Source organism: Pomacea canaliculata, linkage group LG4 (assembly GCF_003073045.1).
Source record: "Pomacea canaliculata isolate SZHN2017 linkage group LG4, ASM307304v1, whole genome shotgun sequence".
NCBI classification, from domain to species: domain Eukaryota; kingdom Metazoa; phylum Mollusca; class Gastropoda; order Architaenioglossa; family Ampullariidae; genus Pomacea; species Pomacea canaliculata.
The window spans coordinates 3,859,403-4,003,581 of record NC_037593.1 but is presented as its reverse complement, the minus strand read 5'-3'; the positions used below and the strand labels follow the sequence as shown (position 1 = coordinate 4,003,581).

Below are 144,179 nucleotides of genomic sequence, written 5' to 3'. Positions count from 1 at the left end.
GAGTCTTTAAAAAAATTGTCCCTTGACCAAGAGGAGTAGATAGTAATAATAAGTCGTAACTTGGCCAAACCTATCAGAGATGAAGACATAAATTATGGGCCGCCTGGAAAGGTCACTTTACCCACGTCTGGCCCATCCACATCCACTCTCCATTAACACCAGTGTATACATACAAATACCAGTCACAAACTGCTATCAGATATTCTATATTTTAAAACACTATAAGAGGCTGTTTAGATGTCTGAAATAAAAACAAAAAAATAATTATTGGTGAATTCTGATTCCAATATTTTCCTTGAGATTGGTGGAGATTAAAGCGTACATCTGAGGACTTACAAGAGAAGAATACAACTAGTTTACAGAAAAAGTCTTCAGGCTAAAATTCTATTTTTTAAGCACACCTATACAGCAGTGAACATGGGCAACAGGGGTGCGTTGCTGTCGTGATTTCTCATCTTTGGTAACTGATAACCAGATAGACACACATGGAGGTTGGCAGGTAGATAGGTCACACGAAGCACGAGAACCCTTACACTTGAAAGTGAATCTAGGTAGTTACTTCAAATTTATTTTTAAAGGGGAAAGCAAGTCAGGGTTAAGGTAAGCTGTGTTTAAATGATAGATGCTGAGGTTCCATATCATGTCCGATTAGAATATCCTCTCTAACCGTCTAACGCCAGTACAAGTGGTAGTGTGTGGTGGTGGTGGTGTGTGCGTGGAGGACTTTCTACAGAAGTGACTGCAGCGAAAGACTTTTGTCTTTAAGGGGAATAATGCTTTTTATGTGTTTTAATGTAAGTCTGCAGAATGCGTTAATCATTTTGCATGTTGAATATTTTTCTTTACTACACTTATTTTTTTACATTCAAGTGTTTGTTAGTGTTTTCTGTCTCGGTCGAAAGTAACTAAAGAGTTTCAGGTGACACTAGCACTGCGCGCTCCCTCCCTGGGGTCGAACCACTCTTTCCGCCATAAACTAAAAGTTCGGCCTTTATACACACCTTTCTTTTCCCTTTAAATGAGTCTCGTAGGTCAAAAGCAAGTTTATTCGCTGTCAGAGCGCACTTGATGCCCCCGGGTGCGTCATCTTGCTTAATGCGTGTGTTGTTCGTGTGCTCCATAAATTTCAATTAAATCATGTCGGCTACCTGTTTGCAAAATAAGAAGTCAAGTTGACAGCCTACGTCCCAAGCCAACATCCTGATGTCCTTGTCTTGTTCCTTTTATTGTGACTGAGCTTAACAATGAACAGCGCGAACTTTACGGGAAATACTGTTTAACCACACCTGAATGTTATGTTTCAGGGTTTCTGAAAGTTGGCGAGGTGCTCTCAGTGATGTGGCCGTATACCGAGGTGTGCAAGACATTATTTACCAAATGAAATACAAACAGAAGTTCTGAGAGATTAACAGCAGGAAACCAGCGGACACACACACATACACACCGGAGCATCAGGCTGCGCTCTTCTCGGTTTCATAAAAATTTTCCAGCTGCTGAATGTGGCAGAGAAGTACCCCAGCAATAAATAAGAAGCAAGGCATTTTATCTGTCAGAGCAAACAACTTCAAAATAATGACACAGTGTGACGGACACGTGATACAGGGGCAGAGAACTCTCATGTGGAAAATGGTCTGAAGGGTTACGTCCCCTGCACAACGCAGACGACCGGAGACTGTCATGTCGGTCGCAACAAGTCTCCATCCTTGAGTCTGTGGAAAACATCTTTCGCCATGAATTTCGTGGAAGAACTACGCGATGACTTTCTCATCTGCAATATATGCTTCGAAGAGTACAGGGATCCCAAGCAGCTGCCATGTCTGCACACCTTCTGCCGGGGCTGTCTCTTCAAATACATCACCGGCAAGATCGCGGAGACTGGGACCGACTGGTTCCCATGTCCTTTCTGCAGAAACCCATTCAACCCGAGCTGCGCGGCGAGGTAACACTTTCCTGCTTATGGTTCTTTCTTGGAATCGAATCTCGGCCATGGGGAGATTTTGTGAGAATTGACGAAGCTCTATATTAGAGCGATTTTCAGACCGAGAACTAAATAATAATTCTCTGTTACATTCCTAGAGAAATTCTAAGTCTTATTTTTTTTTTGGACATAATTGAGATCATCTGCTTTTTTTCTTGAGATCGTTACAAACATATGTATCTGAAGACATTTTAATAATATATAGACAAGGAAAATTGTTAGTATTTTCTTCATTCAACCTCTTATATTACCCTAGAAATAGCTAACAACTGTAAAACAGTTTGAAAAACTTATGTTTCAGAACTTTTCAAACCCCACTCCCCACCGGGAAAGGGGGAGGAGGAGAGAGGGGAAAAAGAAAGAGAGAGAGTCGCGTTTTTCTGGTTTCTTCCTCAGATCATGTAATACGTCTGTTATTGGTCACGTGGTAATAATTTGCCTTTTTTGTAATCTGCATCTTTGCAGGCACGTACATGGGCCGACTCCTTCCCGACCAATTTTTTCCTGTCTCAGCTGAGCAGCAAACTGCAGACCATGGCGTCCTCCGGCCACATGAGTAACTCCGTCTTCAACGGGGAGACCACCGCGAAAGCAATTTGTACTAAACACGCGAAGGTAACCATGGTGACGCAGCCATCACCAGTTTATCCACATTCTCACCCAGGTCAAACTGCCAGATCAAACTTTCAGACCCTGGTTCTGGTTCTTATAGTGTTTCCAGTAGCGAGATGGGGAATTTTTAAAAACTCGTCATAGCGAACATTGAAATACCGGGGATTGCGGTCCCAACTGTCACCAGAAGTCTGCCTTTTCATCTCACGATTTCTATAGATGGGTTTCAATTTTACAGAGGTTTCCTACCAAGATCAAGAAATCATGTTTAATTGGAACAAGGAAAGACAATATGAACGGCATATTAAAAACATTAGTTTTATCTATTTAAGGAAAAGCCTCCCTTGTCTGTGCCTTACTTTCCTTACGTTCCATCGACTGTCGAGTTTACGATTGTCATACATAGTGGAATGTTCGAGAACATGGTTCCGGTCGAAGAAGGCCTTTAAAAGCTCTCTCTTCCCCGCAGATGGCACTAGCAGCTTACTGCACACAGAAACGGCGCAGCGTGTGCGAGGAGTGCTGCGTGCAGACGCACTTGGATTGCATCCAGTATCACGTGTCGGAGCGAGATTCTCGCGCCATTGCTGACGAGCGCAAACTGAAGCTGAAGCAAGATTTCGATTTGCTGAAGGTACGAAATCAACCACGATTACAATAATTTTTTTGTAAAATAACAGTTTCTAAATTCTTAATAAATACCTTACCTTCCTATTTTCGATATACAATTTCATCCTATTTTAATAATTCGACTTACCGGAAGCTTTCTGACTAATCGGCTTATTACAAAAGCACTGGAGTGTTAACTCTGGCCTAACTTCGCGTGGCAGATCAGGCTGGAAGGTCTCATGGACAAGGTCAACAGTCACGTGACAGAACTGAACTCCAAGAAGGAGCAGCTGCAGTTACAGACCGAGGCAGCTGTCAGTGAGGTCAAAACCAAGCTGGAGCTGATGGTTCTGGAGCAGAAGCGCGAGCTGGGGCGGCAGCTGGACATGCTGGTAGACAGAGAGCGACGCCGCCTGTCGGGGGTGAAGGAGCGCGCGCTGGAGGTCAGCCAGGTGTTCGACAAAATGGCGGAAACGCTGTCGAACGTGGAAGGAGGCGCCTGCTCGACGCTGGACGGTCTGACGGCGCTGAACGACGTTGAGGAGGAGCTGAAGAAGCAGGAGCAGGTCATGGAGAGCACCCGCAAGGACAGTACACTCAGCGAGATCGTCTTCTACCCGGACAAAACCTTCGAGACACTCTTTCGCAAACTGACCTTTGGCACCTTTTCTCTCGAACGCAAGCCGCAGGATTCCAGCGGCGCCAGACCCAGAACGCACAGGTACTCCTCTGATCCCAATTCCTACTCTTCGCCCCTTGCCCCTCGGGATTCTGTACTTCTATTACAGCAAAGGTCGGTCCCCGGAGATGAGGCATGGGATGATGTGTCCCTCGGCTTAGGCCCCTCTTTTTCTTCACAGAAAGGAAGGATTGCCAGAAGAGGTTTCTCTCCCCCTGGCGCAGCTGCCTCTGCTCCAGCGACTGCAACGCCAAGCGGTGCCACGACGGTGGAGTCGGATTTGACGGACCACATGCGGCAAAAGCTGGAGGTCCCGAAAAACTCGCAGCCCCCTGTCAGACGAAGTCCAACCTCGCCGGACTTTGGGTCGACGGTAATTGAGGAGGCAAAGAGCAGAAGCAGAAGCCTCCCACGCCGACGGAGACCTCGCAGCGAGGGGGCTTTTCCTCCAGGCGCTCGCAGACGACACGCTTTGCGGTCCGTTGACGACGAACGCGATGTCGCCCATGGGAGACGATCCTCCGAGAAGTCCTGCTCTGTTACCCCCTCCCCCACTGTAGTCTACGACAACGACACGCCAGCATCGAAACTCCTTCCAAGAAGCAGCGACAGCGGCGACAACAGCAAGAACGGTGGCTCCGTCTATACATCCGACGAAGAGTTTTCGTCCCTGGGAAGCGAGGCTCTCAGCCGCCTATGGCCGGGCGACAAGCGGCAGCCGCTCGCCCGCCACTTCGCCCGCTCCTCCTTACCACATTGTGGTGTCGGACGGCGACCAAGCGCGTGCGCCTAAGATAGTCTGCGTGCGCAACTTCCTGGCCACGCACGAGAGTGACGTCAAGAACATGCCGGGCGTGGTGGGGCTGACGGCGGTTTGCCGGGACCGCGTGGTGGTGACTGACCGCTGGAACAAATGCCTCAAGCTCGTCGATATTGTCGGCGGCCGCGTGCTCGATGCCATGTGTTTCTCGGAGGACGCCGAACCCTGGGACGTGGCCTTGAGAAAGTCAGGAGTGCTGGCCGTCACCTACCCTAAGGTGAACTACCCGTGATGTTTTCCTCTTGTCTGTCTCTAACTACCCGTGATGTTTTCCTCTTGTCTGTCTCTATCGAAGTCTACCAACATCGTACTTTGTCCCGCCCCCTCCCCAATCCATTACATTTGGTTAGCTTGATTTGATGAACATCTTTTTATTTCTCCTTCCTTGCTTTATTTTAGTTTTAATGTTTTCTTTCATTTGGTTTTTTTCTTGTTATTTCTTGTAACACATCATTTTGTCTCGCAATGTGTAACAGGGCTCACAACCCGAACGCATGGTTCTGCCGAATTCCTAACTCGAGTCACGTGATCCAACAGCGCCCGGCGCTGGTGCGAGAGACAATGCATTCCCTTTGCTTATTTCTGCTGTCAACCTTTTTTATAACATTGATCACATTGTACTTGGAAGACATATCTTGCTTCAACTTGAATTATTTTTCTTTTAAATGTTAAAACGCTGATTTGTATCAGACAAACAGAAAAAATACCTTGTGGCCTTGAGCCAAGCTTTGACCTACTTGGAACTTCTAAGTGGGGTTTAAAAAGTGCGAAGGTAAACCTGTTCGTTCCATAATCCTATTTCTTATTTTTAGGAACAGAAAATTCGCATGGTAGATGTTGCCGCTGGAGGCAACCGTTTGCTGTACCGGTCACACTTCACTACGCGTGACGGCTACGCCTCACTGGCCACGTACAGTCCCACCTCCCTGGTAGCCAGCGTGTGTCCACCTTTCGGCAATCCGAAGGTACACGTCATCGACTACATGGGCGTCATCCTGCGAGCAATCGACTGCGCCAACGTGGCCTACCCTCGCTGTGTGGACATGTGTGGAGGTGGTGAGGTAAGAATGGACTTGTATCGTCTTGTATCGATGTAAAAACGGTCTGGTGTCGAGATGAAAACGGTGCTGTGGCGAGGTTGGAATGTAATTGTGGTCAAAGGGCGAGAAAGGAAAAGTGGGAAAGTGTAGGATGAGATACATCCTCCAACGTTTATTTCATGGAATGATGTGAGAATCTTATTTTATTTTTCTTCTCCGTCCCAACCTTTCTTCAGATATGCATCTCTGACTGGACAAACCACGACGTGAAGATCTTCACAAGGGAGAACACTCTCAAACACACGTACTCGGGGGTCGGTGGGTCAGCGGACACGATGCTGAAGGCGCCCATGGGCTTGTGCTGGGACGGCTACGCCAACGTCTTCGTGGTGGACGGCAAGACGGCCAGGCTGCACGTGGTCTCCACGGAGACCGGCCAATGCTCGGTCATCTTTTCGTTGGCCGAGGTGTCGGACGCCGAGATGAAGCTCGTCACTTTCGTCGACGCCTCGCCGGACTTGTGTCAGAGCGAACGGGCATTAATCGTTACCACGACAACCGGCGCCATCCAAGTGTACGATTTCCAGTTTCGTCGCCGAGGAGCGGTAGACGTTTAACGCGAAATATTATCACACAGAACTGGTGTTCTCATGCACGATCTGAAACCGATTGATAGACCCTGGCTGGCTCAGCGTGAAGCCTACTAGCCGCCATATTGGTGCTCAGAAGGCGGGACTACTTCACAAGGCTGAATGCCTGCCAATGTATTTTTCGTATTTGACATACAATCAGCGTTGCATGCTTTCTGTTTTCTTGCACTCTTAGGTCTGGTTCATCTGTCCATGTTTCATGCTGGTTTACATTACATTGTGAGTTGCATGGCTGTCCTGAAATTCTAGGTCAGAGGTCACATGGTTTCGCTGACGCCGGCTGCTTTGTCATATATTAGTTACTGGCTCGGCGTAAAACAACAATTCCTTATCCCCCAACCCCTTCCTCACAACAGCTAGCTGAAATTTTGTTATATCGACAGACCACATTGTAAAATAGTTACATGACTGGTATGTAGACAAATTGGTATAATCATGCATTGGATAATGTATATCCGGTTGAAAGGCAACGGTTGGTTGCCGATTTCTCGTCTTCGCCAAAGAAAACAATTTAGTTGCCGCTTGAAGTCACTGGTCCTTCTGTGAGTAATCTGTGATAATGCGTGTTGCATTTAATGCTCTGCCGCTGTTGCCACCACTATTTCTGTAGTAGATATTACAGATCCTGCATTTTCCCAGAATTATGTATAAATGGAAAAGGTTCGAGGTTATGGGGCTGCTTTTAATGTGTAAAAGTCAATCATAACTTTCTTCCTGTATCATGAAGAGCATGACAGCAAAGCAGAGACAGTGTTTCGCACACGCAGTAAAAATTTGTGAACGATTACGATGAACCGAGTTGTGCAAAAATATTTTGTATACATTTTTTTGTTATTAATGGTGATACAATTGTCTTGTCACTGTGGGGTGCTGTGCACTGCAGCAAACTTTGTATCCCGTTTCACTGTAACACCACAAGAAATGTGTAGTGCGTTCTGATTAGTTTTCATTTTTTCATGAGCACTACAATTTCTATTTCAACGGTTCGAGAAAAATGTCAGCAGATAATTGTTCCACTCGTTTCCATTAGCTCATTTTCTCTCATGGTATAAACATTGTGCATGCGAAGTATTGGGTGATTAGGGGTGAAATCAGACCCATTTAGCAACCATGAACAAGATGGCCTAATCGAAACTGGTTAAATGGTTGTTGTGGTGTGAGTGCCAATCTGAATATTGAAGTATTGCAACTGTTCACGTATTATGCACCGTTGTACGCGGTATCATTACGATATTATTTCCGTTGATCAATATTTGCTGTATGCCAACTTTGCTGCTAGTTATTACTGTAATTCGCTTGGAAGCTTCCATTGTGGGGAATCAAGCGCGTTTCAAATAAAATTGTTACTCGGAGAAAGGAGAATGTTACAAAACAAAATGAGCTTTCACTAGTACTGTCTTAGACTGAGCATGGTCGGGCAAACCATTGTAGGTGCAAAGAGAAATAAAACTGATAATACTCACCTGTAAAGTGTCAGTCCAAAGCGATCATTGTGTGCAAGGTGGTGAACTGCATGGATGGGTGGGGAAGGAAGATGATCACACGAGGATTGTTTTAACCTAACCCTAACCGCTCAACGATTCACCACCTCAAAGACAAGCTGGCTAGGTCAAGCTGCACGTACTAGTATTTCCGTTGTAAAATCTTTTTTATCTTAACATTCAGCACCAGAAGCCATTGTAACAAATTTAGAAAGTAGTGGAAGGATTTCGAACACAAACACCATTTGTGCTTGCACAACATTCATACACGTCCCATGCAAGCAGCATCCACACATACACAGAAGACAACACGTTACCAGCACGGCCAGTGAGTTTACCTTTTCTGGCAAAGGATTGTTTGTATCCATACATAACAGTAACAGCAACATCCCTCAGGTTACGAAATGTTACGAGTATTACCCGTTAAAATCTAGTATATTAAAACAATCCCTGGGTGTACATACTCCTTCTCTAAGCACATGGGCTTAAAACTTCTCCGTATTTCAGCTTGACAACAACAATATTCGCAACATTGATAATGCTGAAAGACGGGGAAAGTGGACTAAAACACATCCTGTACATAGGAGAGGTTCAATAAACATCTTGAACCGTAATTATCACAGTAATTATCTTGAGCACACAAAACACATACCGTGTGCGAAATGCATGTTCAAATTAATCTCCACCTCTCGGTTGACAGTCGGTGTACCAAACACAAATCCTTCAAACTGTCATCAAAACTACTGTCAGTTACAAGGGACAAACGACTCAGAAAGTAGTGCCCCAGTGCAAGCCGGGTATTTTGATGAGGTCTCCCTTGGAAGACAGCTTTTGTTGTGTCTGACTTCGGCGGACATGAACGGTTGTCAGTCCTGCTTTCAATTATTTCAACCTGCAACAGTTGTCTTCATCTGACCAAGTCTCTGGAATCTTCCAAGTCTGAAATCTGACAGTTAGAATGTTGGACGATCAACAGTCAAGCCTGTTGGACTGTGTAGGAGAACGTCCACTGTTCTCTTGTGTCAACATGGACTATTGTGCAGCTCGACCCCTTTTTAAATAAATAAAAAAAAATAAATTCCACATATTTTCGACTTCTTAGTCATTGACTTTTTTTTACTTGAAGTTGAGCTGACTAGAGAAAAGTGTGGCCACTGTATGAAAACAATACAGCGACCAAGTTAAAAAGTCTCATTTCTATGGCCAAGAAATTTGTGAACTATGAAATCGTAGTCAGGTGAAAATATTGCAGAATAAAAAAAAACACTAGGGGCGATTCTTTACACGAATCTTCAGAAAAACTAAATTGTGTTTAATTATGGACAACAGTCAATGAGATATGAAGCCTTTCTGCACTGACCGTTGCCACTCATTTCCAGGTGAATGTCGCACATGTGAACATTTGTTAAAAACCTGCGTGTTCACACGTGTATACGTGGTTTGCTGGGTATGAAACCATTAAAAATTAATTTTGCAGACTATTCACAGAAAAGAAAAGTGACTACGGCATATCAGTCTGATGGCAACATTCGGTCAGAATGGCAAAGAAAAACTATTTCAATTTATTTACAGTATTTTCCCAGGTGAAAGGGCGTTCACTATGTCATTTCCATCCCGTGGGATCTGAACCATACTTTGTGGGTATGTGTGTGAGGTTTTTAACCGTTAGTGGCTCATCAGTTTGCAACAGGAACTTCTGTTATTTGCCGCTGACAAAAGAGAAATGTCCCGACACAAATATTTGTCTTTAGTTGGGTTGTTTTTTTTTTTTTTTTTTTTTTAAGTTTTCGCCACTTTCCAGGGACAAAATGTTTTAAGAACTCGTAGGTCTGGAGGATTTTGCGAAGCATATACACTGTCGAGAATGAAAATTGTAGAAAAAAATCTGTCTTTACAGACAATTGCAGACTGTACCCCGATGTGTAAGTTGAGTATGGAGGAATTTAAGGAGTCGAAGACAAAACATTTAGAATTCACGAACATTGCGACAAGGCGGCGGCCAGTGTGAAACATCTCTTTCCAGGTCCTCTAGAGTTCGTAGTCTGGTGATTCCAAACTCTGCCGATTTGATGTTGAATATCCCTAAAAAAGCCAGGATAGGGTTCCACTGGGTACATGAGGACCAGGGTCATAATTCTGACCAAGCAGGTGGCCACGAAGTCCTGGGTCAGTCCTCTCACCGTCCTTGTAGCTCTCTACGGCAATGCCAGATGAATAGTCGCAGCTCCGTGTTGCTGGATTAACGGTCGAGTTCAGAATTTGTTTGTCATCAATCGACACCACTTCTCGGTATTCATGAAAATGATTGTCGCTGGGATACAGATGGCAAGTTTTCAAGACCATGATACTGAATCCACTACTGGATTCAAGTATGTAATCATTTATACGACTACCTCGACCTCCTGATCCTACACGTGTACATCACAAGGATTTGGACCGGGGACGACACTATTTCGAGAATCCCTGTTGAGGCCTAGCGACGGACAGGAGGAGCTGGCATGAATGGTACCACGCATGCCATTGGCATGAAACAAACTGTCGTTTGCGGTGCTGCAGCTGAGGAGAAGGAAACGTTTGAAGAAGCGCGCGCAGCGACAAGTTCCTTGCAGCTTCCGCCTTCCGGCATCAAGACCTCCCTGCTGTCTTGGGTGTTCAACAGTCTGTTCTGCCGCACTGGGATGGCAGCTGAGTAGGGAGGTGCTGGTTGTGAGTGAGGAAGGGGAAAGTGCTTCTGAGGTTGTTGGCGTCTGCCTTCCACCCAGCTTCCCTCCGCTGCTGGATGTAGTTCTTGCGGAAGCAATGCGGAGTGGTCAGAGTCACCGTCTCTCGTAGACTCAGCAAACGACTGATATACTCGGCTTCCTGTCTTTTCGAGGTTGATGAAGCCGTCTTGCGAGTGGAAGGCTTCATTCCTAACTTTGTCTTCAGCATGCGAGCACCATTCCTCGCTCTACACTCCGACGACCTATGAACTTGCTCGTCTTTCCCTTGCCTTCCTGTCGTGCTGATGTCACATGACGGTGGCCTGTCCCGTGAGGTGGCGCTGAGTCCTGTGATGCCCCTCCGCCATGGCGTTTTCAGCTTGCTGCTCGACGAACGAACTCGTCTGGTCGAGAAGCTGTCGCTGATGGAATCCGGCGACCAGTCTCCGTTCTGCGCAGCCGCCTGGAAGTGAGGCAGTGCTTCCTCGGACACGCGGTCTGGACAGCGGGAGCTGCCGAACATGGAGGGCATGAAGGCTGTGGCGTAGCCGATGCTGAAGCCTTTCTCGAAGCAGACACTGCCGGAGTGCTGGCTGGTGTCCAGGATGGGCATGCGCAGATGGCGCAGGGAGTGCTTGAGGATTAGGATGGGAGCGCCGCTGCAACCATTCATGGACTGTGTGCTGTAGTAGCGGTCCAAGTTCATCGCCACCCGCTTAAGGAAGGTGAGCCAGGTGGGTTGGCCCTCCAGCCTGCTTGATGCCCACGTACTGTTTTGGTTCACTGCGGGATCGCTGCAATGCTTGCTGGCCCGCGTATGCGCCGTGACCCCTGCACACGGATAAACGATTGCATGACCCACCGAAAAGCACTTCTCGCCGCCGTCTGGATGGGAGATGAGGACAACGTAGTCTTCCGGTTGTAGCGCACATGCGCTGACACTTCTGTCAATACCTGCCCAATAACAAGCATCTTTGAAGTGCGAAGCCCCTGTTTCTGGGTGGTGAGCCCTGTCGACATTCTCCGTTGTTGTTGCGTGTTGTGCTGATGTGCTGAGGGCTGCCCTGTCGACGTGCGGCTTGTCGTTGCTGAAGAAGCTGGTCTCCCATAGGATGGGGATGTCGGTGAAGAGGTTCATGTACTGGAGAAGTTTCGCAGTAGGAGCGCAGGTGATGCTGGCGTAATCCTCCGAGATGCTCCAGTCGAAGTCGTGCATAGAGCCCCGGATTTCGATCCGCTTTGGGCGCTTCCGGTCTGGGAGATCCAGGAAGAAGTCGATAATTGATGCACCAGCTTCTTCTTTGTTGAAGATCACGTGCATGTTGGTGCGCACCTGAAATAGGTATATCCGATCAAAGATAAACTTGTCTTTTTTCTACAAAAAGCATTTCCGATTTGTAGTTAAACACATCATGCTAACTAAGAATAATTTCCGGTCGGAGCAGTTTCACCCAGTTTGTTCCGTACTGGCCGGTCACTCCTCCATTTTTTAAAAAGTATGTTTACTGTTCATCCTTACGTACATTCACACCATAACGATCTTGTTGCACGAACCTCAAATCGCATTTATACTTTGAATCACTGGCATGACCACAAGGTAAACAATGGTGAAGAACAATAAGAACATCAGCATTAATGATAGCGATGCACATATATCCAGGAAGAAACAAAAATCTGCTCTCCATAAACCAAATTATCGATGACAATTCAACTGATGACACAGATGTCGCATTTTGCGTCTAAACGGGGTAGTCATCATCTTTCCTCCACCTCCAACCTCACTGACACTCACCTTGACGACCTGGTGGTCCACGTAGTAGGCGAAGCCGGTTCCCCCGAAGTTCCTCTTATCGCTGTAGATGCTAATCGGGCGGTGGACGCTGAGGAAGGGCACCCGAATCCTCACCACACGTTGCGCCACGCGCCTGATGACATCAAGGGTCTCCTGGTGACGCCACCCCGCGGGTAGGTCGTTGACCTACCGTTAAGACAAGGGGAGATCATTTCATCTAATAACTCTACACTTCGCGGGGCGACATTGCATCGAGGAGAGGGTAGGTGGGTGGATGGTGTTTTACACGAGCTAGCAACTACGGGTATATCAGGGCAAGGCAGCCACCCAGTGCTGTAGCTTTGGTCCATAGGTCGCAAGATGATTTGATACATTCTGTACAGATAATAGTAATAAACATTTATATAGTGCTTTGCTCAAGTTCATGTCCCCCCACATACAATAGTGCCTTGAAAGTATTTAGCTTAGAGAGAGAGAAATGAAGGTGAGAGATCAGGGAAACAGAGACCACCCACCTGTAATTTCTGGAAGGGTGTGAAAGTCCCTCTGTTTATGTAAGGCTCGAAGTTTGCACCACATCCAGAATCAGTGGCTGATGATCCTTTGCAATGAGGACGAGAAATATATTTTAAATATAATAATAATATAGAAAAATAGTAATAATAACAGTAGCAGAAGTAGTAGCAGATCCTGTTTGCAAAAAAAAAGTTAGTGTTTCCGCATCCACATGCCTCCACATTAACCTCCTGCAATCGTCAGAAAATCAAGCTAGAAGCGAGAAACAATGTGGACCTAACTCATTTTAAACTCTTTGAATAGGAGATACCGAAAAACATGTTCTGGACTTTCTGACTATGACAACTAACCCAGTTAATACCCGTTGGACTAAAACCAATTCAAAAATACTAACTTCGAGATACGGTAAGCCCAGTAAAATACCTTCTTACCTTCAGGTTCGTCCATGTGCGGGTTTTGTTGAGTTCTTAATTCTTTCCCTTAAAAGACTTTGTCCTCACTGGTTTTGGCTAAATTCCGCGCCGGTGACTGAAATGAATTGTGCAAACCTCGATGGCGAATGGTAAAATCATCTGTTAAAATATGAGGGAGTGATGCCAGGGTATGGAACACAACATTTCACGGGTGGCCTGGTCTGTCCAGGTCCGTGTCACTGGCCGACTGACTGACGAGCTTCTCTGTGTGTGCAGGCGATGTTCGCTCACGACTGGGTGGGTCGTCACAGTGCAGCACGTGCAAAGTGGGAACGGAAAGCAATTCACTTTCAATGTCTTGAAGGAATACAACATCTTATAAATAAAAAAAAAAAAAAAACTAAGAAAAAAAAACCTACCTTAGTGTCCATAGGACACAAAAAAGGCAAACTGCAGTGCACACGATTTCTTTATCACGAGAGAGACGGAAAGTGAGAATGTTTAATTTATTTCCACCATGTAATATTCAGACCTTGTTTTGTTTTTGGCATGTCTCACTAAAATCTGAAAGAACGGTGGGTTTTTAAGTATATTAAATCATGATGTTGAGGCTGTAAATCCGTCTCTACATTGATGTTGTTCCTGTTACAATGCGTCAGTTCACGGAAATTGAAAAAGTTCAATCATCATAAAGGTGTTATCCTATTTCAGATTTAAAAACTTACATATCTCCGCCATGTTGCCTCTCAATCGGCGAGCCTAAACAATGAATGTGACTAAGCCGGAAGTTTTGTAGTATCATGCCTCGTTTTAGCAGTTGGACTGAAAAAAAAATCGTCTGCCGGCAGTCTAATAATGCAAGTTCGTGGCTATAGGTAGACCAAAGAGATTCGTAATCTTTGACTAGACCAGGTAAAAGCCGATATTCACAGGCTGGTCAAGCCGACAATATGTCCTACATACAACAAGGACTGTAAAAAGTCTAAAAATGAACACCAGTGCTGCTTTTAACCCTCTCCATGCCCTCGTAGTTCTCGGTCCTTTAAACAACTCACTGTTCTTGTTCTTCAGATTCACCGACAGAGGTAACTCTTTCTGGTCCACATGGTAATAATTACCAGTATTTTGCTAATACTCATACCAGTCCATTGCTCTGATCGCATTTGTGGCTTCTTATATATACTGTTCTTCTGACAAGATTTGTGGCTTTGCTGAACTTTTTGTAAAACTGATGCTTTTGTCAAATAGACTTGTTTCCGGACGATGCTATTAACCTTTTTGATCATGGAATTCAATGTTAAGTCCACTCATCCAGTCTACAAAAACATTTATTTTATCTCATTCGTTTCTTCTCTCATGCCAGCAAAGGCACCACTAACCTTTCCCATAAAAGCGTCAATGAACGCACTTTTTAACAAAGGAAAAGGCGTTACATTTAAGAATCTTTATTTTAAAAAATAGCTTCCCAAGAGAAATTCAGTCTAAATATGACACACGTATGTACATAGTTCAGTGTAATCGTACAAGAATGACATACAATATGAAAATGTACACAACAGCAGGTAACATCGTGAAAAACCTGTCGTCGCACGGGGAAATGGGGAGGCGAAACATCGCACAGCAACCACAGCCATGTAAATACAAAACGTTCACCATATTTCGCTGCAGCTCATGCATGACCTCTCTCATTCAAATTTCCAAGCGATACAAGGCCTATGTACAATGGAATTCTGAACCTGAAATGATTTTTACCCCCAATATATTCTTCGGCGGCGGCTGCGATCAAGCATCTAGGTTTCTGCGTTCTGGGAACAGCTAGAAACAAGTGAGGAACAAACATGAAGAGATCTGAATAGGATATGGTGGATGTTTGAACGCGGAGTTGAAAACTTCATTTAAACTGTAACAAAGAACGATGGTACTAAATGACAGTCTCATTCGCAGCAATCACAGCTTTCACTCCGACAATACGAGTGCTGAAGCCCCTGCACTTAACAAATTTAACTGTTTAAATACGTTACAACTTTGCACGCGCAGATAAACTGCTGTCATTAGATGAAATGAAAATAGCAAAAGAGTAGAGGGGAGGATGGCCATGGATTACGGTTTTGTAAAGAGCACAATGATACAATAAGATGGGAAAGCAATGTTAGAGAGACTGAGAGAGCGATGTAGAGGTGTGCTTGTATCAACCTAGCGATGACCTTAAATCTTCTCTATGGACACTATCTTGTACAAATATCTAAGCACTGTAAATAGACTGCAATGCCTGGTGTATTTAATCAACTAAAAACAAAAACAGGATCCATCTGCACTCTCATTTGATAGCATGTAGCACAAGCACTCCTTGTTCTACTACTATGTTTATGTACTGGCACTTTAATACAGCCTATTCATCAATACAGCTATTCAAGTCTCTCATCATGCTCAAAGTGTACAAAATAACTTGCAATCCAAAAATGCCTCAAAATGAACCCAGCAAAGCAAACAGAAGACAGAAGTGGTAAACAATGTATCTGGGAAATAAACAGCAAATAAAAAGACTGCCTTCGTCGAACAAAATCAAATTTACAATGAGGTCTGAGGACGAAATAAAGGTTCTTGAGCATGCCATGTATGAATCCCTTAATTCAACATACTCAATCAAACAATTTGTGTACATTCTTATTGTTTCAATATATTTTGTTTACTATAAATACTTGCAGGTAAATTGTAATTACAATGCCTAGAGTATGTTCACCAAGTGATATGCAGACTTCAATTTAAAAAAAAAAGCATGAGCAGCAGTGCAGCTGAGGTTTGTATTTACAAACTCCAGTGTTCGTAGAGACTTGATAGTAAATGATATTCTAAGTCAACTTTGACTCACTGCAGACAGCTCAGGGCTCTGCTAGTGCATTAGCGCTTGGCATGATTAACGATTGGCAATAAGCAAGAAACAGTTGTGCGTTTTTACATCACCCTGCCCGAACAGACCTCTGCAAATAAACCTGAAGTTTTTTGAGCCACTGGCTCAAAGCAACGCATAGCTAGTCTCATCAATGTGTGTACATTTAGTGAGAGGAGAGCGTTTTCTCCTCCTGACATGCAAGGAAAATGAAATAAAGCCAGATAACTTACAACCAGCAACCTCTTGAGTCTGACACACTACCAGTACATCCACCTGCGGACAAGATTTCATTTTTTTATGCTTTACAGCACATCTTGCCAACACAAAATGTGCAATCCAATCTAAAGACCATAATCTACTGAAAGAGGCAGACAAAAATGTCATGGAACTGCTGTAATGATGGCAAAAATAAGAAACTCACTGATGCAGTATGTGCCTGCCTGCTCTAGAGTTACAAGAGGTGAAATTTTAAGACTACGCAAATGAGAAGTCTTATAGATACAGGAAAGTTCTTCAAAGAAGAATGCTGACCAACAATGTCTTGAAAAGGCTGACATGAGCCGTCTTTTCTAAACTCGTTAAAACAAACTGCTTAACATTCTGCACATGCAAAATTTGAAAGTAAAATTTTCATTGATGCAGGTTTTCAAAACAAAATAAAACTTTTTACGGCACATTAAGTACCCATTAAATCTATGAAGCAAAGGATTCATTGTTACACTATAAACAGGTGGCAACAACCTATCATCAACAAAGAATTAAGCTCTTTAATGGAAAATCAACATTAAATCATAGCATCTAAATTACATTAAAAAAAATTAAACACTACATACTTGCTGGTTATGTTGAGAAAACATTTCACTGAAATATTTGTTTCTTTACCTTCTATAGGTATTTGAAATTACCAATCTGGTTGTGTTAACATAAAAAAACCAAACAGGGAAGGGTTGGGGATTGAAACTCAAAAAAAATGTGTTCATAGTGGAACTGTAGCAACTGACATAACAGGACACAGCGAATGCATCTGTTGCATCAAACGTAACACTATAGATACATGCAAGTACCCATAGTTCACAGAAACCCACATATCCTGGCTTACCATACAAACCATACGTACACAGGTTAACTTACTTTCAATTACAAACAATATATCCCTCCTTTCAAAGTCAGCTATCTCAGCACGGCATAAGGTCTTCCGGGAAATAGTGCACCCTCTTTCTTGGGATTTGTAGTGAAAATATTAAATTTTAGTAGTTGTATGCCCTAATGAAGCTTGCTCAGGTACAAACAAATCTCTCTGACTGCTCACGGATTTGGTGATTGGTTTTTATTTACATTTTGCACATCTTAAACTGTGTTGAGGGAGGTGAGCTATATAAACTGTCATGGTATGGAAGAGGTATAAACTACCATGCCTTGAGAGTTTTCTTTTGGTGTCTGTCACATTTTCACTCTAAATTATACTATTATTTCAGTGCTTTTTTAATTTTTATATACTATAGACTATACTTATAGACTAAATAAAAACCATGATGACAGCAACTCCGAGATATATGCTGTGTGCCTGAATCCACCACATCACTTTCTGAACTCTGAAAGCAAATCAAACTTTTATTCTGTATTCTTCAGATTTGGCTGCTAGCTTTATCCAATCAACTTGCACCCTGCTGGTCACCTGGACTTTACACAATGATCACAGTGCTAATGCTGAGTGCTAACAAATCAGCAACACATACAGGGCTGCTATCATCAGTGCTGAATATGCATTTTCTGAAACATTGGAAAAATGTGCATAACATGCTGCCAAACTATTTCCCCAAGACGACGCAGAAGCACTGTACAAAGAATGCACCATGCATTCACAGCAGTACACACTAGAGAGGTCTGCTGCACCATATCATCTTCACAGCAGACATCTCAAGATTTAAAAAAAAAACCAAACAAACAAAAATAATTTACAGTTTCGATGACTCAGCAATTTCACCTATTGCAAAGGTGAAAACATCTGTGGCAAAGGTATGTAGGTAATAAATCTCTGATAAAAGGAAATCAATCAACCCTCTCACACTAAAGAAGCCCACCCCCCCCCCTCCCGATCACTTCCAATTAGCAAAAACTTTGTCTTGCTCTTAAATGGGCTATGGTGGATAGCTGAACTTCAGAAAGGCAAGAAGATTACTGCATCTTTTGAAATGTCTTGAAAACTTTGAAACTGAGCATTTTGTACTCTCCACCCAGTCCCAGTTCCAATAACCCTGACAGTACGGTCTTGAAAGTAACATCTGAACTCCCAAAACCACAACGTTTCTACTGTCTGTGCAAGTCAGTTTTACTTGTCAACATAATGAGGGAAGTATCCTGTCAATTTACTGCCACACATTCTTTTTTCTCATCTTTCATTTCTCGACCCCCTTATAGTCACAAGTATTTTATGGCTCTCATGCTTTGATCACCAGTTAAGTCATGAAGTCTGACGTCTAACAAATGCAATCAGGTTTTTTTCCACTGGCACTTTTGCTTCTCTCCTAACCCCAAATATCTGACTCCATTTTAGGAATCTTCATCAATGAATGGTTTTGCTATTCAGCATTATGGAGAGGCGGAACCATAAAACTGAAAATCTCTTTAGTCAAAAAAAAAAAAAAAAACTTCAAACTTTCAAAATGTTATGCAAATGCAGTCCTACATGAGTTCAGCAACATGACGGAACAAAGTACAGTAGCACCATAGTGATCTGCTGCTCTTCATGTTCTCTCAGTTCAAAGTTCCACGACAGTTTGGCGCTCCACATAAACATGGAATTTTCTCATCTTCAATTGGGAACTTGTAATCATAAGTGATTTCTTCATTGACATCGATGTCTCGCTTTGAATAGATAACAATTTTCTTTTGTGATTCCATGGTGATGACCTTTGCATAGCAGTTGGGCTGCAAGAGGGATCAAAAAAGGCTTTGTTAACAATTCAGCAGCATCCAGTTCAGTTAAACCACAGAACCATGTTACACATTTCCTTTTTATTTGTGCATGATGCAATATCTTCAACTTATTGTAATTACTAAGACCTAAATAACAGGCTAAGTTTTTTTTGCTCACAACGCAGTGGATGAGGTGTTGTATGTGTTTGAAGCTGTAAATAAAATCTACAGAGAAAATTTCTTTATGAAAAACTTGCTTTTCAGAATTGAAAATGTTCCAGAATTACCTTTTTAAACATGTTTCCTGTCTATTTTTTAAACAAAAGTCACAAATATTATGTTGTGAGATACTTACATTACAGCTATGGTTGATGAAACGTGCAAGATTTCCATTCATGGTTGCATCTATGATGGTCTCATGATCTACTCGGAAAAGGTAGCTGGATCCTATGCCAGATCGTTCATACTGTTTCTCTCTCAGCTCTGCTACGGATTGTCTCACCACAGAACCAACATACTCAATCACCATCTCATCTGCAGCAATTGGCTCCAGTGCAAACAGACCCCAGTCATGAATGCCACTTTTAGCAAAGCGTAGCAGTTTCTTGCGGGTCTAAATATCAGAGCAAAATGCAAACAATTCAGATTTTATGCATTCTAAAGCCTCGCGGCACACTTTCAATCATGATAGGGTGATATTTTGTCTAGTGTGAAAACCAAAAAACCTCCAAAAAGCCATCATTGAGGAAACAAGCATATTTCTATTAAAAAAAAATTTTCTTTGCAAAAAAATGTTATATCTCAGAGCGAAAGATGATGTCAAAACTATGGGAAAATCTTCAAAGTGACAAACTGAAGATGGCTGAATATGGGTTACATGAGTATTGCAGGTACATACATGCTTGCATGTGAAGAAGAACAGGTTCCTTAACAAGTAAGGGATTAACTGTGTCAAGGGGCACGAAACATGAGAAATAGATGAGATCGATGAAATAAATATGGAATGAACATTAAAAGGTGAACAAATATCTTTAGTGAACAGAAGTATTATTACTTTTGTGCAAAGCCAAAACAAAACGAAGAATAAAATCTTCCAAAAGAATTCTCATGTGACATAGCTGCATATATATAGTACATAACCTACCTTGAGCTGGTTAAACTTAAACAGATCTCCCATGTCAAGGTATTCTGAAAACGTGGACTGCAGCCGCCGCGTTTCACTGCGAACTTCTCTAGACGTCTGAGCTTTCTTCTTGCTCTCGTCCAGCTGCATAATCATCAAATACAGTGCATGACTGCCTCGAGAATGACCTCAGCTCCCCAATTACTATTACTATGAATAATAAGAATCTAAATTTGTGTTCATAAAAAGGGGACCATATTCAACTTCAAGAAGAAATTATTTAATAAAAATTAAAAAGACCTTATAAAACAGGATGCTAGATTTATTTCCAATGCCAAGAACATAGCTCAAATGGACTTACATTCTCGTTAAGGGTCTCCGCTGCTTTCTGTTGAAGTGTCACATTGCGGGCATTGCTCAGATAGCGTGCTTTTTCCTCCAATGTTAACTTGTAGTATCCATCGGTTCTAGCTGAGCCTGGATAAAAATTATGCCATCCATTATGAACTGTACTGCAAATCCTGCCCACTTTTACAAATGAGTTTGAGCTCAACTGACTAAAGCATTACATAGGCAAAGATGTCAAGATCTATGACCTTACCAGTTCTGTGTGGTCTGTTTTGGTAGGAATCTTCCACCTTGCGCCGCTTACGTGGTGGATCTGGAATGTTAGTGAATGGGTGGTCCACCCATAAGATGTCATTGAGCCAGTAGAACATGGGATCTTCAGAAAGCATGAATTCATCGTAAGTGCGTTTCAAATATGCAATATCTTCTTCATCAATGCCTCTGTTGTAGATATCAAAGAACACCTGTTTGAACATAAACATAGCAACTGTAGCATGGGAATGGTTCAGACAAGGAAATGTACAAAAAAATGAACCTGAACTTTTTTTTAAAAAAGATTTAACAGTGGAATTATGCTTAGCAAACATCTACAAGTGCAAACAAATTTTAAGTGCAAAATCATTCTGCTGTAATGGCAATAAACAGGAGTTACCTCGCCTTCTTCCCTCATGTTGCGCATCTCAAATGTTACAGGAGCTTTCGGAACAACGGGTTCTGAGAAGAGTTGGGCAAGCTCTCGAACGCCTTTGTTTGTGATGTCGACCAGTTTCTCTTTCTTTGTCTTTCTCTGTTTCTTCTCCTGTACTTCCTTGTCTTCTCTTTCTTTCTCCTTCTTGGCTTTGCCCTTCTTAAATATTGGCTCAGTCATCGGCATCTCTTCTTCTTGAACCAGCTCTGGCTTCTTGGTCTTCTTAACTTTGGGTGATTTGGACACATCAGAGGGCAAGTCCTGCAGGACTGGGCTTTCTTCAGCACCCATGTCTTCCTGCTTTGCAATGGGCAGAGAATAGCTGTGTTCCATCCAAACTTCCCGGCAGTAAGAGTTAACACTCTCCTCTGCAGAATCTGTGTCTTCCGAGTCATGAGAGACTGTCGGTGCAGGTCCTGAAGGTGGTGCTGCAAAGTAGTCGTGTTCAGCTATGGCTGGGATGACATATGGCCTTGATTCTTCCTCTTCTTCATCCATACTGACAGAAACTTCTTCCTCCTTCAGCACAACATCCACTGTTGAAGACTTCTCTTCTAATTTTCCCTCTTTTGGTGGTACAGACTGCTCTGGACCAGAATAAGTTTTGGCACTAATGAACTTATCTTCTGAAACCTGTTTGTTTGGTAGAACTGCCTGCTGGGATTTTACATCCATGCTGACACTTGTCTCTATGGCAGTGGTTGCTGGTATGTGTTCCATAAGGTCAGACAACTTATGCAGTCTCTCACTTGCCTCTTCTTTGTCCAGCTGGTTAACTTTTTCTGCAATGGAAGGGCTTCTAGAAGCTTCCACCAGTTGCTTCTGAATATGTTCAGACACAACAGTCTTAACATCTTCATCATGATGACTCTCAAATTCTTCAACGTCAACGTCTTCTTCTTCCCCATCCCCATCTTTCCTCTGCTTCTCATTATCTTTCTTCAAAACTAGCTCCTCCACTAAGTCTTTGCCTTTTTCTTGTGGGAGAGAAGATGTCTGTCTAGGTCTGGGCTCCTGTTCTTGCTTGCTAACATCCCTAACAGCAGCTTTCTTTTCTTCCACATTGATCATGCTGTTGTAATAAAAAAAACCACAAATTAACACAAAATAAATGCAAATATTTAATCACCTGAGTAAGGACAATAACTCTTTACCTTACCCATCCATTATTAGAATCTTTCCATGCAACTACACATCTCTGCAATTATTTACTTTAAGCATGTAAAATTATTATAATTCATTATGCAATGTTGTCGTTTTTTGTTGGTACCTGCAAATATCACCATGTTTATCTCTGTGACTGTTTGAATCAGGCTCGATATCTGCCTCCTCTGATTCTTCTTCCTTCTCTTCATCTCTACACACAGTACCAAATTTATGAGCTATTTCGTGAACAGTTCATAGATCAGTGTGGAAAAACGAAGGGATGCAAAGAGGGATTAAAAAAACCAGCACAAAACCAAAAACTGATGATGGCTATAATGTACTGTTAAACATAGTTCAGCTACACAAGTGAAAAACATTAGAAAGAAAACAGATTTAAATGCACTAGAACGCCAGTTTTGTTCATACCAGAGTTGCTGCACCATTCAAAAAATATTTTCAACAAAGAAAATCTAGTTCATCATTAATCTATTAAGCTTGTTGATATCTATCAACTAAACGATAAACATTTTAAAAAAAAATAAAAAGAAAAAAGATGCAGCCCAAGAAAAAAACAACACTTACTGGTCACTTCCATCTGCATCCTGGGACTCTTCTTCTGCATCTTCAATCTCACTTGTGATCTTTGTCCCAGCCTTGATCTCTTCCTCCTCAGACTCTGCTGCTGACATGTCACTCTCCTCTTCCTCTTCATCCTCATCATCCTCCTCTTCACTGTCTTCCTCAGAAACCCCGCTTTCCTCTTCTTCTTCCTCCTCTTCATCTTCATCTTCAACTGAGGATAAAGAAAAAGGCAAAGTCACATTAATCAGTGCTTTCTTTGCCAGCGTCAGTGACTTGCTTATTTTAGTGCAATCCTTGTCTTCATGAAGAACAATCTTCCTCGTCATAAATCCTTGTTGGCAAAGAAAGGTATCAAGAGATTTCAGGAAAGTAAAAGTGGAATCATAAGAAACAAATGACAATGCAGACCAGCTGATGCATCCTTTTCATCTTCAGATTCATCATCACTGTCACTACTATAGATGACTCTTCGACTGGCAGATGGTTTTGGTGACTGGCTAGTTTCCTGATCAACATCTGCAGGAAGAACATGTGTGAGGCTTAACATTAAGTTTTTGACAGTAATTACCAAAGAAATACAGCTTACAAGGAAAAGAAGTTTATTACTGCAAAGAAACAAAGCAAAATGCCAACAAAAAGAAACAAAACCTAAGACATGAATGAATGAATACACAGTAGATCTACTTAGCCACTTGCAACCAAAAAAAGGGATGTATATACAGCTCGTGCTCCTCACAAATACTCATAACCACACAGCAAACTTCAAGAAAGCAGAGCTTAATATATCTGTGATCTGTTAATGCATTATTTTAAATGGAATATTTTTATAAATTACCAGATTCTGCTTCTTCAGCATCCTCTGTCTTATCTGGCTTATCCTGAACAGTACTCTCATCTACTGATGGTGAGGGTGGACGGAATTTTTTCTGCAAAAGCAAAATAGTTTTTCTGTTTATTTAAAATGATTATCTACATTAGCATTGTTGACAATAATTGCACTTCATAGTTATCATATAAACTTCCAGTAGTCTATAAAGTAGTTGCAACACACCACAACCACACCCCCAAAGACCCCCATCCCCTACAGCGCGAAATCACTGGGAGGTGGAAGCACTTCCCTTCCAAAATCAACCTACAAACCTCCAGTTAACAAGTTCTGAAAAAAAAAAAAAAAAGCCAGACACATTTTCTTAGTTGCTGAACTACTTTTGTCTCCTCTATTCTCTGCAGGAAAGGGGAGGTGCGGGTAGGGGTGGGGGAAGGTATCTCCTGTACCTTAAATGATGGCAGACGTGGCATGCTACCACGAATGCCCAGCAGGCCTCCACTTCCAAAGCCACTAAAGCCAAATCCACTCTCCAGCCCTCCTTCCTTGGTCCACGGATGCCGTGATTCAAACAATGATGCTATCGTGGAGCTGATACCCTCTGTTGCATTGGGCTGTGATGGTTTGCTAGGCTTTTCCACAGGTTTGTCCATCACCAATGTGACTGCCTTAGGAGGAAGCTAGGAAAGATGACATAAAGCTAATGCTGCTTCTTTTTTTTAATTATCTCACAAGATTAAAAATAACTGAATATATGTGTGAAAAAGTATTGACTTATTTCAAGGAACGGTTTTTTCCACCTGTAAAAAGTTTTTCTTATTTTCTTATTTACTTTTTAAACTATTTAAAAGTTTGACCCAGATATGTAAATTCAAAGTTTAGTTAGCAAAATATTTTTTAGATCTTGATTAAAAAGATAAAGAGGAAAAACATGAAAAGTCAAATTTTCAAGCATCCAAACTATGTACAGAACAATCAAAAAACAAAACAAAACAAAAAACAAAAAAAAACTTGATTTAACTGTATACCTGAAAACAGACCACAGTTAGCAAAATATCTGTCATATATTCTGAAAGGTGTATGAGAGTAACACATTTTTCACTCCAAACTTGTGTTTCTCCAAACGTGTAAAATGTTAACATAGTAAGATCAACCATGGTAATGCACATGGTAAAGATGACCTGTCATTTCACCCCAAGACCATTTCAAAACAGCCTAAGTCAATTCAAGTTTTTATCATCATTTTACTGTGACCTTGTAATCTGACTTTTTTTGCCGATTATTATTATATGCAGTGACGTCGCTGATCAGGCCTGGGATGATTTGACTTTTTGGTCTTGGGACAAACTGACTTTGGCTGTGGGGAGATATGACTCGGGCGAAATTACTAGCCTCCACATAAAAGAAACAAAGACTGGTGTTTGATCACTAATTCCTTATGAATGCACATGTTCATTCAAGCATGTGCTTGTGTAGCATACAGATATATTATAGACGCATATGTAGAATGGCTAAGTAAATTTTGATAACACTAGACTTTTCATGAAACAGGAAAAAAAAAATACAATAACCTTCTTCAGAAATTTTAAAATAAGCAAAAATGTAACTTTTATGTCTAGACTAGTAAAGGTAGGCAAGTGCATACATGTACACACAAATTCTCTCTTCATAATCAGGCAAGCTACACAAATTCGTATGTAATACCTTTGACTTCTGCTCTTCAGCATCCCACCAGGACTCAAAGGCCTTGAAGCAGAGTTTTCCACCATCTTCTTACATAAATCCTTTTGCATCACAGCCTTGAGATCACTTACAAACTGATTCAAAACATACACAAACTGCTTGTCTATCTTCTTGTGTTCCTCCTCTTTGGCTGCAAAGTCAGCCTGTAACTGTGCTGTCTGATCCACTACACCGTTTGGAAACGCGGCACCATTGAATCCCTGATTGAAAGGCCCACCATTTCCTAAGAAGTTTTTCCCACCAAAACTGTTGAACCCATAGGGGGCTCCACTGGCCTGCCAAGCACTGATGGGTGGAGGCTGGGTGTACAGGCCAAGGGAAATCCCTGATGAGTTGAGGTTGCTGGTGATTGGCTGGTTGACCTGCAACCTCTCTTCTCCACTGCTGATGGAGGACAAGCTCATATGGTCATCATCATCATCAACGTCCATATCACTGCCTTCATCTTTGTCAACCTCTTGTGACACAGGAGTCTGCTGCACTGTGTCTCCAACAGCCAAAGATCCTCCTTGGTTTGCCCAGCCCCCATTATTGAAACTTGAATTGGAATTATCGTTAAAATGGCGCATTTCTGAAGGGGTGCTTGGGGTGTGAGGTGTGCCAGGAGTGGCCTGGGGATGTTCCTGAGATCGGCCTGGTGGCAGCTCATCATCCACAGACACCGAGCCTCGAAGAAGACTCTGGATTCTTGATTCAAGACTCATGAACCTCGGTTCCTCTTCTGGTTCATCATCAGGAGTTTTTGGCCTGGTATGTTTCTCCACTGGAGGTTTGGGGATGGTATGAGCTCGTTCACCACCATCCAGTCGGCTGCTGCTGCTGCTACTGCCCCCCGACCCATTCCCGTCTCTGGTCTTATGACCCCGTTCTCTATCTCGATCAAGGCTGTCCCTATCTCTGCTTTGCTCTCGTTCTTTGTCTTTCTCTCTCTCCCATTCATGATCTCTGTCTGCATCATAGTCTCTCTCTTGATGTTTACTCCTGTGCCTATCAGGTTCTGCTTCCCTTGAACGGCTCCTCTCGTGATGGCCATGGTCAGATGGGGTTTTGATGGCTTGCTGTTGAGACTGATAGTGGCCACCTGGGGTGAGGGGTGGTGGCTCTGAAGGCAAGGGGGGTGGAGGAACCTTGGGATCAAAGTTCATAAAGCTGTTGTTAAAATGTGCTGGAGGTTGGTGTGGAGGTGGTGGCATACTGTACGGTGTAGGAGGCGGTTGCTGCTGCTGGTGATGATGATGGTGATGGGTGTGGTGATGATGGTGATGTGGCTGGTGATGATGCATGCTGTAGTTCATCTCACTGGCAGGTGTGTAGCCAGAGCCCTGTATATCTCCACTGTACATGCTCCCAGGTGTGAATGTAGCCTGACTGTATGGTGTACCCGAAGAAAAACCCATGTCACTAGAATGACTGCCAAAACCACTCTCTGATGGAGGATAGCTGAACTGGGACTGCAGATTTCCACCACCATACTCAAAGTCATCTGGATCATAGGCTTCAGTGCTGTTGCCTGCACTGTAACCATTGTTGCGGTCTCTTTTGTTGTTGGGTAGTTCAATTCTTGGCCTTTCGAGCAATTTTTCTTCAATAATCCGTTGTCGCTCTTTGCCTGTGAAATTGCCACAAATGTAATCCCTTAATTTCAATAACTGATGCTGACAAGTGAAATATATATGTGGTACATATTTCAAATAAAAAAATATTATTCTGACATCAATCCATCAAAACATAAAAAAGAGTGCAAGTTCCTTTTGCCAAAGTTAGTATTTTACAATTACACAATCAGAAAGAAGACTGTGTGAGAGGAATGGTTTACCTAACGTATCGACAAACACGTTCATGATATTGCCCATCTTTGAGGTTCGATTGAGCTTTTCAGCACACAATTTTGCTGCTTTTGAAGATGAGTAGACCACCTGCAACATTTAACAAAAAAATGTGTTTAAAGTCTTATACTTGTTTTGTAGATTTTGATCAAACACTAATCAACAGAAAAAGAGACAACACTATCCATTTGTGGTAACAGAGTAATATAAGTGCACTATTGCCAGATCAGGTAGTAATCTTACGATATGTCTCCAAAAGTGTACACCAGAGGTTAGAGTTAAAATAATGCAATATTATAAAGGGACCAAAACACAGTCCCTGCACATCACAAGAAATTTTTAAGAGGCAAATAATTCCTTAAAAGCACTTCAAAAATATAAACTACTACTCCTAAAGTTATTCTAGGATAGATTAATCATTATTGGTTCCCTCTGCTTTACTTATTTCCTGGATTTTATAAATAACTATGTTGTGCATACATCCAGAAAAGCTGATACTCATTACCAGTTAAAGTCCTTTATTAATCTCATGTTTAGCTGCAAAATCAACCTGCATACCTTCGTTCAAAGAAATAGCATTAAGTCAAACAAAATGTAAATGATATAAAGTTATACTTGTAGCACATGATTCGTGCATCATTATGAATAAAATTATAAGATAATTTCACAATACCTTTCCAATACCCAAGTGTTTCCGGTTTTTAGGGTTGTAATAAATACGAACTTCTTCAATTTTGCCATAGCCTTTGCACATGTTTTCCAGAAAATCCTTGTTGATATTGTCATTAAGGTTTGTGAAGGTCACCTCCTTGGGAGGAGGTGTTCCAACATAGTACTGGTCGTACTGGAATTTAAAGGAAAAAAGACTGCTACAGCATATCAAACATTCATCACATTTAGCATAAAAAAATTTGAAACCACTGCACTTAGTAGTCCACAAAAGTACGAGTGCACATTTCCATTAATATAATTAAAATGAAAAACAAATTTAATAGCATACAATTAAATCACATTTAAAAAAAAACAACAGCAATGACATAATATTTATTAAAAAGAAATGTTATTTTTCCTTTATCACAGAAAATAAACCCTGCAGTCAAAAAATATTTCCTCAAACCTTAAATTGGGGAACTGGCAAATCTGCTGGCTGTCGTCTGTACCAAATACGTTGAAGACGTGGGTCTTTAGCGTCAACAACAGTTCCATCCTAAAAAATGTTTGGTAGATTTTTTAAATATAAATAATCCTACCACATGTAGAAAAACTTCAAACACAAACAGAAAGCTACTTTTCTCTCTCCACATACATGCTTCCCATAGCCCAAATAGTGGTAATTAAAACTGGCATTTATACGAAGTATATTTCTTTTTTTTGTTTGCCAGCAAAGAAAACAGCAACCTTTAATGCTAAAGCATGTTTATCATTTTTGGATTCCATATAACAACTACTTACTACAAAATGTGGTAAATATCTCCATCACCATGCTCCAAATATTTGCATTTAAAAACTTTCAAAATCAGCTTAAAAAATCAATGTGCATTACCCTAGTCATTTGGAGACATTTTAGCAGGAATATTATTTAAACTTTAAGCTATTTCCTACAAAACAGTTATGACCATTTCCATAATACTATGCGCACACAGACAAGATTCTGAAATTAATATGTGCCATCATTCAAAGAAACTAATTTACATATTGTGTTACCTATTATCATACTAACCATAAAATTTTTAGAAATCATTTAAAAAGATGTGAAAATCTTTAAGGCAGCGTTTTGTTACACACTATGATATGTATACTTGATGTATTGAGGTGATGACCCTCAGAGGTCACATCCCAAAGGGAGTGAAGCACACAATCCTTACCTCCCTTCATAAACATGCTTAAAAATATGTCCAAAACAATGTGAATGTGACTTTTTAAAATCTCTTTTTATCGTTCAAGCTCTCAATTTATCTTTTAATGATAACAAAACTGTCTTAACAAATGTTTTAAGGCTTTTCTTAATAATAGTATCTCTAAGCAAATGCCACTCGGCCTTACTATTACAAATACACTTTCACTTTATTTTTTTTTAAAGTTTATGGTCTTTTCCTATCATAGTCAAGTAAACGAGATTTAAGATGTTGAATGAGGCTTCCACATTTCTACGTCAACGAAAGCTTAAACGTTTGCTGAAACAATAACTGACATGGAGAAAACATGTCGCAGAGTTTCAAGACATTCGTTCATAATCTGTAAGTAATACACATATTTTGCTGTTCTGGCTTCCGGCGTACATGCTGGATGTTGAGAAGAATACTTTTCTGCGCAAGCCTTACCGAGCTGATTCCATCAAATCTGTAAATTTTCTGGTTTCCCTTGTAGATGTGTATCTGGGGGTCTACTATTAGTTTGTAGTTTCGGCGTTTCTTGTCTGCCCCATACGGAACTTCAAGTGGTGGTCTGTGAAGTCCATTCATATCTGAAACAAACGGCAACGTCGATTATTACTGTATGTCAGTCTGCGTTAAAGAATAAACAAAAACATAAAAATAAATTGCCGCGATTTCCAGGCAAAACAATGCGATAAACTCTCACTAGAGTGGTTCGGTCGCCGATCGTATTCCATGGCTATGCTGTTCTGTATAGCCGACTAGCCGGCCAGAACGCATAGCCAAAGCCCTCCAATAACAGTCTGATATGATGTTTACAGAACAAAATGTATGAAGATCAAATGACGAGCAAATAAAGATACTGTCATAGCACTCTTCTCCGTTCCACCAACAAATTCACGATATCCCACAATTCCAGGCTGTAAAGACGCATCTTTATTTTCGCATTACTCTACGACGGTTAGTTTTGAATTGAAGGGACATTATCTAAAAGCTTTTTAAGTGAGATAAATAATTACTTCTTTATTGTAAAATTGTTATAATATTACGAAACTGACATAGGTATGAAATGTGCGATCCGATTTTTCATTGGATCATCCAAAGCGACACTAACCAATCGTTATTTGTGTAGTTCGGGCACGTGGAACTTTCAGCCGTTTTAATGGACGGACGAAGTGGACACTGACTAAACATGGACGGTAACACCCAAGTAAAACCTTTGGACAGCACAAACAAAACGTTCCTAAAACAGCTCGCTAAACGTCTCGTTAAAGGTGAAATGTTTCGTTATTTTATGGGTCTGACTACTTTATCCATAGCTCACATGTTACCTCGTGGTACGTGCCGACATTTTATCAGGCCGGTATATTTCTGCTTGTAAGTTTCCGCTTGTAAGGTTCGGGTGTTTGGTGAAGCCGTCTTCCACGGAACAACTTGAAAAAAGTAATATTTTTTGCGACCATTTAAAACAAAATCTTTCAGAATTCAACTTCTGATTTTCGCTACTTTTAATGGGCTTATACTTATGATAGGTGCAGATGACTGGCACATCATTTTAGGATGTCCGCATTCATGTTGATAGTTGGTTCTTAATGCTGTGTATTTGCATACATAAATTGCAGGTGTTAATAAAGATTTTTCTGACAAGAATCTGAAGAAATATTTTGAGCGCATCATACAAGAGCTCCCAGATGGTGATGATTTAAAAACAGCTGTTCTTCAAAACTCTACCAGCTGTCTTAAGTTCTTTATTAGGTAAGTACTTTGAAATATAATATTTAGTAGAAAAAGATGGGTTCCAAATTAAATCTTAAAATATATTTGTTGAATGGGCAGACAGCTGGGTTTTCTTACCCCAGTCTTGCATCAGAGAAATAAAGGCTGTTTAAGAACAAGCATACTTCATGTTGCATAAATTAAAAATAATGAAAGTAATCATTTTCTTGTGATTTTTACTGATAGGTATGTGCACAAGACTTCATTGAAGAAAAAGGACACTAATCAGTTGCCGGCGTCTAATGGTGTAGATCCAAAAAACAGTGCTGTTGCAGAACATACCAAAACTAAGACCACTATCAAGGACACAAACCACGTGGGTGAAAAGGAAAAATGTACACAGTTTCCAAGTCAACATTCTCTTGGTGAGTTTGCATATCTCTATACAAATGTGGTGAGTGTAACATAAATTCCACATTACATAAAAAAAAGCAGAGATGATGATGTAGTTTTTTAGCGCGCTAGTATCCGCATCACAATGCGCGGTGATCCCAGCAGCCACCAAACTGCAGGTCAAATAAAAACTTCAAAAAAGTTTAAACAAGTGAGTCTTAAGATTTTTCTTGAAAGATCCAATACTATCAGACTCCTTGGTCGAGAGGGGAAGCGAGTTCCACAAAAGCGGGGCTACATTGGAGAAGGATCTGAAACCCGCAGTCTTCTTGTTAGCATTCCCTGACTGAACACTCGGTCGTTCAAGTCTGAAGTGTGCTGCTGAACGAAGGTTCCGCTGGGGTTGGTAACAGCGAATGAGTTCTTGTAGATAGACAGGCGCAAGGTCGTGAAGACAGCCATAGGTTAAGGTTAACAATTTATGCTCAATTCGCCTCTCCACAGGAAGCCAATGTAGGTCACGAAGTACAGGAGTAATATGGTCAGTTGTTTTCTTTCCTGCAACTATCCTCGCAGCCGTATTTTGCACTCGCTGTAGCCTCGACAACTCGCTCTTTGAAATCCCCCAGAGGCAGCTGTTAGCATAGTCTAATGTAGAACCAATGAGGGACACAGCAACTGCATTTGCAGTCTTCTTATTAAGAGACCCTAGTAAGTAAAATTTATTTCCGTTTCTAATCACCTTTACAGTTAAACATGCATATAAAGTCTGTGTTGCTCCGAGTCCTAAACCATATAACCCTATCAGACCACTGCACTGATTTTTCGATAATTTCCATTTCTTCCGCTACACCGCTGTAACTAATTTTCAGTACTTTGTCTAGTACATGAAAATGCTCAGGAGCCCAGGTATAGGGGAACAGGTTCAGGGCCTCAGGTCTGGTAGGGTTAAATCTGCCTGTCATGAAAACTTTTTTAACCAAAATAAGCATTGCTTTGAGTCCTGAATAACTTACTCTCTATGACAGGGATCACATCTCATTAGTATGATTACTAAATCATTTGGTTTTATGTGCTACACACTTGACCATGACATCCCTCTCCAGTGCTTTCGCTCAGTCTTACTGACACAGTAGTTTGGAACTGGTATAATCTACATCCAGTCTGTGGTAGTTGCTGGTGTTGATGGTAGTATAAGGCACTATGTCTTCACCTGCTACTTTCAAGAACAGTGTTCTTGTGCCTCTTAATTCTGTGGACCCACTGTATGAAATTCTTTGCTAATTTTTCTGAATTGTTTCTACATTTGAAACTTTAAAATATGGCCTCATTATCCATGTTTGTAAGAAATATCTTTAAATTGAGCAAACTTCTTTTTTTTTTTTTTTTTTTTTTTTTTAAGTTTGCCTCTATATCATCAATTTCCTGATGCCTGTGTTTCTTTGTTGCATGATTGTGAGTTTGCTTGTATTATGTACATAGTGCATTGAGATCACTTCCATGTTGGAAGTGCACTTATTGAATGACTGTTATTACACATCTTTTGTGTATATCTGTTAAAATAGTTCTGCCAAAGCAGAGTAGTTGAAGATATTATTTGTATGCCAACAAGTTTAATGCTAGCTTTATATGCTTTTCTTCATATGATACAGGTGCTCAAGCACTTTTTGTGGCACAGCAGCTGGAAAAATCAACAAACATAGAAAAGCTGTCGGAGTTTGCCGATGCCTTGATGGTAAATTGAGTAACATTTAAATGAAATATTTAAAGAAGCAGGAACACTATGGTCTGGTGTTCACTTGACTTTGAAGCAGAAAGTTGCTGATTTAGGTCCAGTTTCGAGCATGTGACTAGACAAATTCTTGCCTGTCCAGCAGATATTAGGGGAAGAGCAGTTGATTCAGTCATGGAAATAGTTGACCATAGCGAAGACAACAGAAGGACATATGTTTCATCTTCTACAAGCTCATGCCTAGAATACCTTAAAGTACCTGCATTGACATCCTCTATGACCAGAAATCTGGAAAACCCTTGATTGTAATCCATTTAAAATGCTTGGAAAGATTATAAATACATGCTTTGAATTAATAATAAGCAGGTTGATGAAGCCATCAGTAGTTGCCAGAAGAAATATGCAGTATCATGAATCATCACATGTAATCTTAATTTTACTTTTGTCTTTCGTTGGCATCTTGTTGCAGAATTCTTGTGCCTCTGAGCAAGGTGTGGACAAGTACTGCAGGTTGCTGCAGCTGATGCCCGGTAATGTCAGCATCACTGTGCTGAAGAAAATTGTGCAGATGTATTTCAAGTGAGATTCAGTTTCTTCAATTTTGTTCTCATGAATAGCAGTAGAGGAGTTTCAGCAGGACAAATTTTGAATAAGTCATGGCTTATGCCATATGTAATAATGAGATATATATATTTGTGGTTATTTAAATGTCTAATTCTTACAAGTGAGATCGTGATAAGGGAGTTTGTGAGTTGGTGATTTATAGACTTGCTCTTGATTTGACATTAAATCTGGGCCCAAAACCTATCCTTTTAAGAGATGTCTTGCAGAATCAAGAGTACTAGTCCGCACACTCCTAAGTTCTTCATATATTTAGCTGTTTTTTGTTTTGTTTTGTTTTTTTTGTCACGGTGCTATCTGGCATTATTGTTTCTTGTGTGGTTGTCTGTTATTTATCCGCAGTGTATGAAACTTGCATCCAGTTAGGAATGCTTACAAATTCAGTTATTATTAGCTGCCTTGATGGTGTCGTGCTGTTTTGACTGCCATGTACTATTGGGTGCAGTAGGCCGACACTTTACAAAATGCAATCTCTCTATGCTACTATCTGAAAAAATATAGCTCTTCTTACTCTTGGGGGACTGTTATGGCTTTTTCCGTTTTTTTATTTCAGTGTTAACAAGGTAAAAGTAGTGGCCATGACCTGGTAGAGAATTGTGCACAATGCTGGACTGTATTTTAACTATTTACTAGCACAGTTGATCTGCGAATGACAAAGTAGTTTTTTTAATGTCATTGTTTGTTTCAGTGAGCTTCAGAGCACTACAGAAAGAATTGTGGCAAATCGATCCAAAGACCAGTGAGTAGATTAGATATGTGTCTGAGATAAATCCTTTCTTATGTCTACAATTGCATCAGCAACCAGTGGCTAGAGGGGGTTATTTGACCATGGCTCAAGAAACAAATTTATCTCCATTGACACAAACAGCTGTTAACATCATCATTGTTGTCATTTATTCTTCTGGTTAGAGGGGTTATATTAAATGTACATTCAGTAAAAATCAAATGGGTTGCTGCTTGGACATTCATTTAAACTGAGCTTTGGTTGATTTGTCTTTTGGTGTTGGAATAGGTGTTTGAGGTCAGTTTCATTAACATGCAGAGCACTCAGTTTCTTCCTTACTTAAATGGATTTTGACAAGTCTTAATGAAAAGGTTTTACAGGACTATTTTTGCTAGCCTAACTGGAATGATAGCCAGGTATAGTATGAGCTGAGATATTAATCCGCACAAGTGTGCATATTTCTTTTGTGTGTTCATAACATTTGTGTTTTTCTTTCTCAAACTCAGGGCTGCAGAATGTGTTCACCATCTTAAGAAATTTCTTCAGTTGTGTCATATGAAGCAGCCAGCAAGTAATTTGGTATGTGCTCATTCTTGATGCATGCAAATTTTTGTTTTTCACTCCCTGTCCCATTCAACAGTTAATTGAAAAAAAAGCTCAACTAAATAACTACTGCTTGTCTTGGCTGATCTCATCTTGTTTATCCATTGTGTACTTTCGGGTATTGTGTAGATACTACATCTTATATTTCCAGAGTATTTTTGCCAAAGCTTTTTCCTGACCGAATTAATGAGAACAAAATGTGTAAGACAAGTGACCAATGATGATTTACTGCCCCATTCTGGTGTGTTTGTGTCTGGTCCTAAAAGAAACTTGTTTTAACCATGCATTATCTTAATTCACCAGAGTTCCTGCCCTTAAGTCAATCCCTACTTACATAAGAGCATATGTAACTTTTGGGTGGTATCAGGAGGGAAAAGAAATCAGAATTAGGGAAAGTTTTTTGAATGGAGTTAAAGCAAGGTACTGTAAAAATTTATTACAAAAGTTGGCATGTACATTTAAAGTAATTTGGGGAAAAGCTCTCATGAACACTACTTCTATAACATCCATATATGGAACAACGTTCATAGGCTGGTAATCTAGGTTCAGGGTTGGAAAACTTGTTGGATGATCATAGAATGGTGTAAAATATATTATTTGGTGTGCTTAATGCTGTGTTAAATGCATACAATGCTGCTGCTTGTGATTAGCAGTCTGTAATTTTACTTTCGTGTGTTTTTATTTTTAAAGGGTGATGACTATCCCACATATACAGATCTGGTGGCTTCTCTTATTTCTCTTTATTTGGATTTATTGCTCATCAAGAACAGGTGAGTTTTGCCTCCTGAAATTTGTAAGGAATGTCTTGTTGTTAAACAAAGAGTCTGTCAGATGAAAATAGTCAACTTTTGATCAGAATTTATGGTCTTGTCACAAAAGCTTGCTAACACTTGTCTGCTTAAAAAGACCATAAGAAGTAACCGTGTTGGAAGAATCCAGATTCACAATTCACTTTGTGCTATGCAATGGTCGTTTTGAATGGTTATTGCTGTTCTACTGTACTGTGGGTTGCCATTCTACTGCATCTTGGAAAACAATAATAATAAAAATGAAGGTGATTTATATAGCACTTTACACCACCATCAAAGGCAGGCTCAGAACTCTTTACAAAAAAAAAAAAAACCAAAAAAACCCACAGACACAATAATAATAAATGCTGATCTCAAAAACAAGAAGTTTATTGCGTGTCCACATATATATATAATGCCATCAGTATATATGTAGTCTGCAGCCTTGCCATTGCATGAAATCTTCATAAGTCAATAAAGTTCTGATTTTAAAAAAGTAGTTGAGAGTTTTTGTGGAAGCTTAACTGTCAATCTTTGGTGGAGCGGCTTAACTTTTGCAGACAAATATGGTTCCATAATGACAACTCTTGTCAGAGCATCATGCTAACAGTCACAGACTAGTTTCAGAGAGATGCACAATGTTAGCCTATCAAACCTGCACTTACTGTGAACGAAGCTTGCTGTGACAGTTCAAACATAAGACTTTCTTGAGCAATTGTAGGAAAGGAATCAGTCTGAAGTTGACACTGCTGATACACAGATCTAAAATGTAAGTTATGGCAAGATGGCGCTGACGTGGCAGTAGAATTAAATGGTGTAGAAAAGAAGAAAAAGTGGCACAGACATAATGTTTAATCTAGGAAAATAGGAAATTGCGTTATAGATCAATATTGCTGAAACAACTTCACTCAGATTAACAGGGAAAGACAAAACGTGAAGGAGAGCTAATCCCCTCTAGCCAGTCAGGGGAAGAGACACCACTCTCCAAATTGCTATTTTCGTTTGTTATCTTTAAAGCAAGCAATTAATGTAAGGCTACTTAAGTAAAGAACATATCCTTAAACTTTTTGTAATTTTTCTCTTTTGTGGGCTACAGAAATTCTGAGGAGGAGCAGCGGTCTGTGTGCGAGTTTGTCTGTTATCTTATGACAGATGTTGGGACAAAACTCTTGGACGTCGTGCTTCAGGTCACAGCTGCTGATCAGCAGAATGGACATCTGCTGTTGCCTCTCTTAAGGTGCGTGTCACTTTTTAAGTGAATAGTGACAGTACCTCTTATACTTTAGAATGATATATTTAATTATGACAATACTTGTCCAGCTAAGGAACTTGCATATCTTTAGACCTGTGTTGTAAATTGTGCTTTACAGAAAGATATTTCTGAAGAAGCCAAAGAAGAGCAGCCCAGAGAATTACCTTCGCTATGTTTTAGCAGTTCGCATGTGGTCCAACTTGCTGCCTGTGCTGAGAGATGTAAAAGAGGTAAGATTTGTCAAATAAAAGAAAATGCATGCTAGCGGGAAAATTTGTTTTATTATGCTCCGGTAAACGCTATGCCATGCCAGCATGCAAAACTAATTGGCATCTAAAATCTTTTGTGCCATCCGCAGTTCAGCTACTCAATCACAGATGAACTATCAGCGGTGTGTGTGTGTGTGATGGGTAGGTGTGCATGTGTGTGTGTTTTTTTTTTTTTTTTGTTTTTTTTTCCCATATACATACATTCTGGACACAGGGCACAGCTCCCATGTTTAAATTGCCCATTGGGATTAATAAAGTCTGTTGTTATTGTTATTGAACACCTGTTTACCTTTTAAAATATATGAACACTTTATTGTATGAAAAACATCTGTGCTCATCAAGGTTATTTCGGACCTCTTAACTTATTTGCTACACGTGATTTTAGGCTGAAAAGCCTGTGATCAAAAGTTTTTGAGTATAACTATTAACCTACAAGAAAGATAACCAATTGTGTTACATCATTTTAAAGAGCATTTTATAAACATTTATGTAATGTGGCATTTAAGAAATATAGGTTTTGTTTTTTCTACTAAATTGAAATAAAAGATTGTGATTGTATGGGACGGAGAGAAGACTGGGAAAGTGGGTAAAAAAAATACAAATTTCTCAAAAAATTATTCATCATAAACAAATATATAGTTCCAAATAGGCGTTTTATTAGACAGTAGGATTTAAATATTACAATTTTCTTGCAATTTGCGTTGTTGGAGTATAAATCTTTGTCAAATATAGTAACGACTACCGCAAACATGGGCCTAAATTAACTGAAACCTTGCCTACATTCAAACAGCAAAATACCTGATTGTTGACTTTTTTCAGCTGCTAAAGGTAGATAATCCACACCATAACACATCCTGAATGTACCAGTAGTTTTCTCCCTTTTGTATTATGCACGGTGCCATGTGTTGTACAGCACTACCATAGTTGAGAACAGCTTCACACCACTGAACTGAATCGGAGGGAAGAAGTTCAGATTAATTACTTGTTATTTTTTCACTATGAAAAATATATAAATAACAGAGCATTGACTTTATCATTAAAAAAAAATTTCTTGAGACTTGTTTTGCAAATGTGAAATTTTTGCATTTGCAGAAAAGCAGGGATCTTCCAGCTCCAAAAGGTGTTATCCACTGGCTTCTAAAGAAAAGCCCTGCCCTTTCAGAAGATTTGCCAACAGATCGCAAGTTCAAGGGGCGTCTGGTCACAGCATTTATGTTGGATGATGTTGATGACAACATACATGATCGTCTGCTTGATGTAAGATCCTTTTAAACCCCTTTCTGGTTAATTGCAGCCTTGCTAAACTGGGTCCTGGCTGCGTATTGCAGAGTTCTAACTTCTGTTTTAACCAAAGGTCAGATGACCCCAATAGTAACCAAAGCCAGATTCTTAAGGTATTTTCTTCTGCATGGTTGGGTTTTTAGCAAATGTGACAGCCAGTTATTTTGTATTTATTTGTTACTTTTTGGGTAGATTTTGTTTTATAGCTCATGGTTCAAAAACTTAACAGCTGTAAGATGTATTTTATTTCTGCTTCTATTGACTCAGGTTTTGGTAGAGGTGGATCGTAAGAAGAGTGCATCAGACACATTGGAGTTGGAGACCTCAGTGGCTACTTTAGAGGTGAGTGATTTGTTTGGCTCGTTATACTTTTATTATTAAAGGTAACCGTCTGTTTTGTTTTTCCAGGCTATGTTTGTGAAAAATTCTTATCAAACTGAAGAAGCAAGACAGGAATGAGAACAGAATCGAGATAATGAAATAGCAAAGATTTTTAAATGCTTTATTGCTTTGAAATTGTGGCAGCTGAAATAGGGGAATCTTTACATCTCATTAAGCAGAACAAAGTAGATAACAGCTGTTGATTTGTTCCATTTCTTTGGCTATGGCCTTCCATTATTTTGTCCTGAATCAGCTCTAGCACAGGTGTTTAGAAATATTGCAATATGATCAAAATTAAAATTTGCTTGAGGACAAACCCAAGGATGAAATCTGACCGCCCCAGTCTGAGTACGATGACTGACTGGCTATTCTGAGGGTGGGTTAGCTTTTCATATTTTTTTTTTTTAAAAAAAGAAAAGATGTTTGTATGGTACCTGAAATTTGCGTCATGTAGCACAGAGTAAAAGCATTGATCAAGACCTGTTCCGATCAGTTTTCTGTTTTGGTTTTGATCTACGTGCTGCTTCTCTGTGCAATGCTCTGCTAGGGCTGCTGCTTCTGGCAGGATATTTGTATGCAGTGCAGACTAGAGCAGGAGATAACAGTGGATGGTGCCTAGGTTTTACCGTTTCTGGTTATTGCCTAATTAGTGAGTTTAACAGAAGTGCTACATCTCTGTATATCAGTTGTACATCATGTATGTACATGAAGTTGAAGCAGCATGCTTGGCTTTTTTCTAACCCTGGACCCAGATAAACAGTTAAATGGTAGGCTTTATAGGATACGCCTACTTCTTAAGTTAGTATTTGATAATACAGTTACTGGACTATGTATATTAAATATTGGTGACTAAACAACAGCACCGATACAATTCTAGAATATAAACAGAGGCATGCATTCATATTTTGCAATGTGATTACATATAAGCTAATGCAATTGTACACTTGAAGCCAGTAATTAGAAATATCAATTGCATCGTGTTCATGATAACAACAGACTTTTTTGAGCACTTTACTGCCTGGTGATGAAATCTACCGCCCCAGTCTGAATACTGTGACTGATTGGTTTCTCTGAAGGCTTATCAGAAACCCAAAGGTTTTTTTTTTTTTTTTTAATTTTAAATCACAGACTTTATGAGAATGTTAAACATCTGGCTTAAATCTGTCTGGTGTTTTGATAGTTTTAGTGCTTTTACACAGAACTATTGGAAGTTTGAGGGTTTAAAGGTTATAAATTCTGTAAACTTGTTGATACTTATGCTCCATGACTCCCGGTCTCGGCACTACACTTGTTAGCCACATCTAATGGCATGAAGCATGTGGGGAAAGTGCAGTGCATACACTTTATTACTGTGATTACATATAACATAACCCTTTTGTATGCACATCTAAATTTGACTACATAATAGTACATAGAATACTGTAGTGCCATACTTAATGACCTAAAAGAAACTTGTTTAAATGACATGGCTGATTGAGTGCCTGGTGATGAAATCTACCGCCCCAGTCTGAATACTGTGACTGATTGGTTTCTCTGAAGGCTTACCAAAAATCCAATAGTTGACTTTTTAATCATAAAGTAACTTGCTGAATTTTCAGTGTGTAATGATTATTTTTGCGATTTCCAAAGCTGTTGGTAATTTTGTAGCTTTAAGATTGCACATTCTTGTAAAAATAGTTGCTACTTTGAATACAATGTGTAGGTATGACAGAAAATGGTCTGATTGTATAAATCATGTGAGGCTAGTGATGCTAAAAGTGTAGTGCATAGTCTAAATGTTTACTGCATAATATACATAGTGTAGCAGTAGCAGATTAATGTAGCAGTACCATATTTTGTGTCTTTAATGAAGAACTGTGCCTGGTGATGAAATCTACCGCCCCAGTCTGAATACTGTGACTGATTGGTTAGTCTGAAGGCTTACCAGAAAACACTATTCTTTTAATCATAAAGCAATTTACTGAATTTTCAGCATTTAGTGATTATTTTTGTGTTTTTCCAACAGTCATAGAGAGCTGTTGGTAGTGTTGTAACTATGTTTTATAAAGATTACAACTGTAAAAAAATAGTTGATACTTGGAACACATGCCAATCAATCTGTGTATAACACATTCTAGCTACAGAATACTGTAGGAATAAGTTTATTGAGGCTAGTCATGCTGGAAGTACAGTTCATGAGCATTTGTACTTTGGTTGCACAATTAAATTTGACTACTTAATGTACATAGAGTACTGCAGTGTCATATTTTATGATCTTCATTGAAGAGACTTGAAGTATCGTGGCTGACTGTATGTCTGGTGATGAAATCTACCGCCCCAGTCTGAATTCTGTGACTGATTGGTTTCTCTGAAGGCTTACCAGAAATCCAATAGTTGTCTTTTTAATCATAAAGCATCTTGCTGAATTTTCAGTGTGTACTGATTATTTTTGTGATTTCCAATAGCCATAGAGCTTTGTAAGTTGTTTTTAAAAAAAAGATTGCAAATACTTGTAAAAATAGTTGCTACTGTGAAGACAATGTATGTGTATGACATAAAAAATGGTCTGATTGTATAAATCATGTGAGGCTAGTGATGTTAAAAGTGTAGTGCATAATCTAAATGTTTACTGCATAATATACATAGTGTAGCAGTAGCAGTACTATATTTTATGTCTTAAAGGGAGAAATATTTTTAAAATATCACAGTGGCGACTATGCCTGGTGATGAAATCTACCGCCCCAGTCTGAATACTGTGACTGATTGGTTTCTCTGAAGGCTTTCATATATAACAAAAAAAGACTCATTGACTCTGCTTCATTTCTGGTTTTACCCCTTTCACTACATCAGCTTTAATAACGTGTTTTACATACACCTTAATTTGGTCATATAAATTATATTGTAGTGTGGTATCGTGCTTTGTGATCTAAAATGAAGAGAGTTGTTTAAAAAATATAGTTGACCGCCTCGTGATGAAATCTACCGCCCCAGTCTGAATACTGTGACTGATTGGTTTCTCTGAAGGCTTATCAAATGATTTTTATTTTATTTTTTTTTAACTTAACTGAAGTTAGATCTTCACTTTGTAGGTGTACAGTTTCTTTTTCGTGTTTCTGTGTTTGGGTCAATTTTTTTTTGTCTTCGCATTCTTGGAGTGCTTGATGTCTTGGCAGTTTGATGCTAATTCAGATATGCATGCTTAAGATTATTACTGATGAAAAATTCCTCTTCAAGTCTCCTGTGGTTCAAACATTTAGGTATGGTAGTGATGTTTCACATTAATATCGAGAGATAATACATTAAGCTAATGGGATTGTATTTTAGGATTGTGACTTTGTTCATTTAAGAACTTGATGAGGCTGCCTGTTGAAGGGTATGGAGTGTGAATAGCCATGTACAAGTAGCCATGTGCAAGCTTGGGGATGAAAATCTACCGCCCCAGTCTGAGCACCATGACTGAATGGTTGTTCTGAAGGCTTGTCCACTCAGTTCTTTTAGCAGCAATTAGGGTGCTATTAGGATATGACAATATTTAATTGACCCTTCAAAAATTTACACATTCGCTTATAAATAATAAAAAAAGACAAATATCACCAATCACATCCAATTAAACTAGCAAATGGTAATAACAAAGTAGTTACTTATCCACTAATAGGACAACAAATAATATCATCTAGTCATTCATTTTCAAACAGCAGTATAGTTTCAGCTACTGAAAAGTGTATAGGGTGCGTGCATAGCTTAGTTCAAATATTAATTTCAAAGCAAAAGTGCCGTGTTAAATATTTTGAGCTTCCTTTTTGCCTGAACAGGTTGCACTTGTTTTTGTTTTTAAGAATCTCCAGTCTTGCAATAAGCACCCATGCAGTCTGCTGCTGTAGTGGTTAAGTACCTGTCACCAACAAAGTGATGATTGGATGTCCTGGCTTATTTTGGGCATGCCATTCTTTTTCTGCTTGTGGCACCTAGTTTAATTTGTGCCAGACTGTGGTGGAGAACTAATATTAGCATGAAGTATAAAACCACAAGACTATGTAAAACTGTTAATCCTGCACACCTCTGTAAAATGTGCACTTAAGGACAAAAGCTACCCCTTTCGCCACACACACACCCAATATGAATACAGTGACTGACTGGTGATTTTGAGGGCTTAGTAATGTTGGCTTTGTATTAGCTTTATTATTAGAGATAGGGTTATGAGATCTTCAGTACACTTTCCATGGTTAATAGGACATTATTAAAGAGTTGCTGTACTCATTGCATCATGTCATTTAATGTAGTACCCTTAAAATATGTTCAGAAAACTGTTTAGATTTGATTATCATGTGCTTGAGAACAAAGATGGATCATGTCATGAGATCTGTTAACTTCAACATCAGTTCTGGGATTGTGCACGAGTCTGTCCCTATCCAGAGCCAAAAACTTTAGCAAACTCCAGGTATCAGCTGTACGAGAAGTAAAACAAGCTTCATAGCACGAAGTTGATGCATAACTGAAATCCAAGTTGTTATTTCGGACAATTCGCAATGTCCAGAAAGCCTTAGGAGGAGAAACTACGGCCCCAGTCTGATTACTATGAGTGACTGGTTGTTCTGAAGGCTTTTCAAAGATTCAAAAAAAAAAAGTGAAGTAGAACTTTTGTGTGAGTGTAGAGGTTATGGCATCCTAGATTAGAGTACTTTTTCTGTGAATTAAGTGATAAGGTTACCTTGGCAACTTGCGACACCATTCTGAAAGATGGCACAGTAATCCCCGAATCTGCCTAACGTGTTCCGTTCCCTGACTGTTGTAATTCAATCTTCATTTATGTTTTGGGTTTGTTTTCAGGAAACAAGTCACTCACAGGCTGACAAAGAATGGCCAGATTTAGCAGTACAGATATCAGAGGCAAGGGATCAGGTTAGTATGTTAAGACTTTTTTGGGGGGGGGGGGTGCTTTGTTTTCTGACTGCTTTAGATTATCCTCTGCTGTTTTGAATTTTGAGGGATTTGCAGTATGTTACTTGTAAATATTTTCTTCATCTGCTTCAGGAGGCAAGTGATGAAGATGATGTAGCTGAAGAAATGGTTGACAAGTCTGAAAGAAGAAAAGATGCAAGATCGTACTATAGTAAAATTCTTGGTGGAGATGATCTGTTTTGTATTGACAGAGGTGCAAAGAGTAAACCTGAGGTTAAAACAAGCATGTCATCAGGTGAAAATAATGTGTCAAGAGAAGAGAGAAAGAAGATTGAAGATGGAGAAAAGATATCAGAGGTCAGCAGAGTGCCTGCTGGCAAAGAGAATTTGTTCTGCATTGACAGAGGCACCAAAGGGATGCTCAAAATTATGCCAGAGGAAGTAAAGGCAGGAGAGGATCAGACAGACAATGAAGCTGATCTCTTAGAAGAGGTGCAAAATGACAGAGATGGAGAGGAACGTTTGGGTATTGATTTAACTGCTGGTGATGAAGTGTCATACTTTCTTGTAAGTGGTACTAAGACAATGTGTGACACTGCTGTGGATTTGAACAAGTCAACAGGTGAAAATAAAAAGCTCAAAAAAGAAAAGGAGAAAAAAAGGAATAGCAAAGGTAAGCCAGTGGACAAAGCTGATCTTCATGCAGCAGCTGATGAAGAAAAGCTTGATGTAGGAATGAAAGATGAACCGATGAGCCCAGAAAACAGGGGAAAATTAGCAAATCGAGAAGCTTTGAGCTTGTCATGCACTGAAATTGGTACAAATGAGGAAGTACCATTATGTGTTGACAGGGATACTGAGAAAACGTGTGACACATTTGTGGATTTAACCAAGTTAGCAGGGAAAGATCAGAAGACAAAGAGTTTCCAGAGGGAAGTGGTGGACAGAACTTGTTGTATGCAGCTGACAATGTCATTTTGGATGTGAAAGAGCAAGGAAGACATCACTGTACCTGGTGTGCGGGAAGAGAATGAAAGTGGAGAGAGCATGGAGATAGACACAAGTGCTGTACCTCTTCAAGGCTCATTGCATGCGAATGATAAAAAGATAATGAACGAAAGAAAAACAGCAGAAAAGAGAAAATGCAAAAGCAGTGCTGTGGGCCCAACTGTGGATCATGTAGGTGCTCTGAACAGGCTCCATGCAAATACTCGAGAAAAGCAACCAGAGTGGGAAAGAGGACCAGGGATCAGAAGCCTGGCAAGCCAAATGACACGTCTGAATCTTCACTGGTATCAGACACTTGCAAGCTTGAAGGGGTGAGCAGTGATATGACTACAGAAAACAAAGTTGAAGATGGTTCTGATGCTGAAGTGAGTGCAAGTTCACCACAGCAGCAAAGTGGACTTGTGCCCTTTGACACAAAGATGAACCAAGTCCCTGCAAGCAGTGACATTGTGGCTGAAAACAAATGTTTGAAAAAATCGCCCCAGAAAGTTAATAAAGTTTCATCCCCAGCTGTATTAAATTCAGAGCCACAGCAGGACTCGAATGATGTTGAGCTTGATAAAGAAGTTGATGTCAGATTGTCTCCTCGCAAACATCAAAAGCAGAATTTGCGCAGGTCGATGCCAGAGAAGGCACTTCAATCACCTGGAACCTTTGAAAACAGTAAGGCTGTGGAAAATGAAACAAGGCCTAGCAGTTTAGGTAAATCTGCTTCCAGGTTGCTTTTATCAGACAAAAAAGGCAGGAATTTCTTAAGTAAGGATAGTGAATGTAAAGAAACCTCTCCAGCTCAAATGCAGCACAGGCAGCCAGAGACTTCCTGTCAGATGGATGCTGGGTTCAAGATAACATCAATTGCAGACCACTCACAAGTCAGTGCTTCCACTGAGGATGCTTCGAGTCTTGTATTTTTAACACCTTCGCTTAAAAAATTCTCATCACCTGGCATTGCAAGAACTGTTGGAAGTGGAAGAAGGGACTCGTGTGGTGACAGTAAGAAAACTCCAAACAGTAAGCCCAAAAGTATTACACCGGTCTCAAGACGAACTCGTGGCCAGCGGAAAAAACTTGAAGGGGAAACTCCCTCGACTACTAATCAGACCCGTGATGTTGCTAATGTAAGAATGTGGTCAGCCCAACTAGAAGAAAAATCTGTCACCAATTCAACAAGTAAAAAACTATCAGGTAGACTTGGTACAGAGGAGAGTGCCAAAACGAAGAGGAAAGTGCCTCTCAGAAGGTTACCAGAAAATGATTCAGCGTGTGACTCTGTCGGTGAGACCATGCCGCAATCTAAAAAGCAGTCTGAAGGCTGGTGCTGATGATTTCACAAAAGTAAGGGCAAGGAAAAAAGACATGGCTGGCAGTTTGGAAGGGTCTTTTATCCAAGAACCACTTTCCATAACACCACCCAAGAAAGCAAAGTTATTGAATGAAGACAGTGCTGTTAAGAAATCTGCCAGAAAGAGGAAAGAACCTTCTAGATCGCAGACATCACTTTCAGATTCATCACCTGTAGAGAAGACTTCCAGTTCACCAGTTAAGGTAAGGTTTTTAATTTTGTTGAATGGGACTAATTATGTAAGGTAGCTTTTGATATGAAAAGTAATCTGTTCTTTCGTAAAACCTCTCTATTAATCAGGTCATTAGTGAGAGGGGTTATGGTATGGAGGGAGATCAACCTGTCTGCTTTCATTCCAGGAACCATGACTTCAAACAACTGTAAATTCAAGTTCATTTATTTTAAGTGTTGGGATAACATTTTGAAAACCATATATGCTTTTCTTGCTGTCGTTTGGTCATGCTTACCCTGCTATTTTGGGCTTGAGTGAAGATTGATGGGGAACTAATTTTTCAGGTAAGAGCAGTTGATCAATACACATGGTAGACAACGATGCGGTCTTGAAATGCAATATTTAAACTTTTAATATGACTTCTGCAATAAAGCACAAACATTCAGAAAAAAAGATTTTAGTTTTATAAACACATGATTTCTGGGAAAAAAAGTTGTTGTGGAAGCACAGTGGGCTAATGTGCACAGGTAAAGAGACAACAATGAATTGGGGGTGATGGTGGTCATTTGGACCAAAATACCATGCTGTCCCAACTATTTCAACCTGCGGTCTTATTGACCCCACCTTCACCACGTCCCATCTAAGACCATGTTGTGCCAACACTTAAAGTCAAATGAACTCAAGTCACATTTAAATGAATACCCAAGCTGTGACACCTGTTGCATGTTAACCGAACATGCACAATCATACATTTATAAGAACTATCAAACTAAAAAATAATGATATCAGGCTTTTTTAATTAAGAGAAGATTATGCTTTTGCGCTGTTGTAAGATTTAAACCATTTGCACATAAATTTAATACGAACTGCTAAACTGAAAAATGATGATAAAAATATTAGTAATTTAAGAGAAAATTGTGTGATTTTTTTTTCTCTCTGAATGTGTATTGTCGGATGGCCATTTTTGTTTAGTAAGAAGGTGGTTGAACTTGTTTGAACATTACAAGTTAATAGCTATTCCTGGCATGGAAGATTGATTTATCTTTTGGGCCTGGATCAGTTAGACAATATGGTCATTACGGGGTCAGTTATCCTGAGGCGGGTAGTAGATATGACTGAGGCAATGTAGTTTGGGTTTTATGCCGTGCTAGCAACAATGGCTATATCACGGCAAAAAGTAGTTGTAATTTGAAAGGTTTAAACAACCTAATTCTTATAAATTTGATACACTTTTAAAGGTCAACATAATAAGTAAACCCAAATGTAAAAAAGGGTGGGAAAGCATTAAAAGGGGTGTTGAAGTCCAAAAAGGTTACTATTACACCAAAAACAAAACAGATATAAAAATTTGTCAGCATGACTAGTGACCAATGAACAAGCAGTTTGTTTTAACACCTACTTCATTTTCAAGATTTCTGCAGAAAAATGTAACGTGGTAAATGGTCGACCAGAAGCAATCTATCTTAAAATGTTTTTTCAACAAGTAACTTTCTGCGAAAAAAGTCATAATATACCGCAAACTATCGGTCATAAGTCAGGTTGGGGAGGTAGATATTACATAGCAAAATATATCTTAACTTTTTGGGTCAGAACTAAAAGGGTTGTAGTAGGAAAGGTCTCAAGAAGGAAGTTTTACTGTATTTACTTTATAAATGTCATATTCTATAATTAATTTTCTTTAAAAAATTATTTTTAATATGCTTGTTATAGGAATCTGTCAGCCTTTCATCATTATACAGAATTTCAAAATAAACACAATTAAAATTATACTTTTAAACATTTTTAGGTCACTGCCTTTTATATCTTAAGTCTTTATTTCAGAAATTTCTTTAGGCTCATACACAATATGAGATTTCAAAATATGGAAAGGAGACAGTTCTACACATAAATGACCCTAACCCTTGACTGTCTCACTTTTAAATGACTTGTTGAAATGTTTTAGCTGTAGGCCAGAGCTGTTTGGTTAACCTAAAGCTTTACATTTTGTAAAATAAACCTGAATCATGTGTGGATAATCCTGTGACCCAACTACTAGTGTTTGTAGTTTATCATTTTATTGTGTTTGACAAACATTGAATGTTACATATTTGTAAGATGTTTAAAAAATTATTCAATAGCTGGTAATCATCTGTGTGGGTAGCACAACTCTGCTTTATACAGATTATGGTTCTGTTGCAGTCACATCGTAAAGCAAGAAATGAAAATACTTCAACTGAGCAGAAAAGGTGAGTCTAAAGCAGGGGTGGGCTCAATACTATAGTATATTTACTGGTGGGCAGCCAGCGGGCGCCGGTCAGAGAAAGCGTTTGAGTCTGGTCTAAAGGATTGTACAGGGACTTGCATTTCTTGTTAAAAGTTGATTTGTATCAAAAGGATGAAGCAACTTCACAAGGCTTTTTTATCACCACAAGAGAGGAAATGATATATAGGTAGAAAGAATGTTATTGCATTCTGTTCTGTGCATCATATGAAGAATGTGTTTTGCAATGGTATTTCCTCATCTTCTTTTTATGACAGACACATTGGATCTGGTAATACTGAGTTGTCCCCAGGAAAGCATTCACCAGCAAAACTGTCACCAGAAAAGCTGGCACACACCATCTTGACAAGGTCAAAAGTCAAAGGTAAGGGTTGGGGTCATATGCGACAACCTGTAATCATTGTTTTCTTGGATGTGAAGAACCCAGGTGTTCTTCCCACCAACTCTCCTCACTTCTGAGTCTTCTCTTCTCATACTCTGGGATCTGCTGACTGGAAGGCTGGTCAACTCTAGTGCATTAGTTCATCTCTTTTAAAGTTCCTTATTTCCTGCCGCCTTGTACTGTTCCTTCAAGATTGTTTCCTGTAAACCTTGATTATTTTAAAATATTCCAGTATCATTTTGGTGTGCATTTTTGTTGTTTGTACTTCAATCATACTAGAGAGCTAAGACATCAGATTAACACAAGTAACTATTAGAGAGCTAACAAATCTAATTAACTCAAGTAACTGTTGTATAAATTTCATATTAATGTGTTCTTCTCAGTTATTCATGAGTATGCTCAAGGATATTTATATAAACTTACATTGTTAGTAGCTTTCAATAGAGTTAATCAATAGAGTTGGTGGATGTATAAGAAATTATATCGGTCATCATTTCAGGGTACAATCTTCGAGTCCATCCCAAGTGATTAGGTAGATCATTACCTGATGAGTGACCTTCTGAAACATCCATCCTAGTTGTCAGGGCTGTGGTGTTTGTCAGAGAGCGGCATGCCAATGACTAACAGATTTATGTGAATTTTGCTACACCCAACTGAGACTGTACAAAGGAAGACTGGCAACAGACTTATTGTTATTTATGCAAATGATTATTTTCTTTCATTCTCTCTCCACAAGAGAAGAGTTTATTTAAGAGGGGAGGTGGAATTTAGAGAAAAAAATTATGCAGCCTTTTCCGGATATGTAAGCAGCTGGCAAGAAAAGTGGTGATGGTTTTCAATATTGAGCTGCCACTTTGTCAATTTGTTTGGGGCTTTTTAGCTTTTTTTAAACATCTTCCTTTCTTGTATGGCTATTTTAACCAAGAAGGGGAGGAGTTTTTTAAGAGGACTCTGTTGATGCTGGTGTCAGCATCAATAAACCTTATGAAAATGTTCTTCTCTTTGGTATCATTTTGTACTTGAGTGTGTTGACAGCAAGAGCCATATGGAGTGACAGAAGTATGGGTAACCTTCAGAAGTGTATGTATGCAACACAAGAAGAAACGAGTGAAAGGCTTTGTGGGTGCTGTTGCTGTGAGTAAGATTTGAAGTATTGTATTTGTATTAAGTTTTTAACTATCATTATGACACATCATTGCAGCATTGCTCGAAGTGATTGTAATTTGGTTTTATAGGATCGCAACTGGTGCACTTTTTACTTTCGTCTCTCCCTCTTTCAAACACATTTAAAGGCTTCTTAAATAGTGAAATCTTTACTGCACATACAAGTGTTATAATCGTTAATAATATCGCCACCATGGCAACCAAGAACTGTCTAACAGCACTTCATAGCTTGACAGAAAGGTGCCACATAGTCACTGTTGAAGTTGACGTAGAAACGCTATACACACGTTCAATAAGCTGTAACTTTGTTTCTTGTGCGGCATTGTGTTGAATTCTGCGAATCCCGCAATTTCCGGTGTACCTCGAGCATTAATCGTGGTACCGCACTTATGTTGTCAAAATTTGACGATACACCATGAACCATGGCGCCACACCAGCATCGTGTGTGAGGATGTTTTCACAGTACCCATACCATGACAAGCAAAGGGTTAGTAGCATCACTCTTTACAGCTGACCAGGTCAACACCATGACCTGTGACTTTTCAGCTTCATGTCAAATGTCACGACCAGCCATCAGACCCTTGGTTTTTAAGGACAATTTTCCCAAAAGGATAGAAGCCCAAACATTTGCCTTGGATGTTGATGTTCTTTTGACAAGGATGAAGCAATGGCTCATAGGAACTGCCATTACACTTGAAGCCTTTTCCTGAAATCACCAAATTTATTAATTGAATGCAACAGATATGCTTAGGTCACAGCTTCAAATGTGAAAACAAATTACGTGCAAGATTTCACCTGTACTTTATCAGTTATAATTGAAGCACGAAGGAATGTTAATGAAGACCAGTTAATTGAACGTGTTGCCTTATTAACAAATGAATAAATCAACATTAAAATAGTTACATTATTCAGTTACCAACAAACTATGAGTTCATGTTAACAAAATCACAAGCAACTTACCGCGAGCTTCTGGGCACTGACTACATGACATGAGTTCTCTTCTGTCTACTGCTGACACCGTGGCCTGACAAAAAGAGAAACAATCGTCAGGAAAATGCAAGATTTTACATTCTGAAAGTGTGAATAAACTTCCCTACACAAGTAAGATAAAGATATCACACTCGGCTGATAAGTGTAGTGCAGCCGAGTGGCGAAGAATTTGCTGAGAAAACAAAACATCACAAATATGGGAACAAGATCTTTACACGAACGTGTGATTTATTTACAAAAAGCTTAGACTGGAGGGAAGCACAGTAAGAAATCTGGTCGCAAGACTTACCCCCATTTGAGCTGAGAGTTCGTGGCTTTAGACGGTTAGGGTTGATTGGTTTGAGGTTAGCAACCGAGGCTTCCTGACTGCAGCGAGGCGATTGTTGGTGTGTCTGACGTTGCCACAAGCGGTTTGTATTTATGGGGAACTCTGGACTTTCCCGTTAGGAGCTCACTACATGTAACAAGCAGTGGAGTTATTTATGTCGCCATGTAAGTAATAAGCTCGGTGAAGGATCGGGAAGTCGACTTGAAATAACGTCACCGGTCTGAAAATAAAACTGATTAGTTTCGGAGGTATGTATAGTACGGCTAGGGTCAAGGGTGAGAGTTATTATCCCCCACCGCACTCCGTGGAACGCCGTTAGAATTCCCCATCCACTTCTGACCTTCGTATGTGAAACGTATCTACGGACTGACTATATATAGGTGAACCCTCGACGCAACTTGTAGCTCGCACAACGAAAATGTTTTCCATCAGAGATTTTTTTTCTTTTCTTTTCTGTAAGCACACATTTCTCCAGAACGCTAGCGTTTGTCTCGGCAGCATTCTTGGGGTGTGGGTTCAGGTACCGCCTCGGACGCACATTGTAGATGAGGGATCACGAGGTGAAGGTTGGCTGTCCTGGGTTCAGCTCTCGTCTCGGCCATGCTGTTGTTTCTCTGCATGAGGTCTGTTTACAGAGCTGACTGCCTTGCTTTCTATAGTTTTACTTGTTGGCTCGGCTTAAAATACTCAACCCCTCCCCTCCCGTTTACTGAGCCGTGACATGACCTCAGTTGCTGACTTGACCTCTCGTTCCTTGGGAATTGGAGCGGAGGTAGTTTCGGTGGTTCAACAGTTAAGAAATATTTCACGATAAGGTGTCGTCTGAGGTACGCTGGGTTTGTATTTTCTGTGAGATTCTCGCTGTGTCTGCGTGTACACACGTATGACTTTTGACTGCGTCGTCTGCTGTCGACATAGAGTTTGAGATTCGCCACGCAACGGCGAAGGCGCCCTCTAGGCTCACTCGTTGTGAGAAAGCGATTGAGATTGAATGAAAAACAAGAACAAGTTCGTTTTTGAAGACATTAGTCCTGAATCCGTTACATTCCCGTCGCTTAAAAATCTCTTTCTCACAACGGAATCTCAAAAACTCTAATGCAGCCTTAACGACCAAACTGAATGGTTTGCGTTTTTTTCCCAGATATCAGTAGATATATGCGATATAAAGATAACCTGTAAATTTCAGAGTCCAAAACCCTTCCGTTAATTATCTGCTACGATTCCCACCTGCGATCAACGAGCGCCGCTGACTGTACTACGTCACGCTGGTGCATCACTCACAACATTGCCTGCAGTCAACACCGGTCAGTGTATGGGCGACAGTCGGGTTATTCGGACTTTGACAGTTTGTATTTCTCGTGTTTAAGTAGCAGTTGTTCAGAACCACGAGAAATGCAGACTGTCAGGTCTGAGTAATCTGAACTGTCGCTCAGTCTCTCTCTCTCTGATAGGTTGTGACTGGTGGCAGTATTGTGAATGGTGCAGTAAACTTTTATTTTTAATTTGTTGTTTTAGAATCATAAGTTCTTTGTGTGGACATCTAAGATGCTTTGGTACATTTACAAACACAAAAGTCGAGATCCAGCGCTGAGAAGTGGGCCGTGGGGGATGGGAAGACAAAAACATGCAAGCAATAGGGTTGACTACTTAGCTCTACATAACATCCTGACTGTCACGTTGACATCACATATTTTTTTAAGGCATGGACTCATCCAAAGGATGCATACTTTCCAGGGCATTTACGTGCAGCAGATAAAAGAATGTTTTAGTCTTTACCAAGTTCCCTTGAGCACCAAGACCAAACTATTTAACTTCTTACCCCCAGTCCAACCTATATTCCATCCACAATTTTTAATTTGTGTTGCTTCCATCGCCTGCCCTTCACCTGTTTTGAGAAATATTTGGGCTTTGTTTTTTTAAGAAGTGTATTTGTTTCAACAAGATTCACTCATCATATTCAAGCTTTCATGCACCCAAAACAACTGAGAACTGTTTAGAAATGAAAGTTTTCATTTTACATATGATGCATGCAAACGTTCATTAAACACAGCATGAACTGCTAAGCAGAAATTCTGTATCTGGCCTTATGCATAGAATGTAAAGTTCTTGCTATTCTTTCCATCTACCCTGTTAGAAATAAGGAATAAAAAAAAAATCTAACATAAAAAGTCATTGTGGTCTTGCTTTTGTGAAATTCGTGATTTATAATTATTCAATGTGTATTGTACCTGCCAACATAAACATCCCAGGTTCTTGGCCACTGAGGAGCTGAATAACATTCGTTACAAACATGCAAGCCATATTGCAGATATAAAAATATCTTAGCTGTACTTTGAAAAAAGAAAAGGAATATACACGTACATCTGGGAACTATTCTTGGGAAACAAAAATGATGCTGGCACAGAATGTATGTCACATTTTTTAGGACAGAAAAACAGTTCTTAGGTGTGACTGTTTTAAAAAATAGTTTAAATGTTAATTTCATATTATTATGACTTGTGATTCAAACAAGGTCACACTTATTTTAACAAAAAAAACATTTTCTTGAAGTGCCTAACTTAAGGATTTGGGCTTTCACAATTAATAGAAATAGATTACAATTAGTAAAAATGTTCATCAAGGGATGTTTTCCACTGCCACTTGAAACAATGACAAAATGTGACCTGAAAATTATGGATTCAAGCTTTGCAATTGCTTGTGGATATTTTGGTGCCTAAACACTGTTAGCTGCAAAGCAAAGTACAGGTACACAGGGTGGTTTTGAGAAGCATTATATATTTCATAGTGGTGAGTAAAAAACTAATAGTGACATAGATTCTGCTCTTGTGCCAGACAAAGCAGACAACTGATACGTGCTGATGAAACATGGCTGTTCCTATTCCTCTATAACAGTCACAATGTATTGCGTAAAATAAATGGCATGGCGGATTCAAAAAAGATCGCTTCTTAATGAGTGTACACCTGAGGTCAAGCATAATTAAAGCATGCATAAAAACTTGGATATCAATTTCAAGTAAGATTAAACAATAGTCGTTGAAAATATGAAAAGATTTTTTGAGTACATTAAATAACCTTGAAGAAAAAATGTGAACATTTTATATACAGAGCCCTTATAAACAGATTTCTTTGTTTATAGTGCATATCACAGCTGACATTGCGACAATAAATCTTTCAACAGCTAATGTGGTTTTGATTTGCAAGTCATGGCTGAAAAAACAGCACATAACAGTTATCAAATTAGCCAACATTTTTAATAAGGAATCATATCTATATCTAAAAAAAAAAAACCCTAAAAAGTGAAGTGCAAAATGTTAAAAAAAATAAAAATTGAATTTATTGTTTAAAACATGGCAAATTTAAAAATACGCAGAAGCCATAAAAGTTATAAGCAGTCTGTTCAGTAAATTCTATGCTAAGCGTCGATACTTGCGGTCCCATCACTAATCTAGAACAAAAATAAATTTCCAAATCCCCCTCAAAAATATACATTTATCAAAATAAAAGCCAGTGTTGTGCCACATTCATTACAACACTGCCAGTAACAATTGCTGACAATCATCAAATAAACAGTAAAACACTGCTAACAGTGCTGAATCATTTGAAAACGTTTTGTGTGTTGACCCTGAAGTCTCTTGTCACTTTAAATAAAGTAAAGATGATTCTTTGTGCAAAAAAAACAAAAAAAAAACACCTGAAAATCTTCTACTTAGACATTGCACTGCATTTAACTATGCACTTTGTCTCATTTTATGCAAGAAAGAATTAAGGGGCAAAGCCAGTAATTGTCAACTACTGGAGACAACTTTTGGTCCTCCGGCTTCATAAACTGTAGATGCTCTCCCTTGAACCAACTCGACCATATGTTTGTTAGTAAAGAATCTGATACACTGTCTCCAGTCAAAGTTTTTTGTTTCGTGTGTGTGTCAAATGAACAGGACTGTACCTCTGACTGAACAGGTGAAAAACATCGAAAAATAACCCTAAGCATCCACAGAAGAATGCTAAATTTTCTCTGTCAAAAGTCAAGATGTCCGTCAAATACCTTCTCTGTAACAATATTTTAAAAAAAAACAACAATTCTGTACATCAGTAAGCAAAGGCGAAATTTTTCCACCGTGTTCGGAAGCCTTCCTTCTTCTGCAGCGCCATACGCTTGGCATGAATTGTCTCCGATATCCACTCCTGGTGGACATCAAACGTGGCTGGTCTCCGCGGGATGGTGTTGAGGAAAAACGTTTCTTTGTTTTCCATGTGAACGCCAGGAGGGTCTGGTGGTATTTCCGGCTCCTCACACTTAATGCAATATGATTTTCGCTCAGTGATCTTCCTGGAAAATCACATACAAATCAATAAATAAAAAGCAGCTAAAAAATCCCTGTCATTTGCTGCACAAATAATAATATATATATACATGTATATATATATAAATAACCTTTGTATTTGAATTCAAGATAGTAGCAAAAATAGGTTTGGTACGAGTATTGTGCAGCAAAGTACATAAAGCTATGAGCAAGAGTAATTTATGAGTAGATGAAATATTTCACAGAATTTATGAAAGATAAAGAGAGTGGCAAGAAATGCTTTCGTTTGTTGCTCGCGCAGATTGCTTTGCTGGTGTCAGAACCGAGAGACGCGCCGATTCGATTCCCAAGTGGCGCAGCTAACTTGTCTCAGTCGACTCAGCTGGCGGGAATAGGTACCGATTCCGTAGTGTCAAGGAATGTTAGGTAGCATAAAACTTGTCTCGAGAAAAAATGTTTCTAACCGCTCACTCCTCCACTAACTGAAAAATACTTTTTTAAAATGACTTACTTAATGTTGTAAGGATCGCCATGCACTTCCGCTCTCCATCCATATTTCGCTACCACCTCCTCGTAGCTGGTGCCGGTGCCAAGGTTCTCCTTAGTCGCCAAACGTTCTGCACTAACGGGAGATTTGGGAGGCTGCATCCTTCCAAGCGGTTCCGCATCGTTGGGCACCTTTCTTTCGTCCCAGGTGGTGACGACGATTTTGGTTTGCTCTTCGGGCACGACCTTCGCAGCTTTGGTCTGAACCTTCTTCTTCGTCGTCTTGCCGGCTTTGGGTTGTGCTTTCAGCTTGTCCCCGGTGACTTCATCTCCCTTCCACCGCTGGCTGTACGAGTGGCCGGTCTGCGCTGGAGGGCGGGTGGGCCCAGCAGAGTGGATGGGTCGCTGAGGAATGAAGGGCTTGGCTCGGAAGGAGCATGCGCTCTTGACCCGCTCCTGTCTGCCGCTGGTCGTCGCTGGAGGTACGGTGGCTGCTGCTGCTGCAGCTGTCCGACGTATTCTTCGAATCGCTGTTGCTTCTGCTGCAGTTCCTGCTGTGCCTGCTGCTGCTGCTGCGTATATCGCTGCCACAGCTGTTGCCGCATGTCTGCGCCTTCCGCGCTGCCGATGGTGGCTCTGGACGATGCCGACCGTTGCGGAGTTGGAGGGACCGGGGAAGCTTGGGGCCACACGACGGGAGGAGAGTACACCTGGCAGGTGCCATCCCCGTTGGGCACGAAGACGTAGCCTCCGTTAGACGGCGCTGGGGTCGGCAGAGGTTCGTCAAATACCGTTGGGGTCTCCAGCGGCTCGTAGGGTCTGTCGTACTTGCCAACAATCTTTTGAGCAGGCCAAGAGACCGTGGACACCCGCTTCTCTTCTTTCTCCGCGGCAAGGCCACCCTTGGGGATGGAAGAGGTCGGGGTGTTGGGGTCGAACACGCCGTAGGGGGTCTCGGACAACCGGGCCGACCAACACTGTGCGGGGGTCGGAATGTGGAGGGTGGGGACAGGCGTGAACTTGGGGACAGGCACGCTCTTAGCTCGCCTCGAAGACGCGCGGCCGCTACTTCCGGTGCTGGACGTGGCTGTGGATGGACGAGAAGATGGAGGTGCAGGTATCCCAATACGGATGGTGGACTCAGGAGGCTCTGCTTTGGGATTGTAGTAGCCCGACTCCTTGAACTTGTAGAGACATTCCAAATCTGGGAAATCATGCAAACCAGAGATGCAAATCAGAAATATTTTTACCTGTTTGCTAATATCATGTGACTACACATAATTAATAATCAAGAGGCAGCGGATTTATTTTTTTATTTTTATTTATTTTTTTTTGTGACGGATGAGAAAAATGTCATTTTCAACGCTGTTGTATTCAAGTCACAAAAGGCGCAACACTTCACATTCATCTAACAAAACAAGTTTTTACAGATTGCATATCACAGTGCTTAGGGCAGAGTGAATCTTTGCCACAGTTTAAAGGGAAAATGAAATTAAATTGTGTAAATCACACACACACACATGTATCGCAGGTACCATACACCGTAAGCTGTGGCTGAAGGTCCCACTAATAAATAACAATAACAAAACCGCAGCCATTATAGTCAACGACCAAATATATACATAAATAAAATGGCCATCCCAGGACCAGGACAGGGACAAATATGAAAAAACAGTTCTTACGATATGGGATGGGCTGATTCTTGCTGAGGTAGATGTCTCTGACAGACGGGTACCACCCGTATGTCTGTTCTTTCCGCAACTGCCCCGCCATGTCACACCTGCCACACAATATACATATATATTTATATAGTGATAGATATGAGCAAGTACAAAGCTTATTACATCTTCACCACCTCAGAAAAAGTATACACTACTTGTACTTGTGCAAGTACAAATATATAAATACAAACAAAAACGCATTATTCTTGTTGGGGGACTCGCTCTTTTGACATATTTCTACCTAAAAGCTTGAAGGATTCACATCTCGCACCAGCAACACTCAAACAGCAGACGACGTTGCCATCCCATCATCCCCTTGACAGCTAAACATCGACTTCAGTTTAGTAACATCTGTGATTTGGATTAAAGCGACATCTGTAGCTGCGTGTCATTAGGGCAGGTCTTGCTGATCACAGGTACAAATCAACACTAAAAAATTGCTAATAAATAAATCTCAGGTTTAGTCCAGTCTTGAGCCAAGATGGGCGTTCCATTGTGCCTGTGAAACGCCAAATACAGTTTGGCCCAGTCTTGGCCATTGACGGGCAATACATTGGCGCTTATGGAGTGCCAATATATCACCAGGAGTCTGCCAGTCTTGGGCCAATATTGGTTTGGAAACGCCGATATTGAGCTAGTTTTCTTGTGTTCGCTGGCATACAGTAGAGGAGGTCGGGTAGCGAGGCAAGTCACTCCACCATCTTGTTTGACACTCGATCTGATGTTTAGCCATGCGCATTGCTTTTGGGACAGCACAACATCCGGTACCAGACTCCATCATCCAGAAGCCTGGTTACTCCAGCAGACTTCAACAGACGGACCCCATCTTGAACACTTGTCTCAACATTGTGTGCGGCACCAATGCTACGTCACCATTGTCACGCTTAACGCAAATCTTGGCGACGTCACATAAACTACCCAATCAAATGGTGTCACGTGACAGTTGGAGGGCTGTAGTAGGATGACCCAGCTGGGCAGTGTTGCCATGATGGCTACAAATGACCTGTGTTGCTCTGCGCTAAAACTCTCTCTCACACACACACACGCATATTTAAGAAGAGTTTTTTTTTAAAAAAAGCATCTATCGCCAAAAGCAAAGGTGGAGAGGAATGGAGGGTGGTGATGGTTGTGGGAGGGGGAAGACTTCAGTAATGGGTTGATGCCGACAGCAGCTTTAGGTATCGTCCCACCCACCTGCCCCTCTCTCGTCGCCGTCAACGTTAAGATGGCGCTATGATCGCACAATTTGCTGTCAAAGCAGGTTTATTGATGGCAGCGCCCCCTGTTGTCTTCCGCCCGTAATTCTTCTCAACCCTCTCCTCCGCTCCCCCACCCCCTGTTTCTGAGTTATTGTTACTTCCCCGCTTTGCAGCAGCAACATCACTTGCGATGACAAATCTGTTTCCCATGCGCAGCTCCTCACGGCAGATTACAAAAAAATTAACCTTTAATCGGGGAGGGGAGCAGGGGGTTGAGGCATGGAAAGTAGGGTACGGCCCTTTGTTTAGTGCATTTGTGGGCAATGTGGGGGCAAGTCCCTGGTGGGGGTCTTTGTTTACCGGAAGTACTCAGCAAAACATTCGATTCTGTTTCCAGACCAGGAACGACGATGAACGTTGCCTTGACAGTGACAGAGGACAAGGGGATTTGGGGGTGGAGGAGATACACAATGGACCTCGCATTAAGAGTGAACTGAGTTGCACTCACCAATGTCAAGGTCGTCATCACATCTCAATCCGGAGTGAGCGAGCAAGAGAGAGAGAGACATACATGGCAGGAGAGGATAAAGTACCGTGTGTGGTGTACATGTTCATGTGTGTCTTTATGTATTCACGTTGTATTCACGTGTGTGTGTTTATGTGTATGTATACACGCGTGTGTTTGCGAGATGATATACACGTGGGGTGTAAGAGAGAGAGAGCGCGTATACACCCGCATGTGTACGACAAAAACACTTGTGTATATATGACAGAAAAAAAAAACATAAAACGCTCCTAGCGCTTCCCAGAGCTTCTCCAGCCTCTTGTCATTTTATTCTTTCTCCTGCAGCCCTTCCCCTTCTCCCTCCTGTTGTCGCACCTGCAGACTGACAAAAGCAGAATAAATGTCTCCGGGCACTTCCTGTTGCAGAGACAGAGCCCACAGCCTCTGGTCATCCAGGGAGGACGGGATGAAGCTGTAAAAACTCAGAGATTGATGTGTTCAAGCTGCTCGCGTCAGGGGAACGAGAAGGAAGGGCGAAAGGTCCGCGTGTGTGTGGGGTGGGGTGGAGAGGGTGGGTGGAGAGTTGCGAATGGAGGGGGAGATTCAAATAATGATGCACGTAACGGCCTGACCCAATGTTACCATCCACCACACCTTACAGCCCCTTCCCCACCCACAGCACCACCCTGCCTTAAAACATCAAGAAAGGTAGAAACCGAAGCCAGCCTCGTCTAGTGCATGCACAACTGCCCACAATGTAGATGTTAAAATGTCGTTGAGGTCGACATCATCTGCTCCTCCTTCAAACGACTGCACTGGAAAGATTGGCACAGACGGGTGCAAGAAGGAACAAGCAACAAAGAAGCCGTGGGTGGCATGAACCCTTGTTAACCCTCATTCCCTTCAGAAACGTCCAAGGGAGGAATCAGAGCTTGGGTTTAGACAAGAAGACAGCACCTCACAGTTGAGAAGCATGGCTGCGTTGTTTTCTCACCACGTGTGATAATTGTCTCTCTGTTCCCCACTCCACAATCTCTCTCCATGACATGTTGCTAGCAGTCCATGCAGAGAAACACCGGCTCTTGTTTGTTTTTATTTGTGATGTGCTCTAAGCAATTGAATTAAAAGCACAGGCTTTAAAGTCGGGCTTCCTAAGTACGTCTGCTAGTACGTCACATACCCAGTCATCTCACTTCCCGTGAAACCACCGGGTTGTAAGTCAGTACCCGGCTGAGGACTCATCACCGACAGACAGCAGGACACGTCACAACACCATGCAGCAGGACAGCGGTTCACGTCACAGCACCAGGCAGCAGGACACGTCACAGCACCAGGCACCAGGGCACGTCACAGCACCATGCAGCAGGACAGCGGTGCACGTCACAACACCAGGCACCAGGACACGTCACAACACCAGGCAGCAGGACAGCGGTGCACGTCACAACACCAGGCACCAGGACACGTCACAGCACCAGGCACCAGGGCACGTCACAACACCAGGCAGCAGGACAGCGGTGCACGTCACAATACCAGGCACCAGGACACGTCACAGCACCAGACAGCAGGACGAGCAGATGAGAAATCAATAGCATCATTGCTGCTCGACGGCCTCCCACCTCAACCCTCCCGCAGGCCGATCGAAGGTCATCAGCCTCGTGTTGCGACCACAGCGCCCCCTTGGCTGCTTCACAGGCCGGCTTCTGGAACTGAGCAGACAACTCTCTCTCTCCTCCTCCTCTGCATCCTTCGCTCTCTGTGCGAGTGAGTTAATGTAGGTAGGTAGGCATGCATGAGGACCCACTAGTACTTCAGCCGGGTCCTGGCTTTGTAGTCGCTTGACACCTTTCTTACTGCGTTCGTGTATCAGGCACACCCTGGGTCACAGGGCAGCAGGTTGATCATGGGTCACTACATGGGTCACAGGGCAGCAGTCTTGATCCTCTATTACAATCATCCACCCCCGCCACAAGAAAACCAAAACTCATTGGAGAGGAGGTTGATTTGTGTTTTACGCCGAGCCAGCAGCTAAGGCTATCTCACGGCCAGACAGTCATCCATGTAACAGATGTCACATGCAGAGGAAAAAAAAACCAAAAAAAAACAGCGTGCTGAGAAGAGATTCGAATCCAGGACACCCAAGCCTCACTGCGCAAACCGTTGTCCCACCGGACGTCTTAAATGTAGGAAAAAGAAAGAGAACGAAAAAGAAAGAAAATCTGGTTCAAAGATTTCATAAGAGTTCAAAGAACCACATTTTTCTAACTTTGACCTTTGTATAACGGGGTCGCTTCCAGTTCGTCCACAGGTTTGGGAATGCGTGTGTGTGTGTCCGCGAGCGCTCTTGTTTACACATGTGTGTGGACATGTGCGCATGTTCCGCTGTCACTAACCTTGTCCAGGATCAAAGACAAGGCAGTTTCACGGAGCCCAACCGTCCAGCAGTCCACACGAGCACCGCGCGGTCTGAGACAAACCTCATGACGATGCAAAATTAATAGGTTTAACGATTTTTGCCTTGTCTTCTGCCCCGGTCGTCAAGGAAACGAAACATCTGAAGACTTCGCCCAGACTCCTGTGTTATGGATACAAAGAACACAAGTCTTGCGAGAAATTTGTCTCACAGAAACATCAAATCCCACAACGACAGGCAGCGGCTCCTCTCCATGCGTGCGCGCGCGTGTTCGCAGATTGAGTTCTCTCGTCGTCGTGATCCTCAACTCGTTTCTCTTTCGATTGCAACTCGGCACCGTGTAAATTTTTGGCGGGTTTGAACCGTTGAACCCTTGTTTCTCACTTTTTATTCTTTCTCTATCTCTCACACGTGTTCAGAGATAAGTCGAGCTTATTTCGTCACCGCCGACATCATCCGACTTATCTCGCTTGCAAGTCTCGACTCACCGACTTCATCTATTTCCTCGTACATTTACCGAAGCAAAAATCTTTTTTGTTTTTCATCCTCCCTGACATCGCCAGTCACTCAATTCGTCTTAATCTCAATTCCTCGCGCACTTCGTCCACTTTTGCCAAACGTCGGATCTGAGTGGTCAGGACAGCGCGTGTCTGATCACGTGATTGCGTGACTTAGGAAGAGGAAGAGAGAAGCTAGATGCTAGAAGGTCCAAGAAGCTGATTGATCTTCAGAAAAGACGATTTGAAGAGTCGTTGGGATAACGATCTGACATCAAACATGTGCAAAAACTTGGCGATAAAATGAGTTCGGTGCAGACGTGCAGGATCTCACCCCCTGCCACATACACACCATAAAAATGTTTCATTCCAGAAAATGTCAGAAAGAGTTTCTATTTCAAGCATCTTGGATAACATCTCAGGAAAAGGCTATCAATATCGCCTTGTAGGTTATTCTGGGCTGGATAAAGGTTAAGGGTGTAAACAGCAAATGGCGATGTTAGCACTATCGCTGGGCAAAGCCTTCCAGGATCAAAGCTCGGCTCAGGACCCACCTGTTGGCGACCAGGTGACAACATCGGCTGTGGTTTCACCTGGAGTGGTGCTGGGTGCCACCAAAATGTAGAAGCCCAAACAAAATATTATGTCGAGGCCTGGGTTACCAACAACCACTCCATCCCTCCTCTGCAAGCTCCAGGGAGGGGACAGCTACTGAGCCAAACCAGGGTGAGAGGTCGGGACTTGGACTGGTTGGTGGCACGTCCGCACTTGACACCAGTCTGACTGTGTCACCAGTCCGTGCCTCCGTGTTTTTCAGATTAATTTAACCCCTTTACGACTTTCGGACTGCAAGTGCATGTCGAATGCATGGCTGAATGAATGAGAACATTAGATGGAAAGTGTTAAGCCATGACACAAAGTGTTTGGTGAGCTCTGTTCAAAAAGAGACAGGGTCCATCTTTCTTTCTCTTGTTGCCTTTCTTTCTCCAACTCCTCCACCATTCATCTCCGTCATGGGGTCAGGCACCCGGGTCAAGGTACGCTGCGTCATACGGGTATCGAACCGCATAGTGTGCCTCAAAAAAAAAAAAGCCAGTCCCTATCCGCTTCCGGGAAGATTGTGGGGGACTTATTGGCAGGGTGGGTAGGGAAGGAGTAAGATGTGAGGGTACATTCGGAGGGTATGTTTGATCAGGTGGTTCCGAATCTTTGCAGGTCACGCAGTACAACCTCTGTCACCGTCAGGCTTAACGGCTCACTAAGATTACTAAAATTAATACCCGTTTTAAAACCCCAGTCACCACCTGCTCCTGAATATCCCGCCCCGTTCCACTTAACTAACAAACACGTACTCGGTTTAGTACCCCAGTTCTGTGCAGCATTGAAGGTATTCAACTGAAGGACTAGAAAAGAGACAGGGGTCAGGTAGACGTAAGACTGTTAGATGAAGATTTACTGTTTGTGACGGATTGCTAAGGAAAGAAGAAGAATAAAACGAACCAGCCGTCTGGGTAGCAATTAAGGTACTCGACTTTAAAATTAAATGAGTTGAGAGGGGTACACCGCCCCATTAGACAGATTAAAAGGGTGCATGACTAAGCACCAGCTTGGAGCAGGGGGAAATGGCGAGGACCTGTGGGTGTTGCTTGGTTTGCCACCCTGGCACCTACCCACGCCTAACAGACACTCGAAAGCTTGCAGAAAAGTACCCAGGGTGTCTGTGAATGAAAAATGTATAGACGCCATTGATTGCTTTCTTGCCTGTCGGGTCTTGAGAAAAGATAAAGCAATTACGGCCTAAACAGGGGCGCACGCACAGGCACATGCACGCAAATACGCATGCACGCACACGAACACACCAACACACGCACTCACATTCGCGCGTGCGCCCACAGGGAAGAACATCGTCATCCTGGATAACTTCAGTAACCTTATGTCAAGAATGAAAACAGTCAGATGATCGGCGATGTACTCACAAGCGATGACAGCAGTTGATACGAGCCTGCAAGATCGACGATGACAAATGAGTTCACTCCACTACACCAGCGATGACTCGACGGCTGCCTCCAGGTGTACGGCGCCGTAAACGTTCTTCCCGTTGCCCATAGCAACACAAAACACGGCCAGCCCACCCTGCTCCCAGAAAGGTGTGGCGCTCTACTTTCCATTGTCTACCTCCGTGCTGAGCATTGGGAAATTTTTATTCTATTTCAATCAAGTTGAGAGCTTGCATACCTATTCACTCTCAGCGGTGCTTCCCAGGTACACAGAAGGATCAGGAGTTGTGTGTGCGCCAGTGTTTGAGTGTGTGTGTGTGCGTGTGCTTCCGTATAGCGGAACAGAGAAAGCGGAAGTTGCTTGTACACAGCTCAAAACTTTCACACAGGAGTCGGCCGTCCATTTATTTTAGTCTCTGGTTAGAGTCAGTCCTGTGTTGGAGCTACACATCTTGGGCTTTCAATTTGAAAAGAAGAAAAATGTTAATTTTTGGTTGAAAAGGTATAGCATGTATGCGATAAAATCAATGTTTGTTCAATAAATAAACAAACCAAAACAAAAAACAACTACAAACAAAAAACATTAGTTTTTGTAGGAAACAACTGGGTGGGGGGTATAAGTTATAAGTCCAGAGAAATAATTCATAATTTCCTCGGTGAGCAAGCACCTCAACACAGACACCGACAGGTTGTTGATTTCGTCACAACGAAAATATTGTTTTCAGAGATTTAGTTACGATGACAAGATTATTTTGAGAGATTTCATCGCCATGTTGCTTTGCTTGATTCCATCACGATGGACACAGTCAATCCTTTCATTAGAAGAAAAATCGTTTTGTAATTTCATTAAAATGAAAACATCGTATTGTACGATTTTATCGAATGTGTTTGCAAACAGGTTTTATATTTAGCAACACGCGCATGCACGTGTAAACAAAGAAGATAACGGAGAGTACAATAGATGATTGTGACTTCCACAAGGCATCGTGGTCATTGACAATCAGTCATTGCAATCGGATGTCATTGTCTGGTGCTTTGAGAGTATTAGAATCTGGTCCTCGGTTACTCTAATCAATACATGAGCAAGCAGACAAACCAATAAGCTGACTGTGGTTTCCATGGAAATGGGAAGGTATTAAGGTGGGCGAGGTCAATAAATGGACGCAGCAAGCGACACCGCCAAGTTCTGGAGATGAAAGCACACACACACAGAGTGATATGATGACTGAGGACCAAACAATGAAAGTTCTGTGTCACTACAAGCTGGATCCGCAGTGACAAGCCCCATTATTTAAAAGTTGGGTCGTGCGTTAAAATGATAAAGAAAACCTAACAACAAAAAAGGAGGAACACAGGACAATGTGCAAAAGTGCCATGACACGCTCGTTCTAACGCTCTGAAAAGAATGCGAGCAGATGGCAAAGTTCTGATTCATGCTTGTGTCTCACCCCCACTCGCCTGAGTGGACTGAGGAGCGTTCCATAACATCTTCACACAGCAAGTTGCCCTCGTGATTGCTAAACAGGTGTGGTGGTGAGAAAGCTCAGTTCTTGGACGTTCAGGGAGAAAAAACGGCTGTAGTTTAGTCGATGTAGTTTGAATGAGACAAGAATGTTTTTTGGAACTCATTTTCATTTCGGCCTGTGATGGAAAGAGACCAGAGAAAGAAAGTATGAGAGAGAGAGCAATGACCTGTACAGCCTCTTGCGAAGTTCTCTGCTGTCAGTCTCTAAGTTCTTGCAGTGAGAGTGAAAAAAAAATTGTACTTTATTTGACACTACCATGCATAGGGATAATCTCCGAGTGTGATCAGCGAACGTGTTCACATCTAATCCTCCATCAGGCTGATTCCACCTTATAGGCTACACCAGTTCCTAATATCTATATCCTGTTCTAGCCACTTTAAACTCTTCTTGTATTCTTGTACCTGGACATGCATAGTCGCACGGGGAAAAAAGCACCTAAACATGTCATCGCATTATCAAGGTACCTGAGCATGTGTCACCTCATTAATAAACATGTGTCACTTCATGAATGAACCACCTAACTGTGCACTGCCTCATTGACGGGACACCTCAGTGACCCCCAGCCATCCCTGTTACACATGGAAAATGCTCTAAAAACTGCATTATTGATATACTTTCATTTGTCTTGATTCTTTTTTAAAAGTAGAAAAGTATTGCCAGCATGTGATGTACACTGTTCTGTTCAACTAACTGTTTGGTTAATAAAGGAATATATATATATGAAAGGATGAGGAAAAGAAGATAGAGGATACAGGACAGACTAATTAGTTGATTAAACTGTTCTGATGGTGTGTTAGGGTCATAACTTTAACGTTTCATGGAAGTATGGCAGTATTTTCAATTTCCAAAGTCATGCAAATATACATACACACAAGCACCCATGTGAAAAAAAGACACACATGCACTTGGACACTCACAAAATAAAACCTTACACAAAACACCATGGTGTGGCACACTGCACATGATAGTCAGATACCACAGTTCACTCTTGCCATTAAGATACGTGTATATGGAAAATTGACAAAACATATCAATCTTCTAGTTGACAGTGAAATAATGTCTCCAACTCACTACTTGAAAAGCTTTAGATATCCATGCTTCTTCCAAGATTAAACACCAGAATTTGTACTTGAGATATCACAGGGACCAGATACAAAACTATTTACCTCAAAAATTTATAAAAAAAATCCTTTCAAGTTATACTTCCTGATAGATAAGATTAGTTTATTTAATGAAATTTACAGCATGTCAACTTAAACCTGAGTCTCACATAAGTCACCAGCTACAAAAACCAGTGTTGAAGCACGCTGTTGTTGGAAATAAAATACCAAACAACTAAAGACTTGGTTTAATGAAAGGCATATTTATGGCTTTCCAAGCTGTAAACTATGAGGCAATAAGTGCTCCCAAGAAGCTAAAAATAACGATCAAATTTTATGGACTTGTTTCATTACACTTCATTTAATTGCTACCCATTTTAAAGAGTCAAGCATAGTTGTAATTTACATCATATCTAAATATGATATTTTACTTAAAGCTCACTATAGTGACAGTTTGGAGAAGGAAAAGAAAATTATAGTGATTGAAAAGACTTCACAATACCTTAAACTGCACAAGTAGTGACTTGCATTTTTAATTTAAATGCTAGAACCATCTACATAATAAAATTTTAACTTATATATTACTATGGAGTTTGTTCATACCATTTTGTTATGTTTTTGATTAAATGTTCATATAGATAAAATTTTAAAACATGGTCAAATAAAAAACAAACTCCACAGCTTTCCCACTGAAAACAATTGAATAAAACACAAGCTCGCTTACTGCTTTTATTCATGCATATTTGTAATAGTAGGTGTGTGTATATATATATAATCTATCGAACTTAAAATTCTTTTGTGATCTGTATTGTAGAGCTCCCATGACTGTTTGAGGAAAAGAGAACATTCTCACTTCATGCCTCAACCTGTATGATCGATTTAAAGGTCACTCAAAGTAATTTTACATACCTTATGTTTTTCTTTGCTGCTGCCTTCGATCAGTAGTCAGTGAGTTGTCTGGGTCTGCGTCCGCTCCATGTTTCTTTCCCCTTCTCTCTATATAAAGTGTGGGATGATTGGGGCCTTGTGGTACGTCATGGTTGCCTCGTGAAAAAGATTAATGCCCCGTAGCTGCATGCGTGAAAAGCGCACTTGTGCGTGCGAGCGAGCAAATGTTTGTGCCTGTGATTGGAACTCTGGCCTGCGAGTCAATGGTATCCAAGGACGCGAAGGCAAGCACGCGCACGCACCGCGCTCTCCACTTCCCACAATGCACGTGTTGCTCCCTGCACATGCGCAGTTAACTAGCATCCGGTAGATCTGCTGGGTTTTTGTGTTAAATTAATTGTGCTTTTCTCATCGATTTTTAATTATGTAGGATTCATTACTCCATTATTCCTTTCCGTGGAATTAAGCTACACATATCCTTGCTGCTGATATGCAATGGTCTTTTGTGGGTGTGAAACAGCACGATCAATGAGCCAGACAACCGTACAAAGTACGAACGACGCTCTCTTCCGGAATAGAAGCAAGACTTGATAACAGTCAACTAACCACAGGAAACGTTTGTCAGAGAACCTGGTAGATTTTAAACTTTTAATATTTTAAACCAAAAACCGATGTAGGAAGACAAAGTATGTTAGCACTTCATTTTAATTGAACTTGTAAAGATACCACGTTAATGTACCATTCACAATGCTGTTATACACATATGCTATGTTTCTACTTGATTTTTCTTCATAGGTCAGTTTAGACCAACAAATGCTAACTAAAAGCACGTCATCGTTCTTACACTGCAATAATTAAAAAAAAAGCTCTCTGATGACTTTTCATAAAAGTTCGTTTATTTAGGTCCTTTAGACCCTTCATATAAGATGCAAAATGCAAATCATCACAATATGAAAAGGTGAAAATTGAATGATCACACGAGCAATAATGAAGAATAAGATTCATTTTTCTTTGTAATGTGTTTAACCCCTCCGACCCCACCTTGTGCTTTAAGTTTTTGCTGACCCTTAAGGACTAAACAACATTTTTCGACACTGAAGTTACTAAGAATATAATTTTCTGTAACTCTTAAGAGAAGCAACATCAAACTATTATTGAGAGCACGGTTTGTTCTTAAATGATGTTTACCATCATCACAGACCATGCAGTAGAATTTTTTTTTAAGTGGGGTTTAGGGAATTGCTGTGTTGGACCATGAGGGCCTGTAGACAAGACATGGCTAGATAGGACAGTGGTGTGATATCACTGCAGTATGGCAAGTAGACTCATTTGAAGTAAAACCCAACCACCCCTAACACAAAATGAAAGAGAACCTTTATCATTAAGTCCTTTTATCAATTCTGTGAACCAAAATATTTATGTCAATTTGAAACTTCTGTAAAATCATTCAATTTCTTTATATCTCTTGTAGAATCTAAAATCTTGTAGTAAAATGATCAGCTCAAAGCCACCAATGTTTCAAGTAAAAATTTCTCAGGCTTGCAATCTGTATCTTATGCTCTCGAATCAGAAAAATTCTGATCTAGTAGCAGTCTTTGTGGGAAGGCCTTCAAAATATAAAAGTACCATCCAAATCAGAATGAACCTACTGCCTAAATAAAGACAGCTGCATGAGCGAATCAGCTGAGCAGGCAAGCGCTTTTGTTTTGTTAAAATGCGTGTATGCCATAAATTGTTTACGGAAAAACATTATTTAAATATTTTTTCTGAAATACTAAGGCCGATGAATGAACTTAAAATTAACAATGTTCTGTTCCTTCCATGGAACATAAAAGTTCTATTCCACAATAAGCAAGAGTTGCACTCTGTGAAAAGTGTTTCCAGAACAAGCAATACTAAACATTATGTGGCACACTCCCCCCAAATCACTACTTCTTTTCTAGCAAAGACATTTGTGATGCAGTCTAAATATTTCACAAACGAACATCACTATAATGCTAGTACTAATACGCACGCTCTGTTATTATGGATTATCCTAGATGTTTGTGAAATATTTTTTACCTTGAAACTAGTGCCAAACATTTTTTAAACTGTGTCATGTAAGATGAGATAAAGGATTAAAAAAAATAATACAACAAAGAAAAAGGAAGGGCTAAAGCAAAGCAATCATCAGCTTCCGTCTGGTAACTCTTTCACTCATTCTTGCTAAAAGACTTGGAGACATGATTTTAAATTTAAAGAGCAAAGCAAACTCATTCAAAAGCAGACTAGGCTATAAATGACATGATGTCCATTTCTTCAAACAAATAACACCACAAATTTAATCACAGAAGCCATCGCAAGAAGTGATGGGCCAGCCATGTAGGTCGACTGGTCATTTATACAGCGATGGATTTATGGAACAATTTGTAGGGACTGGTATGGAGCAGCGCCTACAAATTGCCTTGAGCTTACAATGCACAGCCACCTGAGATCCTAGCTAAGGTTTCCATGTACAGTAGTAACTATGATGTCCGACTGATGGGTCTGATTAATGGGACATGGAGGGGCAGTCAGATGCAAGTTAGCAGGGAAGTGTCGGATGCTGGAACAGAAGTATGCGACCAAGTGTCCTACATATAGATTATAATTAAACAGCTGGTCTGCTGATGCTATAATGAAGTATTTGCAACTCTAGCTCACCCGTTAAAAAATATAACATGAAATTACACACCTTAAAAAATTCTAATAGTAGAGGTGAGATTCTGTCAAGGATAAACTCAAGCTTTAGTTTCATTATATACACATCAGAACAAAATTTGACACATTCTCATTTACAGGTAATTACAAACAAGAGCATCATATTTTGTGTTTGCACAAATATACAGTCAACTACAGCCCATTTGATTTACAATGTCCTTCCAAACAACACATCAAATGCTCCTTCTAACCAAAACACTGACCAAAGAACATTCACCATACAATAAGATTCATTAAAAGATGTAAAAAGATGCTCTGTTTTAGTCTGAGAGAAAGAACAGAGTTGAGAGGGGAAAGCCCAGAGCAAAACAATGACATTGAAGGGGGGTAAAATGAGGCAATATGCATATGTTTTTGTAGAGTACCAAGAAACAACAATGAAAAAGGCTATTCTTTTTCTTAATAAAATACCAAACATTCTTAAAAGAAAATGAGCTATGTATATGAGCATTCACATTATGGTAGTCATCAATTTAGAATAAGAGACAGGTGAAAACTGAACACTAGTATCACATGGTTTGCAAATTGTAGAAAAACACAGGGACAGGTGGGATCCATAAGAATGAATCCAAGCACACAAACACATATATAAATAATTCGTACAAACCAGTCTGCATTTGCAAAAAGACAAAGATGAACAATGATCAAGTAGTGAAAAACTAGCACTCTATAAAGCAGTCAGACTTTCATTACATGTTTAATGTGCTGACTGTGCCAATGAGATGATGTGGATAACAACAGTCGAGCATTACTGATGGCATATTCTACTCACTTTTGCATCTAGCTCACACTTGCTTCTGGCTCACAACCTATTAGGAAAGGGAAATAAATTGGCAGACATGGGAGAGAATAAGGGAGTTTCAGATTTCGCTGTCATCCTCACAGCCACAAGCCTGAGCACAATAATCAGTTGCGATCTCTCCATCCTAACTGGGTTGAAAACACATGGTGTGTATGTGTGTGTTCTGATGCTCCACAGCAAAACAAAGCAAATGTATGTTCTGACAGCACATTGCACCATAACATAAAAATGGAGCGAGTGGAAAGCAAGAAGATACAAAGCACTGAGATATCAAATATATCACTTCTGATTTAACTGAGAGAACTCTAGAAAGTCAACGTGACCTGCGAACTTTGAGCATAACCTGCAAGACCTAGCGAGACCACTAGACATTGAGAATAATTGCTGTCTGCCCAAACCATTCCCCTGCCCCGACGGCCTCCCCCTACCGACAAAAATTCCACAGGCAAAACTTTCTTCACATAACACTGTGCTACATAATGCATAAACATCACAAAAAGAGACCTAAAAGCACATTCATAGCATCTCCTGAGGAGTAAAGCTGCAAAGAAGCCACACAAAAAGCTCAATAAAGGGGAAGAACACATGATGTAAGGGTCAGGGGATGGATACTTATGATTGCTTTTGGAGTTAATGATGCTCATTATAAAACCTGTTTACGTATGCAATTAGAAGTAACATGCTATTAAACGGCCTAAGGTTGGTTTGCTTTGTCATTTTTATCATCAAGGGGAATTGGTGGCAAGTTTTCTGCGAAGCAAGTTTTATTGTAGTGGGGACAGCAAAAGAAGGAATTAGATGTTCATGACCACCATTATGTTGTCTTCTAAACAGACAAGTCAAAAACAAGAGTAATCAAATGACAGAAATTGATCATTCATGAACAGGTAAAACTGAGATTCTTGTGTAAAAGAACCTCTTGAAGAGGTGTTTTAAAGTCTGAAACAAAGACAGGGTCGTTCCAATTTAAACACATCAAGATTTTGATCTGTAGAGTCCATGACCCCTGCCCCTACCATCCATACAGGATGTGAAGTGACATGTAGTGAGAAGGTGAAGTGGAAGGTGTTGAGTAAAATAACTTTAAAAAAAGTAAAAGTAATCTGGATACAGACCTAAGAATCATTATTCCATGACAAACACCTATAATTTCTCTTAAAGCTTCTGATATCCCAAACATGGAAAAGTCTGATCTTTATAGACTCAGCATGGGGAGAAGAGTTCATATGACCTGTTCACTTTTTTTCTAAAACAATTTGCAGTAAAAGGTCATAGAACAGGAACAAGACTTTGATAACATTGAAATGCACATACGATGACTGATATTTGTATGGCTGGGTTTTAGATCAATGGGGAGAGAGAGAGCACCAGAAAGAATAAAAGATAGACACATCATGTTCCACATCCGTATTATTCATCACAAATCAAACCTTCATGCTGGGAATTCAATAAAAATTTTGCGTTAGGTTACCAAGCCTACATCAATTATACAAGAATGTCAAGAGAAAGAAGTTTTTATCAAGTCATGTTTCCTCATTGCTGATCTTAATTGCCCAATGAAAACTTTGTCTTCAATCTTAGCAGAAGGTGTTTATAAGAAAAGAAAGAAACTCAAGAGTCATTATGTAATGATGCTTCTGCATCAAATTCATAAACTGCTGGGGAAGGGGAGGAGATATGGTGTGTTAATAAAGCAATATTAACTTGGGCAATATCACAGGCAATTTTAATCTGAGCAAACTTACAGAATGTCTGAAAATGAAACTGGTGGTACTCAACTAATCAATGGTGTTTCAAAATAATTTTACACTGTCAAAATAGATACCCTGAAAGGGAGCAAGACTACTTCTTTTGTGCTATGCAGCTCATGTGCACATCAATAGGTTTAGGTCACGATCGACAGGCTGCTGTCCCTGGCTGACAGCAAAGATATTTCCCCAATGCTGCTATCCACCACTTGAAAGTGTCACCATGTCCTGAAGATGGAATCTGACTCAAAAGTACCTTTTTCCCAGCCATCCCCCTTGAACACTCACAGAAGCCATGGTCCTGATGTGAGAAAGCCATGCAACATACTTCACAAAGAACATGCTGAAAAATAGTCAATAGAAAATTTAAAAAAAAAAACAACTTAAAAAACAAAACAAAACAAAACAAACAAAAAGCCCCACATACTTGCTGCTAACAAAAACCACTCAGTCTATATCTGATAGAGTACCCAATAAAAGAACTCCACATATACTCTGTCTCAACTTAGTGAAGTATATCACACATCACTTGTCACCAACAATGTAAGTTTTACACATAAATAAATATGTAAGTGTATATAGGCAATGAAATTAAGCAAACAAAATTGTACACCAGCGCATGCCGCTTTGCGTGCTCATGTAAGAAGTCAATTATGTACAACACAGCTTGGGAGGACGGAAAACTGAAGCATTGGAGTCATGACAGAAGCTGTGCCACTAACAGGAAGCCTGAGGAGAAGAAAGTGCAGTACATCAAAACATGTGCCGCAGTTTGTAACACATGCCACAGTTTGTTATGCAATTTTAAAAAAAAATACATTCTAGTTCTGAAAGCTGCAGCTTGCAGTATAACAATAAACATGCCGAGTCTGCAAAACCAACATCCTCTCAGTCTGAAACCTCATGTTATTTCTCTGTTAAGGTGGTCGACAAATGCCAAGTTTGTACTGATGCAGAGCGGGGGTTCCAGATCAAGTCTGAAATAATTATGCAGTAATCTTGTGCGATGCACACAAAGTACATACCATTTCACTTCCCCTTCAAATCTGTGGAATTCTTATGCTTCTATTAAAAAAAATTATTCCCTACCACTTATAAAATATCCCTTTTTGTAACATTAAAATAAAAAGTAGTCATAACAAGACAAAAGAAGCCATTCAAACAACAGAACAACAGTCATCCTAAAAACTACTGAAAATGGGCTGCACATGCTACAAGAAGAAGAGTTACAAAAAAACAAATAAAAGTGAAGAAAAACCAAAGGATGGAAAGCAGATGTTAAGTTTAAAGAAAAAGAAGTAAAAGAAAGTGAAGGAACAAAAGAGAACTTCCTTTTTAAAAAAGCCCACAAAACTGTTGACACTATTCTACATTCTTCTGTGCATGTGTGGTTTATGCTAGATACAAAGATCCCTTTTCTTCATGTCTAGATTCAGAAGCATTTTTATTTGGTCTACAGTGACATTATGTATCACCATTATGCCCCTCATGGCAGCTTACCTACTGACTACTCTTAGTGTTTGCTGTTTTGTAGAATACTGCATTTATGTATAATTAAATTCTGTTACAAACAAGACCAAAAAAAAAAAAAAAAAAAAAAAAAAAGAAAGAAAAAGGAGAGAGAAGAAAATCAGCTAAAATTAGTAGAACAGGAAACAAAATTTCATAAAATTTTGTGCTGAGGATGACAACACTGGAAAAATCTGCTTGATAATTACAAAACTAGTTTAAGACTTCATTATCGTAACTGTAAATACACTGATGACAATAATAGTATGTGGCAGACAGTGCAGGTAACGAATATTTCCATAATAAAGAGGTAGGGGGTAGATTCTTGATTATTATTTTTTTTTATAAAATAAATCTCTGTGGGTTTGATAGACTGTATGCCTAAATAGTTAAGTGCAACATAATGTAACCGACTTTAAAAAGTCAATAACAACAACAAAAGCACAAATATTTGTTCGCATGCCCTTCAGCCTTTGATCGACAAAAGTGGATAAGGGGGGTTTCAAAACTCTTTATGCTTCTCCTAATTAAACTTATATTATACGCACTAGGAAATCTATGAGCTTTAAAAAAAATTCAAACACCCCAACCAATAAAAATAATGAAAATAAACCCAAAACAAAACAAGAGGTATTATCAAGCTTAAACTATCCAGCCTGCTGGGCAGCTCAGCTCTGAAACAAATCAAAGCGCATTTAATCTGGTGTAAATACACAGGAACATTGACACACCTAAATGCAGACATGGCTGTGCATACTTCACAGCACCACCTCTACACTCTTTTACACATACATTCACACATGGAACTCTGCTGTACACTACCATTACAGACTAGGCAGTCTTGTGCAATGACAGTGAAAGCAATATTTTATATGGTTATGGACCCCCCTCTCACTGTTTTGCATCAAGCTGCCTCAGGCTCCAAGCTCGTGGCCTTCGTGCCCCATTTGTTTGACTCCAATCCCAATGCCCAATCCTGATATTCCACTCCAGCCTAGCCACAGGCAAATAACTCCTCTTGAACGATGACCAGCTTGAGGGCCCACTTCCTCTGCACTGGAGTGAAACATCTATTTCCCGTAGATTAATGACCTTTTTGGTTTTGTTTGGAAAAATAAATTCCTTTGTTGTACAATCACAACAGCCAGTTTTTAATCTCCTTGATACACAGCTTAGCATAGCAGATCATGCTTGCATAATGAGCTATTTGGAAGTAATTTCCTCTTCTTGGCGTTACTGTCATTTCTCAAGACACCACTGACTTTTGTAAACCACAAGAGTGATCTCAAACTCTTACAAGCAAGGCTTGCTGTTGCAGCTGCTAAGATCTTAAAATACTGAGGGAAATGCATTACTGGTTTCACATTTAAAATGGATAAACAGTACCACTTTTTTTTTTCCTAGCCTGCTCTTGGTGAAACACACACAGCTCGACAGTCATACCATGAATCATGTTCCTCAAGTTTCCCATAAAAATTTGTTACGGCACTATTTTGCCACAAACGAAGTCTTGTGCTTAACACGATTTCCTGTTTGGTCTGTCGTACAGCAAAACCATTGCAATCAAAAGGTGCAGAGAGACGTATGAGCAAATCAAGGTGAGAGCAGGAACTGCAGTGAGCTACAAGACACGACACATGAGATGCCATCACTTGCTGACTTGCATCACTTTTCTCACCAGCTCTCTGCCTGTTCACCAATGCATTCTTGTCTGGGCCTCCGCCAGTCCTGTGGTAATGCTTCATCCCTTTTTCTCCATGTGGTCACAGAGTGCTCCAATCAAGACTGTGGTGCACAATGAGATAGAATGCAGAATTCAATACCAGTCACACGCACCACTTCCTACCCCTCCCCCCATTCTCCTTCTCAGACACTCATGACCTCACAGACGCACTGGCATGAGGCACCATGCCAACGCCGGTGCAAGAAATGATGGCAAATGGCTATATGATGACGGTGACAGTGACGGGGGCAGGAAAGCACTGGATGATGTTCTGAGGGTGCGTTTGAGTGAACAGCAAATTAGGGATTAACTCCCGTTACTGTTGCGGTGTTCCAGAGGTGCACGCAGATTCTCGTTGCTGGGACTGCTGCTGAATTCGGAGCCATAAAGCTTTGATGCCTTTTTGTTCATGTTGGCCATAATCTGTGATGAAAGATTGAAGCCATTGATGATCTCATCTTTCCACTGGTTGATCAGCACACGATCCTGGAGAAAGAACAAAAGACATTAAATAAAAAAAAAAAAGGATTGGTTTTACAGAAAAAGCCATGAATATGCTCATTTTTTTAAGCTATGTGGCATAATCTAAAACTAATTGTGATCCACCACCACCAAATGAGTCAACTCATATACACAGTTTGGTAGCAGAGGTGAGGAAATGTAATTAGAATCAACACAAAGCTGTAGAACAAAGAACAATGCGAAGACTTGCTGTGTTCCAGCAGTAAAGGGGGATCACTGCAGATTTAATGGCGACAACTCCAGAAAACAAGGGTTAGTGACATCAGAAGAATATTAAAAATGCATTGAGAAATTTTAAGAATAGTAAGAAATGTTATCATATTAAACAGCCAAAAAAAGTGATCATCACTACAGATTATTCACCGCAACTCAAGGTTGCTGCCGAAGTGAGTGAAGCATGCCAGAGTGGAAATCTGGCCAGTAGAAACAGAAGAGAAGACCAAACACAACTATGCAGAGCAGAAAAAAATGTCATTTGTCACCTTAAGCAGGGCGGTCTCAGTGTAATGTAAAGGGCGATAAGCAGCCTGTGATAGAGAAATAAAGTTTTCAGAGATAAGATAGGACAGTAGTTGCTTGAGAACTACTTTCTCAAGGATTTTGGAAAGAAATGGCAAGTTTGAGACTGGGCGATAATTGTTTGACATGCTGATGTCAAGGTCAGGCTTTTTTAACAGCAGTTTTACCAGGCTGTTTTAAGTGTAAATGGGAAAATGCCAGACAACAAGCAATCCTTTACTATTTCTGTGAGGGCGTAGGACGTCCAGACAGTCTGCCAGTAGTAGGGTGGGAACTGGGTCCAGTGGACAAGTTGTGGATTTAGACAGGAATATGATATGGTCCCAAACTCACTTTCCGAGATTAACTGATAGGAAGCAAAGGAGCAGTTTGGCCTTGCAAAATCATCAATGTGGTTAGCAAGAGTACTTGGATTAGGCAGAATGTCCGAGCTAGATGAAGAGCAGAGGTTTCTAGTATGAGTACAGAGTGAAGGTGGACAAGAGATCCCCCTACCCCCCTAACCAAAAAAAAAAAAAAAAAAAAATCGGGAAAAGAGCCAGTGAGGAATCCATAGCAGGGGGCTATGATGTGGCTGTCAGTTTCTAGCATAAAATGATGACAGAATACAGAACATTCTAAAAGGCAAGAAATATGCAAACTATCACACGAGATATGTGGCACAATCTTTGCCTTGGGTAAAACTAACGCACTCCATTAAAAATACATGCATGTTTAAACTATGTTAATTTGAAAGTTTAAGAGTCTGTAAAAAGAGAAAATAAATTAACAATTAAAACAAAAACACAACTTGCAGAAATAACAAGTTTGAGCTTCTATTGACTATTGTGTGTCAGTTTCTTCTCAATGCCTTCAATGACAAAGAGTTTGTACCATCCCATGGTGTTTGCAACTGTGTGATTTCTGGCAATATCATTGACACAAAATGTGCTCTGAAAGTATTGGGCATCCACTTGCATCTGTTGGTCTGTCTCTGTCCTCTCACTGATGACGAGTCCTACGCTTGATGTTGATCCTCTATGTTAAAGTGCCAAAACGTTGTACAAGCATCCAGCTAAAGATGCAAATGGTTCAACTGTCAAAATAGGCTTGAAAGGCTATAGCCTTTTTATATCGTTTTAGATCTGCTTGCTCATTATGGTTGCTATCATGAACAAAAATGGGTATGACAATAACAAAAAGAGAGAAAGATGGTAAAATGTAACAGTTTTTACTTTTAAGATAACTGTTTTCGCTTCAAATCTCTCTCATAAACTGAGAGTTCCCTGTACTTACTGGAGAGGTGATTGCAATTTTCTGGTCTGACTTTAGCTGTATCACAATGCAGTTTTCTGTCTTGTTCATCTTCTGGAATTCTGGGTAAACCTCCTTTATATCAAGCATTGGGATAAGCTGAAAAGAAAATAACACAAAATGTCTGGCTTCTGCCATGGGCTTATTACATCTTGTATCTTATAAGACTATGTGATACAATATGTTGTAATGGATGTGTGTGCATAAGAGTCTAAGAAATGGAGCATACAAATGTCTGAATATCATATGAAGGGTAAGAAATGTTTCAGACACTATACATCTGGAAATAAATCAATAAAAATTAAAGGCTAACTGGGGTGCAAAACTTTTTCCGATCACTGGGGTAAGTTCACCACAAGATACAGCGGCTTAAAAGGAAATAAGCATTTCATGAGTAAGAAACAAGTCTCTGAACCATATTTTCCACTTGCCTTTTGGTAGGAGGCCAAGACCTCATTTCTTACAAGAACAAAGGCATCTTGATGTTAAAGTATTGCATCATTAACCCTTAAAGCCCTTACACTGGCTGCACTTCTTAAAAAAGTTATATATATATATAAAAAAAAAGGAATATGTCATATTAACCTATCTGCAACTTTGTGCTTAATTTCTTGTCTGATTCATGTTATTAACAGTTTCTGCCCTCAGACATCTCACAAAATTTCTAAATGCACACAAAACAGCTTTAGTATAATGGCTCTGTCACTTTGGTACATAGCATTTAAGGCTTATTTTGCTGAAGGATCTGAAACTTTGAAAACAAACTTGATAGTGAAACAGAATTTCAAAAGAAGAAACTGAACAACCATGGAAACAAACAAATAAACTCCGAGCTATTTCAATTTTCTGTTGTTGACAAATGTCAAAAGAGCAATACACATGGAGGGACAACAAAATACAGCATTATCTCTTTAAAGTTCAGATTCATCCACAAACATATTTCTCATTATAAATAATCAATTGAACTCTTAAAGAATTAACAGGTTTATGAAATGACAACTTTCTTCAATTTCGGTTCCTTAGCTCTTTTTTTTCTGGTCCAACAACCTCATATTTGTAACATAAACTCACATTCTTATTAAAACCCAAAACAAACAAACCTCCCCACACTTTCATTTAGAAAAACTTAAGAGCAAGAATAGTGAAACATTGCTATTAATGCTGTTAACGCATAAAAACAAAAGTTTAAAAAGAAGGCAAATAGCAACAGAATATGCGATATTAACAGCAAGGAAACTTTACATTTCATGTCAGCATCTCCTCTAGCACCTCACGGTGGCGACCTCTATGGCAGGCAATATTGTTTAGCAAGGTTTCACTCCCTCTCGCATAGAATACGAAATGCTCAAAGAGCTTACGTCTGAGAACTCATCGCTTGAAATGCAACATGGAAAAAGCTGTTGTATTCTCAGTCTGCCAACGTTGAAACAACAAATCTAGAGACATCCAGTGCACACAGAAGATAACAGTGGTGCCTGTGTAAGTTGCGATGGAAAGTAACTAAAAGAGAAATAAAAAAAGGCCTTTCTACTAAAAAAGAAAAAGTGGCTCTCTTACTGCAACGACAAAATGGTCACAAAAATCTTGCAAACCAAGTAATTGCAGTAATTAACTTCCCACTTTTTTGGGGAGTCATGAGAGTGAAAGAGTGGACAAGGAGAGAGAGAGAAGGGTGAAATAAAGAAGAGCAACAACTGACACACAGATACCTCGTCATAAACCCTTTACATTAACCAACAGAAAATGTTCCACCTTCCATAGACTGCTGCAGTCAGTTTCTATGCTCTTTTCTGGAGAGATATAGCAGTTCCAACTAATGCCTAAGAATAGCTACACTAGTAGCATGCAATAATTACCTCCACCCCTTTGCTGCGAGTGACCTGGCCGTCACGTGTTTTATGGTAGAATTCTAGGCGGTTGGGATAGAGCTTCAGATGTTTCTTTTGCCAAGTCTGCAGAAAAGGCCCTCCTAGCTTCAGGACCTCACCCTCCACTATGCAGTCTGTTGGCCCTGCTGATTAAAAAAATAAAATTATGTTAAAGTCAAAGGCAAGCTTGGTGTTATCTATGTCTGGTCATCTATTTGGTGGGTTTCCCACTTTTAATATTCTCCTGTTCACAAACTCAGCCCTGCTCTCCGTCTTTCACTAGATTATGTATGCCCTTATCATTTCATATACACCTGACCATGCACACATACACATGCACACACCCATATATAAATCTTTGTTTTAATGAAGACATGAGCAAAACTTTGCAATCAAAATAAAACCAATAGTAACAATTATTCAGCTGATCTATTATGATGGTCCTGTCTGAACTGGTGAGGTGGTGAGCATGGAGACTCCAAATTATTAAGGTGAATCAATGATTCCTTTTATCCTTGGAAAGTAATCAGTCTGCCAAACATTCTCAAGAATGTCTTTCCCTTTGTTTTCAGCCTGGTACTTTCCCAGCTAATGATTCAAAACTCAACAACAAAATAAAACTTAATTCATTACATCAACAATGAATTAATTTATCAACACATTTCTCTCTCTCTCTCACACACACACACCACACAGACACAAAAGCAAGCAGGAGAGTGATGATTTTCTGACACTGTAATGGATAGTACTGTGTTCCTGGCAAAAGAAACAGGAAACGTCATTATAACAGCTTTCTGCTGCAAGCATAAAAACTACTGTACCAGAAGAAAAAGTTGTCTGAATTCATGAGGGAAAAAATTTTTCGTTGATGCATTAATTAAAAAAAAGTCTCAATGGCGATCAACACGAAAAAACTTCTAAGATGAAAATAAATATTAATGTGCATGTCCCAAAAGTAAAAATGATAAAGGTTCCTTGCATCCCAATGTTTATCCATAAATTCTAGATCAGTTTTGTCTCTTTAGAAGAAAAATACATCCCCTTTCTTCCGAAGACTGTTGCATGCAAAGCTGGCCCATTTCAAGGAAATATTTCCTTTGATCTTTTCCCTTCGTGCCACAAGAGATTTAGATACTGAATCATTTGTGCTGGAGATATATTGATCCTTAAGTTCATCTGCTTCAGTGATTCCTATCACTAGCTTCCACCATCCTCAAAGCTACAGCCCGATCAATATTGCAACTGTGTTAGATGCAATGCACCCCACTAGCATAACAGCTACAGATGTAGGGGTAAACTTCGATGAGTCTAAAAAAAAAAACCTTGCAAAAATCCTTTTCTGGTCAAGCAGAAATTATCAACTAGGTGCTTACTGCAAGCAACACAATCTGAATACAGTTTTTTTCAATCCCCACAAATCTAAAGCTCACTTGCAAAAAAAAAAAAAAGCATCAGTGTGAAGTATGCACAATGAAGAAATGACAAATAGAATCCAAATGATTGTTCACTTCTAATCCCTCATCATCAAACATGCAATCTTTTTGTTTCTGTCAGCCCTCCCATACAGCAGGACATCCTCCTGTCCAGTTCACACTTTATCTATGTTGGTCGTCACCAAGTCACTTGCAGTCCACCTGATGTTACTCTCGCATGAGTCATCAAACAGTCCATCGGATAATCCGTTTTCTTTTGCTACTACCAGTGAAGCGCTGCCCTACATGTCCTTCAATTGTCTAGCACACTACTATATACTCCGCCTCCTTATAACTTCTTTTGATGTCTTTTTGCCACATATTTGTGTTGAGTATTAAATCTGTTCTTCATTTTTCTACCATGATTTATCTCTATCAATAACTATTCTTGTGAATACAGCGAGATGTAAAGCACAATCAGCTCACTCACAGAATGTGCATTTATAGACATGCATGTGTGCACGCGCCTGCCTATATAGCTTTACTTTCTTACTAATGATTAGTCCACCGGTCATAAATAAAATGAAACACTTAACTGCTCAGCACTGGTTCTTTTCTACACAGTTAATCACTCAGACTGGAAACAATCTTTTTTGAGGGAAAGCACAATCTTTGATCAAGCTATCCAAAAAAGAACCTTAAACAATTAGCTTGATTGATGCATCCATTTTTTTTATAAAAAGACAAAATGTTCTCCTCAAAAAGGAAAAGAAAGAATCAAGTTTCTTTTTCAAATATATCTTCAACATCTCCCAATGTGATCATGTGAGAAGGTTTGCTGCTTAATGCAATCTGAATACTTGCTCTTATTTAGTCAATACATCCAGTCATTCAGATCTGAATCACTGGATGCCATAAAACCATTCTGAAGTTGAAGACAACCTAATTGCTAACCAAAATATTGGTCTGATGTTCCTTTTTTATTTTTTTTGTCATTAGAGATATATATATATATACACGATACACACCAAGATCAACATCATCTATTTTGGGTTTGGCCTTTCTCTTCTGCTCCAGCTTATCAGTGTCTTGGTTGATTGCATCAAACACTGTCTCTGCAACTTCTTGCTGCCAGCGTTCAGAAACCACCAATGGGAAGTTCTTGTACAGTTCTTGATCTGCCTCAGTCAACTGTATCAATAAGAGAATATCAGTGCATGTCAGCAAAAATGTTTGATGTTTCCTGCTCCTTCCACAAAGAAAACTAAACTGAACCTGCGTGAATTCTGTTAACTATCTGCCCTTCACCACTGCATATCTTGCCACAATCGCTGTTTAAACCCCACCACCCCTCAAAAAAACATGATCTTCAAAATTTTTAAAGCAATAATTAAAAACTGATTATGAAATGCTATATCTTAATGAAACTGATCTCTTTGACATTTGCTTTTACTTGGCAAATAATTCAACCAACTGAACATGAATGTTTAATAAACTTTTGCTTTATGAACTCTCTATAAAAACACACCCACACATTGTGAACACCCTGTCAAGAAGCTAAAACTAAGAGCTGATTCTCCAAATCTCTGACCAATGCTTTCCTTTACATATTTTGTATTATTGCTAATGCTGTTAGTTCAGCCTTTATGGAAGCTGGTGCAAGCTGACCCTTGAAGTTCACCAAATAAAAATTTACATGCAGCCACGACCTCAGTGCTGATGTTCATAGGTTGCAAATGGCCAATGAAAAGCGTTTCCTTCTTTACCTTTATGCCTTTTGTGTCCTCTTCATCAAATGAGCCAATGTCAAAGGCGTCAGCAGCATTGACCTCCCCTTTAGGTGGTATCAGAGGAGGAGGGTACTTTTGAAGATATACTAAGGTCCAGTCAATGCCCTTGAAAAATGGGTGTTCCTTTACCTCCTGTGCCCTGAAAAGACCATGCCAAACTCCTACCATAAACAGAAACCTAAATATAGCTTGCCGCCTTGAACTGGACTGACATAATGCCCACTGAGGTCTTAGGGCAACTAGACACGAGGTAGATTTCCTTGAAGATCTGTGGTGCATATTTAAGATGTCAAATGCTTTGCACTAATAATAGCTATTAACACACACTTGAATCAGGAAAGCAGAGGTCTTGGCACCTTGCTGAAAGCCATACTGTGTTTTGTCTTTTGCATATTGCCCATATCCAAATGTAGGCTTTACAGTAACTGCATGTGCTTGTTATACTTGTTTTATATTCATAATACTGAGTACTACTTGATATTTCATAATAACAGGTTCTGCTTTATATTTCATAATAATGGGTTACACATACACTCACACATACACACAGTGTTTCCATTCATGCAGAAACATGCATTCACAGTGAAAGACAGCTCCAAACCACATTGATATGCCAAGAGGATCCAAAAACATGGATGATTTGGTGGTGGAAATCTGAAGATGCAAAAAGGTTTTTAGGTCTGTGATCTCATCATGAAAGATGTTTTGTTGCGAGTCAGATGTGAAAAATACCTCATCATTATTTATCATAAAATGTCAGTATTTGATGACATCAAAAACATGACAGTAATAGCTAAGGCAGGAATCAAGAGAACAACTATTTTTTCTGTAACTAGTTGATAAAAATCCCAATTGTTTCATCTCAGGGTCTCACACCCATGACATTTTACGGACGAGGAAACATTGGTGCACACACACACACACAAATGCACGCTGGCGAGTACACACAAAACCAATTTTCAAGCAAACCAACTTCCAGCAATTCAAAATTTATAATAGTGGTATGTCAACAATGTCATTAATCATGTGATGTGAAAGGTGATGTGCACAGGTGAATGCAGACTAGAGCAGGTTCTTATCTCTACAGCACTTACCCATTGCATCAGACGTCAGGACTGTTAACCAAACTCAAGCTACATTACTTCATCACAATGAACTATGCTTGCCGAAAGCTCCAAGAATTCTTGACACAGAGCAGGAACATTATATGGGTCAAATATTTAACACTTTCAGCTTGGTTTCATTTCCAGGAAAAAATGGCCTGTATATGAATAACAAATAGTAATTTCTATGTACACGTCATGCAAAGCTTTCAGAGGTGGAAGGATAAAGCTTGCAGGTTTTCCCCCAAAGAGCACTTCTGAAGCCAGTGCCCAGCAATGCACAACCTACTCTAATTTTCATCAACTGTGTTTTACAACCAAGGCTGAGGTGAGTGCAACTCAGGCTACTGCAGATTAGCATGGCCAACCTCTCTCCACTAGCAAACTGGCTCTATAGAGATGTAACTATACTCAGCTCTGTTGAGAAGTAACTATAAATGGTGGAAGGGAAAATGAAGTTGGTGGGATGGAAGACAAGCTGGAAAGCAAGAAGGGCCCGCAAGAAAGGCAGCCATCACACAGGAAGCCTATCAGGTAGACAATAGGCAGCAACGGTAGCACTTTTTTTACCCCCTTCCACGGCAGCCTAGCCTCTCCTCCACGTCACGTTTTAGGAGCCCCTCCAGCAGACTCTTCATCTCTGGGGACATGGAGTCTGGCAGGTCCACACTCTGGGTCAGTAAAACACAAAGATTAGAACAAACGATAATAATGCATCACAAACACCTGCCCTGAACATGTCAATATACATTAGAAATGATGATACCTCTGAGGTCCCTAAACACATAAGAACACTTTAGCAGCACCAAAAAGCTTGGGTCTCTAAGGTGAGCAGATACTTTAGACGCTGTGACATTTTGAGGTCCCAAACACATCAGGACACTTCAGTAGCTGTAAAAGTTAAGGTCAGTGACACAAGGATACCCTTTAACAGCTGTAACATTTTGATGATGTGAGTACACCTTAACGGATGTGATATTTTAGAAGTCTTTAAACGCATTCAGAGCACTTAAGAATCTGTGACATTTTGAGGCCACTGGATATCTGAGTAGTAGCTGCAGACCTTTAGGATCACTAACTATAGTACTTTTAACAGCTTATTTTGGGCTCCTTAAGGGCACCCCCAAGTGACTGGATATTAATTCCAGACATTTCTACAGTCTTGTATGGAATGGAAGGGATGGAAAGTGATAGTGGTAGTGGGAAAAACTACAATTTGCATTTCTAATTTGTTGTGCAGACAAAGGCCAGTTGCTGGAACCATGGACAACCCGCCATCTTAATTTTAAAGTGAGTATGAAAACCAGGGCAAGTGCAAATTCTACAAAATTAAGATGCATTCCAACACAAAGTGTGTGTCGCATATACATTCATTTAGCAAACAAAACAAAAGCAAACCAAGTCTAAGATAAAATATAAAACTACCTCTAAGTCGACCTCCATTGCATTGACCAAAAACTATTACAGAGCATGCAGTTAGATTGTTCACAAACATTGTTATATAAAACTAAATGCCAGCGCAAATCATAAACTATTTTCTCAACTAGTAAAGGAGTAGATGAACTAAGCACAGGGCCGGCTAATCAAGTCAATCAAAGTGAAAAAGAAAAACAGAAAGCAAAAAGACATCAATGTGCATGCACAACCCCACAATGAAAACCAGGTGAGCTCCATGAATACTTACCAGGAACACAGAGAATATTTTAATGTTTAAGGGGACATTCTGACTACCTACCATGAGGATGCTAGCAGACTTTGATAAAAACTGAAAATTGCCTACTTCCATATCTTTCAACCAAAGAACTTCTTTTTCTTCTCTCAAGTTGGATTTCAATAAGACATGATGACACTTATAACATTCAAAAATAATTCTGTGCATGTGTAAATGCATGCAAACAAAGTGAACCTGTAGCACAGAGCTATGCAAATGAATCTTTAGCACAGAGTTCACTAGCCTATGAGTGCAGACACTGCATACAGAAATTTAGAAAAATGCAGGATAAAAAACCCCAAACAAATGGACAAGAAAAAAAAGAAACTTTGTGAAATATTACCTGATGCGACAAAGGAAACACTTTTGTTTTTTGTGTGAAAGATTGGTCAATGTTTCACAAAATGTTTAACAAACTGATAAAACTTAAACCAAGTCGTAAAAGTTTCACCATTAACGACATATAAAAACAGTCAAGCTAATACAACAACTCCTGTCGGATACGTAGGGTCATTCTGGTCAGAATGCCCACTGAAAAGGGAGTTTTAATAGTGTCCCAAAATTAGATGAAACAACCTCTCAGATAACCCCTAATATTTTAAGAATAAGAGGCTGCCACAGCCACAACAAGATTCAAGCAATGATCTCCTTGATGAGGAAGATGAGAGTAACCTGAGAGAAACCTCAGTACAACTGACCTATGAAAACAACAGAACAAGAGGTCAGGTGATGAGAGTAAGGAAAGCATTTCGAGCTGTAGTGTAACTTACCATGGTCATAGTCATGCGGTCGATTTCATGCTTGTCTTTGGTTTTGTGCTGTCTGAAAGGGCTGTGCCTGCAAGTGGAGAAGACGAGTACAAGCCCATTAAGATGTTAGTTACATTTACAAAAAAATTAAAACAGAAGTAGTTCCCATTACAGTTAAAGCCACAGCACTTCTGGGGAAAAAAGTGCTTCAAACAGTGAAAAGCACCAATTTTGCTACAGCATAAAACAGAAAAAAAAGTATCTAGAAGTATGTGACTAAAAGTAAAGAACTTTAACACTATCATTTAATGGGTAGGTGATAGCTGATGATGATTATGATTGCTAATTAAGTTCTTGTGACTATTCCACATAAAACATCTGCTTCTAAGCCAGCCTGAGAATTTATGTAGCTGCTGCTAGGTACCACAAGACTAACAAGTCTGCCAATTCTTGGATGGGTTATTTCCATCCCAAGATGGCTGAAACTTTTGCTTTGCTAAAATTGGAAGGTTTTTTTTTTTCCTTAAAAAATGAGGATTGAAATCTTTAAGATCTTATTCTGATCTCAGTCTAATCATATGAAAACTACTTTGTATTCTATCAGACATTTGCCCACACATTTAGCCCTGTGCAAACTGGCTTTTCATAAAGCCCCCAGACAACCTTCTGGTCAACCAATATTTACATCTTAGGCGGCCTTGACAGGAATCTACTCTCACAGTCCTACTTTTCTCATCAAGTACAATGAACAGAAGTCTGTGTGTGCACAAAGACTCAAAGACACTCAGGCAGAAGAGAATATTGCCTTGTCCCTTGAACTATTCTGCACACCTCAATCTTGTGGCTATGCCCCTCATCATAACGCATCTCTTCAAGGAAGGAATGGAGGGAATTACTGTTTTATGCCAAGCCAGCAACTAAATATCAGTCAAAGCAGCCTGCCCTGTAAACAGGGAGTCATAACCCCTTCAAGGAAAGAGCAGGGAGGGAGGAAAGACAGATGAGAAGCAGAAGAAAATTACTGGAAAAGAAAAGAGGGATGCAACAGCAGACAAAAACATAAAGATGGTCTATAAAAAAAAAAGACATAGCTGGTTTAATCAGAAAATGCAGAGATGAAGTGTACGTCTCATGCTCTGGGGTACACTGAACCTGAGGCATGATGCATCAAAGCTGGAAGTGTCTGCATGATAAAACAGCTTCCAGAATTAAATCAGTTTCTAAAAACTGCAAGCAACCTTTTTCTTGCCCACTTTTATTTTACTCTCAAGATTATATGAAAAGAAAGTTTGGAAGAGAAGTAATCAAATGGTAAACAATCTATTGTATACAAGTTATTACAGAGAAAGCACAACAGTCTTCAAACTATTTTTTTCTGTTTTGTTTGTATTGCAGAAGGCTAAGGGAGTGGAGGGGGAGAGAGAAAGAGAGACAAAACTGACACAACTCACAGTTTACTCAGTTTCTTATTCCAAGTACACAATTCAGTTTGCTGAACTTCTTATTTAAAATTCCTACATCTGCCTCTTTCTCCTCCCCTAAAACTGGAAAGACAAGGCCTGAGGCAGCCAAAGTTCCTGATATTGGCTTTAAACACCTCCCATCAACCCCCTACTGTCAACTCTCCCAGCAACAGAAACGTGCACAAGTGTGGCGTTGCTAAAGCCATCCTTCATGATGGATGATTCTCTATCAAAATGAAAATGAATGTGTCCTCGATGATGGATGATGTTATACTAACTCAGAACATAAGAGTATTTTCACACAACTGAACTTCAGCAGCAGTAACACACACTTCTGTCACAAAAGCTGGAATTATTTTGTTCCCCATTGAAATGCTATGAGAAAGCGAGTTCATTTGTTCTAGATGTGTGTGCATCCAGGTTTTGCACTTGTCCATCTTCTGAGTAGTCCATAGTAAGCCCTTGGCCTGCAGATGCCATGTAAACAAACTGCATAATTCAGAAGCCAGTAGTTGTCAAAGTTATCGGATTAGCTTTGTTCAGGTGTTCACTTTTACACAAACAACAATTGCACTACTGGAAGAAAGAAATCATCCATACAATCTGACGTGCACCAGTTGCTTGGCACAGGGCAATCAGATTCTACCCACAATATGAATGCCACAATTATTACACCAAAAAGTCTGGCTAGTTAGAATCGAACCAGCAGCTGGTAAAACCAGTACCCTGCATTGTGGCTGTAAAGAACGTCAAATGTTTTCAATGTTAGTAGGACCTGAGTGTTTACTGCTGACCAACAGCTGCAGTCATTCTGAACATTTTCTGCTAAAGAAGTACGTCCCTACTATTCTAGACTAGAAACTGCTGCATTCAAAAGCAGAAGATATAAATTCTTTACGTCCAATTGGCTTTTTTTGTGATGTCATGATTAAGTTAATGGTTTGTCAGTTGTCACAAATCTGAACATGGCAGTGCAGAACAAATTCGTCCTGTGACTGATAAACTAGTACTCTCTTACATGCCAAATCAAGCTACCTCTGGAAAAAAAAAACATGCCTGCAACTTTTACAGGCAGAAACCAAAAGCATGCAGTTCTGTAATCTCAAATGGCTCTGGTTAATGTAATTAAACTTCTCCCAGAGGTGTATGTTTTTTGTGGTCTTCAGCTAAATTTATTTCTAAACTGAAGCTGCTGCTGGCACAAAGACAGAATGAGCCTCGATTACAGGGCATTATACAGGATTGATACACTTAAAGCAAAAACAGGCTTGAAAGGATCAATACAGGTGGAAGACAGCCAAATGTTGATAGCATTCATGCTGTTTTTCAATATAAAGACAACTTAAAAAACACCCTCCCTTCCCCTCTCCTTCCAGAGGTAAGTGAAATCTTCATGCATGACTGAAGCAACTGTATTCTAAAGGCATTCTCAAGTCAAGAGTCTCCCTGTCTTTTGCCATTTGTAATTCCCCCCTCCACCATTCCAAGTTTAAAGAATAAAATGTGGATGTACTATTCAATGTCTGCTTTTCTTCAGCAGCTATTCATAGACTGTTTCCCACTTCACTTACTTAGATGCAGATCATAATATCAAATTTCCTCATGTCAGAAAGGATATGGCACAGACTTATCCTCACCTACTTTCCTGTATCTCTACGTAAATACTACTACTAAACCCTTCTTAATACAACAATGTCGCAATGTATGCTCCAAGATGACCGAACTTACAATAACATTAAGACTTAATTTCTTTTCTGACTAAAAGGAAATTTTGTCTCCTCTTAGTTCTCAAATGCCATTTCATCTTCAGTCTGTTTCAGCAACATGAATAAGAAGAATGCAACCACATCAAAGGTGATAAATTTAAAATCAAACGCAATCCAAACCCAGCTCAATGATGAGGAAAACTATCAGGTATGAGACGTAACACCCATACAGATGAGGAAAACTATCAGCAATGAGACGTAACACCCATACAGGCAAGGAAAAGTATCAGCGACGAGATGTAACACCCATGAAAAATGAAGTGAAAAACGAACACGGCAGACAAGCCAACAACCAACACTTTCAACCTATTTTCCCGGTAGGAGCTAATCAAACAACCACATCTGCTATTGAAAATAATTACATTCAGTCTCACCTTTGATACTATACTTATCATATTTGTTTTGCATATTCCAAATGTAAAAAGTTCATTAAATTTAACCAGAGAAAATTTACACTAACTGCAAGAAAAAGATCTTTATGACATATATGTTCATAGACATCATGCATCTGTCCCCAAAATTACTTCTTACAAAAGCTAACACAACTTTACTAAAAACAATGCACGTGAACATACACTCCCTCATACCGTGTCTCTCCTGCTTCTCAACGTGTGCCCATGTCTATAACAACAGTGCTAGTCCGCTTGCAATTGATCTTACTATAGCGACTTTTGTGCCATGGGATATTCCGTCAATTCTGTGTTATTTGCATGCAACTCCATACATCTACTGCAAAACTTCTACCTTTCTAGTTCTTCTACCCTTTAAAGAGGAAAAAAAATATCTTCAGACTGTATTTAAAAGATAGGACTAAATGTTTGGAACTCAGTCACCTTTCATCAGCAAAGCAGTGTCAGTGCTCAGAACCCAAATTTGGTTTTTCATAAGTTATCCCAGCCCCTAAAAGTTTAAAAGCAGCGCATGTAAATACTTGCTCAGAAATGGGATTGTGGTTGATAGTATAACATGCTATATTTTACCTCTTTATTTTAAAAACCCATAACACTTTTGTGAAAAGGTAGAGGTGGCAGCTTGCTATGAAATCCTATCCATCCCTGAATGACAATATTTGGTGCACTGCCCATGCCAGGCCTGACAAAGGGCGCAGGCAACTCAGGGCTTGTTTGCAACAAAAGAGATCTCTTTAACCAACTCCTTTCTGTGCTACAGGATCTACTGCTTTGATGCTCATCATGGCAGCTGTTTGAATGCACCGACTGCACCATACTGCAGCAGCTTGCTTATTGTGTGCATGTCTGTGCACAGATGCTGTGCTTCATCCACAGTACATTTCCCCTTCCTTCCGTAAATTCTTCTCCTTCACAACACAAGCCTACAAATTTGTAAACCCAACTTGTAAAATGGTCATCAGAAGTTCTCTTCTTGCTTATGTTGGGGGAAGATGTGTGCAAACAATCAGGGATAGAACATGCATGGCAATGTCTGCTAAAAAACCTCCCTCAACCCTCAAGGGTAGCACTAATGTTAAGAAACTTCCAAAAACATGCACAAGCCGGATGTGGTGGTCCCTTTTCCTGGGGACAGAGCAGGCTGCCATAAACCAATGTAGTATATGCATTGCATTTGTACACACACATATATATATAATGTACAGCTCTCATACTGCGTAACATTTTCTGTTTTAAGCTGTAAGAATCAACACAGCAAAGTCTACCCCACCCTTCTCAACCCACTCCCCCAAAACCCTCTAACAGAAAGGGATTCACAACAACTGAGTCTCAAATTTATGGTTTGTTATGTTGAAGGGAAATGGGTGGCAACCATGGGAATCATTTTTTTTCCATAAAGCCATTTACAATTCTTTGTAACAGGTTGCTTTAAAGGTGTTTTAAAATGTCTTGGCACACCTTGTCCCCTCCAGTTTTGGGAAGGTGCATCATAAACGGCCAGTGTCTCAACAGAATGTTCACGATGCAGGCTCTTACACATGAATGAACAGTCAAATGCATACAGCTCTGGATATACAGTGATCCCTCACCTACTGCAGGGGTTACGTTCCAGAGACCCCCGTAATGGGTGAAAATCCGCAAAGTAGCAGCGTTATATTTTATTATATATATATTTAAGGCTTTATAAACCCTTCCCATACTTCTATAAACCTTTCCAGTGCTGTGGTTGGTCACCTTCCATTCCATCAGCCAACAGTGTGCAATGTACACAGTGCAATCTCACACTGACAAACTTGCTCGGGCGGTAGTGGCATACAGTATTGCGTTTCCATTGTGTATAATATGTTATTCATCCACTGATAAAATACCTGTACATACTCTATTTCATTTTGATTTAATATTCTTTTAATATGTTTGAATTAACATGTACATTTATACTGTCAGGCACAAATAATTAAAGTCATAAATATTACACAAATACCAATATATCACAAAATCCTGCAATAATCCTGTGTTCCTGTGAAAACTCAATGATAAAGAATTATATATATATTTTAAAACAAAACCACTATACAGTGAAAGCGCAATATAGTGAGGGCGACTGCAACACACATAATACATAATGCGAACAGTTCTGGATATGCACGCACATAATTCATGAGGGATCTGCATTTTTAACAATCATAATCACAAGCTGCTCAATACTTACTTTGCATTGTTGTTGTCTTGCATTTCTTGCTACTGTACTGTTCAATGGCATCATGAGGAACAAATGTGTTTCAAGTAAATTAAATCAAGTTCACTAGCCTGTATATTTCAACAAATACTCCCAAAGCCCTCATGAATTAAATGCTTATCTATATTTCAAGGTAACCAAATGTTTAATTCTAAGTGAGACCTTACCCTTTAAGAAGTTTGTAGATCATGCATCCAAATGAGAACCAGTCGGCACTTGAGTCATATGCTTGTCCTTTCATAAGCACTTCTGGTGCCATGTAGCCATGTGTTCCCCTAAAAAAAACCCAAACAAACCACTATTAAAGGAGCAATCATCAGTGTACACCCTAAGTTTAGTCCAAGGTGGTTCACTCACATTAATATGGTGTGTTAGTCAAGCAAATTTTATACCATCAAGGTATACCCTATTTCATCTAAAGAGCATTAACCCTCGTGGCATAATGGGCCAGGATCGTGGTATTGCCAGGAAACACGGGGAAGGCGATTTTCATTACTTTTATTGCAAAGTTCGAGTTTTCTCCTTTCCAGAAATGTATAAGTTTCTTGGTCTAATGTTTACCTCAAAGCAGGTATTATGTTTAGTTTTTAACATTATAGAACAAAGGTTAAACAACACGTGGAACATAAATAGCCTGTTAACAAAGAAAGGGCAATAAAAGCAAAGTACATACACGCTTGCATGAGGTTTTTTCTTGGAAAAGTCACATGCTAGACCCAGGTCAGATATTCTCACGTGTCCATTTTCATCCAGAAGTATGTTGGCAGGCTGTAACATAAATATTTCCTTGTCAGCATTGCGGACGTAGTCAGAAAATGAGCTTTAGCACAACTTTTCTACATGGCTAAATGTGGACAAAAGGAGACTTTAACTTTTGAAAAAATATTTCAAGAACTACAAATCTCATCATCTTTAAAACAATGCCTCCTTCAACAATTCACATGAGAGCAAAATGCATTGCAGACTTTCAAATGGAAGTTAATAAAACAAGATAAACAATAAAACTAGCTTATCCCAGATAAAGTCTAAAACAACGGAGGCCCCAAATCCATGATGTCTAGCACAATGATAGTATTTCCCCCACACACCCCTCAAAAAAATGAGAATCACTCAAAACATAGATGATGTTGAGTAGCACAGGTGCAGCAGAGTAAAAGAAAATTAGCACACAGCACTTAGCAATTATATTTTAACACATACTCTTAAATATTTGGACAAATAATTCTTTATCTTTCAGCACAAATTACTCAAGTCAGTCTGAAGAACATTCATGCACCAATCTGCTCTAGAGAATCATTTATTTGAATTAACTCCACTGAACACAGCTGTCTGCATTACAACCTCCCTGTCTTTAATCTTTTTTTAGTGGTGGTAAGGTTCAGTGTTGATGAAGAAATTTAAGACTAGGCTCTATAATAAATATCTGAGAGATATATATATATAGGCACAAGTCGCATGCTGCTTTACTGAAGTATACAGAAAGGACAGCAAAAGGAAAGATTTTACAGATCTTAACTCATTAAATGTTGGATAAGTCAATGAAATCTGGTCAGCTAATAATAAGGCCACACACACACAGAGGATTTGATGGCAACAGCGATGGTGCTGTGAGTGCTCCTATGTGCAACATTTTGTGTGTGTGTGTGCTGGCCTGTATTATGCATTATGAGTGAATAAATGTGAGAAGGGTCAGGATGGGAAAAGCAAAGCAAGCTAAAGAAAGAGAGGGGTAGGGTAGGTCAAGAATATAACTGCTAAAACTGTAGAAGCAGGAGTTGGGGTCTGGCTGGACATTCTTGATCAAATGAGTAAGAAGGTTCCTCAATCATATGCAGTTTTTAGCCAATCCTTCTCCTAGTTTACAAACATTTAAAGTATGCTTTCAGCCCAAGCCATTTTTCAAGGGAGGTGCGAAAAAACCAAACACTGATGGCCATTATGCCAGCCATGTAAAAAACTCATCCATACAGTACAGGGTAAGTGGCAACTTTTCACTGGTGGATATTTTCAGAAGAATTTTTCTTTAGAAAATCCTCCTCCCCATCCATGCTTTGTGACAAACAAGTTGCTATCCACTATTTTATGAAGCATAGCTAAAACCTGATAACTCTATGATGTGAACACAATAGCAAAGGAGGGAATCAGACATGAAATTTTGGTAACCAAAGGGAAGCAAGGGAGCAGCAGCTTTGTATATATCACCAAGCTCTGCTGTTTACCAAATCATTCCTGCAGGCACAGGTTTTCTGGCATCATCCCAATCATGCTGCTCTTAAAAAAAAAAAAAAAAGCCATTTATGCCCAGCATCAGCTTCAGAACCTAGGGGCAGAATTTACAGCTTTTATCAACTGGTCATTCAGGAAGAATGACACCCTCCATTTTTCACACACCATTTTCCATATATTAAGCCTAAATTGAACATTTGCATGAACCACTCTCAGTAACTTACGCAACCTATTTAATGTTATGTTCTGCATTCAGCTCTTTTCACTGGTCTGGTTGGCAATACAAAATGTGCTTCTAGCTCTACAATCAAGAAAATTTTACAAGTTCCTCCCCAACCCCACACAATGGCTGAGAAGAATGTTTTCTCAGAAATAGCTGACAAGCTCATTCATTTATCTAAACTGAAACTCATGACAGAATATCTACTATTTTTGCGTTTTCTACATAAACTGCAAATCATTGATGAAATCTAAGCGCACTTCTAGCCCTGATGATTTTGTCTCTGGTGCATCTCTCTTATCTCCCCCTTCACTCCACACTACCTACTAAGAACAAGATCAGCACAAAAACAGACAGGCACCAAGCCAGGCCTGCTTCTGACTTCATGTCTTTGTGGTCCTATGAAACTTAAGTGGGTTCCTTATGAAGGGACCAGGTAGCGAGGGGATCCTTTGTTATTTGTCATTTTAATTGAAGCTGCACTGTAAAGAGTACAGAGCTGGAATGAGTGTGACCCAGTCTTCATGTGTTTGTTGAACAAAGACAGTAAAAACATTAACTCTCAAACCATATACAGTTTTATCAGTCTCTCTCTCTCATACAAAGAACATAGAGGCAACAACTTTATATGAAACAAGATTGCCACACTCTTAAGACATTAGAAACCTCTACTTTCAACAGTCAAATGACATAAGCTGGTCTTCTTCAAGCTCTAAGTTTCTGTGATTTTAAAAAAGAGAAAACATTAAAGTGGTGGTGTGGGTATTATAAATGCACTGAGTGTTTATATCCCAGTGCTGCCTTGATACAAAGCACACATGACAGTGACTGACATAAAATAAGATTGCAGATTTGGTGATACTGTGAGAGAAAGAGGGTTAGACAAGCATAGCTTTCGAAACTTGCAATCATACTTGTATAAACATAATTTCAAAAAATTCATTAAAATGATCAGGTCCAACAGTGGTGTAACGTTGACTTGCTGCACCACTGTGGACACACGATGCAGTTGATAGTTGATGCAAGTGACTTAAATACCACAAAGGGACTCTCCACAGCTACACTGTACTCTTTCACGGACTTTCTTTTGGAATCAACCAAACACTAAGTAACTGTCACAAGGACTGCTTTTTTTAATCTACTGTTGATATAAAAATCTCTGTAAATCTTTTACCACTGACTTGGCCAAATAAATTGTTATTCAGAATTGACAGCTTGTAAACAGGTTGTATTTTGCAACACACCAGGTGATTTAGTTGCTTTGTGGATAGCAGTTGCACATTAGTATCATTATTATGAAACAACAATAGAGGTGCAATATGAGGATAGGCGGATTAAGGGTTAGGTGAGGAGTGGTGAAAGAGTAGAGAGATGATGACAATGCAAGTTTCTTGTGTCTAAATACTTTCCCATTAAAAAATTATCATGAAGCTCAAGTAATTCCAAAAATTCTACATCCATAAGTGAGCTACATATACTTATGAAACTGTCCAATGTTTACAACAATTCCCTTCTCATTTTTTTAAAGCTTCAAAAAGCTTTATGTTTTTATTTTAACAGGGTTCTTTAATCACTTAATGGTAATGTTTAGATATATTCAAAGATGTGCACTATGACAACCTGAACATGTTGCAGAGACAGACAAGTATTTTCAAAGCAGCATGATAACATTAAACAGAAAGATAAGAGAGAATACAACACAGAAACAAATAACACAGCAAAGTCTCACCAAAAGAGCTTAGACTTACCTTTAAATCACGATAGACCACAAATCGACTGTGCATGTGCTCAAGCCCCAGCATGACTTCTGCAGCATAGAAACGCACCTCCTTCTCAGTGAAGACACCATGCTGTGAAAGGTGGTAATGTAAGTCTCCTCCATTCATGAGGTCAAGAATAAAACAGAGTTTCTCTGGGGTCTGGAAGGCATACGTCATGCACACTATGAATGGACTCCCTTCCTGCTGAGACACAGAAGAAACATACTTCACATTGTCAATTGCATACTTTACAGATGCTCCAGCCAAAGATGACAAAGTTTCACCAAGAAGGCTGCCTCTGATAAATACTGTCCTGCAGAATGTGTGTGTACACACTTACACACCTGTACATACTTCCATACGCTATACAACACCTGCCCATTTTGGTTCCGCCAGTAACTGCATGAATAAATATACCGAACACCCATGTCTGCATACACAATCAAGGAGATGCACTCAAAGTTCAGTTCTGATTCGGGCATATTATTGTTGCCATTTTCTACCTGATGTCATCTTGAAATGGAATGTTGCAACACATATGTGTGTGTGGTGTAATTTTTGGAAACAGAAGATAGACTGGTAGAGGTCAGGGTTAAGGTTAAAGGTTTTTGGGTTAGGGCCAGATTGAAGTCTTCAGGTGTTAAAAGTTTAAAAGTGTCATACATTGGATCAAGGGGAACAGGGGAACTGTACATTTTTGGTTTCTGGTGCTTTTCCAAATGAAAAAAAAAATCGTTTTTTTTGTGATATTTTACGAGGGAAGCGATAATGTGCACAACACAGTGATTGTGCCCAATGCAAAGAAATGCTGGGGATTACTTTTTACAGAAATTTGACTTTCAAAACATAAGGATGTTTGAAATAGGGGAATGTCCTCATTTTTCATGTATACTTTAGGAATGTGTTCCTGGTTTCTGGGAAATACATACTTGTGTGTGTGTGAAGAGACTTGTAGTTTCTACAATTATAGCAACACCTGGGTACTAATATATTTACAGTCTTTATCTCAACTACCTTTCATGCAACAAATAAAGCAAAAGAAGCTTTTGGTGGTACACAATTACAGAAAGTGGTGAGTGTATGAGACCATAAAGGTAAACAGTTTACACCCTGTGACCTTATAGCACCCATTAAGAAGGTTATAATTTGCCTTGTGGAAAATAAATCAGCTCAGCAATTCTAAACATCACAAGCAGACAATAACTTTGCCAGTCCAGCTGATTGCTCACCCAGATTTTGTTTATGGTTGCTTTGTTTGCAACGATTATCGATTTCCCCCATCCTTACCACTCGGTCACTTCCCCACAAAGGTTTCCCCAAGGGGCAACCAAAATGTGCATGCAGCATATGGAGATCTCAATGCAATAAAGCTATGAAAAACTTTCTACCCTGCACTTAATATACACTTGTAATCTGCGACTCAGTTCCTTTACTTGCACTTTTGAAGCGTATGTTGGTGGCAAGGGAATTTTGCACTCTTGCTATGATAATTTTTTTGTAGAGTAAAATAGGCTGTTAATAATTATTTAAAAAAAAATAATAGAGGGATGTATTACTTGAAATGAAGCTGCTTCCTTGCTGGTAAAAGCCAAAAACTGTCAGGCCTGCTTTACTCCTGAGCACACTCTAACAAGTTGTCAGCTCATTTACTGTAAGGGATGTTTTGTTCCAATTATGTGTTGCTTTGACAACTGGCTCCATCAGTGCAGACATTTTGTCACCTTAATTTTGCAGGCAACGACAATGTCTTGGGAATGGAAATGAGATAAACTAGCCAAAAAATATGATGTATAGCAAAGGCCTTCACAAAGATAATCCCAAACACAATATTCTCATTTGTCACCATGGAATCCCCAACCCCAAAAGAAAACACCCCCCAAAAAGTGTGAAACTTGCATGTCCCAACATACATGGTCCTGAATGATGGCAATGGTTGCCTGAACAAACAAAAGCTTTAGTTTGGATTTGCATCTGACAAAAGCTAGTACATGCATAAATCATATACAAGGGTTGTAAATTGTAAAGAATCTTTGCTAAGGTAGTCTGAAAATGGAAAAGCTTAGCTTGAAGGTTCCATTCATGAGATGTGTACTCAACCTTATATGTGAATGCTGATGTTTCACCCTTATTTCATCAAATATCAGTGATATAGTTTTACATACTTAAGAATTAAAGCACCAGACAGCAAGATCATGATACACTTAATACAGTAGTAAAATACCTATATTTTTTTCCATTTGTATTTTTTCTGCAACTGGTCAATAAAACCCTCAATATGTGGGTCTTTAAAAAAAAAAAAACCTGAAAATCTCCTGCATTTTATGGATGGGACACTCCCATAATAATTTCTTCAAAAGTAGGCTAAATTGTAATTAAAGCACACCTTACAATTGTCTACATTTGAATCCAAATAGATACAATTTCCAGGAACATGCCACTTGTGTTGCAGTGAACCAAAGACATATATAGCACTCCTGTGAACGCTGCACCTGACACACTGACTGCAGCAAACTGTACCTTAACTGTTGCAAAAGAAGAAAATTGTAGATTTCCACAAAAAAGAATCTAGCCTTGTGCCATTTTACCTAAATATTCTACCCCACCCCCACCCCATTGCCTTTACTCAACTTTAATCCATTTAAAAAAAAACAAACCTGCATGCTAAAATATATCCGCATTTAAGGATGCAAATTTTAGAACTGCTGAATGGTTCATGAAATGGTTTTGCATTCTTGTATCAATTAAAGGCTGCATCCTGATAGTTCATGGTGTCTCTTTAGATATGTAAATTTGACAAGACATTCCTCCCATGCCGCTGTGATGAAGAAAGAAAACTCTGGATGGTTCAGTGGCTAACATAGTTGCATATCTTTACATGTTTTAGTGTTTCCTTAAAGACTTTCAAAAAAACTCTTGGGCTACATCTGCAAGTCAACATTCTTCCTATCTCTCAGCAGAAAATTTGATAACACAATTTATAAGAGTAATAATCATAATACATTCAATTCTGCACTGAAGGGATGTGTCTGGGCTTCCCTACATTTATTTCAAATTTGATAAAGGATGCCCAGCTTCCTGAACATGAGGAAAAAGAGCAGTGTGATAAGATGGCTCTGGCAGCATTAAATAACACACACATACATACATGTTTGTGCTGCTTTGGTGTTGGGTTCATGTGAGTCACTGAATACCACACACCATAGTAATAAACCAGGAATGGTAGTGCTATCTGAATTTACTTCCTCTTGAAATCTGCTCTTGAAACAACACACACATACACACATTCCCCAATCAATCAGCCAAAGAAATTAAAATAAAATCCTTTGAGTTTGGTACCTAGCTTGGAAAAATTGCTTCATGTAAACAGCATTATTTAGTATTGAATGACTGCTTCACTTAGTAAATAATATTTTGTAACAACAACAGTTGCCAGGGCAACCAAAAAAATGAAGCAATAACTCACAAAATGGCGACATCTAAATTTGCTACATTTTGCAAGCCCTGAAAACTTGGTCTTTGTCAGATGCATGGGTCACACACCCTTCCCCCCACATTTACAGCAAGAGTAGGTAATAACAGCACTAATTCTTGTTAGCTATGACACTTACCCCTGTGCTGACCAGAGATAACATAATACGCTCATTCAGAGCCAAGTGTTTCGCCACCCTTCATCTTGATTCTCTTTTTGTCCAGGCATTTCATTGCATACCTGAAATGTACAGCAGCGAAAGACCACTCATTAAAAAAATTTTTGCTGTTGACACAAATAATGAAAGTAGTTGAACACATTTCTTTCAGAGTATGAAGGGTTTTAATGACCCACATCCATCAAAAGATTTTAATTTAAATTTTTTTGTTTCACAAGAGGCTTCTAATTCCTAAAATATGAACAAGCAGCCACTTTCATTCATAAAAGCTGTTTTCAAACAGCAATGTCACCAAACCAGAGTGCAGATGTCGACTATAACAAAGCGAGTGCATGTCTCACATCATATAACTAAGCAAGCATTTACTGTTCTTACACTATAAATATGTACTACTATTATTCTCAAACTTTCAAGATAAGTTTAACAAGCCACTTATTATTTGAAAAAAAAACAGCCACCAGCAAAAAGTTTTATCATGTGATACGTGATAAAGAGCTATAAATCAACAATGCAACATTGTTAACTTTTACTCCTTTAGAAAACCTATAAGTAACAAACAAACATGTGCACATAAATGCATGTGCATGCACACACATGCTACCCCACCAACACACATACAAAACTGACTCAAGCTTGATGTTTTAACTGGCAAATGAAGAAAAAGCCCATACAGGTATAATTAATAAAAGATCCCTAATTTCACTTACATTTTGCCTGTATCTGCTTTTCTGCACCCGTAGACCTCCCCGAACCCTCCACGGCCAATTATTCTATGTACACTAAAATCGTTCATTGTTAACTGCAAGGAAATAAAAATACTCAAGCATCATCAAGTAGCCCAGAAAACATTGTCAGTAGTCTAGCAATACAAGAACATTATAATGTGAAATTCTTACTGTCATACAAAACTGCTCTTTTTCTTCTAAGCATGACCACAAAATATAAAATGTATCCAGGTATCATAAGTTTGTATCATCTCTATATATTATCTCTGGTATTTTGCTTGCATGCATGTGTGAGAGTTGTATATTTGGATGAGCATATATATTTGATGTACATATCACAAGTGCAAGAATGAATTTCTGAAAACAATGCACATACAAAAAAAGAATACTTCTTACATTGATATTTAGTTCTAAATTTTTCCACTGGCAAAACCGTGTGTATTTCTCACTGCAAGACAAGAAAATGGCATCAGCAACATTTAAGTCATTGTTACTGTAACTGACATGCATTTTGTAGACCCAGGAAAGGAAATGGATTTACAAAAAATATTGTTAGCTTTCAGCTAGCTATTTTATAAAATATCACAAACATTATTTTACATGCTGACGCAAGAAAAAATGAAAATGGCAAGTAATACAATAATCTATTGTAAATGACAGCTAAAAAAAAAACAAAAAACCTAAATCAATTTACAACACCCCAAATGTAGCTTCAGCATTTAAAAGCAAAATGACAGCAACTCTGTGCCCTCTAGCCATTTAAAACATGGGTAATGATCTAAAATATTATCTGTCAAAAATTTCACGCATTTACAAACAGAAGAAAGTCTCTTTTACCTTTCTACAAATTTTTCAAATATATGACCTCGTAATGTGTTGCAGATTTCTGCAATGTAGGGCTGAAAATGAGTGCAGTAATGAGATACTTTGATACTGACACATCATTAAGTAAAATGCAAATTATTATATTGAAAATAATGTTCTGTTACTCAAACCCCTTCCTCCCCCAAAATTTATTTTATAAATATTAAGTACCACTAATGATACAAATCTAAACAAAAATCTAATTTAATCAAATTGCTACCTTTGTATTTTTCTGTTACTGGTATAAGTTTCCTATATCAAATAGATTTTTAATGTGTATTTCACTTGGGTGAAAAAGCACTTCTCTACCACCAAGGTGATTAATTAAATTAGACTTTACAGTAGAACATTTGAAAGTACCTTTATGCCATTTACTGAAGACTTCTGTGCTCCACATAACCAACAAAACACACGCACTCTATCACTATATTACTAAATAGAAAAAGAGAGAGGGAAGAGTCTATATTTGACATCAAAATATTTTTCCAGGCAAACACAGACTGTCTCCAGGAACACCCAAGCCAATCACACTTCCTAAGGGTTAGACCCAAGGCCTTGAGTGCATGCCCCTGTTGACAGTTAGGGGTGCTGCCTGTTCCTCGTTAAAGTTACTTCTACATGATAAAGGAGGGGAAGGAATCCGAATCTCAACTTACCTCAAAGATGTCTGGTGGTAATAGCCTTGTTTTCTGAGCTTGTGTGAGGGCTTCCTTCACATGGTCCACTGCATCTTTTGAATATGTCTGCCACAAAACACACACACACACATATTATCTAAGAGAAAAACAAAATCGTAATGCTTATACTTTCAGCTTTTCATAATCATTTCCTCAAGCACTCCATTTTGTAACTTCTTAATTCCCCATTATTTCATTTGATTTGCATGCTATCCAGAAATGTCTAGCACCACAATTATTAGAAGCTTACATGTGACTGAGCCAGAAGTTCCTTCATGATGAACTGGTCATACGTCTGTTTGCCTTCCCTTATTCGTTCTTCGTCTGTTTCCAATTTTTCAAACCTTTTAATCTGCAATACACAAAAATCTATGATTATAGTCTGCTGTAAACAAAACAATACTACCGTGTTACAGCCCCTTTCTTGTCGTTGAAATTCCCCTCTGACTACAGCTGATGAAGATGGTGAGATAGATATAAGCACACTTAACAACAAAGAGTGCAAGAGAGGAGTGTAAAGCTATGGACAAAGATGTGAAGGGATATAAGTACTATAAACAGTGTAGATATGGAGCAGTTACGTGATGGTTCACATGACAGATAATGTTGCAAAAGAATTTAAGGAAAGTAAACTGCCCATAGCAGACATGAAGACCCTAAACCTCAGCTGGGGTACTGTGGGGAGTCTAGCCCAGGACAGGCAAAAGTGGAGGACCTTTGTCGCTGCCCTACGTGCCGACTGGCATAACGGGCAATAATCTAATCTAATCTAAACTGCCCATATGAGAGTCTTTGTGGAATAGAATGTGTGAGTCTGATGAGAAGCAAAGGTTTCAAACCAATGTAAAGCACCCTAAAACCAGATTTTGGTGCCTTACCATGAATGGACCACCACTTTTAACTAATTTTAATATTTTAGGACTAACAAACTGGCCAGCTTTAACAAGCACATCTGCCAAGAAAACAACCACTGGCAAAATCATAGAAAGTTTTAAAATGTCTGCAGCAATACCCCCACCTCTTTAATTTTTCATGAAGAATAAGTACTAAGATAAAACATTTAAAAATTAAAAGAACAATCAGCAACAGTCACTCATTCACAAAAAAAGTGTTTTAAAAAATATATATTTAAAAATTCAGTTTGAAATTTAAAAATAAAAACAAGCAACTGATGTTTCAGCCAGATGCTACACTACAATACTATACAGGAGGAAGCACTGAACACCACTTCCACACCACCACCACCACCACCAACACCAAAAAATAAAATAAAATAAAAAAATTCTAAGCATTGTAATTTCCCCTACCACGCTTTCCACATGAAATGTTACCAGATCATGTAACCTATGTTAAAAGATATTTTTCTTTTTTTTAAACCTTTTCTTTTTTGCTTCTAGCAGGTGGTAATGAATACTTCCTGTGTACTCTACAATGCACACATTTTTTTTTAATTTTGCGTGTAACTACTTTCACTTATTATAAATTAATTGAAGAAAACCTATAGCAACTTGTGATAAAGAACCATGATTGTATGAATGTACAGTGCATCAAGAACAATTTCTCTTCTAGGCATTGCGAAAGGGACTTGTACAAGACCTTGTACTTGCTGTCCTGTGTAACAGCGCGCCTAGCCTTCCTCACACAGATGTCAGCACATTAGCTTTCAAGATGTTACCTGTGTCTGCTGTGCTTTCGCTCCATATGGAGTGTCTAGTATTACCTTAGTGATTTCAAGGAAAACATTATCTGAAAAATATCTTACAAGCGTGGGCGAGAAATCCTACCACAAAAATCAAAAACAAAAATGTGGCAGAATTTTGTTACCAAGTCATTTTTAAGGCATTTCTCTTACTGAAGTATTCGTCTATTGTACAGTTTCTAATCAGAGACTGCAACCAATACCCCCACCCCCTAAGCTCATCCCAAAATAATAACAACAAATGTAATTGAAAAGCAATAAAAAATGGTGATAGTGTGGCCAAGATCAGGAAAGGGAAAGAACTGACTGAGATCATACTTCTCTAACATAAGAACAGGAGTTTCTGGCGGAATTGCCAAATGTTTCTTATAACCTACAAGTTTTTCTTGACTTCCATCCTTTTGGAATCAAATATTCCACAAACATTTCTGCTCGCGATTTGTATTTATTTTCATGCATAGATACTTCAAACAAACTCGCTACCCAGAAAGTGACACAGAAAGGGGCAAGTGGCAAGTAGGACAAGCCACAGGAAAAAGGATGGTGATAGAAGAACAAGCCACGCAGAAACAAGAGAATGGTGATAAAGAAAAGAATTCTTTTGTAGAGATTGTGCAAGACCATAAAAATGTCACTTTTAAACTAAAGTGCACTTCAATTTCTCGTTCGTGCTTAGTTTTATTCTCATGGGATGTTTACTGGAGGAGAAAATTACTTTAAGCTGCCCCTCCTTCTACCCCCTTTCCCACTTTGTTTTTTGTGTTCATTGCAATGGCAGTGATTAAGCCAACGAAAGAACAACAATTGGCAAAGTAAGCGGATAAAGGCAAACCGTGTGAAGAAAAAAAAAAAAAATTAAAATGCTTGCTTTCAGGTGTAAGAAGTTCATTTATCAATACCGGGCACAAGCTTCCCTGAAGAAGGCATTTATCCTAACCTGAGGTCAGGCACAGTTGCTGGCCCTGGGAAACACTCATATGTGGGCTAGAAACTGGAGAGGTCAGGGTGGAGTAGATATTCTAGAGGTGATGATGGGGCAGATGGACAGGTAGCCATGTAGGCTAGAAACTAGAAAGACGACAGTGTGTCACAGGGTCACCTGAGCTAGAAACTTCAGTGGTGAGGGTGAGCCCTGCCTCCTTTCAACTTCACAACTTTTTTCTTTCCCTGTTCAGCTCTGAAGCAGTCTGTCGCCTCCCTACTCTTAAAGGTCAATCAACATCTCTGGGATACCCACCCCCATGACATCCCCATTGCCCCCCACTACCCCAACATTTTCTTAACACCAGCACAGACGCTCATCATCATCGGCAGCAACAACATGTGTAAGCAACAAGTCTCTGAAGGCAACTCCCAGCTACATCCTGTCACGCACAGCAAAGCTAACCCTCCATTGTTCTCCCCCTTGTTGTGTAAAAGCCATCGCGTTTACCATCATCAACAGCCTTCATCCGGCCTTGACCGCAGGGATACAAATCGCACACAGACCAGAAATCAGGCAGAAAAAATGCTGCTACCGCTATTTGAACGCTCCAGCGTGCCGGATAACTGCTTCCACTTTCTGCCCGGATGGCTGGAGAGAGAGAGGGAGCGAGCGAGCGCAGGATGACGAGGGAACGGGTGGGGGAGGAAGGAAAGGTACGGGAACAGGTGGGGGATGGGGAGAACTGGAGGATGGAATCAATACGTGGTGTCGTCGTCCGATAGCTGGCGGCAAGTAGGTAACACTCTCCGCGGCAGGGTCAAAGCGGCGCGTCATCGATCGCTGACGGACTCTGGACGTTGGCGGCATCCACAGCATCCACAGGCTGTCACGTGCAGGCGAGCGGAGGAAAAGGTATGGGAAGCGGGGGAGGGATTGAGAGAAGATACAACGCACACGAGCGGTGTGTTCACATTATCATCGGCGTAGCGTTCATGGACGTCCTAAAGCGCCAACTACCAGTCCTATGAACAAGCTCATGGCGCGTCACAAATGATATTAGTTACAACAACAACAACAACAACAACGATTGGGAGAAATTGCGAGAGGCTAAGCGTTGGTCTCGGCAGACAGACAGCAGTCCACCTATACACGTCCAAGGTACTCCGTTATCACGGGGTTATGTTTAGATTATTCCTTGTTACTCCTTCTTTCCATTAAAGGGTGGACTAATCAATCTCATGACGGTCTTTCTCGTGATGCCCATTTCTTCCAGACAGCACCCCATGTTGCATGCAGGTTAGTGTGAGACGTTTGGCAGCGGTCTACAATGTCGGTATTTCTCACAAGATTTTGCAGGTTAGCTGTGTCGTCGTGTCAACTGAGAGAATGCTATCTCTACTCTCCTTCTGTTGCTCTGCCCCTTCCATCTCTCCACTCCATCTACTCTCGTCTATATTCTCTTTCTCCGTTAATCGTGGCGTAGCCCCCGGTATGTCTGAAGAGGGCGACACAATTACACTTGGTAGAGATGCGTAAATTACAGGGAAAAATAATAATAATACTGGAGACGAGAAAACGGGGAAGCAGATATGTCTGAACGGCCTGGCGACACATTTCACGGTCTCTTCGTGATTTAGAGTTGAGGCCTGCAACTGTCATCGGAGAAGTCACCTTCAACAAATGAAGAATGCCGAGGATAAACCGCCGCCGGTAACACAAGCTGTAGACAGGTCTGCTGCCTCCAGTCTAGAAGTTTAGCCACACTTCACGTGCTTCATCTTGTTGACATGCACAAACAAGAGGCTGGCTCAGAGGACAATGGCGTCAGGAAGAAAGGACTGTTAGCCAACGGATCAGCCTGAAGCCACATGAGATAAAATGTCATGATCGAGAAACACAGTCCAGCACATCACTAGGATCACGACAGGTCAAACAGTGGACTCTAAAATCAAATTAACACATAAAAATAGCACAATCCAAAGAAACCTAGACAACATGCCGTACACTAAGCGACCAAAAGATACGTTAGCATCACACGCACGACTGAAAAAGAAGGATTTGTACAGCGCACTTGCTCCACACGGATGCGAGCTCCATGCACTTCACAAGATCAGGGGCAGCGGGGACAGGCCGTGTGATGTAGTCGTCACAATCGAGTACAAACACACACACACACACGAACATGCGTCGGTTAGCAAATACAAGAACACGAAGGAATGCACAGATGGGGGTGGGAGGGGTAGAGACAACAGGGAGGACGAGTGACAGAAGGTGTTTCTAAAACAGATGTGTTTGAAGTCCAGATGGAAGGCATGTACTGACTCGTCTGTGCGGAGAGACAGAGGGAGGTTATTCCTAATACCGGGGCTGGAGAAGAGGAAAGAGCGACGGCCGAAGGTCTCCAGTCAGATAAGTAGAATAGAGAGAAAAGCGCCCTGGGCAGAACAAACTGACCTGCGAGTATGATCAGTCTTCAGCTGACACAATACAATGCGGACAGCACAGTACTGCGCGCACTGGACCTTGTCAGGAAGATCTATGAACAGACTATGAACAGAGAGTTATATAGTCGAGTCTGGATGATACAAAGGTTGGTGGAGGCAACAGAGAGATGTTGATCTTGCGCAGTTCCAGAAAGATGAATTGGCAAAGTGAGCTGACATAATTCTCGAAGGACAATGATGTGTCGAAAAGAACTCCTAAGATTTCTGACAGACAGAGAAGGTGATGGTGGTTCCAGAGAAAGTGAGGGATGTAGAGGGAGGCAGATGTTTTAGCGTATATGCAGAGGCTATGTGGATGACTTCAGTTTTCTCCCCACTGAGCTGTAATGTGTTTGCCAACATCCGGTGTTTGACAAGAGCCGAGGGTTTGTACTGGTGAACAGAATGAGGAGTTAGCAAGCTGGGCCACATGACGACTACTACTACTGCTGGCAGATCTTCACATCACTACAGACGTAAACACCGTGTTGTAAACATGCGACTGACTGAGCCAACATGTTATACGAGAGGATGCCAAGTCAGCAACTGACGGTATATAACGGTAAAGTTGTAAACAATAATAATAATAGGTGCGCTAGTGGACCAGCTCTACAAAGGGAGAGCAGCACACAGTGAGAGTGAAAGAGCAGCGGGCGACAACTATCAGTAAACACGAGTTCATCGGCATCTTCCCCGCTTGTGCCACTGTAGGCTTCCCACCGCAACAATGCGTTCACTTAAAAAAAGAAAGAAATGTTTGGCACTGTGAAAATAAAGCCAGCACCGAGCAGGCGAAGAAAGGCGCTTATCTGATTGATTACTCTGCTCAAGTCGAGTACTCAATGTTGGACGAAATAAAAGAAAACCACGGTTAAAACGAAAACTTTTTGAACGCACTTTGAAGCCAAACGAGGTCATGAGCTCTTGTTCAAACGTAAGAAGATAAATGAAGGAAGGAAACCGAAAGAGAAATGCAATTTGAGGACGCCGTCCTTTTATTTTTTTAAAGGAAGATTGCTCTAAAAAATAAGAAAACACAACAAGGCGGCGGTGGTTGTAGGACAATTGTTGCGGGGCTGTGAGTGTGTGAGTGTGTGTATGTGAGCGTGTGTGTGTGTGCGTGTATGTGTGTGTGTTGCGAGGGATGAAGTTGTCACGCCATCGACAAGCAGGTCAGCCAGCCAGCAAACCTGAGCACTGTCATACAAAGAGAACTTCCATTAACTAGTCTGTGTGCACGTGGCTCCTGTATCAAACGTATGTGTGTTATCATCCAGGGTCCCGCGTTGTCCCTATACGTCAGCCCTCCACTTCCCCCTTCAGGCTGCTCTTCCTTTCAGTCTCTCATACTTTCTTCCCTTTCCTTCTACTGTATAGATCTCCCAAGCAACTAGAAGTCTTCGTCCGTCTGCATGCTTGCTTTTTTTGTTTTGTTTTTAGCTGTTGAGTATAAAAGTTATCCTTGATGGATAAAAATCTGTAGAAACTTTCATAGGGTGAGAACCTTCCCTTCATAGAGTGTGGTCCGCAGAAGGGTTTTCATACGGGTACTTTCAGTAACGTTCACCTACGTGTTTTTTTTAACCTCAATTTGCAAAGTGCTCCCCACAAAATCAAGTGTTGTTGTAAGGTTGTGATTCTTTAAACGCGACCCCTCGCAACATATATATATATAGTTGTTTGCTCTGCGGCTCTCAGGGGAAAAAATCTTAAAGGGGAGTAGGAAAACAAAACACAAATAGACGGAACATACACAGTACACAGTGGGGTTACATAGCGCAGTCTCTTTTCGCAGTGATGAAGATACGGGTTTTGACAACCCTCTCTTTTTATCTGGCGCCACTAACTGCAAAGCTAAAGAATTCCTCGCGCTCCTTTCTGGAAAGACTGGCCTCCTTTTTGTCCTCCCCCCTCCTGTCTCGTCAGGTGCTCTTGCGTGTTTCACGACAGACAGGTCCTTATACCTGCAGCACAACAGTCCGTTTGGACGAGTCCCCACCAGACTTTGATTACTGAACAATGTTCAGTGTTCTGGATACGAGTCTGCACATCAGAAACACCTACACTACGTCATCGCCAACACCATTTTCGTTCAGGACTGGCAGTCGACTCTTTCTTTTCTGACCGACTTAGCCAATGTTCCTTGTTTTCTTCTTATTATTATTCTTTTGCAGCTGGGTCGATCAATGTGCAGCTGAACGGCACGGCAGACTGAAGCACCAGTTGCGAGCTCACTACAAGAAGCTGCAGGGGTTGGTACTGTTCCAACTCTGCTTTCTGGACATCATCGGAGACGTGTGGTGAAGACTCGTATTGACCGCGAATAGACCAGTAAATAGAGTGTGTGTATGTGTAAAAACCCTTCGCATGGCCAGGCCTTACCACGGTCCAAGAGGTTGGGGAAGGGGTGGGATGGGTTATTGAGTGCCAATGCTCTGAGCCGACAGCTACACCGTGAAACTGGGGTGGGAGGGAAGGAGTAAGAAAAGGCGGCAAAATGTAGTCTAAAACAGAAACAAAGTCGACTACACAGTCTGGAAATATTCCAACTCTGAATAATGAGATCAACTATATATACAATTTTGTAACAAGAAAAACGTTCAGCGCGAGCTTTACTCAAAATTCTAGCGTCCTATGGGGTATATCAGTATTTCTGTAGCACGGGCCACACAGTGCCAAGTGGTTCGACGAGAGGGCCTTGAACCGCCAGCCCTAGGCTCCTAGGGCATTAACCGCACGGCTACGGAAACGCTCCTTTCTCTCGTGAGAAAAATGGAGACAGGTTCTTGCCTGTTCCTCTTCTCGGATAATACACACCATCAGCAAGAGGCTACAGCGCCTTACTTGGCAGGTCACTGGATAACGCAAGACAAGGACCACTTTATGTCCTGCCAAGGGTCACTGCTCTAGCGGATCTTCTTGGACTGCGTGGCTGCCTGCAAGATTCATTTACCTGCAGTCCATGGTATTAGTCACAGGACGCCAACCTATAAAGCAATAGCCAGACGGAAGACAAGAATCTCGAGATTTGTCTGCCGACATCTGAGGCCTGCCACCTGTCTGTACTTACAAGACCCCAAAGCATACTTCAAAGGTATATAAATATCCCCTGTTACTGTTCGTGAAGTTCTAAAAACGATCTTGAGTACCGGAAGTGAATACTGTCTTTAAACCCCTTACACCTCTCCATTGCTCTCTCTCCCCATCAGCTTCACTTTATCCCTCCCTCCATACCCAACCTCCACCCACAACCGCCATCACCACCACGCACACTAGACCTGACGAAGCAGCGCAAAGTTCACATACCTGCCGAGCGTCTGCGAAATAAAAATAGCGCATTCAAAGAAAGAAATGACGCCCTTGAACACTTCACAAATCCGTCAGGCAGGCAAGTCGGTTTCTATTAATAACACAGACCTTTTAGCCAGGAACACCATGTTTTTGGGGTTGTAGTGGTGGTAGTGGTGGTGGTGTGAGCCTGAGCTTGTACACGTGGCAAACCTGCAGTTACTGTTAGCGCCCATGAACATGACGAAGTGCGAGCCAGACCTAAATTAGCCATCGACCACCACCGCTGCATCCATCGCTTGACGCATCTTCTCCCCTCTGTTCTCCATTCCCACAAACACCAGACGGAAGCGTCTGTCCTCCCAGTGAAATCTCTTGGTTGCCCACTGCTGTCTACGTATTCAAGATGAGAAACGGGCGAGATAAATCGGTTTCTCACATTCAAGAAGTCACGACGGCATTCTACAGCGACAGTTACACCCGGGGTTGGCTGGCAACCTAGAAAGTGAAGGCACCCCTTTTCTCTCTCTCTGTTAATTCTGCAGTTTGGATGTTCATGGCTTTGAGACGGATGACTCCCTCACATACGAACCTGTCTCTAGTAACAACGAGCACACTGCAAGCCGATACATCCTCCAGATACCCAAATCTCGCCTGTGAGGGTTCTGTGGTTGCACCTGGCGCCAGATTATCTCTTAGGCGATAATCCAACCTTCAATGCTGAACTTCGCCCTGACGTCAACAGGCCTTTTTTCATTTTTTAGGGCGGTGGTGGTGGTGGGGGAAATATGCGAAAGGTGGTGGTGGTGGTGGTGTTGGGGGGTAATAAGAGGGGGGAAGAGTAGATAACGAAAGAATTATGCCTTCATTCACGTAAATACATACGTTAGGCATACAGTGGAACCTCGGTTAGCGAACGCCTCGGATAGCGAATATTTCGGTTAACGAACAAAAATTTCGTTAAAAGTTTGTCTCGGATAGCGAACAAAATTTCGGATAACGAACAGCCACGTGAACCACACGTGACCGACCAGCATGTCATCATTCGCGCTCGAGACACAGTTACGATCGGTCGTTCCTTACCTGTGAGCATCCTTCTTATTTAGTGATTTTTGTACTTTAGTTTAATACGATAATCCTCAATAATGGCTTCAAAGAAGATTAAGAGCAATTATATAGTGAGGTAATGATAAGGAAGCGGCCAACAAATGAATTTAAAAAGGAAATGATTTCAAAGTATGAAGGTGGCATGCGTCTGTCGGATATGTGATGTATTACGAAGTGTTTACAAAAATTCAGAAGCAACAGACACTGGACAAGTTTTTCCTTTAACCTCAAAGCTACAGAAAAGGGAAGTCAACCCCGATTTTAAAATGTCAAGTGTGCTCATGGAGGGGGAATCCAAGCAGTAATTCCACCCCTTCCTCCCCTCACCTGCTTCCACCCACGCCGTCAAAACGGCAAGTTTTCTGATGTTTAAATGCTTTCGTTAATGTTTTTATGTTTGTTTAACTCCATTTATATTGTCTTATAACTGTTCTCATTAAAACAAATACCTATATATCCTGTAACTTTCAAATATTAGCGAGTCAACAGGGCTGGGAACCAATAAATCTATTCCTTTATTCTTATGGAAAACATTGTTTCGGATAACGAACATTTCGGATAACGAACAGCTTTCGAGAACGGATTAAGTTCGTTAACCGAGGTTCCACTGTACATACATGTGCGTTTGCGTGTGCGTGTGTTGGGGGTGCGATAGGAGTGTGCTGATGAACAGCACCTGCGACATTCAGCATGGAAAACAATGGCAGGCCTGCGATACTACGAACAGGTGCACATCGCTCAGGTGTGCCAGGCACCAGCCAGTGCGTAGGTGAGCCCCGATAGCTGCCATCCCCACGCCAGAGCGAGGCGGTCATGGCTAGCATCACACTGAAGGTAAAACACACAGACTCCGGGATCGACCAGTCGCCATCACACGCCCCTTGCCGCAAGCCCAGCAATACGCAAGGTTACGCCACGCGCATCCGCATCGATCCTGCGTTCAGTGGGGCTGTAGGATGACACCACCATGTCCTGCAATGGCCTGTACTCGGCTGTTCACATGGCTGCAGCAGCTTTGTTCCGGCCTGCAATAGCATCCACATCATCGCCGTCCTGCATAAGAAAGAAAGGAGATGGGGAGTGTGGAGGAGTTGGGGGGGGATGTCGGTGATGACTGCGTGCAGGGATTGTTAGTGTTGCTCAGACTATGGTGCTATTCAAGTCGACCCACAGTTAAATGGGATTGGTTAGTCCGAGAAATGTTCTGCTTTTAAAGGCGACCCGCTCCCTGCCTACTATTTGCCACAAAACTAGTACCACTGATCATATTATCCAGTCAGCCAAGGCCTCATTATTTTTTATTGAATCTAAGCAACCAGCATTCGCCAGGAAAGGGAATGCAAGCGTATCGTCTGCACGAATGGTGAAGAGACCAAATCAAGTCTCTCTCTGTCAAAAAGCCCGTGCGGCTGGTGGCTGCACCATTACGGATACTGCAAGTGGCCTGCATCACAACTTGCGCCAGACTATAGTCAAGCCGCACGGCGCGTGGGCTGGCGGGGTCAGCCGGCTGGAAGAACAGTTACCGATTCGGGTGTTAATTCTGTGTCATCGGTTGCAAAGCTGGCTAAGGTGGGTGGATGGGTAAGCGGCAGCTCCTCCTCCTCTCTTCTGCCCTCCCCAATATACCTCCACGCTCTCTCTCTCACGCACACAGAGAGGACACAAGATGCCAGTTCCAAAAGACTCGAAGATCACTAGGTCGCGACCTAGTCAAAACCACCTACAGAGGTGACGCTGACGAGCTGTATGCAGCTATGGAGGTCACAGCTGTATAGCGCAGCCTTCGCCACAGGCGTGACGACTGCAACGACGATTCGGCAGCATGTGGTAGGGTGTGAATGCGTATGAACATAGCAACACTTGCAGCTCCGCCATTCCCTCCCTGTCAGTACTCTCATTCGGCATGCACTGCCCTTCACTGCTCTCTTGCCCAGCTGGCTTCTTGTGACCTGGAGCCGAAGGTCAAGAGAATCATGGAAGATAAGCAACGTCAGTGGTGACGACGACAGAACAGACTGAACTACCTAGAGGTCGAGGGGCAAACTACATCAAGATTGCATTCAAGACCAGCCCTAGCTACTTGTCACGCAGGCCTGAGGAGAGGGTAGGGGCAAGTGCACGACGCGGACCTAAGAGCTACACTACTTGCGGGCCATCTGGACTGTAGTCCACAGAAATATTCTGTGCACCCGGCATGCAAGTCGTGGGCGCGGGGTGGGGAAGGGGAAGGGACACCAAGAACACAGCCCCGTTCGCAATGTACTCCCCAAATGTCTGCGCGGCATCGCACACAGAAATACGCAGATTCCATGAGCTAGCTGGACGGCAGACACAATTACATTACTCATAGCTTCACGCCAAAGTGGGGCACTCATGGACAAGCGTAAAACTTCCGCTACTTGTGTGGCCGATGGGTCGTTGACGTATTCTTGGGATAGTGGGATAGCTGGGGCGGGGGGGTGAGACGATAGGCAGGCAGGGTGGAGGGTGGGTGCTAGCTTAACGCATTGTTACCAGAAGCTCGCCAGCCAGCGTGATGTTGCACTTCCACTGCCCCTGATGTCCTCCGAGAAGCCGACCAACAAGCCGCGACCGTTGTTTTGTGTGTGTGTGTGAGCACAGGTGAAGGTCGGGGTCAGCTTGCGCTGCAGATGTGGCAGCACAGCATCTCGCGGGAAATGGGTGCTTGTCGTCCTGTGGCTGCCGGTCAATACTGCTGTCTACGATGTCAATCACTGTGTGTGATATATATCTAGATTTTGCCCTTGTAATCGATCCTGGTTTTAAAAACTGATCCTATTGTAATGCATGGATGAGAGAGAAGACAGCGGTGCATTCACGTATACTGATGCACCAGCTCATCAGCGGACTGGCGAGAATTGCATCTACAGCCACATGGCAGGACAAGCTAAGCCACGGGAACCATGCACGCGCGCGCACACACACACACACTGGGCGACGAGCATCCACTTCTCGCATCACACGAGGTCCTGCCACACATCTTCTGCGACGCAAGCTGACCTCGACCTCGACCCCGGCATAAGGGGCTTGCAAGTGTCGTGCGCCATGTTGTAGATCGTGCCTATGGTCTCTCTCTCTTTTAAAAACTTGGTTCAGCTAGCCGAGGCAGATCGAATTCATCAGTCTCTGGTTTTTTTCCATCGGAAAGCCTCCACACCTGCAATGAGGCGATGCTAATACTTGGTCCATCCCGTCATGTCGCCAGCTCCAACGTGAGACTACTCGACCCCCACTGGACAGCTCTTGACAGACACTTCATGCTGAGCGCCAGAAAAAAACGAGAGTAAATTTCTTCAAGTACTCTTCCCTCCCATCTCTCTCACAATTTCGTGCAAAACCTGGCAGACCGTCAAAACTCTCAACTCTTTTTTTCTTTAGTATTTTTGACTGCTTGGCGAACGAGAAGCGGATAGAAAGTAATCAACATACGATAAGGGCCTACAGACCTGAGAGATTTGCTTTGGGCAACAGTTCTTCACAATCACACTACTAATTCCGACGAGCTCTACAGTCAAGACTGTTAGATGTCGCTCCTGTAGGTGCAACTTCTGATTATCGTAAGAGGACGGCGATTCTCAGCGTGTGTGTGCGCGCGCGTGTGGACGCACGGAAAATAGGAAAAGCTACAGCCATTTACAGACTCCAACTATTTATTACGACAACACTTATTAGCAATGATGTATGAGTCATTAGGGCCAAGTTTATCGGGCTGCACTGAACTCGCACCGGATATGACATCTCGTCCTAGAAATCCCGATAAAGCTGGCAACATTCGACTTAATGGTGGCGAGAGGGAGATCCCAGAGAGAGAGTGACAGAAATAGATGATGCGGGGAAACCTCTACTTGTGTCCACTGCTCCCTCTCCACTTTCACTGTGCGCGTCCACTCAATGTACACACCATGCGGTGTCCACGCACTACTGGGTAGGCATCTCCTAATGGAGGCGACAGTTGTCCATTCGGAATTAGAACTTCAGCACAAACATCGACACTTACACACAGACCCTGCCACAAACACCATCTCGTACCCTCTCTCTCTCTCGTCAGACTTTTAACAGAATGGACCCCACACACAAACAATGGTGGATCACATACAAAACAGATTATGTCCCAGATGGTAGGTAATTAGGAAGCACATTACACCATTATAACAAATCAATATTCAAAAAACCGCAATGTACAACGTCAAAAACCAACGCCATCACAGACTGATACCCGCCATGCAGACCCTCCCATTCAATAACAATTCACAATTCATTCCTACAAATATATACCGTCTTTATATCGCCATTCTCGTCTTTTGTTTAACATTTGTGTCGGATAGTGGCGATATAACGTGTCATATATACATTATGTTGGCATGTGCTTCATTTCCACTGGCCGACGACTGTCCAACAGATGGAACTCAAGTGGTCAGATGGGTGACCACCATTTAGTCAGGTCATGTGGTACATTGCGATAACCATATCCGTACTAATAACCGCGTTTAGTTAAATTATTGAGCAAGCTTCCTTCTGAGCAAACAAATCCTAATGCCCTGATACCAGGGTGAATCCCCCGGCCATTTGGAGGTCAGGGGGTCTCCTGCGCGGTGCGACTGCAGCAGCACAACACGCACAGTGCCGCGCAGCGCTGCCTGCCCCACTTGCGGCACGTCATTCCACTTGGCAAGCCTCCCGGCCGTGCAGCGCCGCAGCGCCAACATTTCACACGTGCATCGCCTATCGCGTGCCCCCGAACGCTCTTCCGGATAGGCCACAACGGACGCACGCGCGAGCGAGCTGGCAGGAGGGAGGGGCAGGGGGCGGTAGCTCCCTTCCTCACCTACCCCCGCTGTCGTTAAGCATGGCTCTGGAACCGCAGTAACTCTCCAACACTGCCCTTTCACCATGCCCTTCTCTCTTGAGGGGAACAAAACAGGTGAGCGAAGGCGCACGCACACACACGCATGCAGCAACGTCTTGCATCTCAGCCAGCCGCTATACCCCCGCCATGTACGCAGCTCCAGACTAAAGGTAGCTTGCAGAAGTTTTGTCAGAAAAATCTCCAGTTTTTAGCCGCAAGCCACTAAGCAAGGCCATTTGCACACGCGGGGGTAGATGCTGATGGAGCCGCTGGTGAGATAACCTATGAAGGGCGACCCCGGCGTGATGTAGTGCCTGCTGCCGCCATCAGGCCGTGAGATTTCCTGCCTGCACAACAAGTCACATCATGCCGTCTTCATCATTATCAATGGGACAGCCTAAGACTCGCCGGTGTCCTGTGATTTATTATGCATGATCTGGATAATAAGCGGAAGATGAAGATGCAGGCTGCTACAGCAGCACCTGCACGCAGGCCTGGTAAAGTCTCATCACAGGAGTAAAAACATTAAAGGAACTTCTGCCAAAAGTCTCTGTACGCCTCACCTCTTCAAAGGAAAACGCTTTCTATCATCTGCATTGCACTGAATGGTAAATAACAACACCAAGATTTTACAGATCATGTAGCTGTGCTGAGCTCGTTACAAAATCTTTCCCACTTAATTAGACTTTGGGAAACAATACTTTAAAAATTTATCGGTTGGAAAAAAGTTGGCGCCACTAGACCTTTAAAAAGAAATTGAACCAATGCCAAAATAGTGCCAAGATTGTACGCGATGTACCATGCCAGAAAGTTTACTATTTATGAAGCATCGTCAGTACACTGTTTCCTAATAAAGACAGTTTGTCGACGGTCTAATTCTATAATTCTACACATCACCTAATAACCCACCATTCTAGTGATGCTGAAAGCAGATATGCAAGCATGCCTCACCAGCCCCGCCCTCGCCTTAAAAAAAAAAACAACCCAAAACAACTCGCTTCCCACCGTGGACGTTGAAAAGAAAACACATGGCATCCTGCTGCAAGGCCTTGAAGGAAAAATGGCTCCGAAGATTATACCGCTGGGAGAGAGAGAGTATGGTTCTATCATTTTCATCAGCAGCTCAACTAACAGACTCAAAGGCTGCACATGATGAAGCAGGCAGCAGACTCCAGTTTAATGGCACGTAAACGTAGAAGACGCGCTGCTGTTTGCGTGGCGATTATTTTGTGCACCCCTCCCCCTATTTTTTTCAATGCAACGCAAAGAAGTGGTGTGGTGGTGTGGTGTGGTGGTGGTGGGGGGGGGGGGGACCCCTTTGCTCCAGCATCCAAAGCAGGAACGCAAATAGTCGCAGGCAAAAAGTAAAATAAAGAAAATAAAATTGAGGCAAGCAGCCCGTACTACGGTAACGGTATTCTAGCGCACACCTGTCGCTAGTGTCAGCATGGAAGCCAAGCAGGTGAACGAGCGAACGCACGCGCTTTTTAATGTCAGCACCTAAGTCTGTGTACAGGTTGCCAGGTAGCACAACACTAAATCTTTAGCATATTTGTTCACTTTTTTTATGGGAACGGGGAGAGGAAGAGGGTGGGGAAGGAAGACACCCAGTGACATCATCTTGGCTCTACCTGCCACCTTTACAAAACTATGAACTCCAACGGTGTGTGTGTGTGGACGCGTGTACTATACACTCCATCATGCTGTACTACTTCACGGTGCGTGGACAAACACATCTTGCTCACTTCGGGTTCCTGTCGACCGTATCCAACCTTCAGACTCCACCCCTCCTTCCCACTCAATTGCTGGCAGCCTCGGGACGTCGGTGTCACGGACATCCTCATCAACAATATCGATTACAAGAGACGAGGAATCTGATATGGAGGTTTGAACAAATAGTTTTGGGGGGAGAGGAGGGAGGAAAACCTGGGTGATGGTTGTATACATCAATATTATGTAATTCTGTCTCAGTGCGCCGTACAATTTTTTTTTCAAATCTCCACCCCTCACCACTTCTTTGCCCTTGTTTTATGAAATTACTTCGGTGTTAAATAAACCTTAAAAACGCTACCAGGAAGAACTGCCGGATCTAGAAACTGTTCTGTTACTATAGTGAGGCTGGCTAATCTGGTCTCAAGGTGTGCTCAGATCACGTGGTCTTACGCCACGCTCGTACCGTGATGTCTGTGCAATTCCCTATACCCCCCTGACATCAGGTGGTCTTGCACCATGATGTTTCAACTCATCCTTCTATCTCGTGTCCGAATACATCTTCATATCATGTGATTATCAACCATCTTAAAAAGAAAATCAAAAAGCAAAATCACGGATAGGCAAAGGGAGCGATGCTATTAAGGACCAAGGATGGGCAATGAAGAGCTGGCATTTAAAGATTGCCTGCAGCCGCTTAAGGCTCCTCTCCCATCCCCCCACAACTTCCCTTGAATCTCGAAAGTTCCAAACCCCCAGACTAAACCGCCGGGCTGTCAGAGATAATGAACTTCTCAATGCGGAAAATCTTTGAGAAACAAGAAAGCTGGGTTCATCGTGGAAAGCACCTGCAACACAAAAACTGACACAAACCGGAAGGCTCCACTCAGTGCCTACATCAAAGCTATCTGCATAAAAACGTAGTTGTAGGTAGACGGAAAGGGCAGTGGAGGTTCAGGAGGGGAGATGATGCACTAGCCTTTGGCACCCGAAGCAGATGGTCCTCCATCAATTTTTGTTTTTATTTTGCTTGTCGGCACACATGATGGAAGTGACCTTTCAACTTAATACCGTCGTGCGAGGTCATAAAGGTGGTCAAATAGCATCTGCCCATCCAGGGTGGTTGGTGGGTAAGACCTGCGAGACATACACTGTAGACTCTCATTTACCAAGAATAACTTGCCCCAAACTGGTTGTAAACGCCATAAAAATAATACAGCTATCAGGATTCGGCCGGGATGTGTCGGGGATGCAGAGATGAGGCGAGGTATGGGGGAGGGGGAATGGAGAAAGGAGAGCAGTAGGGGGACATGGGTATTTCTTAGGCCGAGCCAGCAGGTATAGCTATATCTCATGGCACAGCCGCTGGTCCCGCAGCAGCCCCAACAGAAAAAAAAAAACCTGCGTGCCCGAAACGAGATTTGAATCAGGCATGCTCAATCTTTCCAAAAGGAGTCCGTATCTGAGAGCGTCATTTCCGTAATCGGTCTCCAAAATCCGTATTTTAAATGAAAAAAGTCTATGAATGAAAACGAAATTATTCCTGGCGCATTTTCTGTCGGCCTTTCTCTTGGGTGGCATCGTTGCACACAGAAGTGAAAACTGTATGCTAAAAAATGGCGGAGAGAGTTGAACAAAAAATTTTTAAAACCCATCCCAAAACAGTAACCAAAAAGTCGCACTTTTAGTTCAAAATCCTATTTTCCAGAAAGCATAAAAAAATCGTACGGGTGAGCATCTCTGCTGAACTTACATATCACGGGGTCTACATTCTCTGGGCTTGCTAGGGATTCTCAAGTCCGAAGTGTGTCACACATTTGAGTGCAGACAAGATCGCTGAGCGATCACAGGCAAGCAAACCCTCTTCTCAACAAGATGAGTGTTTCCTGTAACATTTTTGCTACAAAAAAATTTTTTTTCGAGTTTTTGTTTTTTAACCTCCCACATTTGATCGACGCTGGTTGAGCAGATCTGCGACTACGCATGCCCGAAAACAAAACAAAACCGTGGTTTGGCGCGGACCACACGCTTGACGAAGCCGACACAACACGCACGACCAGCTTTGTCACGTGACGACTGGCGTCCCAAGAGCTGTAAAAATAGGGAACACAAGACACCAGCAAGTAGTTCTCAAAATTAAAAATACTGAAAAATACGCTCAAAAAGAATGTTCAGCAACATCCATCTCCGCAGGATGTCACTTTGAAAGATTTTAAGTTCCAAACAGGTTTAAGCAGATGGCAACTTTTTTATTTGTATGTCCCCTCTACACTGAAAAAAAAAAAAGAAAATACTTTTTAGGTTCTTTGCTTTTTTGAAGCTTTTGTTTGAACTGCACATCGCTGCTGTCTGTAGTCGAGGTGCATCCTAAGCCATTTCACGTTCGTCCTGTGACATCACCCTGAAGACAGGGCGAAGGTGGCGTCACCTGTTCACCTGCTCCATAACTTGCTGTGCGGCCAGCACGCTCACACATGACAACGCTCCGCTTTATTAATACCTTGGGGCAATTATACTCGAGACGTGCGCTCGGCTACAAACGTTACAAAACTGAAGACAGACCAAGTGCTAGCTACACGATATGGGTAAGGCATGTGGTGCATCACACGAAACCCATTCTTAAGACACCGCTCTATCATCACATACCTGTGATCACACACTCAACTTACAAGTCACCTGTGGTTGAGCAGCTGGAGGGCAAAGGATACAAATAATTTCAAGTACCCATTACTTCTGCATATCGGCATAACGTACCGTTTACGTGAGCTCAATATAAAAATTCTCCTCCTAGTACATATTCAGGCATGTGCAAAGTTCCACGTACACCCCATACGAACTCACACTTGACGCCAGCGAAATTTTACTTCCAAAGATCCTGACAGTTGCTTTACCAGTTCCTCCCGGCCAGCAGTGCCACACTGCCGGTAATAGAGACCGACATAGAGCATGGGTGGAAATCTGTCTTCCCTTTTTTTTAAAGTGAATTTTCTGTTTCAAAGAGCTCACGTGTACGACTTTTGTTTCGTACCTGAAACGTAAGAATCACTTTCTGCGTATAAAAACTAATTAACAACAGCTTTACATTTGAGCTACGTTTATCAGGTAATACACGATACTTGCAACCAGCAGCTCCAGAAATTTGGAATTCAATAATTTTAAAAAAAGGTTCCTTAACAGCAAAGCCGCACAGACAGAACAACGCGACTAAAGGAGGATGAAGGTAACCCATGGGGAACACACCATCACTCTCATGTGACCTAAGTGCACCGAACTGTTGGCTTCACGCAGGTACAAAGTGGACAGACCTGGGCCACAAGCTTGTGTCCTCTAGGTCAACCGAAAGCAAACCTTAACACACTTCCTACACCCATGGCATCTCTGCCTTCACGTCAATTAGGTGTCGCCATGGAGATAACGTTTGCCCATCCATTTTAATTTTCGTTTTCTTCTTTGCTGCATTTATTCGAGGTTCCGTTACGCCAAATTAGGATGATTTCCTTTCGACAGTATCTGCTTTCATTTATATGCATTAAACTTTAGTTAATTTCCGCCGCATGAGGCTCTATCAAAAGCTCGTCAACAGCTAGGTGAAGGCGGGGGATCGAACAGCACTAACCTGCTGAACAGGTTAAGTCCGTCCTAACCTGGAAAGCGAGCTTCTTGTCAAAACAATACGCCTTCGGCTTCAAATTGTGCAGGCGCATTATGAATTACAAAACAGGGTCTCGTTGTCATGGGAACTAAAAGCGCACACAAACAGAGGTGAGGAAAGAATCCGTTAAGACGAGGCTTTTCCATCTGGCTTTAGGAGCATCCAGGGTTATTTCATCAACACAGCTACACCCAACGATCTGGTCCTTTGACCAGTGTTTAATCTGCCCAGCATAATGGAGAAGCGATGAAGGGACATCCTCCAGCCATGCTGCCGCGTCTCCTACACGCTCGCTCGCAGCATTCAAGCAAAGAAGCTGACGTCTTGCACACGCACGCACGCAGTCTCCAAGACAAGCAGCGCAGGTCTTGTACACGCATGCACACAGCGTCATATGGACGAACGTGCGCACAAGTTTCGCAATGCTTTTACATAACGGTAGTATAGAACGTGGGAGCGCTGGGGCCCGAACTGAGATGAGAGCAGGTTCGATACCCGCGTAGCGCAGCTCACTTCCACAGCCAACGCAGCTAGCGGGAATGGGTGCCTGACTCCTTTTTGTTCCAAGGACTGAGCAAGAACTGAGCAAGAACCGCTTCCCTGACTCTAGGCGAACATCGCATTTCCCATATCAAGATACACCATTAGAAATTAGTTTCTGAAGACAAACCATTGCCGCACAGCCCATCTGCGCACCTTGACGCCAGGCGAAAGGGCAGTCCAATGGCGCATTGACCATATCTGCCTGAACTTACCACTTCCGCCAGCAGCTTGTAATGCCATTGCTCTGAAATACAAATAAACCTGGTGCAAAGCCTTGTTTTCCCAGCTCCAACCCACACACACTTCTCTCTACATGAGAGAGAGAATTGGGGGCAGGGGGAGGGAGGAAGTGTGGTGTTTAACACTATCTTAGCAAACATACCACATGGAATAATGAGGTAACACACCTTCCTTTTACCACAGACCAGGGATATGATGCTGCATTTGTACCTCTGATGCATCTGCATCAGCTTCACCCAAATTTGATACCTAATCTGCTGCATGCATGCACTTATTTAGCGTGCATGTGTGTGTGGGTCAGCGGGTGGAAAACCTTTTCATTTTTGCAAGAGCTCTGGCAATACTTCAAGTTGCATTTTTTCCTGTGCCTTCTCCAGACAGCAGGTAATAAGCAGTTGCAGCTAATTATACGGACAAAAATAACGAACATGGCAAGCGGCAAATTTTCACCGCCCTGTCTTCTATTATTCTGGGTTGCCTTGCTTTCCCTTACATGTGCTACAGAATGGCTAGAATATTGCTCATTAAAACTCTGGCCTCTGTTTTAAAATTGCTCGTCTCTCTGAACTGCATGGCATTATCTCAATCTGACTTCCAGTTTTGTAAGTCAAATGCTTTTCGCATGCATGCTTGTGCATTTTAGTGTATGCTCATCATCTCCACAATAAAGCCTTGCCTCTTTCCTGAGCAGAAAAAATAAGACTCTGTTAATTTGAAAAAAAAACAACTGCTCCTACCCATAAAAACACAGGGCTACTAAAAAAAAGGATGAGAAAGGAAAGCAGCCAAAAGCTGACATTTAAAGGAAAAGTAAATAGCATTTTTAATAAAAGGAAATAAAACTAAAAGGTAATTTTATCTGAACATTTTGCTTTAAAAGCATATGAGCAAAAGTATATGACAATTTTTTTCCCCACCAAATATATGTTTTTATTAAAAAAAATTCTATGTGTGGTGGAAACGTGGGTGTTTCTGAATGCCTGTGTGGTCCAATTCCATGCTGCTGCAGTGTGATGTTCCTAGTTCCTACATCTTCCTCATCCCTGAGGTAGGGTTATCACATCACCCCATAGCAAACAACTCAAGGAAAAGGTCTTCGACCTACATCATCAACATCTCCACAATCTGGACCTTTCCTGACACTAAAGCCAGACCCTTGCAGTCAGATACTTCAGACTAGTCTACACTGTGCCCTGTTCAGAGAACCAGCCCGAGATTTTTTTGCCAGCAGCTGGTCGTTGCCTGAAGGGTAATCAGTGCCTGACAGACTGCCGCCCAAATGTTGCTTTCATAATCACACCTCTGTTCAGTTTGAAGACCTTTCTGATTTCCGGTTTAGAACCTCCATGCCCTCTAAACGCCTGATAAGGCTATATATATCATCATTTCATGCTTTTCTTCCGGCCAATGGGAAAAGCAGGGCTTCACTCACTAGCTAAATGCTCATTGTTTTTCATGTAATTTCAAGTTCTAATGTTTACACTCTTTTCCTTCCACCTCTCACATCCAGTCAGTCAACTCCAAAAGCCAGATTAAAAAAAAGAAAACCTCTGGCTGAGACATCAGGACAGGAATGAAACAATCTTGGTGATGAGAAAAAACATTAGTAACACTTTGAAACAGTTTCCCTTCCTCTGTCATTAGGGAAAACATCTTGCTGAGTGGCTAGTGTAACAGTGTCTAAGGCTGGGGACATACACACTCACGTGGTGGATATACTCATCTTGCCCACCTTAACCCCAAAGTGACCCAGGTGTTAAATAGTTACATGACCTCTCATAGGGTTGGGGAAGGTCAGACAGCAAGACAGTGAGAGATGGAAAAAAAAACCACCATGCCACAAGCCAGTAGCACAAAACAAAGATGATATTGCTACTGAAAGACATCTCCATTCTCCATGTTCTAGGTCAGAGTAGCACAGGATCCGATTTCCAAATTAAACAAAAGCTGTGCTCTCAGGAAGGAGACAGGAACCTCCTAATTCCCAGCAGTGGAAGGGAAGGGAGAAGGCTAGAGTTTGAAGCTATTATAAACAATTTTGTCATACATCTTTCTTGAGACACTGATCCACCTTGATAAGTTCGTTAGGACTGACAAGCCCCTCTCCATCTGACAGGCTTCATTCTAAATACTGCTCACTCACTTCTGGACCCATGCTGATCGAGCTTTGCTCAGGATTGCTTGTGTAAATTGTTGGCCATTTTGGTTTTCATGAAACAGACCTTGGGTTTTACAATCAGTATAGTTTTTATTTGCCCTCAACAGAAGTTGGTGTGTCTGAGAGAGAGAAGATAAAATGAAGCATGTCTACAGAAAGAATCTTAATTTTCCAAAAAACAAGATTCTGCCTTAAATAGCAAAACAAATAAAATGATCTGCCCCTTTTTGCAGAAACCTGGCACATAACAATGTGCTCACTTGTTTTATGATTGATTTACATTTAACTGAAATGTGAGTAAATTCCATATTTGCACATGCATGTGTGTGTGTGTGTTGGTGAGGGCGAGCATAGCCACAAGACTTACCTCTTCATAGAACTTAAGCTGCGGCACAGGTTCTTCATAAACATTTTCACAGAAGTCTTTGAACAACAAATATCCTGAAATGAAATGCAAATAAAAATGTACCTACTTTTTTAATAGAATGGAATGATAAAATGTATCAAACAATACTAAAGATCAGTGGGGCAGGCATGAGGAGAAAATAGGGAAAACAAGACTGAAGAGAGGGCACAAACTCTGATAATGAAGCAGGTAAATAGTACTCTTTGGCCAACTTTTGGTTTGCCATTTTTTTAAAACTGGACTAAACTTTTTATCATGCATTAGTAATAAATGAAAGGAAATTGTTTAAAGCCAAAGGTCACTATAATAACAAATTAATAAAAGCAGCACTTTTTTAAGTTCCTTTTACTAAGAAAATACAGTCAAACGTCTGCAAGTCGACGTTCCATAAGTCAAAATTCTCACTAACTCAAATTTTAAACATCAACTGGTTGGTTTCCATTAAAGCAATGCATATTCAACATCTGTAGCTCAAATAAGTCTAGCGAAAAACTTCCACAGCTTGAATAATTTTAAACCGGCCAGCATGCTGAAACCATTGGAAAATATGTCGGAAAGTGTAAAATCGTGTACTCCTCCCCTATCGACCCTGCGCTCCCATATTTTCCTTTCTGCATAGAAAACACACATGCAATAAGCGTGACTCCGTCTCCACAGAGTCTCGGAGTGTCTTTAAAAGAATGACAAGAAATGAACATTTGGTTAAAATTAAACACCCACAGTGAAACAATTTTTTTTCTACGAACTTCCTTAACTTGAACCTTTCGTAACTCGCTTTCTTCATTAGTCCCTTGAAGCTTCAACTGTAGCACTTAATTGTTCTAAATGGGTGCAAAAGACAACGGTTAAAGGAAGAGATTTAATACCACCTAAGCAAACTTCCTGTGCACAGAATTGGCTGAGTGTAAAATGACATTGTATAAATTCATAAAACAGGAGAATTTCTGATTAATCTGTCTTGAAATAGCAGACAGACAGCAGAAACCAAGTGAGATTTTCAATCATAACCTGAAGAGCAGAAGGCAGGTTGAGAAACAGTTAACATAGCACCATTTGCTGACTGCACATCTTTTATTTAAAACAGCAAGAAAGGCAGTAGAGCAGTGCCACAAATACAAACAGGAAAAATATTAAAAACTGCAGAAAAAGCGAACATTGTTATTCAGAAAAAATGCACCCCATAATATCTGACCTAGCCCATGAATTATTTTAGCAAATGTCTTGCACTTAATTTTTTTAAAGTGGATGTTTAGATACCAGTAATCCTGAGGCTAACATGGACCCCCTTCCCCCCCCCCTGAAAAAAATAGAGACCAGCAAACTGTCTTTCTATATTTAAGCAATGTAGAGATTTCTTGCCCTCCCCCATCACTGTTCTTGTTGCAGTCCAATGCTCCTCAAGGAGTAGTAAGGACTCAACTCATCAACGTTCAGTACATCTTCATCTTCTAAAGTGGCACAATGAGTTAGTCTACAGTCTTTTTCTTTCTTTTTTTTTAAAGCCAAAGCAGCCACATTTCCCAAATATTTTTGAGGGGAGAGATGAGAGGGGGGATGAGAGGGGAGACAGTAAATGAACCTATGCAATATCAGCAGGGTACAGTTCCTCTGTTATAGCCTGGCGAAGGTATCACATAAATGAACTGTAGGTGCACTTTCTCTGATATCCAGCACACTTAAACTATTGTGACTTATCTTAGACCTCTGGGAAATAGAACCCATTTAGTTTCCAAAATTACTCCCAACTGCCCTGATAGTACTTTCCCTCTTACCAAAGCTGTTGCCACAATATGTTTAAGTGTTCAACATAAGGACAAAACTATTTCCGAATGACTGGGTTTAGTTAATTTTATGCGACAGTCTTCTTTAATTTCCTCCATTTTGTTTGCTTTCAAACATTTAAACCTGAAAAATGTTTACAGACTGGAAAACTTTGGAGCTCACAGGTCTCAAGATACAGTGGCAAAATGCAACACTTTAATACAACTAGCAAAAGTAATTTTAAAAATTTATTTCCAGCTCCTGCAATGAATGCAACCATGTCAGAACTAAACCAGTAACAAAACACTTATTGAAGTTTCCCAAATAACACCCCTATTAATAATTATGAGGATTTGTATAGCGTCTTTACAAAGATTTCCTCAGAGCGCTTTACATAAATCATATGTAGACTAAATTGTTAATAACCATGCACCCATAGTCACATATAACAGACTCCCGTACTTCTACAACACACGCTCACTAACACACAAGTAATTTACAGACACATGCCTCCAAATTATAGCTCTGCATTAAATGCATCAATAAAAATATGTTCTTTTATTTTTAAAAATTCTAGGTGTGGTGGAAACGTGGGTGTTTCTGAATGCCTGTGTGATCCAATTCCATGCTGCTGCAGTATGATGTTCCTAGTTCCTACATCTTCCTCATCCCTGAGGTAGGGTTATCACATTACTCCATTGCAAACAACTCAAGGGAAAGCTCTTTGACCTACATCATCAACATCTCCACAATCTGGACCTTTCCTGACACCAAAACGAAACCTAATCATGTCACAAGTCTATGTTGCATTCTCTTGAGAAATTCAAAAAGCAGTACATTATTTTTATTAACCTCACTGCAATTTTTAGCTGAGTTTGACACTGTTTAGCCTTTTAAGTTCCTTCACTAAGCAACTGGAAACTCAAATTCTGTTAGTCTTTTGCAACAGGTGACTGCTTGGATGTTTCCTCGAAATGCTGCTCCGTTCACTGTAGAAAACCCATTCATGTCTTTTGGTGAGTAACAGAAACACATGATCCAGGCCTGTATAGCATCAGCTGCCACTCTGCATCTCAGTTATTCACTTTTTCATCTGATTATTCCTGGAGATTGTGTTTCAAATGCACACCTTCTGTGTATGTTTACAAGCACATCCAAAGCAAAGATACATGCCAAAAATCACTATACATGAATGCTTACAATATAAACTTCAGAGGAAACAGTTCAAACCAGAGAAAATGGATATTAAGATAACTGCATCAACTTGAAGATGGTGATGCAGCCTACAGATGCTGCCTCTGAGGCACAACAAAAGAATGGCTTGACATATTGCTGCAGGTAGATTTTTGGTTTGCATCTTGTCAACTGAAGGGTTCCTTTGCAGTCTTATCTGACAAACCACTGACCATAAGGCCATGCATGCAGCATGCAAGCAGAACTAGAAAGGGTACACATATCCACAGAAGTTCCAATATCAAGAACTTCCAAATGGTGCCCCACCCTGTTTCAAATGGCACCATCATAATGCTATGAATTTAAACTTTAGGAGAGAATGAGGGATCTAGTTATAAAAAAAACCCACCGTAAATTAAGTTGAAATAGAAACAATGATATCAGCTTAATAAATGTTATCACCTAACTGAAACTAAGAATAAAAATCAAGGAAGCATTTTTAAAGTTTGTGGAACAAATCAGTTGTAGCTGACTTTAATTTTGAGGTGCTTCAGGTCTTCAAGGTACTAAACAGATACACATGGTATAGAAACATATTCTATTTAAGTGTCATATGCTGAACAGTCATCTTTTTCTTTATGATGATGAAAGAGACTTTACTTTGATCACTAATACAAGATGTACTACAAATCTGCAGACAATATTTGCCCTTGGTGTCATTTTGATTCTTCCCAAATCACCTCTGCATAAACAAAAATGGAGAAAGATATGAACAAGCCAAACCTGAATGAACTATCCAAAGTTATGTCAAGTAAGGATTTGGCCTGTACTTACAAATACAGACGCACGAATAATTTACCGTGAAAGTGCTGAGATTTTCTTCTTTAAAGAAAGAACTGTTTAGGGCAAAAATAGGCTTCTAGGTATAACTGGAATATACAGCCACTTTTCATGAATGTTCTCTGCCAAAAACCATTTCTGTCAAATAAAGTTTTAAAGTTTTGAAACAGCTTGCTTCTTATTCTATAATTACTCTCTTTCAAGCTGAACTATTAAAAACTTTATGATGTTCTGGAACTGATGAAAAACATGTAGAAAAAATACTCTGCACTTCATTTCTGATTCACTGGGCGAAAGAATGTTACCTCTTGTTGTAATAAAACTAAACAGGATGGAAATCCTATTTTTTTAAAGACATATATATATATGCATAAGTGCATACACTTAATCTCTTTTTCAGTGAAAACAAGTCTTATAACATACATTATGGAATTCTTGGAGCTCTTAGGGGCAAAGAGCTGAAGCTCTTTTTTTTTTTGTTAACAAAAGAAAACATTAAAACCAAAGGTCAGAAATAAATGATCAAAAACAAACAAAAAAAAAAGCAAGAACCTTCATTTGTTTCCTCTTAAGTCTAATCATGAATCTTATAGAGTTATGTGTTGAATCTTAAGTTTAAAATATTGCTGAAAATGTGTGACATATATATATCAACATTTACATCCAATTACAAGTTAACGTGCTTTGCACTCCCAACTGCAAAAGCTGGTCATAAAAATGACAAATCTGAAGTAGCAATAAGATAAAGAATAATGATCATAGAGATAACTTGTATAGTGCTTCTCTCTCACTCCAACTCCTGCAAACAGAGCAGTTCAACATGCTGTCCAACAGGGTACACTTAAGCTGACAATGCATTCAATCTGCATAATGCATGAAGGTATTAGGGAGTTGTAGGAAGGCAATGTGCAAGCTATCATTTCAGTTGTGACTGTGGCAAGTAACAACACTTTTAAGTTCCAAGAGCAGATAATCAGATGGATCTCACTCATCAAAAAGTACATTAGAAATAGAGCTAGACCTGTTATGTCAGTGCATGGGAGAGGGGGAGAGGGGGAAGAGGAACGGAAGGGGAATATGTTGAAAGAGGATCAAGAATTATTGACTTCATGTTTGACCAGAACAGTACACCATGTTAATGAGTGGTGTGATTTACACCAAATGAAGCTGGCACAAACATCCTTGAAAAAGGTCATCTCCATTATGGTGATACAATCACAGATCTGATGGTGTAACTGATAATTTTTGTTCACAGGACATATGCAGACTGCAGGAGTAAGTCAGCACCACCAGACACAAGTGTGAAGTAAATTCTTCACAGCAATGAAGCACAGAAACTATTCACAATGTAGTCAACATAGCCAACAGGAGACTGCAGTATGCTCAGCCAGTTAGACCTGCACCTTCAACTTCATGCATCTATCACCAAAGCAACTAGTAGAATTCATTACTTTGCCACTAAATGTTAAACATAAATGTTGGATGATTGGTCTGAGAAGCAACACAAGATAGGCATATATTCTATAACTTGGGAGAACTCTGCAGGATTTTGCAGTTTGCCATAAAGTGTGGTGAGAGATGGGATTAGTGAGATAACAGGTGATGGGATAATGAGATGAGACTGTATTTTGTGGTCAATACACAAAAATACATCACACACAAATGGAAGAAGAAAACTGATATTCAGAGGAATTCCACAGATGGACATAATGGTAATATCTGAAAAGAAAACCCCAGCTGAACACCAGATCCTTATCATTATAGATGTGTGACAATAAATACAGCACACAAATCAGATCACCTGACTCTAGAATGTTGAAACTGGAAGCCAACACAGCCAACACACACAAACAGATATCCTTTACACCTAAAACTTTGTCTACTATTACACTACAGTTATAACTGCTTTCTTCTTCTTATAAGTGTGACAATGATTACTGCTCACAAAAATCAGCTACCTTTCAGATATACCAGTATTCTTTGAGGGAAAATGGTTTTGTTGGCACTACTGAATTTCAACTGATATTTTATAACTCTGCATTTTTAAAAACCATTTAGTAGCCCAGGATGCTGTTTATCAGCTGTACAAAACCCTTGGCAACTGGCCATTTCTCATCTTCTATGTGGGCATCTTATTTTCAAGCCTTCAGCTTCAATGTGGTGCTGATGGCTTGATAATATAATGCTTCAACAGCATCAATAACACCATGTTTTTTAATCAACACATATTTCTGATCTTCATTCTGATAACTCTGATTTGACATAGCATTTAATCTTGTCTAAAGATCGGTTGCTGATTCTGCCAAGGACAGGTTTCTAAATGTTTGACAGTCCATGACCATAGACCAGTTCCCAGAACAGAAGGAAACACAAAAATGTTTTCCCAACAGAACTGCAGACAAAAACTGAACACCATGTTACAACATACTGCTTCAACAAGTTCTTTCACTAACGGAATAGTTCTGTAACCAGTGAAATTGATATTTGTTGAATGTCAACATTGTTTCTAGAAGGTCGTTTGTTATATTTTTATTAAACAAAACAAAAAAAGTTAAATATCATATACAATTGTTTAGTTAATTCAAATCAAAATCAACCATGTTAAGCAAAAAATAAGTCACTTCATATCTCCCATGAAGTTTAAAAAAATTAATATTAACATTTCAGTTTTAACATCCGATTTGTGTGAATGTGTAATGCATTAGCATAATTTCTAAGCAATTACCAGCTTACATCTGTTAAAAGGCTGACAGGCAAAACAATATAAACACATGTAGATACTTCTAAAAGTCTACAGATTTGTCTCCCTTTAATTTTCACATATATATATATCTATGAACACAAATTTAATTCACATCATGACAGACCTCAAACAAGTTTTCCGAAAGTATCTACTTCTCATAACAATTTTTATAATTAAGATGTAAGCAATATTACCTCATGTTGACTACAAAACTGTCTTTATGAAAGGAGAAAAAAAAAGAAGTTTATATGCCAGGTCTGCCATTAAAACAAATGTAACTTCATGTACATCATTACAGTTACTGTCTTGCTAAAATATTATGATTCGAAGTCCTTTTACAATAGTAGAAATATATGTGCAAAGTAATTAAGAATTAAAAACATCTATCAGTTTGAAATTCTGCCAACTAATTAACTTGTGTCCACTAACAGTTTCATTAACAGATTATTCTGAAACAAAACTACCAGCTCCATGGACATGTCTGCTGGGTCAAATGCACAATGATGTGTGACTACAGACAGCACTCAAAGTAGATTATAAAATGCCACAACAATCCTTTCACTATTAGTCATCATAAGACTTCGCAAATCTGGTTTTATACTACAAGACAAAGCTAATCAGGTTTAACCACAATCTCCAAATTTTCAGAGTGAGGTAACAAAGACTGTCTTTTTCAAAATACCTGGGTTTTTAATGGGTTGGTGAATCATTTTCTGTAAGAGTTCAGCATATGGAAATATACTGTTGTATTAAAAAAATCCATATTAACTACCCCAGTGTCGGTATTGCAGAACCAATCAAGAGGACACGACTAACTACAAAGGAAACATTACATAACAAATCTTACTAATTTGGACACAATTACTATTACTAGTCTGGCTCATAGATAAATGGGATGTAAATCATCTGTAATTTCTTAATAAAAACTTTTAAAAATGCTTCTGCCTATGCTGTTAAGCATCCTTATCTGGCTTGCCTTCTTGTTTTACTCTATAATAACACAGAAAGAAGATAGAGTGTAACATGCGGTGCAACCCACCCACACTTATGATCCACCATATAACACCTACACATAAACTCTGCTGATGCACAGTATATAGACACTAGCACTTGTTTGCATTGCGTGTGTGTGTGTGTGTGAAAACACGCAATTTTTTTTCATAACTGGTTGAAACTGCTTAACTGTGATATTATATACACAGTTCTTCTATGCACACACACATACATGTTTAATACGTTCATATTGGTTTGTACTCATACTCCCAGAGATTTCCAAACAAATGTGAACAGATGTATAAACTCTGAAATCTGGATATCTCAAAATGTCTGTTGTCGCAAAATACCTAATGGCATGCCTCAACATCTCATAAGGGTGGTGCATGAAGTTTGCAGTTGTGTGTTCCTCATAGTTATGGCAACAGCATGACTAGCTGTTGTTATGAGTCACAGTGTGCAAATTAAACAGAAAAATATCAACAAAAATTGTCCTATTTCTCCTTAGCTCTATTTTCTGTCTAGAGTTATATTTTACTTTTCTCCCCACTTGCTATGTTGTCAGTGACTTGATGAGTGATGATTGCCAATATGGTGGGTGGAGGGATAATTGGCCTTTATCTCTATAGTATCATATGTCAACAACCAAACACCTTTTTGTTACTTTTGTCACTGAGAAACTTTTTACTTTAGTCATATTTGATGACTGACGATCATCAAACCTCCCATCATGCCTCCTTTATCGCAAGATCTGTCGTTAATTACAGACCTGAACGTGAAACTGGATTAATGGATATGTCACCCCACACACACGCACAGACACATCAACGATCTAAACTCACCAAGTTTTTGGTTGAAAATTTTGTCAAACGTCACTTCTCCGACCTTTGTAAGGTGCTTGTGCATTATGCTCCGCACACTGAAATAAATCAAACCGTGAATAAATAATTCCAGTATCTATTTAGCCTAGGTCTGATCGAGTACTTCGATAACTGCAGTCAACAAAAAAACATTCTCGGCAATAACAATAAATAATGCAAACAAAGCATATACTTACCTTGGGTCTGGAAGAACAATTTTCTTGCTAGCTCTAGCTGCTGGAGTAGACTTACTCTTCTCCATAGCCATGAGGTAGCTAACGTCGGCGAGGACTGCCTCCAGATCCGCCATTTTTCAATCGGGCTTGAGCAGCCTCACAGAGAGAAAATGCTGTAGCAATATTTCACCTCCTAACCTACACAAGCATCCTATCGCTTCAGCACGGGAAAGGGCATCTCGGCGAATAAAGGCTGTTCTTCATTAGTCCGAGATCACCAAATGTGTAGTAAATATCCAAAGCGAAGCGCTGCTATCGTACGGTTGACAATATAGAGGATGCATACAACATATATGTAAATATTAATTAGTCGTCTTGCAAAGGCGTCTGGGAAATTCGCCTCACGGCGCCATTGGTTGGCCGCCTGGATCGGATCGATCATGTTAATACGGTCACGACTCCCTTTCGGTAAGCTTTTAAAAGCTTCATCTCCTTTTTTCCCCCTCACTGTAATTTTCTTGAGAATAAGCTAGAGATAAAAATTACTTCGTGGTGTTTAAAGTTTTCGGGGACTATAGTCTGACATTTTTTCCTGCCGCGATTAAAATAGAATTTCGCTGGCGTTGCCGCACTCCGCGGCGTGCGGCGACGACGAACAGCGCGCGGCGTGAAGTCATCCGAAGTTTGGACGTCCAGCGCGGAACAGGAGCGGCATGCCAAGCGAATGCCAGGCTCCCAGTGGTGCCAGACTTTGCATGAAATTCAGGTCATCAGTGTCTTGTTCCTCCAGCTTGTAATGATGTAAAAGCCGCGGGTGATTGTACCTACCCTGGCAGCAACGCCTACACCAGGATACGGTCTTGTACACACGACGCCGGAATGATGTCAGGCTCCTGTCAAGGCATCCCACTCTCTAAAATGGTATCCCAAGGAAGGAATTAGTCAGCTTTCATAAACAGCTGAAGGGATTCAAAGAATGCATCTGATATGAGTGATAAAGAACTCCCAGACGCCCAGTTCAGGAAGTGCACTGTTAATTCGTGCACAGAACTGGGTTGCTAAAAGCAGCTGGAATGCGCTTTCTAACACTTTGTCCCGGTTATACGGCTAGCTGCGCTAATTATAGAGAGGTTTTCGCTCAAGAATGTAAAATTCCCGTAGCACCAGATCAGAATAAGCATTCCTTGTTTTGTTGCCTCAAATAAGGATTCATATTTCATCCTTTTTCTGATGACGGTACAGGCATATACAATTGGAAAACAAATGCTCCATAGGTTGTGGTCTCATAGGGTGATAAACTCTAAGTGGCTCATCGTGTCTAGAGCCTGACACCTGTGTTATTACTAAGCACATCTAGATACCTGTGTTTTCCCTGAGCACACCTACACACCTGTGTTTTCCCCGAGCACACCTACACACACTGTATTATTACTGAACACACCTAAACACCTGTGTTTTCCCTGACCACACCTACAACCTGTGTTATTACTAAGCACACATGTAAAGACCTGAAATTTTGCATTATTACCGAGCACACCAAGAAAGCAGGCAATGTCTTTAACGACTCGTGGACGGCAACGTTTTGCTCGATCAATCGGACTAACACAAGGCAACAGAGCCACCAAACGGAAAACGGTGCAGGTATGAAATGAAAAGAAATTAACATATAACGGGCATGGCCAAGAATTGTGGGTGCTTTTATGAATAGAAAGAAGATAACAAACTCCCATTTATTCTGTACTGCGGTAAATACAGTTAAAGAAGGGGTCTGTGTCTTGGGAGATAAGGTTGCTGAATGGACACAGAGAAAGGAGAAGTCTTTGACGCTGGAAAAGTGTTTGAAGATGTACCAAAGGTGAGGGTTAAGGAAAGCAAGAGCAGGGTAAAGCACGTCCCTCAGAAAGTCATGGTAGAATTCTCTGGAGTGGTGCTGCACAAGGGTTAAAAAAATGGTGCTGGTCCGCAGGCACAATCCTGAGCTGACCCAGCGTCTCTCCCAGTAATTCTTTCCACGCCCTGCAAATCAGATTCTGCTAAACATTACCCGAAGGGATGAAGGTGAAGCACAGCTAGCAGGCTCATGCAGAACTGCGAAAAAAATTTACAGCAAGGACAGAGAGAGAGAGAGAAAAAAAAACGGAGAAGCAAGAGAATCAGAGAGAGAAAAACATACACACAGACACTAGCATGATACTGTCGAGAACACAAATATATGAAAATAAATTGCACACACCACCTCTTCCACACACAGACGCGCGCGCGTGTATACACATCACAGACGCAAGCATGTTCGTGCTGGCACATGCAAGATCTGTCCTGAATGGCGTGTCACACTTCTCTACCAACTTTCATCAATCGGCCTGTGGTGACGGGTTTCAGTAATGCTTTGATGACATGGCTACTTAGTCCTCTTCACACCTAGAGTGGCACATAAGGCATCCACTAGAGACCTCCATGTTTTTCTGTCAGCAGCAAATTTTGCCATGTTGTTCCAGGACAGGCTCTGGTCCTGTAGTTCTCTCTCTACTGACCTTCGCCATGTTTCTGTTGGCCGACCACGCTTCCTCTTGCAATCACCTGTCCAATGAAGGGTTATTCTCGTGGTGCCTCTGGTTTCATTCTGCAACACATGCCCTAGCCATTTCCATCTTCTTTTTTGGATTATAGTTGTCATATTTGTGCAACTGGCGAGAATATCTTGAAGATTTTCCTCAGACATTTGGCTTGAAAAATCTCTAGTTTCTGCCTGATTTTTGCTCATATCTTCAAGCACTCACTTCCATAGAGTAAGCCGAAATAACACCACTTCTGAAGATTCTTAATTTTTTATTCCTCCTTAGAGTTTTGGACTTCCACATTTCTTTGACCCTGAGTTCACTTAGAGTCCTATTATTTTATTCAGTTTTGGTCAGATTGTTGATCTTTTCCTGAGCATTTTTTGTGTTGGCAGGCTAATGTAACAATATTATCAGCATATTCTAAGTCCTCCAATACAGACGTGCCAAACAGATTCCTCTTTTTTTGTCTTCTGTTCTTTGCTTCATGAGCCAGTCCGTGGTCAGTATAAATAACGGTGAGAAGAATTTATCCCTGTTTGACTTCAGTGATAATGTTGAAGTTGTCCATTAGTTTGCTGTTGCTGCAAACCACCTGGTAATGAAAATCTGTGTATAGAGTTGTTATTACATTTACTATTATCTGTGATATTCCATAGTGACGCAGGATTTTCCACAATGACTCGCAGTATATGAAGTCAAATGCTTTCTCAAAGTCTGTGCTTTGTTCTCTGATCTGTCCTAAGGTGAAGAGCTGATCCCTTTTCTAAAGCCTGCTTGTTCTTGCCTGATGGTGTCATTAAGAACAGTGGTGAGCCTCTTCAAAATGATTCTACTAAAGATTTTGCATGTTTGTGACAACAGGGTTATGCCTCGCCAGTTATTGCAGTCTCTCAAGTTACCTTTCTTTGGCAGTTTGAAGATTATGCCCTTTTTCCATTCATCTGGTGTTTCTTCAGTAGCCCATATTTTCTGGAAGATCTTGCAAAGCAGCTTTGGTGTTTCTTCTACTTCCAGCTTTAACATTTTGGAGCAAATCCCATTATGCCCTGGGCTTTTGCCGGTGTTTTGTTGTTGAATGGCTTTCTTTACTTCAGTCGGTGATCGGGCCCAGGTTTGAATCCAGGTCTTGTTCACTTTCGGGGAGATTGACTAGTACTGGAGGGCTCGGTCGGTTGAGCAGCTGCTCGAAGTGCTCCTTCATCTTTCTACTTTCTCACTTTCTTCAGTGATGATGTTCCCATTTTACTTTTGTAAAGGTAGGTCTTGACTACCACTTCTACTCCATGTTAACCTTTTTGTGGTCTTGTAAACTACAACCTGGTATACAGCAGGCGTTTGCTGATTGGCTTTCGTTGTAATAGAGAGTCTTGTGTTGCTTTGGGATAATTATTGCAAACCCTTGTCTGAGTTGGTCATCGTTCCTTCCAGACCACAAAATAGTGTCACCATTAATTTTCTTTTCTTGGCATGTCCAAGGTGTTTTTGGATTCCAAGAAGATTAAGTTGTTACAGATTATTATTTTTTTTTTTTGGAGGGTCTGTGCTAACTTTCCTGTTTGGTTTCGTGTTTTCACAATCCAGCAACTAATAATAATGAGATTTTTTTTCTTGATCTGTCCGATATGGGTGACCCTGCCAGGAACTTACCCTCTTGTTCTAAGAATCATCGAGACACGCGTTCCCCCACTTCCCCCTGACCACGGCAAGATGGTGGTCCAGCAGGGGTTGACATGACTACAGGCTTCCTCAATTTTCAGGTGCATTCGTTATTCAAGTCCCAATGGGGATGAAGGAATTCGAAAGCAAAACATGTACCGACTGCTTCAGCAATGTATTGCAGCACACATGCGCATAGTGTCCGGGATCTTGTCGACAACAACCTTGGACTTCACGAAAACAAGCAGTGCTGCTCTCCGGGCACAATCATTCATCGAAGTTGATCGAATGGGTCGTCGGTCAGGTCGCTAGAGATGCAAGCGCCAATAGAATGGTCGGGTACATGCACACCTACCGTCTGTCTTCATCTGTCGCCAAGACGACCATCACAGGGCACCTGGAAATAGAGGCAGACAATTGTGCCAACGATCTATTGTGTTTAGAACCCGACCCGATGAGAAACAAAACTGGACTCAAAGGACCATGGTCGATTAAACTGAAGAAGTTTTAGCAGACAGCATTATAAAATACTGGTGAATGAGAGAGAGAGAGAGAGAGTGAGAGAGAGTGCGCGTGTGCTTAAAAACATGGAAATTATATTTGTTTCTTCCTTTCTCCGACCTTACACTTCCACAAGGCAGGGAAGACAGCGGTCGTAAATACATAGTTATTAATGGTGAAGAGATTTGGTTTCGTTCCGGATGATATGTCTGTCAGGTATCCGGCTCGCGGAAGGCGCGTGCGACGTCGGCATCCCATGAAAGCTGCTGCACGCTTCCGTACAGCATGTCCTCGCCGCACGTACACGTCGTCTGCTTCCTCGTCGCACGATAGGATGTGTGGATTGTTGACACCTGTGTGTGACGGTCTACATAGTCTCGACCTTTAGCAGGAAGCTGCTTATAAAAAACATTCTTGTGGCGCGGGTGAGACAATAGAGACTATCACTGTATACAGCATGCTGTGTTGACATGAGTCGCTGTGCCTAACCATCCTGATTCTAGATGATTCGCATGTATTTGAGAGCAGGAGGGAGCAAAGTAGACACCCACCTAGCCAAATATATATATATACAAAACATAAAACGATTTGATGCCTTGCTACCGTTGTCTTTACGGCCTCTGTATACCTGTGTGAGTTACCGCGCCTGAGTAATCAAGTTGTTTTTTTTCTGCGTTGTCTTCCTCTCGGTGCAGAAATTGGGCAACCGCTTCTTTTCATCCTGAGACATCACCACAGGCTTTGAGAGAGATGATGGAAGTCTGTAGGCCCCACTGTTAGGAATTCTCTGCCTCTTTCTCTTCCGTTTCTACCTTTGTATCCTTCAAATGCAAAACCCATCCCTTTAAGAAATATCTTGCACAATAATTATTAACAATACTGCTCCGATTGCACATCTGTTTCTCGCCATGCTTAGTTCTTGTTTTTGTTGTTTAGTCATCTGTTTGTTGATGACCGTGTTTCTTGTTGGGTTGACTGTCGGCTCGTTTGTAGTATTTAGTGAGCAGAGTGTTGAGCTCACATCCACAATGGGTAAATGGGCTTTACAGAGTTGTTATATTTATTATTGTTATTATTGTTATATTATTATTGTTATCATCATCATCATCATTATTATTATTATTGCCTCCAAACAGCTAGTCTCACGATTAATTTCAAACCAACAAAAAGTAATCATATGTGGTTCTAACATTTACAGAAGATTGTAAATAAACATAACTTTCACAGAATGTTTTAAAAAAAGAAATCCATACTGAGAAGGACATACACATGATAAACATTACATATAAGCATGATAACAAAAATCGAAAACAAATTAAAAACCTAATGTAGAGTTGTAGATGAGGGCAACAAAGAGACCCAGCCGCAAGTGTGAACCAGTCAGGTTACTGGGCTAAGAGGAAGTAATAACAACTCAGCATCAGCAACAGTAACCAACAGCTGTGGCATCACATTACAGTCACCACCCCCTCTTCCATCATCCCCACACACATATTCCTGCCTTCGCCTTATCCCTCCTCAGTCCTGTTATCATTTCCTTCTATATATATGTACCCCTGGTTTGGTTTATGTGAGGTCTTGGCAAGACGTCAGGTCTCTATATCCAATAGTTTCCACCCATTAAGAATTAATACAGTCTAGTCTCCACCATCAAGACTATCATACATCAACATATTTCACCCTGACATCTATATCTGTGTTTGTTTGTTTGTTTTTGTTGTAGATAATCAAAGCTATACTAAAGCCTGCAGTGCGTGATATGACTCTATATCTCTAATGCTGATTCTCCCTCAACAGTCATCGCTGTAATAAACTTATTAATTTATTATAGTCAGAGGCAAATGCTAGGAGGAATTGTTGACCTGAACAAGGAAGAAGCTATTTATAGCTTTATTCCTCGTCTTGATATAATGTTTCGTGTGTGCGTGCGTGTGTGCGTGCGTGCGCGTGCGCGCGTGCGTGCGTGTGTGTATGTTCTTTGCGACTCGTTATTGTTGACTGTAAAGCGTTCAATACTTGCTTCTTCCTGCTTCTATTTTTTTTTTATTCCTAAGGTCACATCGACAAACGAAGGAGGCACATAGAGTACATGGCCTCGGCAGGTCGCGGGAGGTCAAGCAGGGTTCACACGCACCAGTAACTGTCAAGTGTCATCGTTGCTGTCACCTCCAGACGCCGTACGCGTGAGAAAGATGGCGATGTAAGGCAGTCTTGTCTCGTGCGATAAACACACTCACTTCTTATCATCCATACTTCATATTTTAAGAGACGAGAACGCGCATGTGGTGTACGTATATACGGGTGTGATAGGGTGGCCTGTGTCTGTGTGTGTGTGTGGGAAAATGTATTATCTACGTCTAAAAACAACCTCACCAAATCAGTTGACATCTCTTGTTCGTGTATCGTCATAAAACAGCGAGAGAATCGCAAGAAAATAAACATGCTGTCGAGATTATGAAACTAATGAATGTCATCATTGTACACTTGAGAAGGTATAGTTTACATTCCTGCCATCTGGCGTGGGACTGGAGAGGTGGAGGAGGGGAAATCTAGAAAGGGAGAAACGACAACAAATGTGTTATGTATTTATATATGCAATGCGCATGTATTTATGTAAACAAACCTGGGAATGTAGCCGAGTGCGGGAAGCGGAGGAAGGATACCTTGTCACGAGGCCAAATGATCCCATAACCGGGGTAGAAGTGGAGGTTAACAGTAGGACTCCTGTACAAGGGCCGACTACGATGATAATAGTAATAATGGCGGAGATGAAGACAATAGCGACGATGATAATGACGACGACGATGACGATAAAGCGCGCGAGGGACTTTGGGAGCATGTGTGTACAAACAAATTGTCGTGGAGGGACAAAGTACCGAGAAAAGAAAGAGATATCAAGAACCTTCAGATAATACCTGGAGGGATTTTAGTTTTCAGGTTATGCCGTCGTTGACAACCAGTGGACTGTGTCAGAGAAACACTGAGCAGTTGGCGACAAAGCCGCTTCTTCAGAAAAGTAAATAAATAAAATTAAAAAAAAACCAACTTCTGCTGATCATTTTCTTCTCACCTTCTCGACTCTTAAAGCCAACCAGAGTGCATGATTTATTTCAGATGCTGACCCTCATTCATCGGAACAAAGAACAAAGTGCAAGGATCACGTGATGCAAACATTTGAGTCTCGCCATTCTCACCTGCGAGACGGAAAGACGAAAAGACCTTTCGCGTGACGTCACGAAGACCGTTATGGAAATGTCTCATTAGCACGTGTGCTGAGGCCTTTGATGACATTAGAATTTATCAAATGAGAGAAAAAAAATAATGACTCCACATTTTGTGACACGACAACAATATGTTCTATTGAAGTCTGAGTCAGGTTTAGCTCCATTGACAGGTAAACCGTCCACGTGACCGTCCAGCTGTACTTCCCTCCACTCAACCTCCGTTGTGTTTCACTCTTCATCTCACTCTTCTACACTATCAGGTGTTTTGCTTCCAGCACCATCCTGTTCGTTTTGTTTCATACTGTGAGAAAGCTTGCTTTTTTTTAAAAATTGAAAGCTTCCTTGAAATTGCGACTGGCTGGCACACGTGACCTTTTTTGACATTTCAAGTCTTATCTCTCACCGTCAGCATTCTCCCATCTTTCTGCCATCTTTCCTGCAGGAAAAGGCCAACTCAGACATATTTAAACTCTTGCGAAATGACATTGTTCTTGAGTTTTATCTTGATCAAATGTCTAATTGATATATTAATTTTTTCTGTACGTTTCCGACCTATGTAGGAGTCTGGTCCTGGAGAGTGGGTGGGTGGGATAGGATTTCATTTTATTCGCCTCATTCCTATCGTAGCAGATCACTTCTCCTAAAAAATACAAAACATTGAAATTTTTCAGTCTTGTCATCTTTTTGAGGTTAAGAGAGGGAATATGCCTTTTGCGATATTTTTGAGACGGAACTTTTGTAAAACAAACAAACCAACCAACCAAGCACGGATGCTCGTCTAAAAAATAAATAAAGAGAAGGAATATCAACATGGACTTACGTCACTAGAGAGTTGGAAGCTGAATAAGTAAGGGAGGAGAAAATGATTCATCGGAACCCAAAACAAACCGGACCTAAATGTTGATAGATTTTTGCACAGACAGAGCAGAAGAAATCCAATTCTCTAAATATCGCTTATCGAGG

General features: G+C 40.8%; 6 protein-coding genes, 1 long non-coding RNA gene and 9 other non-coding genes across 17 annotated transcripts in view; 13 read left to right on the top strand and 3 right to left on the bottom strand.

Annotated features, from left to right (window-relative positions):
- LOC112562526 overlaps positions 1-4,916 on the top strand; it is a 12,493-nt gene extending 7,577 nt beyond the window's left edge. For both annotated transcript variants that reach the window (XM_025235809.1, XM_025235808.1), the window contains exons 2-5: positions 1,305-1,939; positions 2,444-2,593; positions 3,060-3,224; positions 3,421-4,916. In XM_025235809.1, coding sequence (XP_025091594.1) covers positions 1,778-1,939; positions 2,444-2,593; positions 3,060-3,224; positions 3,421-4,671 — 1,728 coding nt within the window. In that variant the 5' untranslated portion in view covers positions 1,305-1,777 and the 3' untranslated portion in view covers positions 4,672-4,916. The remainder of the gene's footprint in view (positions 1-1,304; positions 1,940-2,443; positions 2,594-3,059; positions 3,225-3,420) is intronic.
- On the top strand, positions 4,583-7,851 carry LOC112562528. Its single transcript, XM_025235810.1, has 3 exons — positions 4,583-4,915; positions 5,511-5,759; positions 5,975-7,851. Exons 1-3 carry the CDS (start codon positions 4,724-4,726, stop codon positions 6,353-6,355), a joined length of 822 nt encoding a protein of 273 aa, XP_025091595.1. The 5' UTR covers positions 4,583-4,723; the 3' UTR covers positions 6,356-7,851.
- Positions 7,852-14,721: 6,870 nt separating this feature from the next.
- On the bottom strand, positions 14,722-30,160 carry LOC112561436 (histone-lysine N-methyltransferase SETD1B-A-like). Its single transcript, XM_025233937.1, is given in 18 exon segments — positions 14,722-19,110; positions 19,454-19,711; positions 20,243-20,365; positions 20,583-20,698; positions 20,823-21,033; positions 21,222-22,329; positions 22,528-22,614; positions 22,986-23,196; positions 23,394-23,501; positions 23,821-23,911; positions 24,261-24,491; positions 25,516-25,565; positions 25,568-27,163; positions 27,371-27,470; positions 28,054-28,224; positions 28,498-28,587; positions 29,702-29,844; positions 29,961-30,160. Coding segments are annotated over 18 exon segments (4,899 nt in total). The 5' UTR covers positions 29,992-30,160; the 3' UTR covers positions 14,722-18,936.
- Positions 30,161-30,368: 208 nt separating this feature from the next.
- Positions 30,369-50,051, top strand: LOC112562703. The gene is made up of 17 exons (XM_025236125.1): positions 30,369-30,528; positions 30,877-31,009; positions 31,217-31,395; positions 33,016-33,098; positions 33,565-33,674; positions 34,405-34,455; positions 34,947-35,019; positions 35,734-35,813; positions 36,928-37,068; positions 37,202-37,313; positions 38,445-38,609; positions 38,901-38,975; positions 43,821-43,892; positions 44,025-46,445; positions 48,593-48,639; positions 48,932-49,038; positions 49,556-50,051. Exons 1-14 carry the CDS (start codon positions 30,447-30,449, stop codon positions 44,877-44,879), a joined length of 2,211 nt encoding a protein of 736 aa, XP_025091910.1. The 5' UTR covers positions 30,369-30,446; the 3' UTR covers positions 44,880-46,445; positions 48,593-48,639; positions 48,932-49,038; positions 49,556-50,051.
- Positions 39,328-39,394, top strand: LOC112563394. Its single transcript, XR_003099027.1, has one exon. It is a non-coding gene; the product is annotated as a small nucleolar RNA SNORD31 (small nucleolar RNA).
- On the top strand, positions 40,029-40,094 carry LOC112563386. Its single transcript, XR_003099020.1, has one exon. It is a non-coding gene; the product is annotated as a small nucleolar RNA SNORD31 (small nucleolar RNA).
- LOC112563388 lies at positions 40,492-40,557 on the top strand. Its single transcript, XR_003099022.1, has one exon. It is a non-coding gene; the product is annotated as a small nucleolar RNA SNORD31 (small nucleolar RNA).
- Positions 40,871-40,936, top strand: LOC112563391. Its single transcript, XR_003099025.1, has one exon. It is a non-coding gene; the product is annotated as a small nucleolar RNA SNORD31 (small nucleolar RNA).
- On the top strand, positions 41,306-41,371 carry LOC112563389. Its single transcript, XR_003099023.1, has one exon. It is a non-coding gene; the product is annotated as a small nucleolar RNA SNORD31 (small nucleolar RNA).
- On the top strand, positions 41,710-41,775 carry LOC112563385. The gene has a single exon (XR_003099019.1). It is a non-coding gene; the product is annotated as a small nucleolar RNA SNORD31 (small nucleolar RNA).
- LOC112563387 lies at positions 41,956-42,021 on the top strand. The gene has a single exon (XR_003099021.1). It is a non-coding gene; the product is annotated as a small nucleolar RNA SNORD31 (small nucleolar RNA).
- LOC112563392 lies at positions 42,406-42,472 on the top strand. The gene has a single exon (XR_003099026.1). It is a non-coding gene; the product is annotated as a small nucleolar RNA SNORD31 (small nucleolar RNA).
- Positions 43,529-43,595, top strand: LOC112563395. The gene has a single exon (XR_003099028.1). It is a non-coding gene; the product is annotated as a small nucleolar RNA SNORD31 (small nucleolar RNA).
- Positions 50,052-53,525: 3,474 nt separating the features above from the next.
- LOC112561434 lies at positions 53,526-58,098 on the bottom strand. Its single transcript, XM_025233936.1, has 4 exons — positions 58,008-58,098; positions 57,154-57,529; positions 56,351-57,073; positions 53,526-55,865 (listed from the first exon to the last, which is right to left on the bottom strand). Exons 1-4 carry the CDS (start codon positions 58,096-58,098, stop codon positions 55,625-55,627), a joined length of 1,431 nt encoding a protein of 476 aa, XP_025089721.1. The 3' UTR covers positions 53,526-55,624.
- A 10,944-nt stretch (positions 58,099-69,042) lies between these two features.
- Positions 69,043-135,623, bottom strand: LOC112562704 (beta-adrenergic receptor kinase 2-like). Its single transcript, XM_025236126.1, is given in 20 exon segments — positions 69,043-77,175; positions 79,006-79,122; positions 80,880-81,034; positions 83,332-83,494; positions 84,070-84,232; positions 85,767-85,867; positions 87,678-87,744; positions 93,699-93,806; positions 94,205-94,299; positions 97,726-97,938; positions 101,346-101,390; positions 101,392-101,446; positions 102,092-102,183; positions 102,506-102,557; positions 102,947-103,008; positions 103,630-103,716; positions 103,901-104,002; positions 126,693-126,766; positions 135,084-135,160; positions 135,299-135,623. Coding segments are annotated over 20 exon segments (2,121 nt in total). The 5' UTR covers positions 135,412-135,623; the 3' UTR covers positions 69,043-76,995.
- A 47-nt stretch (positions 135,624-135,670) lies between these two features.
- Positions 135,671-143,403, top strand: LOC112562705. Its single transcript, XR_003098911.1, has 3 exons — positions 135,671-135,745; positions 142,047-142,192; positions 143,107-143,403. It is a non-coding gene; the product is annotated as an uncharacterized LOC112562705 (long non-coding RNA).
- The last annotated feature ends 776 nt before the right edge of the window (positions 143,404-144,179 follow it).

What these genes read in the sequence shown, in the direction of transcription:
- LOC112562528 (XM_025235810.1), top strand. Translation starts at nt 4,724, where the DNA reads ATGCCGGGCGTGGTGGGGCTGACGGCGGTTTGCCGGGACCGCGTGGTG. An exon ending in TGGCCGTCACCTACCCTAAG is followed by an intron (nt 4,916 to 5,510) that starts GTGAACTACCCG and finishes TCTTATTTTTAG; the next exon opens with GAACAGAAAATTCGCATGGT. An exon ending in ACATGTGTGGAGGTGGTGAG is followed by an intron (nt 5,760 to 5,974) that starts GTAAGAATGGAC and finishes ACCTTTCTTCAG; the next exon opens with ATATGCATCTCTGACTGGAC.
- LOC112562703 (XM_025236125.1), top strand. Translation starts at nt 30,447, where the DNA reads ATGGACGGTAACACCCAAGTAAAACCTTTGGACAGCACAAACAAAACG. An exon ending in TCCAAGTCAACATTCTCTTG is followed by an intron (nt 31,396 to 33,015) that starts GTGAGTTTGCAT and finishes CATATGATACAG; the next exon opens with GTGCTCAAGCACTTTTTGTG. An exon ending in GCAAATCGATCCAAAGACCA is followed by an intron (nt 34,456 to 34,946) that starts GTGAGTAGATTA and finishes TCTCAAACTCAG; the next exon opens with GGCTGCAGAATGTGTTCACC.
- LOC112561434 (XM_025233936.1), bottom strand. Translation starts at nt 58,098, where the DNA reads ATGGCGGGGCAGTTGCGGAAAGAACAGACATACGGGTGGTACCCGTCT. An exon ending in GAATCAGCCCATCCCATATC is followed by an intron (nt 57,530 to 58,007) that starts GTAAGAACTGTT and finishes ATGATTTCCCAG; the next exon opens with ATTTGGAATGTCTCTACAAG. An exon ending in GGCGATCCTTACAACATTAA is followed by an intron (nt 55,866 to 56,350) that starts GTAAGTCATTTT and finishes GTGATTTTCCAG; the next exon opens with GAAGATCACTGAGCGAAAAT.